This window comes from Halichoeres trimaculatus, unplaced genomic scaffold (genome assembly GCF_033239565.1).
Source record: "Halichoeres trimaculatus isolate MK-OKI-2021-1 unplaced genomic scaffold, fHalTri1.1 fHalTri1_scaffold_10, whole genome shotgun sequence".
Taxonomy (NCBI): domain Eukaryota; kingdom Metazoa; phylum Chordata; class Actinopteri; order Labriformes; family Labridae; genus Halichoeres; species Halichoeres trimaculatus.
The window spans coordinates 19824996-19951202 of NW_027437187.1; the positions used below are offsets into that span (position 1 = coordinate 19824996).

Here is a 126207-nt window from a genome sequence, read left to right on the forward strand (position 1 = left end):
AAGTTTTCTGTGCAACTGTCTTGTTGCCATACTGCAAACTGCAGCATAGCCAAAGAAAAAGAAAACAGATGAGGGAACAGGAAAGGGAGAATAGAGGAGGGAACATGCAGAGCAGGTCTACTTCAGTTGAGAGGTTTGTAATTAGCAACTGTGATAATTAACCAAATGGGAGATTAATGGACAGGGATGAAATTATTTTGGAGCTATTTACAGCATACATGCACAAGCAGATAACGCAATTTCACACCGGATAATACCGATTAAGAGATAAAGTAAAATTACAAGAGCGGAACAGTAGAAAACATCTCGAACACAGCACAAAAAGGACGATACACGAGAAGTTTTCTGTGTCAGAGTGTGGCACTGCTTTGAATGACTCTTGATACCCAGGGATAGATCACCTCATTAATGAAACATCATCTTTTATCAAATCGTAAAATTAAATATTAAAACGTGATAATGAACTGGTCCGTCTCTCTAACTGCTCTGACAGCAGTGCGGAGCCGACCCAGACAAGACACAGGCATACAAACACACTGAAACAGGCGCACACATACACACAGCATTAGTTGATTGAAAGGGGTGAGTCTGCCTCCTATTCATCACGGAGCACCTCTGTGACCAGGCCCTGCCAAGTCCTGGTGAGTTTCATCAGCGCTGACAGAGGACATATCTCTCTCTATTCTCTCTGATGAGCTCTGCTCTCTCAGCCTGATGCCTGTTAGGAGACATCCCGCTCTTATTTTCCCTGCTAGATGACTGTCATTATCCTAATTTTCACTCCATGAGTGTCAGCATAACTACTGAGTGAGTGTGCATGTGTGCGCGCCCCTGTGTGTGTGTGTGTGTGTGTGTGTGTGTGTGTGTGTGTGTGTGTGTCTCAACATATACTTGATATTCAGTCCACTTTGTTCCAGAATTTCTCATTTTTTTATTGACCAGTCTGCTGTTGTCAGTAGCTTAGAACAATGTTCTGTTAAGTCAAGCTTCCTCAATATGGCGATGAGCTTCAAAACGCTGTACCAGAAAAGGATGCGTGACGTCAAGGAGACTACAGCTGTGTCTGAAATCACTCCCTGGTATCTCACATTTTATTTTGAAAGGTAGGGTACGAGCGGTGCTCAGAACTTTAGCAGTATGTACCATCATGCATTGCTATTCAAACAGAAGAAATGCTGATTACATGATTAACTAGAAAAGCACTGAGAGAGCGCAGACCTCCACCAAGCAAATTGTGATTTTCACGCAACACTTTAGTCCTACTTTAATGTTATACTCCCTTTCAGCAGACTGTCTGCTACAATTTGGTGTTAGTTGCAGGTTTGTACAATAATTTCTTACCCGACAATGTTGAAAATGATGATGACCCAGTACGAGACTTTGTCTTGTATTGTTTTGCAAAGCAATCTGACCATTTATCGTCAAGTTTTATACACATATGTGTTACAGGTTAGACAAAGTTTTAGGAAGACCCATAAACCCGGGAAGCTAACCCTTGCACATAGAGTGTAGAACGAAAGACGGACCGCTGTTAAGGACTGGTTTAATGAACAAGAAATACTAAGTGAGGATAAGCTCACCTGGCCTCCGGAGTCCGGTGAAAGACCGGCTGGCGGCGTTGAGGGGAATGGCCAGCCCCAGCGTGGTTATCAAAGTTCAGATTTTATTAAAAGAAGTTGAGACTTATCGGAAAAGCAAAGGGGTTTCACACCAGTAATCCAAAAAAGAGTGTCCTCCGAGTCTGCTGTGTCTTGGTGTTGTAGTCCAGTCCAGTGCATCAGTTCCAGCCTTTTTCACATCTGGAGCCACTTCTCTAGAGTACCTTGATGTCTAAAAGGGAACCGAGCCTCCGCTCCAGAAATGATGCATTCAAAGACTCTGAGCAACACAGTGACTCTTCATTACTTATCCAAACACCTTATTTCTGTTGTGAAACCAGTCTGAAAAATATTTATTATATAGAAAAGAAATAGAAATATGAAAAAGGAGAAACACTAGGATAACTATTGTCTTCTCTCATCCCTAACATGGTGAAAATGGCCCCATTTCACAATGATGGAGAATCCTTTAAAAAAAGTCCTGAATCCAAACGGTGACCTGGATCACTTCCAAAATTTAATCACTTCTTCCCTATCCCATGTTGAACATTTCCTGAAAATTTTACCAAGATCCATTGATTACTTTTTTGTTATCTTGTTCACAGACAAACTAATAAACAAACACATAAACTCTCCCAAAAACATAACCTCCTTAAAGGAGGTAAACGTTACCGATACCATGAAACAACATTACATACTGTCAAAGAATAGCACTTAGCTCTCTTTTAAACTCTTGGTATATCCCACAACTCCAAGCAGAGAAGTACAACACACACACATCCGCTGAACTGCCAGGTGATGCATTCACTGGAACTTGTTGCATATAGAGATGCACTTTTTTCCCTTTCTTTTTCGGTTAATAACCCCACTTGCATGAAAATATTAGCATTCCAAAATAGAAATATCTCTCTGGCGAGCCTCTGACTGTTTGGCATATTACTCCTGTGTTGTGGTGACACCTCAGATTATATTCTTTAGCATCAGCAACAGTTTTGCTAATGAGGCGCACAGGTACAGAAATTCATATCTACTTATCAGTCCATTTTTTATTAAGGCTGCGTTCCTCTGCGTCAGATGATGTGACAGACAGCTTGACAAACTCACAAATATGAAAGCTTGAATATTGCAATCACCCCGTATTTGCTAAGTGCTGTACAGGTAATATGAGTCTGGCAAATTAGCACAAACAAATACTGAAAAATAACATACATTTGGAATGAAAATTAATTAATCAAATAATTATACATTACTAAGAAAACAACATTAAATTTATTTGTTTCACGAGAACCTTTGGCCCTCACAGTGTCTGCCAAAAAAAATACTGCCCCTTGGACATTTGCAGCAGATGACATCAGGCACTGAAAATGAGTGAAATCATATTTTTCTCTGAACAAGGAAAAAAAATGAAGACAAAAAAACACCCAAACCAGAAAACATAGGAATGGTTACTCTGCCATACATCAAGAGGGGCAACAGAAAGCATCAGAAACACACTGAAAAAGCACAACATAAGCACCTCTGTTAAGCCACACATCAAACTGAGACAGTTACTGCTTCATCACAAGAAAGAGAAACATCTATAAAATCAAACGTCTCTCCTGCAACAAAACATACATCAGTGAACATAAAATATAAACGTAAGAACGAACGTGAGAAGGGAATATGGGGAAGCACACACACACAAGCAACAAAACAACAAAGCAACAAAGCAATGAACGGACCAAGATAACTTAAGGTCAGCAATCTCAGACCACTGCAAGAGAGAAAGTCACATCATAGACCGGGAAAAGGCCAAGGTCATCCGCTCGACAGAGGACAGGGGATGCTGTAGAGATCAGGAAGTGGCCCCAGAAGAATGTAAACAAGAATGAAGAAACCTACATGTATTCACATACTGGGATGCTGTCATAAGACTGTTGAAAAGACAGGAGGCATGGTTGTCCGGCCATTTCAGATAGGACGACCTGTAGACCTCTGTAAATCAGCTAACAGATGAGTCACAACATCATTTGACTCTTCTGAGGAAGACTGTGGGAAGACTGCTGTTGAAACGTGTTATGTGAGAAAAGAAAAAACACTGATCTAGAAATGAGATTTTTACCTGTCTGCATGGCTGTTGTAATGTTAGAAATTCTTCTAATAGTGCTGTATATTAAAAACTGTCAATTAAGTTAAGGCTTAATTATTGCTGTGCTTTTTTGACATCCAATCAGCTTAAAGACAGATAACTTTAATGAAACTCTGTCTAACCATGTGTAATGAGGCATTCCCCTCACTAAAGATGCTAGAGGGCTTTAAGGGTTCAAAACAATCACGACTGAATGGAATTAAAATCAGCCCACTTGTCTCCAAGCACAGTTTGAGCTCTTTTTGGGTCATGTCCCTGAAAAAAAAGTACACAAGCAAAGGCTTCATGATGCCAGATACATTGCATACAGCAGCAGTTGAAAACATTTTTATCATCGAACTTTTTCCTTCACAGAGATACTTTCTTCAGTATACTATCACATCATTTTCTAAGCTTTCCCTCATCTTCTAACAGAGAAGTTTGCTGCCTGAACCTTACAAAACTGTGATTCTTTCATTGCGCCCGTGTCTTGATAGGGAAGCTGAGCAATCGTCATGTTTTGTTTGGGAATGATTACCACAACCACTTGGTTTGGTTACACGTGCTGAGCAGTTTTCAACTGCTTTTCAAGGATGAAGACTACGTTCCCCTTCACCATTACAGGATAGAGCACAGAGCTTGTCAAAATGTACATCTGCTGTGGATGCAAGTGGACCAGAGGCCTTGTTTTTAAAGGTCCCATATTGTGCAACTTTTCAACAAGTTTTAATAGATCTCAGAGGTCCCAGTACCGTCAATTTTTTTTTTTTTTTTTTGCCTCAAAATCTAGTTATTTCCTGGACTTCAGCCACTCTGTAAATCCCCTCTCCCGAGCGCTCCTGAGAACAAGCTGTTTCTGTGGGCATAGCTCTAAATGATAATGAGCTGCCTTGTCCACGCCTTCTTCACAACTTCTTAGGACGAGGATGTGGCTTTCACTCCGATAGCATGGCTGCAGTGTTTACACAGAGTGCATAGATATGGCTCATAGAAGCACCATGGTTCAGTCATACCAGTTTGATCCAGAGTCTGACCCATAAGGAGAGGCGCCTGAAGAAATCCAAAGTCTACGGCTGCAGCAAGACGTTTCTGAGTGGTTAATAACAAATATTATGTGTCTTGAGATGCAGCTGCAGTTACCATCAGGTAAATAAGGCTAACGTTAGCAGCTTGGTGCTAACCAGAGTTATATGACCATACCGAGCAGAAAGAACTGTGTGCAGCCTGGACTGTTAGTTTTTCAAGACAGTACCATGAAGGACATATATCAAGCAAACTTAACTGCAGCAGTAACACACACATTAGTGGTGACTGCGGTCTTAGCGTCCATAATAACAGCTGAGAGTGCATTCACTACCCTGTAGCACAACATTAGCTCCGCCGGGGGCTACCGCGACAAGTAGTCACATCTGTCCAAACAAAACATAACATTATGTATATAAAGCTAGCTTCACGTGAAATATATGTCCATAAATCTTCTCTTTAATGTCCCCTGATATTATTTACTCATGTGTGTTAACGTACTGTAAGGAAACTAAGTTACAAACCGTAACTTAGCTGCCATGTAATACTTACAGCTCCCACGTATGTAGCTGGGTCACGGACAGTTGTAACTGATCCATGCTTCAGCTTCAGGTTCTTGGTGAATCCTGCTTTGTACTGGCCCTCGCTGAGTAAGCAGCCCTAAGTGAAATGGTGAGCACACACAGACAACATTTTAGGAGGTGTTGTGGGTGAATCTCCATCAAAAATGAAATTAATTCACTGCGTCTTCAAAACCTCAGATGATGGCGTTAAAAAATACTTCTGTGCTCTTTGGTGCAGCCAACAACAGAGCAACCGCCGTGCTTTGCTCGTACCTTCGCCATATTTACTTTACCGAAGCAGTCGAGCAGCCAAGGTGAAAAACGCGCTACACAAAAGGGGCAGTACAAGGGGCAGGCCTGGAGGAGTTACCTTTTTAGAATCATGACGTCATGCAGGGCAGATCTCAACTCTCTGTGTTTGAGCACACATGTCCTGAAAGCAAACTTTGTCTGGAGCAAGCAAAAGAAGGAGACAATAGAATTTTCTAATTTCAGGGGTGTTTGTAGACAGGCTGGGGGCACATATTACTGTTACAAAACCAGTCTTAAGTAAATTTTGCATAATGTGGGACCTTTAATACTTTACTTTTAGACAACATGATGCTGAGTGATTTATTAATTTGTAGCTTCTTAAAATTATGGAATGTAAATTTACAAGAGTTCTCTTTATACCCTGATTTAATCCTGTCGCTTAACTTGCATAAAGGGGGAGACGTCCCGGGAATACACCAGATGTGTCTCCAAGTCTCCAATCCAGCTGCGGTCCATAGTGTGTTGACTGTGTATGTCGACTCACACTGACTGCATGTTAAGTCCAGCACGTTGCAGGACCTCCAGACAGCTAATGTCATGAGACCCTGTGCTTCTCACTCCATTGATGATCCTCTTTACATTCCTGTTGGGCTGTAAAACTTGAAACCTGTTGACTTCTGACTCCTGCTCTGAACACAGGCAAGATATTGGTTTGCTGTTATCATCAAACTAAATACAATCTGGGTTTGACACAGTTTAAAGTTGAGAGTCAACGGCCATATCAGGTGGTTTCAATGCTGCCTGTCCTGCTCGATCTGCCCTACGGTGAACTGACTCCAGCATTCAGCAAAATCAGGTCTGCTGCGTATCTGATGCAACCTGCCAGAGCAGGGAAGCAACCAGACAATGGAGCAGATCCAGTGTGAGTTGACACATCGACTTGAGTAAAAACCTTCCTGATCCGGTGCAGTGACAGAGCAGAGCCAGACCCAAGAGGTACCCAAGATGCATTTGGTGTATTTTGTGCATGAGTGCACTGGTATGCCATTATTTAAATATACAAAGACATCTCTTCTGTGTTCGAAATTGAATCCAGCTAAAGCCAATTTGCGCTATTTTGACAAAGCTCGTACTGAAATATTTTGTCAGTCTAAAATAATGCTTTATCAGTAAAACCTCTTTTCGCTTATTCGACAATCCATTGCAAACCATCCTGGAAGGGGGAAAAAAAGTAGCCACAGAAAGAAAGTAGTAGTTTTCTTTCTTCAACTTATTCCTCATTGTCAAACTTGCTGGTGCTCTAAACAGCCACTCAACATTGACACAGGCTCTCAAAATTTGATGTAAAGAAATAGCCTCTCTTGTAACTGATCATTTCATTTTACTATGATAGCTCATTTACAGGCATATCAGGTATCAAAATAGTGGTACTATCTCACAGCCATTAAAATTCCTCACAATGCCTTAAAAATAGTTTGCTTTAAGTTCAATTGGTATCTCAAAAGCTATGTCCACAATGCAGTTAAAAGTCACCTGAGTCGCATTTTTTTGTGTTTAAAAGTGACCATGTTGGCATTGTTCCTGACAGTGTGAACAGCAAAAATCACATTGAATCTGACTTATTTTTTTTAAATCAGATTCAGACCACTTATAAATGTATTACTGGATCTGATACAAATTTGAATGTTTTAAAGGCAACCAGATCTGAACAGCCAGACTGCATGTAATGCAACTTGACGTCATTCCGGAGCAATTCACATCATAGTTATGCAGCGTGGACAAAAACGGAGGTGGGAGTAAGGCTTAATAAGAAAAAAAATCTTTCTCTTCTTCCCCTTTTTTCCATAACCAGCTCACAAATTTGTCATCACACACTGTTAGTAACATAAGACCAACACTGATTCCACCAGCTGTCGCCTGGTTCATGTCCGTTAACACCGCTTTGTGTGTGACGTCATTAATCTACAACTGGGCATGCAGATCATTTCAGGAGTATGGGCTGTTCACACCACAGTCAGCAGACAGGCCACATTTAAAAATGTAATTCAAACAGACAAAAAAAGAAAGAATTTATACAATAATTTGGAATTGAGAACTAATGCCTGCAGTGTGAACGTAGCCAAAGAGACAAAAAAACAAAAGTCAAACCCTCTTGAGTATCAGGTAGCTCACTTTGTGTGGCACAACTTCACTATGGCTAATGGCCTTTTATGAAACTACAGGGTGAAAGCATTTTTCTTGGATCCACCTGAAGCACTACACTATGTTTGAACCACATATCAACCTTTAAAAATGCCATTGCATTAAAACCAAATGATCTTGAGGTGGTTGTGGCATCCAACAACTCTGTATTCTGGCATCCATGTGTTCACCTTTCATCATCTTATTTCTTTTTGTCACTCAAACTTGTAATTTATCCACATTGTCCCACAAAAGCACACAAAAACATGCTGGGAAGGGGAATGCAATATTCAGGCCACAATGATAAGTCTCCATGAGTACCTGTTGGGACTGACAAACTGGGGTGTTTACTCTAAGAAATTGGGTTGCGGTTTAGTCCAAAATGAGACACAGCTTCAAACAATTGAAAGGAGTGACACTGGCTCTGAAAGTGAGATTGGTAGAAGTGTTTCAAAGCACTAAGGTGGAACATTATTCTTGTGGTCTGATTTTGAATTAGAGAGTGAGACAATGAATCAGTGCTGTTGCTTAAAAATACTGCCAATGAATTGATCATTGAGTTTATCACGTTTAAGTGAGAGACTTGCTAGCTCCGTGTGTGCGTGTGTGTGTGTGTGTGTGTGTGTGTGTGTGTGTGTGTGTGTGTGTGTGTGTGTGTGTGTGTGTGTGTGTGTGTGTGTGTGTGTGTGTGTGTGTGTGTGTGTGTGTGTGTGTGTACCTGTCATGTGTCAGAGCCCTTGCTCATCTCTGCATTGATTGAGGCCTCTCCTTCCCCCTCATCCATGCACTCTTATTGTCAGAATGCTGCTGCAGATCGCCTCATATCATTAATCAATTATTCACCAGTAGCCCGTTAATGTTTAATGAGCGAGGCTGCTGCGGTCAATTACTAATGAATTGTGGTCGTGGTGAGAAAGCTCAGAGGAGAGGCCAGATCAGATACTGTACACAGTCTGAGAGTGTGTGCATAAGTGTGCATGTCCATATACATGGAAACACTCTCAGAGTGTTTCTGCATTTCAATGTGTTGAGTAAAATCTGATCACTGAGCACACAGTTTGGTTGCACTGTTGGGTTTTTTTAATAGCTCTTTATCAAACAGCGCGTAGATTTTGTTTAAATCCCATCCAAATGTTGTTTCTGCTAAATTAAGTGACTCAGTTATCTGCTGTTTGCAGTGGATTTGATACTTGTACAGACAGCTTTGAGGAAATGTGCCCTGAGGAAAACAAAATTTGGGGGAAATGCATTCGTTGGCGAGCTTAATTGTTTGAATGTAGGAAAAAGCAGATCATGTGGGGAGTATTTTCATTTGAATTAAAAGGCAACCTTTATTTTATTATTCACAACTATACAATCATAAACCAAAGATAGCTTAAAGATGCTATAAGGAGGATCTGTTTGATAGCGCTCCCTCGCCACCTTGTTGCCTGGATGTTCTGCATACTGCCGTAATTGACTTTTAGCGAGGCGTGTTTGTTTTGGAATTAAATGGAGATCAGGTTGAAACAAATTTTCTTTGTTCAAGACAACTTTTTATTGGATACAACACGCCACGGACTTATCAGTACAGTTACATAGCGATACCATTTGAAACATGACATCAAGCAAACGTTGTAGCAGCCGGCTATATGTCAGCAACAACGGCAGCTCAGTGCTCCAACATATCTGTTGGCTAACGTGACAACAAGTAAACACTGTCAGTTTGTAAGTAGTTTAGCAGCCATTCATATTTAGCGCAGCTGGCAGCCTGTGCTCTAAGACATATCCATAATGGATAACGTTAGTAAATCCTGGTTAGCTATGTCCTGCCAGTCATCTACCAAGCAGAGCTAACATAACCTCACTCTTCATTTTACTGATAGACTCTCAAGTTTGAACAGACCACTGCAGAATAACTGCTACGTGTGGGTTGGAATGAACATTATCACAAACAGCTTAGCTCCTGTGTTATAGAGTGATACAGCCCGTGCTAAAGGCTAATTAGTCTTTAGCTCGGGCTGTATCACTATCCCCTTTAGCTTTCTTTTGCTCTTCTGTCCCTTTTCTGTCTGACAGTTAGGCTCCTGTGTTTTAGCAGAGAAAAACTTAGATCTCTGTGTTTTATCTCTTCTCACGACTAAACTTTGTCAGCCGGTGTTGTCATGGAAACCTAGCCGTGCCGTAAATCAATCCAGTCCTGGTTCCTGAGAAGTTAAGAAGTAACAATTTGAAACAATTTGTAACCTAATGTCTTTTAATGTGTCGATTACGATCAGGCATATATCTAGAAGGGAGCCTTTTTCAAGATCACTTTCAAACTCCTCACAGCCCCTGTAAACTCTTTAAAACATTAAGTTCTTAGATCTGCAGGAAACAACGCAAATGTGTAACAACATGGTAAATCTTTAAGTTAAACGAAACAAATTCTTTCATGCCTTGACTAAGAGTGAACAAAGTGACGGTATCAATGACCTTAGACATGAGTTCTTGAAGTGAGTCCCTGCCGAGTTACAAAGATTTTTGTGTGTATGTGTGTTTGTGTGTAAGCTGGTGTGTGTTGGACTGGCGAGCAGAAGAACATGAGGCAGGTCAGTGCTCGTCCTGTGACGTGTGTGTGGCCTGCAGCCTGTTGGCCATGCCTCTGTAACCAGGGTAATGACAGAGAAGCCTCCTGTTAGGAGCCATAAACAGCTCAAAACATTAGCCACCATATGATACTAACACACGTTGGTACTTTGTCAGCTGAGAGACATTCATGGAGAATTTGATACTTTTACTTTTTTTTTAACCTGAATTAAAACATTATTTCTTCTGCCAACAAGTAGATTTTTGTGATCGCAGAAACTTTGATGATGTTGTTGCTTTTGTACTAAATGAACTATTCAGTTGTCTTTGAAGACACTAATAAGAAAGTAAAACCTCCCTTTTGGATGAGGAAATGATGACTTGTAGCCATCCTGGGAACACAAACAAATCTAAGCGCCAATGTTTTAGGTTCTCTGGTTGAAACGAAGTATTTTAAGTGGCAGGTTGAGCTTCTTTGTCTCAACAAATTTAAAGCTGTTTGCATCTTCTGTCAAAGACAATGTGAACTGAGTTACCACCAGACACTGAGTCTCTAATACCACTTGAAGCAAAACACAAAGTTGATGCAGAGCCCATCTCCTCTGTGCCAAAGTTGTTCTGGCAGTTATGTTACAAACTAACCAGGACGACCTCAGTTTTCCCCTATGTTAGGTCAGAACCATCCACATTATTAACATTGTAAAAAATGATTTGCTTTAAATGTGCAAGGTCTAAGGAATCATTACATAATAAATAATTATTGTATTTGTTGTAGAGTATGTTGTTGTGATGCAAGAGGCTGCTCAGAATGGTACATTTGGAAGAGATAAAAGATATTTGGTTAATTTGTGATTACTGGTTTGAGCCACAAGAAATACTCCTTCAAACTCCAAAAAGAAGAAGTCTGTTGTTTTGTTTTTCTAAATGTGCTGAGAAATCTGATCAATAACAGAAACTCACACATGCCTTTCTTCTTCATCACATTACAAACTGTACTAAATTTTCACTGTGCTGACGCTTCACAGTGTTAGAGGTTCTCTCATCCACTTGGCCACATCACAAGTGACCACACTGACCAAAGCAAATGGAAGCTTGTGGTTGTAACTGGCCCTGTTGTCGGACCAACACAGGGCACACTTCTAAGCACACTCACTCCTCTTTGTGAAGCTCCATCCATCACGAGGCCAAGACAGAACAGACGACCATGGGAAATGAAGCATGGCAAATTCTATTAGCAATGGGACACAAACAATCTGGGGGGAATCAAAGAAGAAGGAAGCATAATCCCTGCGGACCCACTTCCTGCGGTATGAGCTGGAGCCGTTCACAGTGATCAGGCGGAAATTCCAGCACACCAGTTTTCCACACACACTAACGCTCAGGGCCTTTACCCATAACTCAGTTTCACTGGTGAATTGACGCTGTCCTTATTTACCATCCCACACATTTTTGCTCTCTTGCAATTCATTTTTCTTCCTTTTGATTCTTTCTTTCCCTTTATCTTTCATCCATTCATTCTTTTTCCATCTTTCTTTTTTTATCCTCTTGGATCCATTCATGCTTTTTTCCTTCTTTCTTTCTTCCTTTCTTTCTTTCTTTCTGTCTTTTTTTTTCAGTCTGTTTTGCATCGCTGTGACCGGGTCTATGGGGAAAGGCCAGGCACAAAGCTCTCGCTGAGGGACCCTTATGGGACAAAGCTGGCTTTCTGGGCTTTCTGCATATATGCATGCCATGCAGACAATGAGGCCTTTATTAGAGCAGCCAGCATCTCCGAGGCCGGAGCAGCGGGGATGAGGGATGGGGTCCGGGAAAAGCTGTGACTGACACTGGGGCTCTAGTGTGAGTGTGGATCCACTTCCCACCTCATGCCTGTGCATGCATGTGTGTCTCAGAGGTGTGAAGTGGATGCTCTTACACTTACTTCTTCAGTCAGCTAATCAATCTCTGCCCATCCAAGGCTTCTCCTCAGAGGCAGTTCTCTTATGCCATATGGTGTCACATAGTAGAAACATGAAAACATATGAGGTAGATGGAAATTCCAGCCTCCTGTCGTCATAGATCTGCATATAAAACAGGCAAAATGACATGCTATGAAGCTGGTAGCTGCAATCAGAAAACTGCTTTAAGCAAGCCCTCAGACAGTGTGTCTCTGTGCACTTGACTAACTTTACAATGCAGAAATCAGGCTTCTAGACTGACTGTGAGTGTGTGTGCAAGTGCATGTGTGTGAGTGTGCGCGCTTATGTGCGTGTTTGTGTTGAGTAGAGAAAGAGAGGACGCTCTGTGACTCAATCATGCGTGAAGAGGATTTTCTGTTCAAAAGGGGCTGCACACTTGCATACTTGCATTCTAATGACTCCATGTGCATAATCATACAAACAAGTACACATGCATAGACATGCGAGTCCATGCACACTCACAAGCACGCAGCACTGAGTGCCACCGTGTCTGTCCACATCGTGGAGACATTGGGAAAATTGGGGATAGAGTGATATCTAACTTGTAAGCATGAGTGTGTGTGTGTGTGTGTGTGTGTGTGTGTGTGTGTGTGTGTGTGTGTGTGTGTGTGTGTGTGTGTGTGTGTGTGTGTGTGTGTGTGTGTGTGTGTGTGTGTGTGTGTGTGTGTCTGGTTTCCATATGCCACACAACCCGTTTGTGGGATGCATGATTAGGGCTTTGGAGGTATGCTTGTAGTCACAGCTTTAAGCACATTTAGGTTTGGATGTGCTTTACTGAAGCATGCGCAAGTATTTTTTAAATTGCCTGAACAAGTTGAAGCATGGACAGCATTTTTATTGCTGCTCGGTTTTTCTCTGCTGCTGACATCACAGAGTGAAATACTGTGTTAAAACATTGATGGAGCTGCAGGAATTCTGTCTTTTTTCCCCATGTCTGTTCTGAATCATTTTACACGGACAGCTGGATACATGTGCTCTCTACGTCATTCTGCAACTTCAACACCTTCATCTGGGATCATCTCCCTCCTTCTGTCTCTGCCTCTTTCTTCTGTCTCGCTCCTTTTTTTCTTCACCTTTCAAAGACTGGAGTTGTTACTCGGAGTGGTGAACATGTTCTAAAGGGGGTGAATGGCTAAGTTTTCTTTTTATCCAATAAAAATGTCTCCTTGCCAGATCGATTGTTGTTGCTAGGAGACTGAAGCATCCTTTGGCAAGGGGCTACAGCTCTCCACGTCTGTTGTTTCCCTCCACCTCTCCCTCTCTCTCTCTCTCTCTCTCAGTCACTCTCTCACGCGCGCGCTCACACACGCACACACCCACACGCACATCCACGGAGCTGGCGCGCAGAGCTGTGGCGCCCATCCTCTCTCTCAGTGCGACTCCTCCGAGGGATCCGGAGTAGACTAAGTCAAACTTCCAGCAGATGAAGATTCGTGCGCAACATCTGAATGATCCAAGTCAAGGTAGGTCACACACAGCACAGTCCTTTCTCTCAGGACATTGTGTTGCAGTGTAAGATTTCGGGTTAGGCGACAGAGTGCAGAAGAAAAATTGTCAGTCCGGGACCGTTCGAGCGCGCGTCAGGCATCCTACAGTGGGGAACAATTTGCTTTGAACTTTGCGCAGGATTTTAACACCGAGTTTTCTGCATACACGTGACTCCTGTGTTTCTTTAAACCAGATCCACCTACTGATCGCGGGCTGTGATAAAGATGGTTGCTTATCTCTGCAGCAGGTCTCTGTTGAAGATACAGAAGGTGAAACAAAGAGTATCTGCAGTTGCGTATTTTACGCTGCGTGCAGAAGTTATTTAGGTTCAGGCAGACCGCACCAAGGCAAGTCCTGCGGTTTTAAAGCGCCCTGGAAAAAAAGATGGGCGGATAGTGCGCCTCTGCAAACAGGCATACAGGTGGATCTGATTATGGCTCACTACTTATCAGTGAGGTGACTTTTCGTACACTCCACACCTTGCGCCAGGGAGAGGCGCGTGGACCTGTGAGAAAGGTACAGCCTGAGCAGAATGTGTTACCGAGCATCAGATGTTACGTACACAGACAGTTAGTGATGCAGCTGCGCTTTGATATCTACTCTCTTAGTGTCGAGCTCTAAAGAATGGTAGCCGGTTGAATTAGTTAATGGCTAAACATTTTGATGCAAATGAGCCACATGTTTCACTCTCAAACTCAGTGGCATCCTTTAATATGAAAACTTTTGGCAGGTGTGGCTTTTTATCAGTGAACAGTGAGGACTTTTCTTGCACTGTGTTAATTAATTTTCTCTAGTTCAAAAAATGAGTATCAGTACATTTTCTTCCAGTGTACATGTGAAGTGAATTTAGACGATCACATAAGAATGATAATAAAAAATACACTCACACACTTATTCTAACCAGCCAATGAAAAAGTGGATTTTGTAAATAAAAAAATAACAAGGTCATATTTATAATCCATGAGAGTGAAATATATATTCACATTTCATCATAAAATGAAATTTCAACAAATTTATAGAAACACTCGTCTACTTTCACAGTGATTTTGGAAATGTATCACCAACACACAAAAAAAGCTGTTTCATTGTTGGAATAATGGGAATTTCAAATTGACTCTTGTTCTTTATGTGCTTTTTGAGAGAAAAGGCGAGGGAAGAATTTTGTCAGAGGAGGACTGGGCATCGCCTCTTAATGCTTAGAAGGATGAGTGGCTCGGTTCCATAGATAACAATAGTAATCCTAGAAAGTTATTATGTAGTAATGCAGTTTTTGTGTGCTGGTAGGAAATAAAATACTGGCTAAATGACAAATTTCCACTTTTTGCTGTGTATTGTTTCAAAGGTTTGGGATCATTGTGTGGCATTTCTGTGTTTGCAGCACACATGCACCTGCATTAAAGATACACCTTATTTATTACCAGTACGTATTGAATATTTATTGATTTAATTTGATAACATTAATTTGCCTTGATGTAAAAATGCAACATATCTGTGTTTTTGAGGTTTTTGATGGTGTACTTCGCAGCATCTCTCATGTGTTCATTAACACTTGTGTAATCAGATATTTACACTTTGTATATTGCTGAGTGTGTGCGCTCTGTGCATTGTGTGTGTGTGTGTGTGTGTGTGTGTGTGTGTGTATGTGTGTGTGTGTGTGTGTGTGTGTGTGTGTGTGTGTGTGTGTGTGTGTGTGTGCAGTATACATTTCGTGGCCTTAAACCTGAAAGACTCATGCACACACATGCATTTCTGTTTGTATTTTAGAGAAATGTGCATCTATTGGTGAGGCTCAGGGGACGATTGTCCATCCACAGATTGATTTGGCCTTGAGTTTCTGCATCTGTGTGCTTTAAATGTGCTAGCATGAGTCTACATCTGTGTGTTTTTTCAGTTTCTGATGTGTGTATGTGTTGTGTTCAAATGGCCTTGTAGCCTCTACACAAAAACACTCACAGGATTGTATGCAGCATAGAGGCTCATCTCAGCTCAGTGCATGGATAAAGGAAGCACCTGCACCAGCGAGCTCCTCTAGTTTTGTTGGTAATGTGTAGGTGTTAGGCTGTGCTGTGACAGAGATTTTTGAAGAACAGGCAGTGCTCACTGCAGGCTATCATGGGCTGGTGTTTTTCATGTTGGTTTTGCTGTTGATGGATTTTATCTGTTCAATAACATTTTGATATATCAAAGAACTTTATATGTAGAGGCTCATCCTGCAACATCACACGGCAATGCCACCAACTTAGATTACTGACAGGAAGGGTTAAGAGACGAAAAATGTGTCTAGAGTAATCCTGTAGAATAACTGTCTTTGTAATATGAGCAAAGCAGCTATACGAATGGTGTCACCAGAGGTGTCTGGAACAGAATTACTTAGCATATGAGAGACACCGAATGTGTGGTCCATGCTGCAACACTGTTTTCTGAGGTTTTGACACTTTTGAAATTTATTGCAACAACACAGAGCAAGTGTCCATAAAGGATTTTTTCTTTTTGATATTTCAGAGAATTTTGGGAGCACTTCACTGTTGTTTTGTGGAATAAGAAAAGCAACACATTCTCTCCTAATTTAGCACTTTTGTGATGCTGTGCTTCAAAGAGCATTATGTTGACCTGAACTCGAGGAATGTTTCGGTTATTGTTGTGCCACAACTCTGACAGAAAACCTGATCAGATGACATGGAGGGATTAAATATGATCAAGATTAAACAATGTGATAGTTCATTGACAGCAAACTATCCCCAGATTGCTTGTTAAACTGTGTGGCCTGCTGCCTCAGGCGTTAAATGATGAAAAAGTAAAACAAGTCTTAATCCTAAATAATCCCTTGTACGTAAGGTTTTGTTCTGGATTTTTATTTTCTAATAATTTGTTCTTACTGCATTATAAATTATGTATTTATGGAACATTTTTACTCAGTGTATTTCCTGTTGTACTTTTCAGAAATGTATTCAATAACATGATTAACTAGCACTTACCTTACAGTTACTCTACATAGAGAAAACAAGCAGCAACTCTGTTGTTGAGATATGAAACGAAGCCCAACTAAACTCTACTGCTTTGCCTGTTGTTATAGGGTAGAGTCAGCATTTTCTATATGCTGAACACTGTCCATAGGCTTCAGAACTCTGCTTCATAAACCAGTGGGTGACATCACTGAGACAATATCCCTTTATTATACAGTCTGTGGGAGAGCCCCAACATCTATGTGGTATCATACCACGGGGGTCCCTAAAGTCAAACAATTTCAACACTATACCAAGGAGTTCCACCCAATGCTATGCAGACATATGTGTAAATATGCAGGTGGGTGCATAAATATTGTAAGAGTTAGAAAACAAGCAGGTCATAATTAATGGAGAGAAATGTATTTTTAACTAAATAATTGATATTTTTGTTAAATGATGTATTAAAGATCTGCTCAGTGTTGTAAATGTTCTGAAGAAAGTGCAAATATTTACAGACACTTAGTAAAACACGTTTACTTGTTTAAAAAGTAGAAAAGATGAAAGTCTGCTTTAGACCCAAATAAAGAACTGTTAGCTTTGTTTCTCTGCCCTGGTTCACATACATTATCATATGTAAGGTTGTGGTTTATCAAGGAGCACCGCCATGAATACATTCAACAGGTGCTCCTTAAAGTCGCTGTCCATGGTGCTGAATTCATGTCAGAAATATTTCACAGATTTAACTCTTCATTAAAATCCAACTTTAAAAGTTTTTGACTTTGATTTTTTTTTTTTTTTTTTTTTTTTGAGAAAAGTGAAAGATCAATCTTCTTTTTCCAATTAGTCTCTTTGTTTCTTGTTTCAGGAAATAGAAACATGGAATCCATCAGAGGAGCCAAGAGGAGTCTAATACACTAATAATACAGGTATGTAATAAAAACTCAGTATATATATATATATATATATATATATATATATATATATATATATATATATATATATCCTTTCATAGTTTTTGGAAAATGATACGTGGAGTTGTGTACTTTTACAATGGGAGCTTTGTGCTATCAGAATATAATAGAGTAGGAAAAAGGTGTTTGACATTTTCTACATGCATATCTATGTTTTAAAAAAATAGCTTTAATCAATTTTAGAAAAGCTAGTTTTCAACTCCAGCAGAGTTTTGTATGGTGATATGTTTCAACCGAAACATTATGTTGTCATTACCTGCAAGTCCAGGGTTTTAGTTTGTGCACTAAGGCATTGTTGTAAAAAATAACTATGAAACCTAGTGCTGTATTCTGCAGATTCTGACATTCCTATGTAATGGGTTAATGCAACAGGTATTTGTTGTCTGCTGTAAATATCCTGCAGAGTATCTCCCCTTAACAAGGGCTGCAGAGGTGTGTAAGTCAGTGAAACCATGATGCTGCTAAAAGAGTGAAGCAATGTTTTCATTGATCCTACAACATAACTAATGATTTACACCCAACCTCATGCCATGTAATAGGACTTACATTATGTCTTAGGTGCATGGTGAAGTTCTTGGTATGGGAGTTTTTTTTTTAATTACCACTCTGTGTGGCTCTCACACTGCTGTGCTTTAGTGAGGAAACAGGAAAGAAATCACTGCAGCTTCCCACAGTTCACCACCCATTAGCGACAACAGGGTCAGCATATAATGAGCAACACACTCATACACAGATGGACAAAGTGTCAGCACTGCTATGTCTGTCCCCTGACATCCATCCCTCAGTAAATGTACAAACATTTCCACATACAAACAGCACATATGACACACACATGCATACACTCAGGGGAAGAAGCAAGGAAAGGGCAGTGGGATGTACAGCTGTGATGGTGTGTCTCAGAGAAAGATCAGACTCTTTAATAAATGATGAGCTCGAGGAGGAAGCTGCCTTTGTGTGTGTGTGTGTGTGTGTGTGTGTGTGTGTGTGTGTGTGTGTGTGTGTGTGTGTGTGTGTGTGTGTGTGTGTGTGTGTGTGTGTGTGTGTGTGTGTGTGTGTGTGTGTGTGTGTGTGTGTGTGTGTGTGTGTGAGGAGACAGAGAGAGTGAAAGGTGGCTTACTGGTCATGAAGTGGCCACTGTTAATAAAAGTGTTATCATGAGAGTTACAGAGCACAATTCATTCAACAGCATCACTAACTTAATCTTAATATAATAATTCATATAATTCATATATATAATTCATCTGCTGTTACTCAGATGACCACTGTTCAAAGTGACTGGGTTATCAGGTGAAAGTTCCTTTAACAGATAATTTTGCCTTCTCAACATTTTGCTGTCCAGGATGTTTGGAGAAGTAAAGTTAAAAAATATAAAAAATAGAAATGTTCCAACTACTGTATAACAGGAGGTACCCGATGGCTACATGTCTTGTTTATTGGTGCCTATTGTGGAGTTACAGGGTCCAATTACAGCCCAAAGTTTATACAAGTTTTAACTACTGCTTCTTGCTATATCACTACATCTCAAACACTGAGATCATCGACATCATCATCATCATCTCAGCAATGTGTAGCTCAACAGTGTCACATGCTGACTTACTTTGTTGATTGTTCTTTGGGACTTGATAAGTGTCACCAATAACTTAATGTTTGTTTTTGAGTTCAAACACTGACATGGCTCAAGGGATAACTTGACTCAGTGTTTCCAGAGTAAATAAAGCCTTTCACTTAAAAAAAAGTTACAACAGCTTTCCACATTAGCTTAATCAAAAAGAAAAACAAAACGTGCACTTCATTTTTCTAAAATAGCACTTTGGTTCTTATCAACCAAATAATGACGATGCAAGGCTTTCTGTCACACAGTGACTTCACATCATTACTTGCTTATGTTAAAGGCACAAAAGCAGTGTCAGTGTTTCTCCACTGTTGCATCAGGTGTAGTAGCTACTCTGGGAATTCACTTCTAATGCAGAAGCTGAACCCTCTCACACCAACCACACAGCTTTGCCTCGCTCACTGCTGTGTGGGCATCTGCCACACACTCATGAACTACACATCAGCTGTGAATGCCAGTGTGAGATAATCAATTAACTACAGTTCCTACAGGATTCTTCATTAAAAAAAACAGTCAGGACTTTCCCTTTCTTAATGCAAACCTGTTACTGTATCATATCGATCATCTTGGTTTTTTTTAGTAAAAAATACAATACAAATGACCACATAAGCAGCTTCCATTCTCACAAATTACTTGCATGGATCTGATGTAGCTAAAGGTCAGTCTGTCTAACTTTTCAAAAGTTATCCAAAGTCAAAAACACAAGGAATTTTTGCCAAAGCATGCATGTCAGAACTGCTGACATTTTCAGTGTCACTTAAGCTTTATAGGATAGTACAAGGTTGCATGAGGTGTTTATCAAAGGTAAGTGTGCTCCACTAAAAAGGCAGTCAGACCATGTTTGAAGAAGCTCTAGTTCTTACACAAAAGTTATAAACCCCTGCAGATGGCACCAAAAGTATCGCATACTTTGCCCATGCATTCTCATACAAGAGGCGCAATGTATCAGATCAGAAAAATCGGGTTAAAATTGAAACTGAAAATACAAACATGAATATATTTACTCATAAATATAAACATATAATCTGATGAATTACCAAGCTCCATTTTTAACAACAATACAATTTTTGTGAGAGAGCCAACCACAAAGTGCAGAACTTGAATTCTTATAACTCAGAGAGGAAAGGCTACAGTAACTGTTTTCATCTCATTGCCGCATTTACCTGGATCAAGAAAAAACATCAACGTTGTTTATTGTATCCCCTCTGTACAAACCAATCTTTTTTTGTCTCTGAGGGTCTGCTGGTTTGTTGAAGCCCTTTGTATATTTCATGTATCGACCACAGTGACGACAGACTGGCGGGGTGTGAACATGAATTTAGTAGGCTGCAGTTGCATCCACACCATGAGGAGGTTGACTGATGCTCCATGATGAGTCCCTGGGTCATTACATGACGGTTAACTTGATTGATGTCATCAACAGAAGGGTAATTCTCCTACTGACAGGCCCCGCCGCCCTCCACAGTGATGAAATGCCGATCTGACGAATGCTTTCACACATTTCACATCCCTGCTCTGTTTAAGGCTGAACAGACATTTTTAATCATGCCACATTGGATGAAATATGAACCACAAAAACTCAGGGAAACTATGAAGACAGGGGAAACTGACTGTAACTCAATGGGAAGATGTAACAGATACATCTAAGGGCTGCGACTAACCGTTATTTTATAACACAATTACCTGGAGCTGAGGGTTATGTTCTGAAACGGCTTTTTCTGCAGATAAAAGTCAATATTCAATTCATGATGATGAAAACATAAAAATTCACATATTCTAGAGAAGTCCTCTTTGAATTTTTTTGCCTGGTGTTTTTGATCAATGAATAATAAAATTAAAATTAAATCCAAATCGTTTATTCATTCATCCATCTGTTGTAGTGGTTAATTTTAGGTCATCGTGTTCAGATCCTTTCAGGAGGACACACTGTAGTAAAATGAACTGAGTCAAATGGTCCACTGAGCACTTAGACAACAGTCTTTGTGTGGTGCTCAAAGGTTAAAAGCTCTTTTAGTGGAGAATCCCTTTGGAGTACCCACTGCACATGAGAGCACAGAGTTTAGTACCTGAAGTGAACCACTTCTTGTATGGGTTAATCCAATTTTGGGCATAAATGTACTTTTCTATCTAATGCAGTATGTGAACTGTTCACCACAAAGGTGTGCCTTCATTTTTTTTCATTTAACACAGATCAGTGGTTGTGCCATTAAATCTTTAAGGTCATGAAAGTCAATTTCTACGTGTCTAACATGATACCGCCTTTGACCTTTGAACCCAGTAAGGTCACAGAATGGACTTACTGATCAATACAGGAAAGATGGTTTCTATCTGGTGTAAACACAGCACTGATAGCCATCTAAGATTACAATTCCTGATCATCAATCTGATTGCTCCTTTGTGGCAATAGCAGTTTAATCTAGGTGAAAATGAAACCTTCCTCAAACATGTGTTCATGTGTTTTGAACCAGTGTGCTCCCCTGAAAGAAACAAAGGATGTTCATTGTGTCTCGTTAGCTTTTTTTGGTAGATGGGTTTTCTGATATCTCCGTCCCATTTATGGATCATCAGTCATTCCTGTCTTAAATGAACTTCATGCATAGTTAATGGTCACACCCCAATGCTTTCATTTAACTGTCAGAAGGAACATCTTGCCCTCACACACACAAGTGAAAGTTATGTGAGGGTCAAAATAAAGGCAGTGCCCACATGTTGTAGAGGACTAGTCATAATGCAGACATGAAACAACGAAATCCAAAGAAATCACCCAGGTAAAATGAAAAGCAGTGCAAACAGGAATATAAAGAGGGCCAGGAAACACAAAAGCAATTACTGAATTAGCTGAAAAGATAGTGTTCAAGTCTGATAAGGGATCTATTGTTCTGTGGAAGCAAAGCTTCTGATACCCAAACTCTGATCTCCCTCCCTGATGAAAAAAGGGAAACTCCTACACATGCACTCACAGTATCTTCCCATACAATGAGATTTGAGTCACTGGTGTTGCTGTGGGCTCTGTTAGGTGGACTATAGATGGATAAACAATCTCAAGAACACACACACACACACACTGAAAAAAAAAGAAAACAGATGGATAGGAAACTGGGTTGTGGGGCTATCTCTCCCCCCAGTGTTCTGCGGTCCATCGACCCTGCATGGCTGCTCTCAGCTGGATACGTGTCATCCACAGCAGCCCTGCCTGTTAGAGGGAAAGTGAGGGCTGTGGAGGCTGTAAGACTGGTGGAAATAAATGGGAGAGGAGGAGAGGATCTAGGGGTGATGTAGTGGAGGAACAGGGGATGAAACTCAAAAAGAAAAAAAGAGGAGTGTGGTGGTGCGTATGCCGCTGACTCGCTGGCTTCAGATTTGAACAGGGTCAGAGGTGAAATGGGGTTGTCTGTCAGATGTTGCTCGGCATCATAGCTCCAAGGAAGCCGGATCAGTAGTCAGCCTCCACCTTTATCTGATTCTCTCCACCTTCTCCTCCTCCTCCTGGTAAGGTTGTTTACTCACCTCATGTGTTTCCCTGTCTCTCTTTGATAGGTGTCTACAGCGATGTTGCCATGTACCAGCTGCTATCTGCTCTTACCCTTCTTTATTCAGGTAAGACATTTCATGCTTCCAAAGCTCATTTATACTACATTATGTTTACCAGGAAAAAAAGAACATAACTTTTAAAAATGGTTAACATTTTGGGAATTGACATTATTGTGTTATCTTCAAAAACCACTTACTTATTTATCACATTAATGTATGTCCGCAGCCATCAACCACCTTGCTCTGTGAAGAAAGAAGGAAACAGCTGGCCAAATGTTACACCAGTGTAGCCTTTCAAGTTGTTCTTGTGTCTTACTGTTTTACAGACTGCAGTGTATTTCTGGTCTTCCTAGTGTTTATGTTACACTTGTTAGTCAAACATATTTATGTCCACACTCGCAACTTTGTGGGTCAAAAAATCTCAAGATATTGATTGCATCCACGAGGGAATTAGGGATGGGTACCTTTCACGTTTGTAACGATACAGTACAGATGCCCAGTACTTGGCAGTCGGTATTGGTACCAAAGGGGCAACATCCCGTCAGCAAAAATGAAGCCTGTGCTAAAAGTCGCTGTTCGTCAAGAATCCGCTTGAGGCTGGCTGCAGAATTACCGGAAGTCGCTTACACACCCAGCCATAAAAATTGACTTTTACGGCATTAAAAAGTATATTTACAGCCTGGTTCAAAAAGGCTTGGGTCTATGGCGCTGATTTCACTATCGGCACACACTGTACAGTGAGTGAATTTTTTTCTATCTCTGCGGTTTAGAGATTATTAGGATCGTTTGACTTTCCAATCAGAGACACAGCTCAGGTCACGTGACCGCTCCTGTAGCTGCTTGAAGAAAAACTCACAGCTGGGGTCATAGCGAATGTGGCTGCATCCGCGGATTGGCTTCATTTCACGATTTCAAGAACAGACGGGTGACGTCGCGGATGCTTCGTCCATGTTTTATTTTTTTATTTTTTTTACAGTCTATGATTGGTACTCAACAGGACCAATTTTCCATACTTACGCGTGTTTTGTGTGGTAATAAACATTAATTTGTTTAATAATAGAATTTGAAAATTTCAACAATGTAACATATATATTTCTTAATATATATAAACCTGCTAGGCTGTTTTTATGTCCCGTTTGGAAAAAGTCACAAGGATGTGTTCAGGAACCAAAACATGGTCCTGTTTGATATTACACAAATTGGTACTTAGTACTACAGACGTAATTTGGTCAGTACCTATAAAAGTACCTAATTTGGTACCCATCCCTGGACACAGCCAAAAATACAACTCCATGTGAAACCCCATATTGTTGGTCAACTCTTTTCGTTTTTTTAATATTAACAAAGTTTTAATTTGTGCATTTTATATCAAAGATTATTTTAAAATGTGCAAATATGTGGCTTTTGTCACCTTTACAAGTGCCAAAACAAGTGTCTCCCATGTCATGCTAAACTAAGCTGACCAACTGTCAGCAACAGCTTTCCGCAAGGCACAGATTAGGAAGTCATACCAATCTGCTCATCTTACATTCAGTTAGATAGCCAATGAGTTTATATCCCAAAAATTGTTGACCTTTCCTTTGGGACACCATGCTGTGTTTGCATCATTTAAATAACACATAAATGGCTCCTTTTTATGAAGGTCATGTCAGGCTGCATTATCTGCTTCTCAGCATGTAGTCTGCCAAAATTGCCAACAGTACCCTTCTCTGAGCTTGTTACATACCATGTATGTTTAAAACATTTTACTACACTGACTGAAATGGTTTTCATTGATAAATGAAACTGCTAAAGAATATTTAAGATCAAACAAACACTTCCCACACAAACAGGCACAGACGCAGGGCTTTGTGTTGTAAGTTGACCGCTGGCACAAAGCTTTGGAGTACAATGTAAGAAGCTGTGAATTAGTAAAGTTTTCACTTCTCTGTTAGTGAGATTCATGAAGACTCTGCTACAGTTTTTGTCATCATGCTGATTTTCATACCCCAATAGAAGAGATAATATGTACCAGTGCTTTCCTGAAAAGGCTTTAAGGTAACATATCAACTAGATGTAAGACATCTGAAAGTAATTTACTGGCAGTTTAATAAAATGTTGCAAGTATACTGCAGTCTGAAAATAGATGCAGTGAATGGATAAATCAAGTGCAATCTCTTGTGCGAGCTCTGGGATGTTTGGCAATATCTTTGTTATTAAAGAAAAAAGGGACGAAAAGAGAACCTTTTTTGTTTTACAGTGTGTGCTGTGCTTGCACAGTTGCCTTTCAGACAGGAAACTGTGTTTGGATACCATCCAAGAGGTTATAATGAAGCAAACATTCAATTTCAGTGGACACCACGAAAGCAGGACAAAGATGCTTGGAGATATTACTTGGCACATTTCCGGGAAATTGGCTCTAAGAGCTGCCGATGACATTAAAGTATACTTTTAAAGGAAGGAGTTGTGTAAAACTGTTGTAAGAGTTTCAGCTTCATAAATATATATATTTATTATTTTTTATTCCACAACACACATATCCATGTGTACGCAAGACACAAGTGCACACACAATCACAACAAACACACTGTCACATCTGCAGCCTTGTTGCAGTGTTGTCCTCCTCCAAACTGTCCTCATTACCAAGTTCCTCTTTGTTTTTGTTTGAGAGTGGCCTCTGATAATGATAAAAGTTAGTTTAAGGCCTTCACTTCCAGTAACTAAAGCTGCTTCAGAGGAATACTGCAGAATATTCAAAGATGCTCCACTATTTTACATAAACACATACCATGGCCACAAATACAACACACATAGGACAAAAACTGAGTAGTGGAGTAAATAAATCTTATCAAAATAAATCTTTCACAAACATCAATTTCCTGAAAAATGACTTGTATAATGAATTCATCAAATATGTGTCAGTGGGTGTTCAGAAACAACTTTTTAAATAAATGCAGTGAGATAATTGGGTAGTTGTATGAAAGATATACTAGCACTACTACTACTACTACTACTACTACTACTACTACTACTACTATTAGTCCCCTTTATACAATGCAACACAATACAATAGCATACCCTATGATACAATATAATGCAATATATGATACAATATATGATCTGATAGGCACGGTGGCCTGTAAGTGTCAGACAGTCTTCAAAAGCAACAACTCAAATACAAACACAGCAACATGAATGCAAAGTCCACAACAGGAATGCAAACATGACAACACACAGGGAGTTAAGAGGTCTATTGTTCCAGCTGTAATGCTAACATTATGACATGACTGATTCATAAAGCTAAAGATATGATGACTGGTAAATATAGAAATATAAGTACCATGCGGAATATCTCAAGGTGAGACCCTTACGAAACTATATTTATCATAGCTCAAGTTAAAAAAGAAAACAATCATTGACTTACTTTCACAACTTTTCTGTATGTGTTGGGATAACGGACCTCTTTTAACTGCAGTTATGCTGTTTTGTTAGCATCTATGTTTTCACTTTTGCATTCATGTTGTGGCTTTTGCAAATCATTTGACATCTACCGGCCACTATAGATAGCTGCCATACTGTGCCATATAATTCAACATGATACAGTAAAATGCAATTCAATATGATAAAATAAGATGAGTCATAGTACATAACGATACAATGGATAAGATACAAAGCAATTTGATGTGAGGTGATGCAATGTAATAGGAATTATTACAATAATATTGGATGTGGTATGATGCAATGAAATAAGGTATGGTAAAATATGATACAATACAGTACAGTACAATGCAATGCAGTGTTATACAGTGTAATGCCACACCTTACAATTCAGTATGATACAATTCAGATCAAAAGGATTGGGCAAATATTATACATCACAGTACAATACTATACAATTCAATACATTACAATGCAATGTAATAGGATGGATGCAATGCATTAAGATACCATCAAGTAAAAGTATAAATAAGTATAAATAAAATTAAAGGTTTGATATAATGCAGTTTGATACAATTGATACAACATGATACAGTAAGAAAGAATTCAATGCAATTCCATTTGATGATACAACACGATAAAAAACAATATGATGTTATACAGCTCAATATAGTACAATATATTATATTATTCAATGTGTACTGCACACAGTAAACCGCAGTCGATGCCAGTGGTTGTAAAATTATATAAAATGTAATCATTAATCTAATACATAAATGAAGAAGCACATTCCAAAAAAAAAAAAAAAGTTGCTTATGTTATCTGTATTGCACATGATCATAAAAATTAAAGCTATGATATAATGTGAAAGAGATTTGAATGTGAAGCTGTGTGAACTCCTGCAGCCTTGAGAAGCATAAACAGTCTGATATAAGCAGAAACAGCTAAGATTTTGAAATGGTTAATGATGATTAATGATTCTACTGATTTTTTCTTTTTTCATATATCCCTTTTCAGTTTTCCTCCCACATTCAAGCTAAACTCTAGTTCAGATCTCTGTCTGATGATAGAGAAAAGAGCTAAGACATAGAAATAGTCTGCTTTTAGGTCAACCCCTCAGAGAAGGAGAGGTGTGTGTTTGTGCATGCATGTGAGTGTGTATGGCTGAGTGTGGGTGGGTGTTTGTCTGGATTTGTGTGTTTGTCTGTATGTGTGTGTGTGTGTGTGTGTGTGTGTGTGTGTGTGTGTGTGTGTGTGTGTGTGTGTGTGTGTGTGTGTGTGTGTGTGTGTGTGTGTGTGTGTGTGTGTGTGTGTCATATTACAGAGCATAGAGGTAAAGGTATGGCAGCTGCCTGCAGGAAAATCTGAGCAGCCTGCATCTAAAGGAAGCTTTCATCCTCCTACTTGCCCACCAAAGAGGGAGGCATACACACACTCTATCTCTGTCTTTTGCAAACACGTACACACCCACAAACAAGGGTCGAGGCTGGAGATCCCAGCAATCAACAGATATTTCACTACAAGCCAGCTCCTTGGTCTGGATTGATTTCTATTGTCAAAATGTCAACATCCAGCTTCTATCTTATTTCTCTTGAGAACCAGAGAGGCTTCAAGAGAGAGAAAAGAGAGACATCATTTAAAATTAGAAGGTTATTTTCTACTCTGGGCTTATCCTGACATTGCATTAGCCAAATAGATTAAAATGGGATAAAAACTGAAAGTCTGGCGAAAGAACAGGTTATTTATTATCTTCATGTCAGCTTAATAACGGAACCTTTGGACACACAGTAATGAGTTAGCTTATATTTCTAGAATCTGCAAGAATAGAAAGGTCAGATCTGACCTAGAGTTGGTGCAGCAGGAGCTACTATATACTGACTTTCATACTCTGGTGCCGTGCTGTTAACATGCACTGTCTTATTTGATCTGTATGAGGAGAAATGCATGTTAATGCTCGGTGTATTACTAACTGAACATCTCCACCAAAGGTGAACAGAACCCCTCACCTTAGCCGAATTCAAATAAAACTTGACATCCAATTAGAATAGAATGGAATAGAATAGAATAGAATAGAATAGAATAGAATAGAATAGAATAGAACTTTATTGTCATTGTAACAAGTACAACGAAATTGAAGTCACAGCAGCAATCAAGAAAACAAAAGAAAGAAAGTGTATGGAAAGTGCAAAAAGGTCCATAAGAAAATAGATGATGACAGCTTGTCCATCATTTTCCAGTTCAGCCAGCCTCCACCTCCACAGGGTCCAGGTCTGAGCTTCTTCAGTCATGCTCCATCTCTGTCTCTTGGATCCTGTCTGCTCACTGCAGGTGAAGCTCTTCCAATGTGGCGTTGGTGTCTGATGTTAGCTCTGTTAGCCATGTCTGTGAATAGTATGATGCTACTCTGCCCTCTGGTATTCCCTCTGTTGCTGGGTTAGCACAGCTAGCTTGTCCATCTTATTGGAGATAGATCCTACTTTCCCAATAACAATGGATGGAAGGACAGGTCTATGTTGTCACTTCTTAGCTCACACCTGAGAAGCAGCACGTGGTCCTCACCTCCTTCTCCTTACCTCCTGGGAAGACATCAGGCCTTACACCAGTTAGCATTGACATGCTACAAGCTGCTAACAGCTGAGTTCACAAATGAGCTTTACAAAGTAATGTTACACTCCAAATGTAAAGATTACAAAAAAGAGACAAAAAAATTACAAGAAACGGACAAAGAAGAGAGAGCTGCTGCAAAAAGCAGCCATAGCCAACAGGGTGGCGCCTAGCAATTGACAGTAATCAGCTGTAATGGTGCTTTTTGTGTCAGGGTGCACGTCTGTAAAGTTAAAAACATATCAGAACATTACCAAACATCATGGAACCATTGTTTGAGTGACTTCAGAGGCTAATGTTTTTATTTAGCAGCTAGCTTATGCCAACATTGCCAACAGTCAAAGTAGAATCAGCATCACCATGTTCTTACTTCTCTGAGAGCATCTCAAACAAATGTCTGAAGTACTTCGACAGTGTCCCTGTCTGCTCTTCAGCTTTTTTTAAAATACCAAACATGTTACTTTGCATTTGCCAGTGTTAGCCATAACATTCTTAAAAGCAATCTTTGTTGTTGAGCGGGATGGCACGTGAAAATGCATACAGGTAAACACTTGCCAGCTGTAGCCTAAAATCTAGCCTAAAATTTTGCACCTAATACCAGAAGAAATGATTGATAAAGATTACAAAGCATTCATTTATAAATAAGCCAGAGTCCTAATGCAGCCAGCGCTCGAGTTCAAGTCTAAGTCTGAGTTACCTGTGTACAAGTCTGAGTCAAGTCACAAGTCCTACATATCGGTTCTAGTATACTTTAACACTGTCTCGTGGTGTGTTCATGTTTAAGATAAGAAAGAACAGAAGACATATCTCTATATGTACACAAGTCAACCTGATACAAAAACCAGGTAAGAGTTTTTACACTCATGTAGTCTGAATCAGGCTCTGAAGCCAACATGGCAAATTAGTCTCACAACAACACAAAGGGGAAACCTACTGCATGTGTTCCTGCTCTTTTTGTAAATACAAATGATGTCTTCTGCAAGTGAGAAAGACGCAGAGGTATAACAGAAACTTGGCTCCTGTTCCCCTGAAAAGTGGCATATTAGTCGGAAAGTTCACAAGCTCCATCCTCCTCATTTGTTTGTTAAGGCTGATAACAAAGTGACAAGATCAAAGTAACAAGAGCTTACTCACTGTGCTTGTGAATGTAAAGGTAAGCGATCCAATGTTATTATATCTGGATTCAAAATGCCTACTGATACCATGTACAAAAGCTAACTAACATGGGACAAGTTTTAAATACCCAAGGAAAAATATTATTTATTTATTATTATTACTATTTATTTCTCCCATTGACATCTTTTGTCATACAAATTTGTACATTCCACTGAGATTACTTTTTGGACATCTTCAAGGAATAAAAGCCATTTTAAGCCATTTAGACTTTATTAGAATGTTTTTTATAGAATGATTACTTATTTTATTTAAAAGTGAATTAATAATGATGAGTGAAATCCGTGGAATAACCCTTTAAAGATGCAGTGCTATACCTTTGATTGTCTAAATGTTTGAGGTGTTAAGATGTAAGGTGATTAATAGCCCTGGCTGTTGTTCTCATTGTTGTCAGTCAGCATCCTTTGTAGTGGAATACACTCAGACATCACACTGCAATTATGCAGGATGGAGGGGGAGCAATAAATCTGATAAGGCACACACACACACACATACACACACACATACACACACACACACACACACACACACACACACACACACACACACACACACACACACACACAAACACAGAGGGAGAGAGAGAGAACCCACACACACACATACTTAGGGGTATAAACTCATGGACGAGCTGAGAATTGTTGGAACAGAGATCAGATTAGAGAGGCTTTTCTGATCTGTGGAGAAAGAAGGGTGGGCTCATGTATCAACCAGCCATCTAAGCTGGCTTATCCTGATATAACCAGGGACAAAGACACACACATACACACGTTGGGAAATAAATTTTACAGGGTGGTTGTGGTTGGAGAACAGTTGGGTGCAATACAATCTCCAAACAATTCTATATCCCTTTTAGTCATGGCCAAGCTTTGCCTGTGAAGTGGAAAAAACTTGGAGCTCTTGTTAACAGTGTCCCCAAACTCCCTCATTGGTCTACTTTGCAGCCTTTTTACTTGGTAGGAACTCCTTCAAAAGTATTCCACCGTGCAGGTCCTGGCAGCTCTGTGACTGGTCCTGTGTCATGCTGACTGATAGTAGTATCTCTCTTCTCTCCTTTCCAAACAGGACTGAAGTCCAGATGTTGTGCCCCTCCATGAGCGATCCAAACAAGCTCTCCCTGACTGTTTCATGGGCAAAAAACAGACCCAAGCATCCACGACCACTGCTCAACTCAACCCAACCTTGCACTGAAGACCACACCCATAACCCCTCACCCCTAATAGTCACCCTCAGCCCCCCACCTCCCTCTGTCCTGCTGTCTGCGAAGCCTCTACTCACATTTTGACATTCCCAGCCCTCCCTGAACCCAATATGGTGGTCTGCATTCCCATTCTTCTCCTGGTCATGATGTGTCGAGGCGTTCTGCTTTCTGCCGGAGACCAAACACAGCAGTCCCGCCGAGAGATTCGCATTGAGGGGGACCTGGTGCTGGGAGGCCTCTTCCCAGTACATGAGAAGGGTGCTGGGATGGAGGAGTGTGGACGAGTGAATGAGGACAGAGGGATCCAGAGGCTCGAGGCAATGTTGTTTGCCATAGACAGAATCAATATGGACCAAACTCTGCTGCCAGGAGTTTCTCTGGGAGTCCACATACTGGACACCTGCTCCAGAGATACCTATGCGTTAGAGCAGGTGGGCAAACATGAGCCACGCAAATAAGTCAATATTGCCTGTTATCTATTTGAAACATTGTTCACATAGGCACAAGATAAAATCTTGGATATGGTTATCAGAAACCTTGGCTTTCATTTGCAAAAGTCTAGAATGTTTACTTTGAAGCCTAGATATTGTTTTGCAAAAATATTTACTGAACACATATTAGTGAAAGTTTACCACATTTCAAAAAGCAGTTTCCACCCAGCTATGCTTTTCCTATGTACACAGAATATAACCACCTAACAGATGGCATGGACAAGTGTTAAAAAACTACATCAGTAGCTGGCCTCCCCACACCTGTGTAAGGCACTAGTGCGTGTGAGCTTTCTATCAGCACTAAAGTGACTTGGGTTGGGCAGGTGAACAAAGAAAAAAAGAAAAATGGTAGATGATATAAAAGATCTGCAGCTCCTCAGCATCAGAGAGGCTCAGGAGAGTGAGGGTGGCTCAGACTGTCAACAGAAACACCAGCTACCCTTTCAGTGCCGCCATGCGTGGCCGGGAACATACATTCATGGCAGCTTTTTTCAACAGGCAGGGGTCTTGGCTCCCCAGGCTTCTGCACAAGCCATGGCCGTGGGTGTTTCAAAGTTCAAAAAGTGCCCAAGCACTAATGAATGGAGGCTTCATCTATACGTGGTGGCAGAAATCAGAGGTTGCTTTTAAATAGCGGTGGCAGATCTTTTTGCCTCTTGGGAGTCAACACAATGCTCTGGTTTCGTCTACCTGAGGAAGGACAACCCTCACCATGGTCCAGATGTTTTGGTCCATCAGTGAGCCTAAGACAGGAGTCTCAAACACAAATAACCTGAGGGGCACTGAGCAGTCAACTTGTCTAGAGGGGCCCACTTTAGATGTTCCACCAAAAAAGGAGCAGAAAAAAACACTAAACTATTCAAATAACTGTACTTCTTGATGTTAATTATTTTACGGACATATTTGGCTTTTTTTTGCCCAATCCTTGCTGCCAGACACCTGAGAGCACTTCTTTCCAGAGAGCTGGGTCACAATTGCTCTGAGAGAGGTGGCCATGAAACCCTCAGTATGACTCGGGAATGGCATCGCTAAATCTTGACCTGTTCTGTGATTTTACTCCTGTGGTGTAGTTCATTTGCATTCTGCTTTAGTTGAGGTTATTTTCCCAAATTACACCTAAAAGCTTGACAAGAATGATCAGTCCCCCTCCTCTCTTGAAACACCCTGGGCCTGATATCAACCTTTCTTTTGGTTTTTGTGTCAAAGAGCACATCAAGACGGACCAGATTATAGCAAAAATATCCCTTTTATTTTTCAAACAGGAGTCACAGCTGGCAAAAACACTCTGAGGAAGAGCTCCTCACAGAGGCATCTCCCAACTCTCCTCTCCAGCCCTAGGCTCTGGAGAGGTTCACCCACTCTCTGCCACACTACCCCTTTTCACACTTTCCCACAGTTGCCGCTAATTACCCTAGCACTCACAAAAGAAAATCTCTCGAGAAACCAATTCTCCCATTAACATCCTGTAACTTAAAAGACCTCTATTGATAAGCGTGTCAAAAATTTGTTTTTTTTTTCCATTTGATTTTAAAGTTGCATTCACGTTCAACCCAGAAAAAGAGGCGAGCCAGATTTTGCTATAAACTGATATCAGGTAGCGAGCTGTATGAAATGGTTCTGCAGGGCAAGTGTTTGAGACTTGATGCCTTCTGAATGTGATTCCCCTTTCTGTCTATGTAGCTTGTTCTGATGGCTTCAAACTAGCGTCATGTGGTCTGTCTCTTAGAAAACTCACAACTGATATGCTGAGGGCCCAGGGGACAATGATTTACTACTTCCCCCAGGGCTTTGATTTTGACTTTGGGCTTGGTTCCTGATAGGACCATTCTTTTAGTGATAGGTCTACCACATGCAGTGGTGAAGATCCTTTCAGAGAATTAGGCAGAGGACTGCTGGTCCTGACGAGGCTCAAGCCCTGGAGAATGGAGGCTGCACACACAGATTGTGGCAGAGATGTGACCGCTTTTGATCAGCAGTAGCAGATCTGTTTCGATCTGCAGGGAGGCAACACATCTTTCCCTTTTCTTCTCTTTGTCAAGGACACTCCCCCACTTGATACAAACACCTTGGCCCAACGATGGGCCCAAGGCCATCTGTATGCCTCAAAAAATAGGGCTATTTGGTCCTCAATAACCCATCATTTATAGTACTTAAAGGTATGATAGCTGCTGTATTGATGTTGCAAGAATAGAACCTTTCAGAGGTTTATTGTGTCCTCACTGCACAATTTTTGGAACTTGTACCACCTGGGTTTTGTGGAAAAGAGCATCTCTGGCTTAGATGTGGTCACCTGGTCCTGCAGACTAAATATTGCAATATCAGCTCCCTTTTGGATGTTGGTTGTATTCATGTTGGCATAATATGTGGTTCCACAGCAGGTTCGGGGTTTGGGAGTCTGTGTTTTTGGCCAGTGATTACTCGTACCTGCTTTTACCTGTGAATGTGGACACAACTCTTATTGATAGTCTAATTAGCTCTATTTTTGCTTCTGCTTCAGGGAGACTCAAAGTTTTTCTACACTTTTATCAAAAATACTCAGCAAAGTAAGTTTTGATGCAAGAGAAATGTGCAATTATTTAATTTAAACCTTGTGAATCTATAAGTTGTTAACAGGAAGTATTAAACAAGTGAAGTAAATGTATTTTGGAATACTTTTGTGTCCCGTCTGGACACATTTGAACTCAAATGAGAGCAGAAAATCCACTGAGAGAAATCCCCTGAGAGAAATAGAAATTGGGGTTATTTGCAAAGAGGTGAATGAGCTGTATATGAACTGTATGACAGATTTCCCTTGGGTATTGTAAGCTTTGAGAAATACATATTGTTTACAATTATGGAGGCATTAAAGGATGTATTGTGGTGATTTTATTTAGTGAACGCATTGACTTTTGTATGAGCCAAGGATTTTTGATGTTGATGCATTGCAAGTTAATTTGCTGTTTCTCACGCACCAGCACTATTATAAAATGAGTCCTGGTCTCAAAGGAATTTATTTGCTAATAGGACCCTGCACTGAAGCATTTATGAGCCCCTCATGTAAATCAGTATGTTTTTATGGTCTCTTCAGGAGGACAAGAACTACCAACCGAACTTTGTCTATGACTAAAATTTCTTGATTTTATGATTTTATTTCCATAGTGTTTCATGGAGTGATTAGGAACAGGCTGATGAAAGCAACGTTATAATTTTCGGTAGGTTGCATTGCTTTCAAGTTAAACTATCCCTGTGTGTTTCTTAGGCTCTGGAGTTTGTAAGAGCCTCCCTCACCAAGGTAGACGACACTGAGTTCATCTGTCCGGATGGATCTTACGCTCTGCAAGAAGACAGCCCGCTGGCGATTTCAGGAGTCATAGGTGGTTCCTTCAGCAGTGTTTCCATACAGGTAATTCATTCCACAGCTGTATTGCACGACGCATTTCATCATCACCCTGTCTTCTTTTCTTATCTTGTACTCAGCCTTTAATGTGCTATGGCCAAGTGTGGAAGTGCTAACTTATAGTGACTGAGCATGTCTGTGTCATTGAATTCATGTGTGAGTGTGTGTACTTATATTTTACAACCAAGTTCCATTTTTGCGTGTTCTTGTGTGACGTCCCAGCTCCTCTAGCTCTTGTCATAGAGCTGAGTAATTTGCATAGTTTAGCATAAAACCTCCTTCTCCTTTACTCCTCTGTGACTGCACAAAAGCATCTTCCTATCAGTCCTTAAATCCCTAATCTCTGCAGCGTCTTCCTGTATTTGCTTCTTCAAACCCTTTCTTTTCTTAATTTTATTTTCGTTATTTTATCTCTGTCCCTCAAATCTTTGCTCTCCTCCTTTTCAGCCCAGTCTTCTCCTCCTTTTCGTCCTGCATCTTTATATGCATTCTGAGGCACTCCTCTGAGCTATTTAGGAAGAGCACAGTGTATGCTGACCTCAGCCCCTTCATCTCCTCCTCTTCCTTCTTCCTGGGGCAGCTGTTGTTAACATGTCTCTTGTCCTTTATCAAACATAATTATCCTTTGTTTTTTGCTGCTTGTTCTTGTTGCCCTTTGTTGATTTAGCTCTGTTTTGATGCAGTAACCTCCTCCATATCCCTCTGTCTGTCTGTCTGTGGCTTTCAAACAAAGTAGTAGTAGTGAATTTTACTCTTGAACATGCAAAGCTTAACTCAGGTGTCTCAAAGGCATTCACATACCATGCATCATTCCTCCTTTTTGCTCCAACACACGTGTGTATGTGTCACGGTGTGTCTACGTGCAAGTGTGTGACTTGCATTCAAAGCAGAAAACACACAGCAGCCCTCCACTGCACCAATTTTTTCCTCTTTTTCTTGATTTTTTTTTATACTTGTCCCTCATATTGAACCCATTCCCTAGTACATCTCCTTTCCCTCCCCTTCTCTTACAGGAAGGTGGCAGCTTTCACTAACAGAGAAAACTCTCTGTGTCCCTACAGACAGGTCTCTTAGCTAGCCATAGTCATTGTTCACTGACAGGTAATGGAGCAATGCAGTTACATTATGCAGCATGACCTTCCCTGACATTTAAGTCAACTGCCATCTTTAAACCATAAAACCTGCGGCAAGTACTATAAGCACGCTGTGCATGTACTTGTGCACCAGGGTGTATGTACCCGTGCAGGTGTTTGTGGATGTGTCAACTTGGCTCTGTGCACATGAGTTTATGTTTATGAGTGCACATCCTAATCTTCTATGTTATTAGTCTAATAAGATTCTGACACGTTGTCAAAACAGCTCATCAACTGAGCTGTGAATGAAATATAGAAAAGCCCAGAGTGATGAGCCCTAAAAGGATTAAACTGAAGCTAGAACAGAATGACTGTAATTTTGTGTTTATTTGTGTGAGCCTTTTTTCTTGTGTTTGTTTACATGTAGGAGAAAATTTGTACCACTTAAACATTCTTTATGTTCGAGCTGGCATCTGTGACGAAAGATGTAATGAAGAGAACATGACCAATCATCATTAAAAGAGAATATTATATGGACATCAGGAGAGCCATCACTAATGCATGAGGCAGTGTGTTATTGAACCTTTAGTGTGGACGTTTGTGTGTGAGCCCTACTCTGTGTTTCTCTATGTGCATGTACTGTATGCTGCATTTTCTTTAGATCCCATTATGCGTGAAGCAACACTGGCAGCTGTGACTCGGAAGGTAGAGTTGTTCATCCATTAAGGAGACGCTGGCTCAATCACCGGCTTTCACAGTGCACCTGTCTTAAATATTGAGCAGCCAAAAACTCTCACAGCCAAAATAGTGTGAGTGCTTTTTTACAAATAAGTTAAATAGGATCTCAATTTGGAGGAAAGCAGGTATTACATTTTTGGATAGGGTTCGACATGTAGAAGTGGTTTAAAAAGGCGTGTAGGCCATTTGCTATTCATGAAACAAGAGTCTTCTATATAAGGTAATGCTGTGTCTTACTTTACATTTTTACTGTCACATTACTTCAAGAGATATATTTTGCGACTGATTTTATCCAGGCGTATTTATCTAAAAGCTGCCAAGAGAAAACTACAATCTTTGCCCCTTTGCACTATCTGTTTAAGAGGAAACTGTTGTGCTACTTTTATCACTGTTACATTGAAAGTTACAGAGGCATTGTAGTGTTGTAAAGTCATTTTGCTGTAAAGCTGTGATAGTAACCAAAGTGTAGCAGAGGCAAAAAACTGCCTGTGTAAATGCCCGTGCTGTTTAAATTCACACAAACATGGCGGGTTCATATGTATCATTAAATATAGAAGTGGACACAGCAGAGCAGAGCTCCTCTAAAACTCTGTTGCAAAGTTTTGTGTACAAAACTGGCAGCAACTTTCAGTGTTGGGATATGAAGCCAATGTGGAAGTGCATAGAACACAGTTCCTTAAGTGTCCAGCTGAGGCTGGCTCCAAAAGCAGTGAAAGCCACATACACATTCATTGAAATGAACACCTTTACAACAAAAGTTAATGTATCATCAGCCCGGTCACAGCCTATCTTACTATATCTGTTGGTTCTGTGTATTCACTCACACTGAGTTGGTTTTTTGTGTTGTTTGTTTATGAAACACTAGATTATTCTTGTTATTTGTGATTCTTTTTTGCTTGAAAAGAATACTCCACGATGATTCCAGGTAACGTCAGAGAAATTTAAAAAAGGGTTTGTACCAGTGGCGGCTGCTGGTCAGTCAAGGAGGGGAAGCTCATTTTTTTCAGGCCTACATCATAAATTTGTTTATTTATTTAAGATGTTCCGGTGGAGGGTTATACTTCAAGTTCGCTGACTGGCTCATTTCACTGCCAATCAAAAAGAGATTCGGCCTCAGACAGATCATCCAATTATCATGCAGAAGCCCAGCGTCCAGGCCAGTCCACTGTCTCATAGACCCCCAGAGACGCTCAGCGTCTGATGGGCGGGACAAAGCCCAGCGTTTATCCAATGACCGTCCAGTTCCCACCGTGGAACAACCCACTCTTCGCTTCCCCGCTGAAGCCAGAAGACGCCCAGCGTCCAACTGTGTTAAAGCGCTGAGACGCTGCAGGGATGAATGAGAAGGAGGTCGAGCCAGTCACCTGTGATAGGTAGCTGATTCAAAAGCTGAAGGAATTCTAACGCATATTTTGTCAATGAAATGTACTCACAGCAGTACATATCAGCACTTTTTTTGGGGACATTTTAGGGGAAGCTGAGCTTCCCACACAGTCTTAGAGCAATCGCCACTGGTTGTATGTTTGGAATTAATCACCTAAATAATGTCTAATTTCTCTCGCCAGGTTGCCAATCTTCTCAGGCTCTTCCAGATTCCTCAGATAAGCTACGCATCAACCAGTGCCAAGTTAAGTGATAAGACCCGCTACGATTACTTTGCCCGCACGGTGCCCCCTGACTTCTACCAGGCCAAAGCCATGGCAGAGATCCTCCGCTTCTTCAACTGGACGTATGTGTCCACTGTTGCATCGGAGGGTGACTATGGGGAAACCGGTATAGAGGCCTTTGAACAAGAAGCCCGAATGAGGAATATCTGCATTGCTACTTCAGAGAAGGTAAGGCCCAATTGGGCACGCAGTAATGCATTTAAAACTACATCAGTGTTCAGAGCGAGATACCAAAAAAAGTTTTATCAGCAGTGTCACGCTGGTGTATGGCCCTAAGCTGCAACAGCAACAATGAGCAAGGTGCTGCATTTGTGAGCTTGTAAAAAGTTTCTTGTCTTTCACACAAATAGGTTTGATATTACACTGGTGTTATCAGTTGTGTACCAGAAAATGAAAGCTTATTTTCAGGAACTCATTCTGGGTTCTCGCACAGTCACATTTTTCATCTCATTTGCTCTGGAGGGGCATGATGGAGTGAGAACATGAGACTGAGGAGATTTTCAGCTTGTTTTTCCATGTGAATAAGTAGTGATAAACAACCATAAACAGGGGCTAAGGCACAAATGTGGGAGTAGAGGAAACACTCATAATACATCTGTTGATACAATAACATTATCTCCATTCAGGTGGGCCGTTCTAATGCGAAGAAATCCTATGAAGCTGTTATCCGTCAGCTCCTCCAGAAGCCCAATGCCCGTGTGGCCGTCCTCTTCCTGAGAAGCGACGATGCCAGAGAGCTGCTGGCAGCTGCTGCCAGGCTTAACACCTCCTTCATCTGGGTGGCAAGCGATGGCTGGGGCGCACAGGAAAGCATTGTCAAGGGAAACGAGGTCACTGCTGAAGGAGCCATCACACTTGAACTGGCAGCAAATCCAGTGCCAGACTTTAATCAGTACTTCCTAGACCTGAACCCTGTCAAGAACCATCGTAATCCCTGGTACAGGGAATTCTGGGAACAACGATTTCAGTGCTCTCTAGGAGGCGGGGGTGCAAGTGGAGGAGGAGGGGGAGAGCCGCATCTCCCACCATGCGACAAAGACTTGTCAATGGACAAGAGTAGCTTTGAACCAGAGTCCAAGATCATGTTTGTTGTGAACGCAGTGTACGCCATGGCCATCGCCCTACATAACATGCAGCGGAGTGTGTGCTTCAACACCACCAAGCTGTGCGACAGCATGAAGGCATTAGATGGACGCAGACTCTACAGGGATTACATCCTTAATGTCAGCTTCACAGGTGAGAAAAGTGGGGTGTTATAAAGGGAGTGAAGGTCCAAGTTAAGGTGTTAGAAGTGGAGGAAAATGGAACAGAGTAAGTGTCAAAGAATAAGTTGGGAGGACAGGGAAACACAGGAGAGTAAGTTCTGTGCATACTTAAAAATCCTCTCATAAACAACACAGGAATGTTGTCCTTTTCCTGAGCCAAAGCAACCAAGCCAAAGAACATAAAAAGTACTGAGACAAATCCACTTAATTGCTGTGTATTGTCAGAGCCAGCCTGCCATTGACACCTATTATCCATGCGTAATTGATAGGACACTACAAAGTTGCTTTGAGGAAAGAGGGCTGCAGTTAATCCGTCAGCCATATTCTTCTCTCCAGCTCTAATGAGATTGTGTGTGTTATAATAGCTCCTATAGCAGGCTGCCAGTCTGTCTGTCAGTCTCTGTAGAGTTGGGAGAGAAGAAACAGAGGATTGGCTTGACTGACAGATGGCGTACAAAGGAAGCGTTATAAATAAACTGCTGTGTCTTGGGGACTGACACAGGTTTAGAGGTGCTTATTCCTCCACCAACCGTGACCAAGAGCAGACATCAAAACCACCAGACAAACAGCACTTACACGGCAGCTTTGCAGCTTTGTACACCAAGGAGAGAGAGCAGGAGGGATGGATGTAGGACGAAAGAATGGCATCACCGAAGAAGGGAGGGGGGAGGAGGCTTACCGATAAGAGTGGCAGGCAGGCTGGAATGAAAAGACAGAGTTTAGGGTAAGGTAAACGGGAGTAAGGCAGAATAAGAGATAGGGAGGGAAGGAGGGAAGGAACAAGGGAGCAGTGAGGCATTGCTGGAGTGGGACAGCGTGCGTCAGCAGAAGATGAGGCTTCTCTTTGAAATTCCCCATCTTCATTTTTGCTACAAATCAAAGGACTTGGAGCATTTCTGCCTGAGAGGAGGGAGACAGAAAGGAGGGAAGAGAGGAGGGAGAGTGTAAGTGAGATTGGGAGAGATACAAGAAACAGTCCAGGAAAAATGCAGTCACAGGATAGCCACTCCCTTTTTGGACGCTTACAGAGAGGGTTGGAGCAGATATTCAGATCCACACGTGGAAAGTTTAAAGAGGCTGAGGAGTAAGTTGGAGATGAGATGATGTGAATCCAGCTGCATCTCGGTCTCTGTTGATCTTTCTCCTCCTCCACTCCCTCAGTGCCTCTTGTCTTTTCACCAGTGATGTATGTCCATGAGGCATATGTCTTACACTGCAGTGATAGCCTGCTATAGGTTGGGTTTGTTAGTGCACAGCTCAACAGTGACAGCTGTATCAGTTTAGGGCAGAAAAAAGGAAAAGCTGTGGGAGCGTTTGTTCTGAGCTGCTGGTTCGCCCTGTGTGACGCACTCACTCTGCTGTACATAGAAGTCCCTCCGTCTACAGTACATTAAGAAGGAGCTGAGGTGAGTTGAGGTTGAATGTGGGGTATAAATACTGCAGCATCACCATCCGCAGTGCTCTCAGTCTGAACTGTAGCAGACGCAAAACCAACACGGTCGTTCGCTCCCTTTCCCCCCTCAGATCTCCCTCTCTTACACACTCACACACGCATGTTCACTTCACAGAGCAAAGTTGATCCCACTAGTGTCTCTACACCAATCAATCTTAACTTATATAAGAGCAAACAGTGTTTTCAGCTGTGCGCTTCTGACAGCCTATGCGATGCACAGAAATATAACTTTTAGCAGTTAGGAGTGTTTTCATATCCTCCTCTCTTTATCTAGCCTCATCTCGCTAGTTGCTATGGTAATGAAGCCGACACCATTGCCAATTGTTGAAGTGATCGAGTAGATCATGGGCACTGCTCTCTACCAACTGGTAGCACACACAGGGGCACGCTTCTGCATCCTCTTAGGATCACAAAACACAAACAGACAAACAGACAAAGGACTGATACACAAACACAGTCAGCTTCTTTACAAAGAGGCAGCTTGAAAAGCTTGTTTTTTTTCAGCAGTAAGAAATTTGCAGACATCCCCAGCCCACACACTTCTCAAAGCCATCATTCAACTCCCACCCACCCACCGCCCCGATCTGCAGCAAACATATCAGTATATATACACACACACACACACATAGCACACACTCTTCTGTTGAAATAGTGGTGATAGATGTGATATTCCCTCTTCTCTGCGCTTTTGAGTGTGTGTGTGTGTGTGTGTGTGTGTGTGTGTGTGTGTGTGTGTGTGTGTGTGTGTGTGTGTGTGTGTGTGTGTGTGTGTGTGTGTGTGTGTGTGTGTGTGTGTGTGTGTGTGTGAGTGATACGTCTGTGTTAGCAGAGGCGGTGTGCCTTCAGGGCCATATTGAGCAGGGAGCTTACTGCAACGTTTAGATGCTAGAGAACAACCTTCACTCCTTCTCTTCCTCATTTTTTTTTTACCTTCTCACTCTTCCTTTCTCTCTACCTTTCTTTCTCTCACCCTCCATCTCTCCATCTTTCCATCTCTCTTCCTTTTTCTCACCCAGAAAGTCTCTCTCCCCTCTCCTCTTTCTCTCTTTCTCTCTCTACATTCAAAAACAGCACATCCCACTCAGACTTCACAAGGTTGCTCTTCTGCCTCCGCTGCCTCTCTGCGTCGGTCTGTTCCTCCACTCCTTTCCTTTGGCTCATCCTTCCATCCATCCTTCACCTTCTCTCTATTGATTTCTCTCTCTAAAGGCCTTCTTCCATCCACCTGTATCTCCACTAGCGTCACATTAGTCTCCTTCTCCTCTCTTGTGCTATCTCCTCTCTTTTTTTTTAACAATTCTCCCTTGTCACTTCCCTCCTTTCTTTGCCTCTTATCTCATCTTCTAGCTCATCCTTTCTCCCTGCACCTCCTTGCTTTTGGCTCGCCATTCCTCCCTTTTGTCTTCTCTATCTCAACACCTTTCTTTCTGTCATGCCTCAGTTCTCTGCTGCTACTGCACATTTCCTCCCATACATTCCTGCCCCCTTGTTCTTGACTTCCTCTGCTCCCGCCTTTCTGTCCTCTGTTCCCCTGTGGCCTGTTGGTCCATGGCGCCAGCAGCTCCTCCGTCCTTAGGGAGAAAAACTGCCAAGAGGACAAATATAGCTGATGAGATCTGTGTGTGACATGAGAGTGCATCACTTTTCTCCTGCATGTGAAGATGAGTTTGTGTTCTGTAGGTCACAGATCTCTAAGGTCACCAGAGAACAAAACTAGGTCAGGACAGGTTAACCCAGAGATGTATTCATATCACCTGAAACAGATGTGCTTTTCTAAATAAACCAACATGCAATGTTTACTTTGTCAGGCTTGAACCGGGATTAAGTCAGGGAGATGAATTAATGCTTAGAAATACAGGTCTTTATTCCCGAGCCAAGAAATAATCAACAGCCAGCTTTCGAATTTTTAGTCACACACTCAGAAAGAAAAGCTTTCTCCTCTCTCTGAGCCTGTATACTTCTCCTTCTCTCCTTCTCTCCTCCACTTTCAGATTACTTATACCTACTTATTTCTCCAAAACTTCTTTCCTTATTTTCTCCCCTCCTCATCTTTAATACCCACAATCCCCCTTGGGCTTTGCTTTAGCACAACATGGCCGAGAACATAATCAATTTCACAGCTTCTGAATGAAAAGCCAGTTTTCACCATGCTTCTAATTAAGCAAGAATAATAAGGTGTTTCTCCAGTTAGCAGGAATGCCAGTGTCTCACAAAAAATGTGGGATCTTTAAATCAGCAGTTTGTCTCAAACAGCTTCTCACCTAAATTCGGCTTTTTTGTCTTGCACTCTGTGCTTACTCTCCCGCCACACGAAGCTGTTTTGATTACTGCAATCACAAGAGGAGCAGATTCAGTTGACGATGCTGTGAATGTGTTCACAGCAGTTCAACCACAGCTGCGTAACATGAAAGTTGAAGGCGAATGTGGTTGGTTCAAAGCTGGATGCTGGTGACAACTCTGAGGCATGAAAAGTCAGGCAAGGCTGCATTGAGTGCTGGGGGCCAAATCCTCATGTGGTCTCAGCTGGTTGTGTCAGGTCCAGCGGGAAGTTTCGTGTGCATGCGGTGGAGCAGAATCATCAATCATTGCTCTTTTAGTTCTTTGGTTGTGTTGAGTTACATGATTTGATACTGCAGGAAAGGCTGCACTCTTTGTCAGAGCAGTCGCTGTATTCAGTTCATCAAGTGATCAAAATGATTCAGTTCATGGTTCATGAAAGTTACATTGCTCAAAGATGTGCAGGAGGAGGATAACTCAGGGACAAAAGTCCCTTCAGCTGCTCTTGCAACTTACCAGCTGTACAATTCTGCCAGAATATTAATTATTTTGTAACAATTCACCTAAAACACCTCAATGTCTACTGAATGGATGGTCAAGAGAACAGTGCTGTAGTACAGGGACACAGTGGAAGACTATTTTTTTTCTTTTACTTTCAACTTTGGCTTTAATATCTGTCTTAGCTGTATTTTGGATTTTTTTCTTTTGATTGAAATCAACATCATTAACATTATAACATTTGACAATGCTGCCAAATTCAGACCATTTGATAAAAGACAACATCCTGAAATTATTTTCTGTAAGTAGCTACGTTAACACAGATGCTGAACCTATTAACTCTTACATACTGTTCATATTCTATATCTTTACTATAGCCCTCCGTGGACTTTATATAGAGTGGACAGGATGGCGCAGCCTTTTGCCATTGTACGGTTTTGAAGCCAAAATTCCCTGTCACAGGTGCAGCCATTGTAGCAGTCGTGCAGCCAAAGTCTGCGCAGTAGGGACGATGAGGGATTCTGGGAGAATCTAGGTGGCGCCGGGTGACAAAAATAATATGTTTATTTTTTCTTTCGAGAGTCTATTCACTTTTTGACTCTACCTCCCGGCACATTTTAAAACCCCCCCCAAAAAATACACAAGAACATCAGCTGTCAATCATCATTAAATGTGACATAAAATCTTTTTTTTAACCTCATATAACCACTGAAAACGAAACTTTTCAAAAAAAGAGGACTCTGAATGCAAGGCAGCCAAATGATATCTTCAAATCACCACAACAATCGGACGTGAGGAACATTTTTACGAGGTTTATTAATTTTTAAAAAATTGACCACAGCCTATCTGGAATGACTGGAGAGCCGGATTTTTTTTTACCTATACTGCAGCCAGTCACCAGGGAGAGCAGTTTTTGTTTTGACCTCACTTCGAGCAAGATGACATCCATTTTTTTATGGATTTTTTCCCTCATAGTAAGTGTTCATACCAAAATTTAAACCACATATCCATTTAGAGTGTTTGAATAGCTCATTTTACACAAATAAATGTATGTTTAATCCTTTAAAAGTGTTTTTTATTTTATAGCACCCATTTTTGGGTGCTATAAAATAAAAATCTTTCGAACACAATTTGTTTTGAGCCGAAAAACGCTTTATTTTCGTGACCCCAGCCATGTTGCCGGACTACTTTCGTCTGGACCAAAACCGCACCAGATCTCGGGTCACAGGACGCTGACAGGGGTAAGACAGCACTGATGTACATAACTATAGATGAGGATGCCATACAGGTTCATGTCGAAAAATCCGAACTATCCCTTTAAAGATGATCTGTACAGTTCCACACTTGCACTTTTACAAGATACAGTCAAACAACTATTTCCCTTGATTTGACTCACACTGGTAGATCTAAACCCATCTAAATTGACACTGGTCAGATTTGACCTGAAATAGCCTCTTTGTGTAAAAAATAGCAGCGCTTGCACAAAATAATATTACAATAGATTATTTTTTGTGGTTTTTTGGATCATTTTAGGCGAAGTCATCAGATTACGGGGCCAAAAGAATGGTGTCTGGGTTTTTTACTGCTGTCAAATATCCAACTAGAAAAACACTCAGCGAGCGCAGACCTCCAAGACCCACCAAGCATATTGTGATTGTCACGCAACACTTTAGTCCTACTTTAATGTGATGGGCATATTTCATATTTCGGATCTAGTATCCAGAATATTGCCCGGATCTGAATCGTAGTTTCACATCTGTCAGAAATGATCGGGACCTTGTCTTGTATTGTTTTGCAAAGCAATCTGACCATTTATCATGGAGTTATATACACGTATGGTGAAAACGGCCCTATCTCACAATGATAAAGAATCCTTTAAAGAAGTCCTGAATCCAGACGGTGATCCGGACCACTTCCAAAATGTAATCACTTCTTCTTTATCCCATTTTGAATATTTCCTGAAAATTTCATGAAGATCCATTTGTAACTTTTTGACTTATGTTGTTCACAGACAAACAAACAGACAAACTCTCCTAAAAACATATCCTCCCTGTCAGAGGTAAACAGGTCAAATTCGATCCAAACAGGATATAAAGGTTAAAAACGACAATCACTTAATAAAGTACAGGTTCAGTAAGATCAGCTGCCACACAGCTGAAGACTTCTTGTATTTCTTTGTCTCCCAGTCTAACTCTTACCATCCCAGACTTTTCCATTCAGTGTTGTAGGGAGAGAGATAGCCGTCCATCAGTCAAGGACTGGGCTGACTCTCACAGCTTTCTGCAGTCACCAGAGGAGCCTTGGTGGCCTTCACTGGCACGAACTTGCTCCCTCATACACTTTTTTCGATAAGCCGCTCTGTCACGTCAGCAAGGTCGCTGATGTTGGTCAGACGGAGGAATCACCCATCCTCTGAGTCAATTGCTTTCTGAATGCGCTCCGTAAGAGGGGAGTCAAGGACAATACAGCACCTACAGATGGATCTGGAGGCTAACGCTGTTATCTCTTTAGCGTGTATTACAAGTAATTACCAAATACAGCTCATTAGGCTTCAGCACACATCTAAGGTCCTAATAAGGTGCAGTTGTGATAATTAGTGAGTGGCAAATTGTTTCTGTGAATGTGTATAGATATCTAAGAGGAGGAGGCCCAGCCTGTCTTATAGCACAGTGTTATTAGCAGACTTTATTATCTGCCAACTTGCAGTCTAATGGCTTCATAACTCGTCTGAAGATATTATCGGCCCTTTCTTATTGAAATCATTTTCATTTAGCTGTCACCGAAACATTTAGCCCCAAATCCAACCAAGACTTGACAGATAGAATTTCCTGTGACAGCAAGAGAGAGGCAGAGAGGGAGGGTTGTGCTGTCTCTGTGATTTATGGATTTCATAAACCCTAACCCCCCCTGCTGCCGTCTGACATACCATTCTTCTCTGAACACTCTGAGCTTTAACAACAATAGCACAGTTTTAGCCCTTGTCAGTGCTGCAGACACACACACACACACACACACACACACACACAAGCAGACTAACAGCGGGGTCAGAGCATTGGTTCTGTCAGCACAGCCTCTCACAGCGCTCAGAGCAATACCTTAACCATCACGCTGTAAAGTAAAACCTAATGGAGCGTCCAAAGACGTGTGTGTGTGTGTGTGAGGGAGGGAGTGAGTAAGTGTGTGCATCCACACACTTTTCTACCAAACAGCGTTTTCCAAATCCACGTTTTCTGATTTATTTCACCAATTCAGAGTGTGAAGCCTGAGTTTAGTCACATGATCCCTTCATTTCTCGATGACAGAGATATGAGAGAGGCAGCACAACATTATCGATGCTGCGGAGAGCCTTGTTAACATTAAAGAGTGATGCTCCATAAACTCAGTGCACGCTGCACTATCCCCAAGCCACATCATCATTTGACAGTGAAGGCAGCAGCGTATCGAACTTGGTCATGTACAGTGTGTCAGCAGCACAGAGTTGATTGCTCCGCTGTAAGGAAAGAGGTGGCTCAGTAGGAGTGACATGCAGTTTGTCTGTGTCAAAATAACCGGGTGTCAACTCTGTCAGGTCCAACACTGCCTGCATGGCGTCAAGAGCTCACTTTTTTCCCAGCCCATAGATGCCTTTCTAATTTACTTTTTTTAATGGTTTCAGCTTCCTGCCAATTTCACAATGTCTTCTGTTCCCACATCCTCAGGGTAGATGGTAATCCTTTCATAACAACTTGTATACAAACCAATTTGGCAGTTTTAGCAGTGTAGCTCCCTCACATAAGAGACCTAGAGGCTGCTTCTTTCTGTGTGTGGGTAGCTATAGCGCAACTCAGGGGATCAGTCGCCTGTCTTTCTGCCTGTATGACTCTATGAGCAGCCTGTCAGTGATGCATTTGGTAATAAAGTTTGTCAGATCAGAATTTTAAGCAGTGTTTCGTCCCTATGTGACCTCAGGGAAACATTGGAGCCTATTGATACACATAGTTATTACCAGGCATAGCAGGCATTTACAGCCTCTTAGCAAATACTTCTGTGACTGGCTGGTCCTCAGTAATAAAAACATGATTGTTATCCCCTCCACTATCTTTTCTGTTCCCTCGAGGCTTAACTGACCACGGCTTATTGTCTGTGTCCTCACTGCTGCTTTAGAGAGGCATCAATGAGACATCAATGGAGTGATTGTTTGTGATTGTTAAGCTTTAATCTCCTCATTCTATTCATGTTTTTACTGTCCCTTCTACTTCTCCAGCACCCTTTGCTCCTCCAGGCATTGAGACCTTGGTGAAGTTTGATTCCCAGGGGGACGGCATGGGCCGATACAATATCTTCAGCTACCAGCGCTCTGCTGATCGTTACGGTTATGTGCCAGTAGGAGAATGGGCAGAGACTCTAAGCCTGAGCAACGATCTGATTCACTGGCCCAAAGAAGTGGTGCCCACCTCGCAGTGCAGCGACCCCTGTGAACGCAATGAGATGAAGAAAATGCAGGCAGGTGGGAGGCAATGTTCCTTTTTTTATTATTGAAACACACCATAGCAGGCCTTTTGAAACATTTCAGACTGTCACACTCTGCTGCTCATATTCCTGTCTCCCAGGCGAGTACTGCTGCTGGATCTGCACAGCCTGTGAGCCTCATGAATACCTGGCAGATGAGTTCACCTGCTCGCCTTGTGCTCCTGGCCAGTGGCCCACTGAGGATCTGACTTCCTGTTATGACCTTCCCGAGGACTACATAATGTGGGAAGATGCCTGGGCAATTGGTCCTATAACTATTGCATGTGTAGGGTGAGTGCTGAAGGGCTGTCACTATGATTCCAATGTCTGACCTGACCTGAGGTGTTTCTGTGTGTATATGTGAATGTTTGTATGGGTGTTGGACCAGAGTATATAACTGAGTGCAGCTAAACTTCTCCAGCTTCACAGTTGTTGTCAGATCATAGCTTAGCAAACGTAATGCTCTGCCTGTCAAGTTTTGATTTTTCAGCTTGCTGAAACAGCGTGCGTGAATCTCTAGTGAAAGCAATGCTCAGCAGCAGAGAGCCAAGAAGGCTTGTAGTTTCACATGAGCAGAAGTGTACATACGAATGAAATGGATCAAGATTTTGATCTGATCTTTAACTCTTATAGCTGCACTTATGTCCAGTAAATTAGATTAAAACCTACAGTAAAAGATCCTAAAAGTTTCATCAGATTTTTAAAGGGTCTTTCTGTTGCTTTCTTTCTTTTGTGTCCCTGAATGTTCAGCCTTAAGACTATGTACCTCTACACTGCAGGTGAAAAACAATGCTTATATTTACACATCAAGTTGAACTGAAGAAGATCTTGCCTCTTTAACCCAAAATGTGTCTGACTATTTAAATGTTTATGATCAGTGAATATACTGATATGAACACTATACTCTCAGAAAAGTATACAAGCATCATTCAAAACTGACATCATTGAACTTTTTTTCGTCTGCCTTAATCACAGGTTTGTGTGCACAGGCCTGGTGTTCTGGGTCTTTGTCAGACACAACCACACACCGCTGGTGAAAGCTTCAGGCAGAGAACTCTGTTACATCCTTCTCTCGGGAGTCTTCATGTCCTATGCCATGACTTTCCTTTTCTTGGCCAAACCATCTCCCGCCATCTGTGCCCTTCGGCGTCTCGGTCTGGGCACATCATTTGCTGTCTGCTACTCCGCTCTCCTTACCAAAACCAACAGGATCGCCAGGATTTTTAACGGCGTTAAAGATGGAGCGGGAGCAGTGAGGCCACGCTTCATTAGCCCATCCTCTCAGGTGAGTGATTGCTGCATCACATCCATCCATCTGCATCAGTCAGACTGGAGGATGGATGGATGGACACACAGAGGATGTTGATGACCTTACTCACCTCCTCTCTTCTTCGTCTCCAGGTGTTTATCTGTCTAAGTTTGATTTCCGTCCAGTTGGTCATGGTGTCAGTGTGGCTGCTTCTGGAAGTTCCCGGGACACGGCGCTTCACCTTGCCAGAGCGGCGACAGACGGTCATCCTCAAGTGCAATGTACGAGACTCCAGCATGCTGCTATCGCTGGGATACGACGTACTCCTGGTCATCCTGTGTACTGTGTAAGTGTGTCATAGTTGATTCAATGTGAAATAAATATTGAGCAAAGCATTTCCCTTACTTTGATTTCTCAAATAAAAAGTCTCTTTCCTAATAGGTTCTGAAGTTTTCTCCATTGAAAAATTAGAAGAAGTACAACCTATCAGACATTTTCCCAGTTTGTTTCTATCTAACCTGAAACCCTTCTACTTTTAAGGTATGCCTTCAAGACCAGGAAGTGCCCTGAGAACTTCAACGAGGCAAAGTTTATTGGCTTCACCATGTACACCACCTGCATCATTTGGCTGGCATTTCTTCCCATCTTCTATGTCACATCCAGTGACTACAGGGTATAATCATCTACACTTTCTCTCACACACGCACATGCACACATGTACTTGTCTGCAGGGTGCAAATTGTTGTTGGGTGGAGGGTCTGGTTTTTACATCCCTACTTCTGCTGAATGAATTTCATCTTTGGGATGGTTGGGGGGCAAATCCCTTTATAGATTTAAAACAAAAGATTTTCGTGGATACAAATCCTGGAGAGTCCACGCTACAAGCTCCAAAACCAAAACCATGAAATCGATCATCACAGGAAACTTTTTATTTAGTCTAACTCTCTGAATGCTTATTTTGACTTGGTATGAAATCCCGATCCATTAAGTTTTATGTAATTTTTTACAGTCTAATCCTGTTTGCTTTAAATCCTGCACCATGTTTGCGTAATCAGCCCTTATCCATGGTCCTGAAACTTAATTAGACCATCTCCCACATCGCAGGTGTGGCTAACGCAGAAAATGAAATATTTCATGTCTTTTTAGTTTGCATTAAAAATGGATGTTCAACTGTTCAAAATGTAATAGGGCCTACTGTTAATTCAAAAAGAAACTAGGCCTGTTGATTGCTCCTTTTTTCTTGCTTAAAAAAAATATAATAAAAAATAACCCAACCCAAATTAGATTACATAGATTACTTCAAAATACCTTACTCTAGTGTAAGACAATGGGACTCGATTTTAATCCAAAAGAATAACGTTTTGACTACAAACAGTGTCAGTTTTTTTTTTCTTGCAACCTTGCTTAGTTAGAGGCAGTATGGGTTTGGTATAACTGAGGTATCTGTTTTAATTTGATGAAATCCCATAAAAAGTCAAACCTATGCCACTCATTCATCACATTCCAGACATCAGATATAAATATATATTCACTTGAAATAATATGACACTCTAAAGAGAGCTCTCCTTCAATCTGACAAAGCACATCTCTGCTTCATGACTTTTCACTGTGACACTAAGGAAATTATTCCTGCTTCATTTTGCATTCTTTGTTAATTGGATTTAATGAGACATTATTATTGATTTTCTAGCAATCTACTAATTATTGCAGAATGATAATGTTGTTATGTTCAGGTTATCATGGGCCATGCATTGGGTATTGGATTGAATTACCTTGGGATCCTATCTGTACCCCTAAGTTTCACTTTTATAAATGCAGCGGACCTTATTTGATGATTTCTAAGAAAGACTGATTTTTGCTTTAGCTTCTTATTTTGACATATCTTCTTTTATCATGCAAAGAAAAAATGTTTTCCAAAATTTTTTTTTTTTTCATCAAGGGAGTTGTTTTTTTTCCATCCTAGTATTGTAACCATCACAGGTCTAGTGGCAACCTAAACAATTTCTAATCCCGCTGTCAAAAATCCCAGCGCTGCAGTATGAGGATGACAAGCAGACAGGCTCAGTCAAACTGCTGACACATGTCCAGATTTAACAGGGAGGGGGGGTGAGTGTTCACCTGGTACATACAAATCATAAGCATGCTGTACGCACACACACACACACCTTAAGCACACACGCTTGCACAAACACACACACACACACACACACACACACACACACACACACACACACACAGTGCACAGTATCAAAGAGCATATGAGAGGAGTGCTGATGCCAGGGCTGCTCATTTGATCCCCCTCCTCTCTCCCTCTCTCTGCAAACAAGCATTTCTTTGGCCTTGTAATCTGACTTTAAGATTAGACAGGTGGAGGCATTAGATCCCGACATGCATAACCACCCACTCTCTCTCACACACACACATACACAAACACACACACAAACACACACACATAGGAGCGTAGGAGATGTTGAAGGGTGAGTGCTTCCTCTTGCACCACTGTGATTTCACTGAGAGTTGCTGTTAATCAACCCTGTAAACATCTCTCAGCCACTCAGAGTAACACACGGCAGTGATCTGGCAGCCTGAGAGGGACAAAAAGCACAGGTTATATTGATTTTGATCAGACAAATCTCAGAAAATAGAGTTACATTTACCACTGAGATGCTGTTAAGTTTGGCCTGTGGTCTCTGTTGATTAAGTCTTTCATTGATCTGTCCTGTAATTGTTATCCACAAGACTGTTGTAAGATAAGAAGAAAAAAAGTCTGCCAATAGTTACAGACTCGCTTTATGGGCATCATTTGCTCTGTGTTCTCTTACAGATAGGTTAATTACTCCAGGCGTTTTTGTGCTCTGTAGTTATCCTCTGTTTATTGAATTTCTCTTCAGTTTATTATTGTTTTATTGCCTCTGAAGCACAATTTCTGCTCCTTTAAAAAATGCCTTTGACAAATGTTCATTACAATCGATTTTCATCATCATATTAACCCTGCAAGGCATTACCATCAGATTTATTCATAAGAGTCAGACTTCTTCTCACTGTTTCCTTCTCTTCTCTGCAGGTTCAGACCACTACAATGTGTATCTCAGTCAGCCTCAGTGGCTTTGTGGTTCTGGGATGTATGTTTGCTCCCAAGGTCCATATAATCATGTTTCAGCCGCAGAAGAATGTGACGAGCCACAGGCTTAACCTCAATCGCTTCAGTGTCAGCGGGGCTGCCACCTCATACGCATCCCACGGTAAGTTACACGCTGTTACCTCATTTTTAAAGAGACAGGGTTTGGAGCAGCACTCTTTGGTCTTTTTTTAATGCCTCTGTGTTTTACAAGGACATCTTGAAATGTATAAGTGTTTTTTGTTTTTCTGGTTCTTCAAAACACCTAGAGAAGACGTTGATAAAATGACTGCTGTCACTCCAAAAGGATCATTTCTAAAATAATGCATGACTGACAGGTTCAATCAGGACTTATTTTGTAGGTAATGACTAAACCCTGTTTACATAGCTCATGCACTGAAAGCACTGATATGGCAAAAGAGAAGCACCCTGAAAAGAGACTTAAAGTGCTTTTCACGCTTAAGTACCAGGAACTTTGTGTTCCAGGATCTTCTCCCCTAGGAAGTACAGTAAATTGTTCCTATTGGCCGTTGTTGTGTTCATTTCCACTGCAGCCTGAAGTCCCGTAAAAATGATGCAAATCAGTCCGGTGATATATGGAGAGGCAAAGAAAGAAATTGCACTACACTGCTAGTCCAGCAGAGAGCAGTCAACAAAAGACCCTACATCACAGATGACGCCACAGAAAACGAAACATGGGCAAGCATCAACATGTGTGATGTACACTCAGCCTGTTTGCATGGAGGAGATCAAGCTCTTTCTGGTTTTGATGATGCTTTATTGCATTGCACATAGATTTGTTGAATCAACAACTGGAAGGAGACAAATGCTAGAGACAAAGAAAGAAGATTCCAAACACCTTAAATGTTCAACTTCAAGCAAGATGACAGATCTTAAAAGCTTTGGCAGATATTGGCTGTCGTTTCAGTTTAAAGAGTGATCCTGTTGACTTGGGACTTTTACTCAAAAGTTTCCATCACAAACAGCCTAAGTTTATCTCTAAAGACTCATTCAATGAGGGAACATTTGACCCTCTGACTTTAAAGAAAAGCTTTATTAGGATACATTTCTGGGGTCTTTTTTTTCCACGTGTCAACAGCTACTGTAAACTCAACAATTACTGATACATTCAGCAGAAATCTCCAATTTACAGAGTCACTCTTCAATGGGAGCACCAGTAACTCAAGAGACAAAGTCACGGAATGTGAAGGAGCAATTAAATCAAGTGTTTTAAATCAAGTGAATGTATTGTGGAAAACAGATAAAAGATCAAAAAAATTGAGGGTGGTCTACCAATCAGAAATGCTGCATATTTTAGACCCTACCCCCAAAAGTTCTTGGACCTTTTGAAAGTATCCTCCTTGACCAGGAGCTTGGGTACAAACCAAGAACTTAGTTTAGACCCTGGTTCCTGCTGTTGAACATACTGTTCCTCAAAAACTCCCTAGTTCCTGTGCTGGAAAAGTATCTTTATTTCAACACTTTTGAAACAGAGTGAATTTTCTATTCCTAAAATTCATATATGTGGTCATCTTTTTTTTCAATATGGTTGTCTAAAATGTCTCTTTTCTTCTCTCATCTCTCTGTAGCTTCAGTCAGCGCCCAACACGTCCCTACTGTGTGCAATGGGAGAGAAATTGTCGACTCCACCACATCTTCTCTGTGACCACATCCCATCTACCCTCTGAACCAGCCCCTGCGACTGTTAGCCAACCCATGAACATTTCCTCCACCGCGCCAAACAACCCTCTCTTCCTTAAAAAAATACTGTACACACTCTCACACATTTACGTACAAACATGTACACACAAATACACGCACAAACAAACATACTTTCTTGTGGACTAGAACTGTATTGTTTCATAAATGTAGAAAGTGTGTAACTAAAATTAAATTATTTTCTAGGGATGTACATACATGGAATCGACATTGTTGTAAGTAGAGAAACAAAAGAACAAAAAAAGTTTTTAGGAGGAATTTTTGGAGCCTTTGTTTTTGATAGCTTTGTTATGATGCCATGTAAATAGACATGCGCTTTATCTTGGTAGGAGGGTGTGTATCCCTCAGTCTGGATGCACATTTGTGGCTCTGCTTACCTCACCTGCAATATCTCACAGACTTTTTATTCCCATGCTTTTTTGTAGGTCTCATTGTAATAACCAATTATGTAAGCATTTTTATTGTGTATCTGTACATTTGTATATTCTACTACTGATGGTTCAAACAGCACAATGTTGACAGTCATGTAACCCTAGAATGAATGTGGACTAATGGGCAGGATGAGATGGCTGGAGCGGACATGTACAGAAGTCCATGATACCCATCAGCTCACAGCGACACTGTGCCAGAGCACAGTTTGCAGCTTGGAAAGAACTCATCTCTTTAAAAAAAGTTTAGCTTTGCAACCGAAGTCCATAAAAAGAACCCTTTGTGGCTAGAAAATGTCTTGCTTTTGATACAAATGGATACATTTCTATTCATAAGTACTGAATCCCTTTATCTAAATGGCCATAAATCCAGGCATGTGTTCAGAGAAACACCAATATGTTCAATCCCACTCTCAAACTGTTGTTCATTAAGAGGAACAACAAATTTACTTTGCCTAAAAACTAAAGAGTAATTATGAACGACACAGAATATAACGGAGGGAAACTGTCTGCTTTTCTGGACACATGTGGTTTTTCTCCAACTACAGGGGAGAGGTAGCTTCTGTTTTTGTTCCCCGTTGATACAGCATGTGGTGATGTTTTGAATATGGCTATGTGCCTTAACGTATGTTTGGTAGTTCTGCAGGAAGAGACTGTAAGAGGTGATTTTTTGTTATTGCCAGCTGGTACGTATAAAAATGAGCCCAGTATAGAGTCCACACAGTGTCTGCAGGTGTCAATCTCTGCCAAGCCTTCTGCCATTGATTGTGTATCAGAAGTGTTCCAATTTTGAAATCTGAGCAAACTTCCTCCACCACCTTCTTTCTTTAGCTTGTGTACAAAAAAAACAAAGAAGATAATATTTAAGGTAGACATCCATCATACTGTTTTCATTTTTTACAGATAGGTGGCACTAATAAAAGAAGGAAGAGGAGCTTATATACTGATACGATAGAGTCATTTATTCGTCAGCTTATTCAAGTGTGCGGTTTACACGTCTGTGTTAAATGTGTTGACGTGCAGAGGCAAAGTGGAGCAGCTGGCTTCGGCTGTCAGTCCCAGAGAGGATCACAAGAGGAGGCAGAACACACAATGTCAGCTGCTGGCAGATCCCATCGAGAAAATAACAACAACAGGCTGTTAGCAGCAAAACTAATATGCATAACATACATAACTTTAAGAAAAATATCAAAAGTCTGTTTGTGGCTGGAAAAATAATAACCCCTGCTAAGGTGGGGGGATAAATGAGAGAAAAATACATGAATAATTTTTTTATAAGACAATCTAAATAGACTTATTTTGTCAACTAATTTTATGTTACAGCAGATTTCCTTTCAAATGGAGAGAGGCCTACCATTGAAGACAAATAGAGGGGTTATTAAATCACTAATAAGCTGATCTTAAATGGTTTTATACTATGATATGCTGTATCAAATAAAGTGTCACTGTCGAGCAATATTTTGGACAAACTATGTGAGCAGAATCCTTTATTTCTACCCAAGACAAGCTTTTTAAATCGACTTGCTTTTTGTCAAGGGGACATACAGTGGGAACTGATTTACACCTCTCCAGCAGAACTCCATGGTAATCACACTGAATATGAGATTGAAGGCATTTTTTAGAGAATGAGCCAAGACGAGCCGACCTACATCAAGGCGTGTGAGTTAGGTGCAGGGAGCAGGAGGAGTGAGCGGTGTGGCAGAGCAGAGGGGAGCTGATGCTACTGCTGGATTATGTAAAGCACTCCCACAGCCCAGAAGTCGCAGCACTGCTACGAAAGCTCAAAAGCATTTCTGAGATTCACAGTCTTTGTTAGCAGAAGGCTTAGCCATTCACTCTGTGGTCCTGCTCCCACAAGATACACCCCGCATGGCAGGTTGCTATGGAGAACTGCCGGCACATCCGCTGCCGGAATGTCTGTTTGTCTGCATGGAGAGGAGGGAGGAGGGAGGAAGGAGTGAGGGAGAGGAGGCATAGAAAGAAGAAGAACGGGTTGCTGGTTAGGATTCAAATTGGCACTGACTGATGAGATTTGGCTTGGTGGAGGCTCAGTGCTCTACTCCCAGCTCTTTAATGGTCACACAAACAGAGCACTTAACCTTGATTCTGCTCTCATTTAGTCCAGGGACTAGTCTCAGACACAAGTCTCACACCCCTTCCTCTGACCCTCTCCCTCTCAGCCCACCTCTCCCTCGCCTGGTCTCAACTGTATGTGTGAAACTGGCTACTGAGCCGCTCTCAGCCACAGACCTCAGTGGCCAGACAAACAGGTTGGTTAGCCCACACTTCAACTGAGGCAACATGATGTGGGTGCATGCTGCAGAGCCTGCCAGCAGAGGGACTTAAGGGAGGCTGGATAGGGAGGAGATGGATGAAAAGGGTGAGAGAGAGTATGGGAATATAAAAGTTTAATTGTGTTGCTCACTATTACACTCCGTTTGCCTTCTCATGTTCATGCTAACTTTTTAATTGGCTTAATTCGAGCATATCCCTTTCAAACAGAAAACCATCCACCTCTGACATTGTTCCTCTATTCACCCTCTGCCAAATGTCATGTGCTCTACAATGTTCTCTGTGCTATACAGCAGAATGAGTCTTCAGCCTCTGTTGGATTTGAAACCAGGGTCTCTGTGAGGAAATGAAGCTGAACTCTGGTCAATCACAGAGCAATAGTTAATCGTTTCCAATACGTGCAATAAACAGGCTGTGATGACATCATAATAAATAACAACAAGCAAGCATCCAGTGTCTTCTGCTCCTCTGTTTACACTAAAAACTGTTTCAGTGTCTGTCTGTCTGTCTGTCTGTCTGTTAATGAATCTATAAAATCTCACAGTTCATTGCCAGTGTAGATAGATTTGTCTCTTCAGTCACATTACCAGTCTCTTGCCACCACTTCTACACACAAACACGCACTCACACACACACAAACACACACTTACACACAGGCTCTATTCATAGTGTGTGTTGGCAAATGTTGAAAGATGCCTCTAACACTCCTGCCTAATCTGTTCCCTAAGTGATGGCACTCCAATTAAACCATTTCCTGGAGTGCTCCCTGCCTTAGGACAATGAAATCCAGTGTGTAGACTTGTTCCCTTCGACAAGAAAGGCTGGAAGAAAACACTTTAACAAAAGACAAACGGGAGACATTACAGTTTGTTGTTCATATTATATACTTACAAAGTGACTGCTGAATTGTCTTGTGAGTAAAAACAAAAGGAGCAACATTTTTCACTTAACTTACTCAATTCTATGGGAATTTTACATTCTACGTATGCCCTATTGCTTCTTTCTTGGAAAAGCACACTCCTTACAGTCTGTACCTTTGGAGAACAGCACAGTCTCATTGTCATCTTATGAGCAGACAATGACTGCCCTCTGGTGGTAGGCTTGGGTCTTTAAATGGGTCTTGAACCTGTCAACAGTCAGGAAATATTATTCCCCCTAAAACAGTTTGGACAGAAAGCTTGTTTGTGTTTTAGGTGGAGGCACTTTCATTTTAAAGATTCCCCAAAATATCCTAAAAATCAAAAGTGTACTAGAATAGTTTTTGGTCTGTTTGAAGTGGATTGCAGCAGCACCTTTGGCTCGGACACACATGCACAGTGTCGTGAAGACATGAGTCTTAGCAATGAATGGAGATCAAATCTTTTTAACTCTGCTTTTTTTTTGTTCAAGACAACCTCTAACTGGATACAAAGTGACAAAGTAAGGTATTTATCAACAGTTACGTCGCGCTGTTGTTTGAAATGTGACAAATAGAAGACTTTGTCAGTTTGCACAATAGCTTAGTAGCTGGCTATATTCAGTACTGCTCATAGCCCAGAGCTCAGAGACATGTGTGTAATGTGTAATGTTAGTGAATCCTCCCTCATTATGTCCTATCAGGACATATCATTTACCAAGCAGAGCTAATGTAACCTCACTCTTCATTTTATTGACAAACTCTCAAGTTTTAACAGACCATTGCAGGATAACTGTTGCATGTGGGTTGGAATGGCTATTATCACAAACAGTGAAGCCTGTGTTTTACCCTTCAGCTTGTGTTTTAGCCTTTAGCTCATTCTCTATCACTCTCCTTTGGCTTTCTACTGCTCTTCTGCCTTCTTCCTGTCTAACAGTCTAGCAACTGTGGCCACCATTGCTACAAAATGAATCCAAGAAATTGTTTTCAGCAGAGAAAAACACAGATCTGTCTTCTCTATATACAACTTCGTCAGTCAGCATGGTGTTGTCAGAGACCTAGACATAGCGTAAATCAATCCATTTGTGCTCAACCTGATCAGGAAGCTAAGAAATAGCATTCAGGAATAACCAACAATGGTGCTGATAATCTCCTTTTTGGGCATTGGATTCAGGCAAGTGAGGCTTTTTTGCTTGGAGTCCTCCCAGTCCCTTCACAACACATAACAGGTTTTTTTTGTTGTTGTTGTTGTTGTTTTTGTTTCGTTTGTTTTAAATAGAAAAAAACATTAAGTGTGTCACAGAAAGCTCCACCTGTTCATGAATATCGGGGTCTTTAGTGGTCAGTGCCTTTTCAATTTTGACAGAGAACAAATGAAAAGCCACAGAAAAGTTTTTATTTAAATCAAATTAAAATGGCTGAATATATGATAAGTTTCATAAACCTTCCATTTTAGCATTTATTTCTGGGCAATTTTTCAAGAAATTCTCAGGAATTATAGCAAGGACCTTAATTAGTTGTCAGTTTTCCTGAAAACCTTTCCTGAAATTTTTTTTTTTTTAAAAGGAAAAAAAAGAAAATCTAAAATTATTATTTCAATTTAGGAAAAAGTTTGAAGGGAACTTAGATTAATTCAAATTTGTGTCGTGCTGTCAAGACTTCATCAACTTTTGGGAAATTCCCCAGACACTACAGTGAATTTATTGTAAATCTGAGGAGACACTTTACAGAGTTTTCAGAAAAACTTGAATCAAATTCTTGAAAATGTATTCCAAAGAAACCTAGGAGGTTTTTTTTAGTTCAGGAGCCAAACTTTGAGAATCTTTATTAAGGGTTATTTTTTTCTGGGCTGACCTGTTCATCAGGGAATCAGTCAGGCTTGGGCCACTCTTACATAAATACACCATATTTTATTTGACATACATAGACAGTCAACATCACAACCTTCCCTCAGTTCATATGACATCTTCATTTCCAATTTGTCAGCAGCAGAACAAAACAAAGAGAAGACAGCAACTTGATATGGCTAGAACAGAGCAGTCTGTGTAAACATCTTTGGAAACCGGACACATATTCAGCCTGGTGATAACACCACAGCTTCTTCAACACATCCTAGACACTACATAGACTGAAACTAATACAAACAAAACAGAACATCCATCAAATAGGTCCTTGTCTTACCCTGAGCTCTTCAAACAGCCTTTCTGACATCAGGTTTTTATCAGAATATTACCATGAAGTGTCCATCGCACACACCCGCAGAACAGCTCTCTGCTTCAGGTGGGACAAATCCATCGTACCAAGCTTTAAGGCCACTGTGCTGGCGTGACTCCTCTGAACCTGGCTCCAGATGCTTGATGTGTGTTTGCTTATATACACACAGTTCTAGGAACCAAAGCTTATAGAGGGGGTGGTTGGCTAAAAGGGTTGTCCAGCTGAAAGTCTCTTGAGGGTCTAATCCCTTCCCTCTCACCCTGTTTCTGCCGTTCTAGCTCCAAACCAACTGTTTCGAATGAGATGAGTTCAGCTGCACGTGTTCAAAGCTCTCTCCGTTTTTCTACAAAGAAAACAAAAACATCCGTTACTATCAAACATTTCAGATAAATTGAGATTTCCATTACCATCCAAGCCAGTGGTTTTCAAAGTGTGAGGCGTGCCTCCCCTGGGGGGCGCCAAAGAGTTCCAGGGGAGGTGTGAGAAGAGACATAAAAATAAAGCACAAAAAAGTCTGAACTCAGCAGAAAGTGCGAAAAGTACAAAGACCAGTGCTCATTGGTTTCCAGATTATTTCCCCTGATTCTCTGTCCGCCATACAGAGTGTGCTCGTCCCTGTGTTCATGCAAGTTCGTTTGTGAACGTTTGACCATGGAGACAACCACAGGACCACTAACAACTGCTCATTCGACACTCATGCTTCCCTCTTGGGTGGGGCGTGTGCTGTTGTTGACTGTGAGTTTGCAATCTACTATTTGTGTTTGACTATTCTAAATGCTCACCTTACCAAGAATTTTGTCGCTGCTAAAAGCAGCTCTGTACATGATTGATCTGGAATTGAACAATGTTTTAATTGCTGCATTTGATTTAACTTTAATTCTTTGCTGCTTCAGTGTCCATGCTTTCTTTCCTAGCTCAAGAGCTGCCGTCTCATTTTATTTTCATGTTTGACGGTAATGTTGTCATTATAATAAATGCAGAAATAGGTGCTGACCCAAATTCATCTGATTACCCATTATCACTAAAATGTGGGAGACCGCATTAGGATTGAATTTTCAAAATTAATACTTCAGTGTTTAGTGGTTGAAAACCAAGGTGGATTATTCATTTCTCATTAGCAATTTTTGTTTTATTAAAAAAAAGGAAGGCTCACTGTCTCACACTTTGAAAAGCCCTGGTCTGAGCTATTGCTCTCACCTTCGATGCTATGGCTTTGAGTTTTCCAAGCAAAGAAGGTTTTGTGTACACAACTTCATCCTCCATGTCTCCTTCATTCTCTCCTTCCATCACAGCACAGCTGTCAGCTCCTGGCATCTCACACTCCTTATTGGCAGACATAACCAAGCGGGAGTACTTGTACTCCAACCTGGCAAAGAGGAGGGTTAGAATCAACACTGTTGGGAAAAACAACAAGGAATAGTTTTATCCACATAAATATACTGCAGAAAATATCCACCAGGAGGAAGTTTGGAAAGGAAGAGTTGTGGAAGAACAAAAGAGAGCAGGTGATTAGGGACAGGAAAGAGAAATAAAGGAAGGTGGTGTAGTTGGTATGACAATAGAAAGTTTGTGAGGAAGTAAACATGAAATATACCCCGAAAGTTAAAGCTCCACATGGAGAGAAAAGTAAAATGGAAAAAATAGCACCTTTTGTTCTTCTTCCAGAAGTAGCAGGTGAGGGAAACAAGCAGCACTGCAGTGAAGGCTCCAAGCCCTGCACCGAGCCGGACCCAGAACTCCATCCCCTCACACGGCAGCGTTTTCTTTTCAGGCAGAGTTACACCTCCAATACACAGCTTGGGCTCCGTCCACACGAAAAGCAGATCCTGAGCATGGAAATATAAGTTATATACATCATTAAACAAAAGCTAAATATCTCTGTATGAAGTCACCACAGTGCTTGTTACAGAAAATCCAGTTTCCTTTAGCCAAAAAATACAATGAATCTGTGCTAAATCATTGTCCATATGGTGTGACTATGTCACCACATCCACCTGCTGTCCTCCTTTGCAGGCTCCCTCTATCTGATGGTAGTCTCTGTCTGTGCATGTGGGACATGCTCCTGAGCTCTCCCATAAGAAACGAAAGGTGCAGCCATCACAGGTTCCTGCAGGGCACTGGCTGTAACAGTCAGGCAGAAGCAAACATAAGCACACCACACTGGAGAGGCTGTAACTAATATTAGAAAGGATAAAATGCGACAGAAATGCAGTACCTGGGAACTAAGAGCTCTTGTTTAGTGTTCCTCTCTGGGTTACAGCGGAGAGTCACCACTGCGCTACGGCCTGACTCACAGGATGAGGTCGCCTCAAAGGACCTGGCCACAAAAAAAAAGGGACACAGGACTTGAAGCACCATTTTTTATCGGTGAAAAGAGAAATATCATAGTTAATGGAGGAACCTGTAGTAGAAGTTGACATCAGGAACTTTTTTGGAGGTTTGCGGGTACAGCTCAGGTCGGGCTCTTATTCCATCAAGTGTACTGTCTACTGTCGCCCCTGTTCATAATAAACAAAGAAACCATGTGTAAATGTCGAGACAAGGAACACTTGTTTCTCTCTTATGTTAAACAATTTGAATATTGAAAGCTCTGACCTTAATAATTATTTTGACTTTTATCTTAAAAGACAATGACAGTAGTAAAAAGCAAACTAATCATAGCTCAACAAACTCATGACTGACCCAGGAACATGTCGGCTAGGTTAATTGACTGTGAGGCAAGCGCTGTGTGGAAGCCTCGTCCGTTAGCTGGGATTATTGTTGACTGACAGATGAAAGTCTTGACGGCGTTAGATCCTTCGCCCTTCTCTCCCTGGGAGTCGGCGACAGAAAGGTCGGTAACATTGTCTGTGCATACCGCAAGCTGAGGAAGAGGAGAGAGGTACTCTTTCAGACTGAACAAGGTTTAAAAAAAGGTGTTGTTTCCTGCATGTGTCTGAGGTTGTTTTCACCTGTCCTCCACACAGGCTGATGTTAAAATGGTGGAAGTATTTGGTTCCTTTTGAGGTGAAGCTGGGACCGTTCATCAGAGATCCTACAGACCCCAGGCGACTGAAGTCATAAGTCAGAGTGACATTTCCATCTACGTGTGTGAAGTGACAGTCACTGTAACACAACCTGTGGTCCTGTAAAAAACAAAGATATATTAATAAATAACATAAGGTTCATTTAAACAACCAAGCATGAGTTCAACAAACCTTGTCACTGATGCTGGATGGTCCACAGGGCTTGCAGGCATCTGGGCCTGGTGTGGAATGAGACTTTAGGTATGTGTTGCGTGGACACTCAATGCACTTGCTTGTGTTTGCGTCTATGTAATATCCCGGTGGGCACGGCACACACGAAGAGCCAGAGGGCCGGGTACTGAGGGCACAGGCCCGGCAACTGGAAGACACTCCATCGACAGCGTTACTCACTGTGATGGAGTAAATTCGAGCCATGTCGTTGAGATTTCTGCGTACCTGTGTGAAACACAGGGAAAAAACATTTAGTCCAATCTGCAGCCAGCACAGAGGCTTTTACACCAGCCTTTACAGACAGTAGATACAAGATGCAGATCTACGCTCGTTGAAAACCATCTCATCCCTAGTTTTGGCTCTTTCTCCGCCAGTGAAATAAGAGACATTTGGACTGGGTGCCCCACCATAGAAACTGTTTTACTCTCATATAAATGCATGGAATGAAGTGTGCACAGTGACAAAGTGGTCTGTGTCTGAGGTGCTGTTAGTTTAAAGACCAAACCACAAATCAAACAGAGGAAGGAGTGGTTGGAGTAGATTTACAAGCCTTAAAGAATTTCTCGCTGTGGTCTAAGACTTTTCATGTTTTTAAAGATGCTTAGGAAATTATTGAGTCATTTTTTAAAAGAACATATACAAAATTCATTCTTCTGGTTTCAATTCCCAAATTTTAACATGACCATTAATTTCAACAGTTAAAAGTCCTCAACTTTCATCAAGGCAATGTAGATGCTACTGTTAGTACTTCTGAGGATACAGAAGTTAATATGATGGGGGACTTATCAGATAAGATCTAGGTAGAAAAAAAAACTAAAATGCAATATTTCATACAACTTTAGTATATTATTATCAATGTTGTGTAAAGAGATGTAGAGAAATGTAACAATTCTTACTTCTGAAGGTTGGTTTGTCCTCTGGAAAGCCCATGTGTAAGAAACTGACGCATTCTTCGTCATGATGTGTGTGAACGTCTGTCTTGTATTTGTTCTCTCCCATGACTCTACCACCGTAGTGCTCTTCCTGTTTATATCCTACAAAAACAAGTCATTTAATTTGCCTCCGTTTATATTTAAACATGTTTTAAGCAACATACATTGCATACACCTTTCTCACCATCATGAAGTAGAGCTCGCAGTCTGTTTTGCACACAGTTTCAAATTCAAAGGTGATGCGACCAAACTCTGTCTCGGACTGGCTGGACACTGATGTGGGGAGCCTGAGGACCGATGCAAACAAATGAGGGCCAAGTCACTCACAGCAAAGTAGAAACACACAGCCTAGATTTGACAATGAAAACAACACAACATGACTTCTTACTTGAAGCCGGGAACATGGATGTTGAGGATGAGGTAATCATTATCTGAGCTTCCTGACCCACTCTGGATGTGATCACCTGCCACTTCCCAGCCTGAAGGGCAGGACGGAAATCCATGTTTACATTATAAGACATACAACTAAATCAATTCCATCTACATTTATATTGTACATAGTTCTCCCCATTTAGGAATGAGAAATAATACATTCTTACTGAGAGTTAACATGAAACTTTAGCAAACAGCTATTAAGCTTTGCTGAGCACAAAGACTGAAACAGAGGAAAGTCAATACAAAAAGCTGTTCCCTTCTGTATCCAGTGAAGAATTTTTCAAGATACAACATGTGACCCTAAGCTGCAGAGGTTGCTTTTATAAGCTTTAAATGGAAGTGCACTGGCAGCCAGATAGAATACTCTTTGATGGCGGGAAAGGGAAAACTACAGAACCCACCGTTCATACTGTCACACTTGGAGTTGCCCACATTGAAACAGGAGGTCTTCATGTTTGCAGGAAGAACATTCCACCATTTGTACTCATAACCCAGGGTGGGCTCAGTGCCTGCAGGACACGGTTTGCACGCTGCAGGATGAACACAGTGGAAAATCACAATCAGGAAATCACACAGAGGGAAGTAAAAGTGGAAGATAAATGACAATTAGGGAACCATTTAAATGTCAGTACGTTTCATCCCATCAGAATAGGTCCCAGATGGACATGGTGAGCAGGTGGCTGTATCGTTGTTATAGAAACCAGGGTTACAGGGGGGGCAAGGCTCTCGCTCTCCACCTGAAGGCAACAGCTCAGCTCCGGACACCCCCTCCAAACAGATCTTAGGTTCAATCCACTTGTACATGATCTGTGTCTAGAGTAGTGAAGTAAACAGAGAGATGGAGAAAGCAGAGACTGTGATGACAGACTTTGACTTCTCAGTGTACTTAATCCATGGTGTCCTCTTCTCACTCACCTTGCCATCTTGGTCGCATGCTGTGTGGATCTGGAAATAGTCTTTCTTTGAACATGGAGGTCTGTCTCTACACATGGCAGATCCCTCCCCTTTGAAAGGTAAGATTGAGACAAATACATTTACATTAGCCCAAGATAACAATGCATCAATCATTTAAAAGACAGAATTATTTAGCTGAACACACAGCTCTTTAAACACTGTAAAATGTGTGTTAATAAGAACAAGTACAGGGCCCTTGAAAAAATACTTTTGACTAAGAATAGACCCAAAGCGTGGCAGTGGGGCAAAGATATAAAAATACAAAATGCATATAGATGTGAACAGAACTAAACATGTCACGTGTTTAGAATATACCTGCAGTCTCACACTCGCTTCTCAGGGACATTTCAAACAGTCTATCTACAGTTCGGGATGGGTACTGAGTTAAATACATTTATAGGTACCGATCGAATTCTGTCTCAATACAGAGTACTGACTGGTGTAAGATCAAACGTTACCATTTTTTGGTACCTAAACGCATCCTTGTGACTGTGAGGGAATAGGTGATTTTCCATGCTGGACATGAACACAGCATTGCAAGTTTATATAATTAGAAATAAACATGTTAAATTGAAAAACTTTGAAATTTTATCAATAAACAAACCAATATGCATTACCACATAAACACACAAAAGTACCAAAGATTGGTACTGTTGAGTACCGTTACTGATTGCCAGATATCAGGGATTGGTACTGTATTGTTCCACATGTGAAAGGTACCAATCCCTATCTTCAGTATCTTTAAAGTGACTAAATTTGCAGGTTTAAGGCAGTTTTTTGTTTTGTTTTGTTTTGTTTTGTTTTCAAAACATGGAACTTCAACTTTCCTCGAGTGATTTGGCAAAGCCACTTTAGTGAGTTATTGCACACTGACTGCTGTGTATCTGGTACCGTTTCAACTAAATCTCTAAATTAGAAATAATGGTATTATGTTAGAAATCAAAATTTTAAAACATGAGTAATAAAGGAGCTCTATGGAAAATACGAGCACAGACTTGAACCATATTCTGTCAAATCTGCTGCTCCCTTACAATCACACAACCTCATCTACTGAGCTAAAAATCAAGTTTTTTTATCTTAAATTTGGCTTTTTTTCTAGAAACTGGACAAGCTCTCTTGATCTCTTGAGGTATGTTCTTTTAGAGGATTACAACCGTCCAGGCATCACGCTATAGGTTCACATCCTGAGAGTTTAACTCACAGTGCTTCAGGGTGAATTCTTACCTGCATACTGAGTGGTGGTGTTGCAGGGGGTGCAGGAGCTAGCACCATGGGCTGAATAAGTGTTGCGAGGGCAGAGGTCACATGTGGATGAGCCTGGGACCTGGCTGAACGTCCCCGGCTTACATGGAAAACACTCAGACGTGTAAGCGACTCCTGGAGGATGATCACACACATAGCATGAGGATATACTCCAATAAATGTTTTATCACAGATCACAGCTACAAGGAGACAAAAGTAGAAAATGTTTCCTACCTTCTATTTGAATATTTTTCAATAAGACAGGCTTAACCACTTTGGTCCTCATCAGGACTCCACCTGTCCTCCAGTACAGGATGTTGGTACCAGATTTCAGGTTCACCTCAAGAACAAACGACTCCATTATTAGCACAGTGTGATGATCAGGGCCAGTTCAGAAATGCATGCATAGTGGTTCAGAGAAAAACTGTCATGTATAACACTTTTTACACGATATGGTTGAATTTATATAATTCCTCTCTGTTAAGTTGTAGTCAACTTAATTTAAAAAAAGTTTCCACCATTTGAGTAGCGCCACATTTTCCTCACAGAAACCACTTCTTCTAATAAATTCAGTTCTTCAGCAATGGAAAAGAAATATATCAAGCTTAAAAAAGTATCTACACAGCCTTATAACACTCTTCCCTAAATTAAAACAAGTCAAAGATTGTTTACACAGTTCTAGAGCCAAAAATAAAAATCTAAAAACAGTGATGCAGCCAGCTTTGCGACTGGAAAAACACTGGAGACAATAATAAGTTGCGTGAGTGAATTGTCTGTCTATGTATTTACAGACTTCCTGCTTGTATCCACCCATTTCTCACAGCTTCAATTAAACACTTTCACTAACCCACAAAAACTACCAAAAGATTTGTCATTCTGCAAAAAGTACTTACTGTATGTGTTGCCCATTCACCGTGATTGGTAAGCTTGAGCCACTTGGCATCAGATGACTGACCCATCTCCTGACACTGGTCATTCTGGATCTACACACACACGTAATTATCTTGTGTTACTTATCTTCTTCATTTGCTTCTGTGTGGGCAATAGAAATAGGCCTGTGGAAAAGGCCTATGGTAATGATAAGATGTGTAGTTTTGGTGCAGTTGAGACAAACAACAATCATCATGGGGAGCAAATACCAGCTCACAACAGATTTCACTCACAAGACCTGTGGGTTTGCACAGAGGAATCACGTTTTACACAGCAACCCTGTTTAATTCTTTAAATATTGAGCATTTTGTTATTAGTTAAATACAAAGAATGAAGTCTGAATAATGCATATGAATGCCATATTAGGGAAATTAACATTATTTCTTCATATTTGAATAAATATTTTACCTGTTATATTACAGCGCACAAGCTCTGCCTCTAATTGGGTAAACTCTCATTCTTAGTATCTTCTAAACTGCAGAGTAAGAAAAAAATTCACCCCTGTACAGTGTGTGCCATCAAAGAAATTAGCTATTCAGACAAGAGACATGTTTTGTACCAGGCTGTCAACATTTTAATTTCTGCTGTGAAAGTAGCTTTTTTGGCTTGGTGTGTATATGGTTTCTGGTACTTCTGGGGCAAGCCTTAAAAGGACACCCGACAAACAGGTCAAAAATATGAGGCAATGTGTAAGTGCTTAAATCTGCAGAGGTTGTCGCTTACATCTGACTTGTGATTGATTTGATAAAAGGAAGTGTTAAGCTGCACTGAGCATGAATAAGAAATAAACTTGTGGAATTTGTTTTTCTGTTGACCTTTAGGTGAACTGTACGACATCATCTTCATAAATCCAACTGTATATTTCAGCGAGCAAGGGACTGATTTCCATCAAGCTTTTTTTACTGACTGTGCGACACTGTTTGATCGCTCCATCCTTGCAAGGAAATAAAGATAAAGCAAAGATACTTGGATAGATTATCATGCTTTACAACAAGAGAAATTTCCAGCACACTTGGACTTTAAAAACCTCCCCACATTGAGGTAATAATAAAACTCAGCAGCACCAATACGTTTTGAGGAAAAACGCCGAGTTTTGATTCCGACAAAGTCTGTTTTGCACTGCAGTTTGGTCAGTAGTGTGTTTGAAATTTTAATTTTGCAAAACATGACCTTGATTTTTATGTGACCATTATTATGCCACAGATGAAATTATGTGTCCATTGTTGGATTGTGCTTGAAGTCAAGAGCCATAAAATGTGTCTAAAGACATTTTTAAAAAAGGCACTTTCTTAAACCCAGGCTAGTTTTTTGTTTTGTTTTGTTTTGTTTTGTTTTGTTTTGTTTTGTTTTGTTTTGTTTTGTTTTGTTTTTAAATAAAAGGGTTTTCCATCTTTTTAGCTTTAGGTGTTTACACCTGTGATCTATTTTTGACATGAATTTGCCAGAAGGCATTCAATGCTGGCTATTCATGTACTGAACTCAAAGGCAAGGAGTGACTAAGCTAGGTGTGGTTAGATTGTTGTTGTGCTCAGTATGCCACACTTAAAAAAATACATTAAAATAAAACACTTCATTTTGATTCAAATGTGTTTAAATTTCACCATTTGAGGTTTTCACAAGGATTAAAATGTTGTAAAACAGGAAGTTAGAATTTAGTGTGGCATTATGATTATCAATTTGCAGTATTTGAATTAATGGTTGAAACTCACAAAAAACTCGAACAGCAGGTTGTTGTCTGGATACTGGTATTCAAAGCTGACAGAGCCCTGTTTCTTCAGGTGGACAGCATAAATAAGAGAGACTGTGCACTCATCCCTGTTGGACTCCAGGTAATTTTGTTGAGGGACCCAAGATGAACTGCAAAGAAAAAAAAAGTTGAGAAGTAATTGCATACCAGCTTGCAGGATTCATAGATTTTTATGTACTGATTACAAACCTGTTGCAGGTGAGGCTGTTATCTCCGCTGGGACTGTTTTCCAGGGAGGTTGCCAGGCTGCTGAATCCAGCTGGCATGGAATCCCACTGGTCAAAGCGGATGCCACTGCCCAGAGAGTAGCTTCCTGCTGCACACTGGGTGCACTCCTGAGCCGACATCTCAAGGAACTCCCCAGCCACACATGAGAAGGCTGGAGGACACAGAGGAGAAATAAAAAGAAATGGGGATAACAGAACCATTTTATTTGTATTCTGCTGTAAAATCACACACAATAATGTTGTAGGATTTACAGATTAAAGATGATGCAAACATTGTCATGCTTCAGTCAGGAAAACTTAATCCATTCATCCTGTTACACACTGTGCTAGTCTCTCCTCTTCTTATCGATTTAACCATCATCATCTGCACCGGCTTGTGAGCTTTTCCACATATGTGATCAGATGTTATCGTTGTACCTCTGCATGCTTGAAAATAATCACTCTAAAAACTAAAATGTACACAGGTGTAAAGTTTCTATAAAACACCCAGGAGAAAAGAAGCACAACAAAAAGCACTTGGGGATTTGATTACAGTGTGTCAGCACTCTTTCCTTAGCAAAAAAGCTATTTGTAATGATCAATTTCACTGGTAGGATTTTGGTTGTACATAATACAATTGAAATCATGATTTTACCTTTCTTTAAAAAAGTTTTTTACGTGTTGTGAAGAAAAGAAAAATGTGTTTTTTTCCACTTAATTTTACAAACCCCTGAACAGGAAGAAGGAAACAAAATCGTCAAAAAGTACAAAAGGTGTCTGTCTTATGGAGGTATGCCAGATAAGGAGCCAAGATAACATTCACTGCCTTACTTTGTTGTTAAAGTCAAACAATGAAGGATAATCAACATTCCTTATGTGCAACAAGGGGACGCTTTCCATTGTACATAATGCAAACTATGTTTGTCAGAGAGCACAGGTTGGACATTAGCATGCTTGCATCCTTTGTGAGTGGCTTTCTGGTTGAAAAGTACCCTGCACATAGATATCACTGCTGATGGTCATATAGGCAGGAAGGTCAATTTATTTCATTTTTTTCCACATTCATTTAATTTTCATTTTGAAGCCAAGCTTTACTCCAGCCATTAATGTGTTGTTGCAACAGCATCGGGTGATACTGTTTTCAGGACCATTAACACTAAATGTTTTCAGACGAACTGGATGAGTGTTTTGTGGCAAAACATTACTACGCAAGGTCAAGACTAAATTTATAAGTCAAATAAAGCTCAACTAAAGCTCCATTTCCTTTTCATCCTTGTATTTTTTGACAGTGTTTTGCACCATGGCTGGTTGGAGAGCACCCAAACAGGATCAGTCAGGTTGTTGTGATGGAAATTCTGGCATAGAAAGATAAGAAAGTGTGACACACACTTCAACTATCACTCTCTTTTCCATACATACTTACTGCACTCAGTGCCACGGACTGGCTCTGGAAGTCCAGTACAGGCCCCCGGGCTCTGTGGGATGGCTACCCTCCAACGAGATCCTGTGCTATCACACTCTGTGTACTCGTAGTAGTAGTCTGTCTGCCAAGACACACACAAACACACAAGGAAAGAATTTATTGCCAAAACAGTAGGTTATCAAACCTTAAACATGAGAGGCCTCCACCTGAATCAGAGCAATTGTTATGACACTCTTGCTGAGAATATTTTACTAATCAGAGAGCTACATGGATGCTGCTACAGCATTAGCCACTAAGGCTTAAATTAACTTCCATTTCCAGCTGCTTAATGCATGACAGCCTGTTATCTCAAGCCACAGCCACTCTTGCTCTCCAGATACACAACATACCATCTCCACGGCAATGGAAACAGGGGGTGATAGGAGCAGCGTGCTGCTGTTGGAACAGGCTAGGGCTTTTCACCCGCTGTTTTTTCTTTTATATTTTTAGAACAACCTCTTGACCATTTTATAAACCGCTGTCATTTTTAGAGTATTTTAATCTGAGGCTTGGAGTGAAAATCCTTAATTTGATGTTCTCAGCTCCACAGAGCTTCTTCCTTTCTTTTGGTCTGCAGAGGAGGTGGCCTCATTTCTGACAGTTTACATAATGTTGCTCCTTGAGCCAAACCAGATTTTAACACCACACTGCATGCAGGCTGTTGTGTTTGAAATGATTTACACGGGTGTCTAGGGGGTTTTGTGACAATATTCAGTCACACAGATTATGCGAGAGAAAAGAGGCTGAACGGCAAAGAATTAACTCAATGTTTTGACATCATGGTTTCAGTGATGCAAGACGCATCATGAATTTACTTAAATGTGGTTTTGTGCTTAACTCTCACACATGCTGCACCCAGATTTTTTGTCTTTTACTGACTTACAGTCCCTATTTTAATAAACCAAACATTTAAAGAATATAAGAACACTTTCAGAAAATATGTAGCAAGTCAAATTCACATGTACAGCACTGTGTCACAGCTGGTGTCATTTCTGTCACCCCAAACTCCAGGCCTGCAGCAAGTCAGAAATATTATTAAGCACATGACACACCTTTCCCTGGAAGCCACTTCAATCTTTCTAGAATGAAAACAGATCTTATGCCAGTTATTTAGGAATGCTGCTCTACTTCTGAAAGACAGTCAGTTTGTGACTCTGCTGCCAGCCTGGGAGGTGTTGAGTAAAGCCAAAGCAGAGGGAAGGAAAAGCCAGTCCATGCAGGAAACTGATAACAGCCCGCACTGCACTGAATGGTGAAGTTTAACACACACCAGACCTCATCAGAGATTCATGCTCTTCCATATTGTTTACACTTGTGCTCTTGACAAAGCAAGAAAACTGCTGCAACTGAGGACGAGATGATGATATTGCAATTCATACCCCCTATCGACACGGGAATGTGTCATCAATTCTTAATCGTAGTTGATGTGATTATCTGTCTTGTTAGTACAACTGCCCAATCAGTACGTCTTTCTTATAGTCATGGTGGTGTTGTGATTGGAAAGCCTGCTCCATGAATGAAGAGAGAGGAAAATTGGACTGAATGTTACTGATCGATTGTGTCGTCTCTCACCTCACTACACTGCCGCTGTCCTTTAGCCCCGTCAATCAGCTGGAGCGTACAGAGGATGATGAGAGCGCAACTGGCGACAAACCGAGCCGTGGACCGCATCATGGATCATTAATAGGAGAGGGGAGAAGAAACACAAAATCCTCGATCTAGGCGTGAAATTTGTATCATGAATCCCCGTCGGGTAAATGCTTGATTGGGCGCAAGTCGATACCTTCTGTCGCCTCTTGTCGGCAGATTGTAACCCTTAACCACCTGCGATTATCCTCAGTGCGCCGTAAGGCCGCCTCATCACACACAAGCTAGGTAGGGTAACAGCCTATTTCCTGTTAATGAGTTTCAAAGTAAAAGCAGCAAAAAACATTAGTTGATATTCCTCATTACATTTCATCTTCTACGACCATCTTTAAAAAGGTTGAACATAATAATATTTTGGGTATGAAACGTATTGTCTTCAAAGGCGTCCTTCAGCTAAAATTGACCCTAATTTACCTTATTTTGAAGGTCAAAATTCAAACATCTTGTATTTTTCATGCCTCATTTTAAGACTTGACGCAGCTGTGCGTGCGCCTCAAGCCAACGGCTATGACGCTAGACTGTGACGTTACAGGACGCCAAAAACAGATAGCCTGATGTGTCGTTGAGCTGTCATAAATAAATAAATAGAAAAATAAATAAAACCATACAAAAAATAAATTATTTAAAATTGCAGGTAATTTATTTGGATTTGGCTGAATGTAACAGAATTTAGTCTCTCCGGGGGTAAATGATGGATATTCCTGCAAAAGTGTTATTGTTATTTGCGTTGATGTAGCGGGGAAAAGTAAGGAAAGATAATTTTGCTAAATAATTTTACTCTTCATTGCTTTTTTATACTATATATTTTTTTTTAATTTTCATTTTCAATAATGTCCATGTAGTCCATATCATCAACCACCAGAGGGAAGCAAAGTACAGGGATGGATTTTATTCAATATTTTCATGGCCAGGGGGTTGTGTTTTTTTTCACGGCAACATACTGTACGTTACTTACTTTACAGCGATTCCAAAATATAATCTGAAAGATATTTCTTGTTGAGCAGCTTTTTTTCAGGGGCAAATGATAGGCCTGATGCTCGTGTAGTTATGCAAAATTGTTTGCCAATACAACTGATCCAAGTGAAGTAAATTAGTCCTTTTAATGTAAGGGGAAGCGGGTAGTGCTTTTGTACTGTATATAACCCTTCAGGGCCTTCCTTAAATTTAGGTTCATATCCAAATGGCTAAAGTGGTAGCAGCTGATTTTTTTTCTTCCTTTTTTTCAGTTTTTCTTTTTTCTTTTTTTTTTTCAGTTTTTCTTTTTTTTTTTGTCATTGAATGCCATTGATTTCTTTTCAGGTCTATTAGAATATGTTATTACAATCTCAACATCCAAAGATTACTTGAATTACCATCATTATCACTTTCTTTTATACGCTTTCACATCAAAAAAATAACTTGTCTGCTATCTCCCACCAATAAGGTTCTACCATGGTATACAGTACCAACAACAACAAAACCCTTTTCAGCAAATATAAAGTAGAAATAACATTTAGTAATATTTTTATCAGTTTTTCCTGTGTGGGGTTTTTTTCAGGTTTCTAAATGCTGGTTGCATACTATATCTCTGTTTACATCCTGAGACAAAGAGCTCATGCATGTTTCATAATCACAACTTGGTTCAATTTGTCAGTCATGGTGTGTTACAGCACAGTGGACTGAATGAAAGAGATCTGTCAGTTCATAACATTCTGTGTTTCTCTTGAGGAGCAAGAAGAAGAACAAGTGTTAATTTTTTTCATATGTGGCCCATGTTTAACACTGCAGTTAAGTTGTAAAAGAGATCCAATACCTTTGGTCTTTCAACATAATTTAAGGTTGTGTTGTATTTGGGCCTGCAGTTACCCAGCATGAGTCAATCTTTGTTGATCTTTGTGGCAATGACTTGTGTTTATTGTCACATGTGTCCCCTGAAGGAAAAAACCATGCAGTTTGTGATGACTGGTCTATCTTTGCATGTATCAGCTACAGCTCATTAAACGGGGGGAAAAGGTTAATGTGCCATACAGCCAGTGATGCAACATGAATGTCGAGGTTTTAAATAAGGACGGCACTGTAGAGGTAACATATTTGTAAACTTTAACAATAAATAAATCAATGACGGAAAATGTTTTCTATGTCATTTGAAGAAATGTCAGTGAAGCACCTTTCTGTTTCATACTTTTTAAAATCTTTTCTTTGTAATAATGAGTTTAACTGTCTAAATTTATTGAGATAGAAGGTCACCCCTGTGAAATTTTCAGACAATATGCTTGTTATTTACACAAAATAATCAGATTTTGACTAATTTGTCATCACCTTGATATATAACCAGTGTACATTTTATGGTTGCTTTTTTTCTTTTTTTTTTCTTGTCCAACTTAAAAAAAACAACTGCTTGTTGTTTAAACACTCGGAATCAAGGTGAGGTCGCTGCAGACCAACCCCCAATATTTTCTGTATGGTTGTCACAATGCTCCATTTGATATTGTCTTATAAAAAATACATAATCAGCCCATGGACCAACCTGAATAAACTATTGATGCAAGTCTGCTTTATGTGATTGTATGAATATTTAAGAAGGCATCACCCAAGGGCAGCTGGGTTTCTCCTGTGAAATGCCAGGTGTGTGGTACTATGTGTGTGTTTCTATGTGTGTGTTGTTCCATCCCTCTCTCTGTCTCCCTCCCTTTCTCTTTCTCATCAGAAGCCTATCACTTACGGTGTTTGCCTGCAACATGAGCTCCCATATTCAACCATCTGTAAAACTCCAGTCACCTTTACACTCGGGGCCACTGCTCTGTGATCAGGTGGATTCATTAATTAATTGTAGTGAAGTGTAGGGCAAGTGTATTAGCAACTGACCCTGAATCAGATGGTAACAAGAGTCCCTGTGGCCTAGACCCGGTCTCCAAGCCCACAACAGACCAGGGACTACCTGGTAATGAAACGAGACACCCTGTAGTGCCACAGTAACTCACACACACACACAAACACTGAGACTTTCACACACATAGGTCGTCACGGAGGCAGACAGGGCAGACTATGAATGACTCAAGACAGAGTGACCCTTCTCTGTAAAGAAGAAACTTGGCTGAGGATCTGGTTTCTGTGACGGAAAGAAACAATGATGTGATGACAGCTTGGCCTTCTGATGGAGCCGATAGAGTTTGGACTCTTAAGGTCAGGTGTGGGACAGTTTTTCTACTGCAGGAAAAGTGGACAGCTAATGCTACCATGGTTAACATGCTGAGGTATGGGACAACCTTTGAGGACATCTGCTGGCATGGATCAACTTAATGTCTTCCCTGGATGAAAAGATATTTTTACTTCATATATTTCTTTATTTGTGAAGAAACAGCTCATTCTTGATTTTAACCCATGCATATCTTACGTCTAATGGTCAAAATCCTGTTTGAGTCTCTTATGATGTGTATGGAGCTACTCTGGATGAACTGCTCAATATTGCCTCTTGTACTGGGACAACCTGGATGCATCCAATGTCAGCTCATGTAGGATTTATTACATTCTCTCTTTTGCTCATTTTTGAATCTCCAAGTATGCATGGACTGCCCTGTTCCTCTCTGGGCCATTGCTTTGGAAATCCATCTGATGTCAACACTGATCCAGGACCTGTTGAGGAATCAAACAACTCCAGGCAAAGCAGAAATAACCACAGACCTCCTGCAGGAGAGCCAGTTATATCCCAGCCAGAAGCGCAACTAGGCAGCCTACATAAGCAGCAGCACACACAAGCTCAGAAGGCTGTCAGCTGTAACTCCAACCACTCCACCAGGACAAGTAAAGTGAACGGTACCAACTCTGTGTCCATCTGCCATCAGCATGATGCAGATGACAGCCAGAGCTTTAAGTCCCTTCCACCCTGCTCCAGCCCCTCCCAAAGCTCAGAGGATGAAGAGCTGGACTTTGACTTGAGTCCAGAGCTGGAAGTGAAGTATCCTCAAATCCCCAGACCCTCCATTATCATCAGACAGCCAAAAGTAAGTGAGCTATGGTCACTTATTAAATAAGTGTACTTATTTAAGTATTATATTTGATGTAAATGACAAAGTCTCACCTTTTTTTTAACCTTAGTTGGTGTTTTTTGTTTGTTTGTTGTTGTTGTTGTTGTTTTTAAGTAATACTCATAATTACTCATAATTCAGGGGGCTTGAAATCATGGACAGGGCAACGGTAACCACAGTGGAGCCAAAAAAAAATTAGAGCTCCCCCTACTGACTGACCAAAGCAATTTCACCAAGGCTTTCTGTGTTACAGTCAGATTTGAGTTTAACAACTTATTTGATGCTGGCTGTTGAGAGACGGGATATGACATCATAATGACACCCTAATTTCTACAGGCAGCATGTATGCCACCACCCATCTGCACCATCAGAAAGGAATCAATCTTTACAGAAAGTCAGGCACCTAAACAAATAGAAGCTAGTTAAAGAAAGGAAAATAAAAATGTAACAGTTAAGAAAAAAAAAAAAAAAAAGGTAAGTCATAATTATTAGATACTTAGTCATAACTTTGACTTAGGCCGACCATCAATGAGCTCTATGCACTCATCACTTCTACATTAGCTTGAGGATGTGCGGGCATTCCTGATTACAGAAAGAAACATTAGAAAGTAAAAGTAGCCAATGGCCCAATTTATAAATAGTCATTGACCCTTCCATATTCAGCATATTAGCGATATCCCGATTGCGCAAGGCCATGTAAACACCAATAACCCTTTTTTAAAAACCAGAATATGCTATTATCCCTTTTTTTAGAACCCCAAAAAAAACAACCTTGAGTTATTCTTTTTTTATCCCAAACATTTGGTCATAAATACGCCTATTGAGATATCCCCATCAAAAGGAACAATAATTTGTGTTCTGGCCATGTTCTGTTCACAAGGAATCAATAATCAAGTACAGGAAGTGTTGCTTGTTGTTGTTGTTGCTGCTGTTGCAATAAATAAAGGAAGAAGAAGCGGAAATGACGTGCATCGCGTCAATGACATTCTCTGTGCATTGAAATGTTGTCCGTGTATTGCTGTATTGCTGTTTTGATCGGGATACCACGTAAAAAGGAATATCCTGTTTGCTTCAGAAACCAGAATATTGACCTGAACCCTAATACTGATTGCTTGTACATGTAGTCAGTGTTATGATGTCAAAGATTAAATAAATAAGGTGTTTTCTGGAGGTGCCTAAAGTGTCTATCAATGATGTGCAGAGTATTGTCTGGTTATTTTGTCATTACATTGTATGAGTCTTCATTTCTTTGCTACTTGGAGGGTAGTTTGCTAACAATAGCTAGCCTGAGCTGAAAGCCTAGCTTTTGTGTTTACAGTTATGACCCCATCCTGTTTTAGGCTGATCATGCTATAAAGTTTAATCATGTGTACATATCTTTTACTTTATGTGTTTGTACTTTTATCTAAGTTTAAGGTGACAAAGGGCTACAAATGAGATCTCCCCAAAAGCCCACTAACACATTACTCTCACAGGACATTCCTATTCCACACATTCATCATGTTATAAATCTAAATGTAGGGTTTTATATCTACTGTAGCTTCCGTGCAACACACATAGAAGCCAATTCAGAACTATCTCTTACTATCACCATGACTTACTATCTCATAATTATGACTTGTATTTTGGCTTCACTTTTCACAATGAGGAGACTGAGACAGGCTGTCCCTATATACTTTTCTCACAACTTAACCGTGTTTTCTCTTTTTCCTTTTTGTCTTCAGTTTTAAATTTGAAGCATCTCCACTGGGTTGTGGATGCAATGTAATGAACTTTATCACCACAAGGGGGGTATAGAACCCAAACTAAACCCATACCATACCCCAAAGACAGGGTATGGTATGTAGGCAGATACAAATCTCTTTTTTCAGATCTGATTCTTCAATATTTCATCAAAATCCCACAAAATCTTCTTATCAACAAAAAGTGGAGCCCTGAAACTTAAATATCACACACAGAAACACACACCACAGACAGCTTGCTCTGTGCCAGATAGGATGTCAGTGAAATGTGTCCTGAGCTCTTGTTGAACATGATCTCCTCATCTCTTTTAACACATTGGTGTCTGGGTGTGTGAATCCTTGAGCATGTGTGTCGCATTTCTACTGCTGTCAATCCCATTCTAGTAAGACAACATAAAAAAAGTGTCCCAACACGGTCTTTGTGACTAAGATGAGCCCTGTTATTGGAAGAGGAGGGTGACACATTGTTCAAGCCTGTGTCCTCAGGCTCTGATCAATAATGCTGATCAGCGCTGGAATCTGAAGAGGAAGCAGAGGGGGAGGAGAGCATTCTGATGGGAATCCTGGAATTTACACTGTTGATTACTTTATCCAACAGGGAGACATCTCATCAGCAGATGTTGAGACATCTGTTGTGTTGATTGTTTCAGACAAGAGGATTGTCCCATTTGGCATGGTTTAAGACAGGATATTTGCTGTGAAAGTATCGAACATGTGACTGATTTAATTTTGCACTCAAAAACAACTTTTTATGAATATTACAACAACCCAAACATCTAATTGTTCAATATTTCATATAAAAGCACCCTTTAATCACAGTTTACATAAGAGTAAAACCCTGCTCAGCCTCTCATTGATTATCAGAGCAGCCCATGTTTGCACTGGACACCTCCTGGGTTATTAGACCGAGAATATCATTAACAACTGTGCCCTTCCCCAACACCTCCATTAATGCGCTGTGTCATATGTTTTTTTTTTTTTTTTAAAGCAACTATTTCTCACTTTACGTAGAAACAGGAAAACAGTTTTACAAGTGTTACTTAGCAAAGCCATCTCTTTTTTTGGGACATGAAGAGTCGCTTCCTTCCCTATCACAATGCATTGTCAACAGCATGACCAAAGAGGCCAATTGATCCACCAAGGTGCAGGCCTGAGCATCGGAGCATGTGTGCATAGGCCCCTGCAATGCTCCCCCACCTTATCAGCTGTCACCTCACAAATCACATCCCACAGCTTGAATGATTCCTGCCCTCAAGGCACAAATTAATGTCCCTTCTGTTGTAGAGCCTGAGGGACTGATTGTGAACACACAGGCCATAAATGACAGTCCAGTATGTCCGGTGACAGACATAAATAGGTGTGTTATCAAGTGTTTGAAAAGGAGGTGACATTAGAGTAACTGTGTCATTTCATACTGTGCACTTCCTCTGACTTAGACACTGGCATCTTTGTTGAGATATCCGACATAACAGATTTAGCTTTGATCTCCTCCTTCCGCCCAAAGGATTTATCTGTGTGTGGGTCACTGTGTCATTATTCTGTGTTTTGCATTTATCTCTGACCCTTCCCTGATAAGCAGACATGTTTATGGGACTCTTCTTTTATCAAGAGCAGGAACAGGATTCAGCACAGTAGACAAAAACTCCCACTGGAACATTCAGACAATGTTCAGCTACAACAATCAATACAGTGTTTCCAGTATCACACTGTCACACAAACACACAGAGAGCAGCACACAGAAGTGAGAGATTACTGAACCCTGTAATTAAGCAAATTTCAGGGTTGATTTGAAAGGAACAAAAGAAAACACAGAGTGGACATTTTAATACAGAATGAGCATTTTCAGCTAGCTCTGAAGGACTTGTTCACTCACTTAAATCTGAAAATTACTATTTTTATATTACTGAGCAAAGGGATGACGAACCTAAAGTTTATTGATTGTAACTGATTATCTCAACATTCTGACACTTACTGTATCTTAAAGCTACTGTTAGTAGAAGTCAACAGGTATTGAATCAGATGAAACTAATGTGTTAACTTACCTGCTCTTAGCATTATTTCATTGCAGCAACACAAGGTATCAGAGTATTGTCACTTTTTTGTTTCACTTACGGGGTTGTTTAGCATGAATCCCACTGTTGACTTAAATAAAAGCAGAATAATCTGAAAGTTTCTTAAATTTGGGGCTGTATCTCTCCACTGACATACTCTCTGTTTGTGTCACTTTTGGCGCCCCCTGCAGACAAAGTGGTTTGTCATATCATATATCTTTGCTGGTCACCTGTACATGTGTTGGTTGTGTGCTCTGACAAAAAGTCCTATCCTGCTCTCTACTGGCAGTCAAATCATCACTCATCATGAATATTTGTTGTGAAAAAGGTAAAGGGTTTTTGTAGACTAGTCTGTCACCCAACCCCCCACAATAGATAGAGGGGTTAAAAAATTGCTACAGAGAAATTGTAATTCTTTTGGTTATAGTTTGCTTCTTTTTGGTCATAAAGAGGCAAGTTCTTTTAAACAGCACATTTTAGCAGCAAGGCAATTCAAAGTGCTCTGAAGAGGCCTCACACTTTTTTCAGTAGGTTTCATAACTAGTTTAAAAAAATTATCACAGGAGCTTTAATTCCACAGACGTTTGAACACATCTTCATCATCATAGTGATGTTCTGTTTTTTCATTCATCTAAAATTAGCCAATGTACCAAGATTATTGGCCTCACCATTTTCTTGCCCCATAATTACACCTTCCTCTGTTCATCCTCGTGCAGGCGAGTACATATTGATGTGAGTGGCTCTGTCCATTAGATTAATGTGCTTGTTATTCAGTGATGACCTTACAGTGACTGACAGTATCCCTTTGTGTTCCCTTCCCACAAACTCCCCTCAGGAACCTGAATTCCAGGAAACAGCGTCTGACAGGTCGGACAGTAGGGAGACGGAGGATGGCGGGTTATCAGGTATGGGAAACAACACAAGCTTCCTCCTCTTTTCCCTTTGTTTCCTTTTCCACCTCCAGCCTTGACTCCTCGGACTGGAATTGTTGAGCACAGATTTAAAATGGAAAAACATTTAGGCTGTTACTGTCATCTACTTATGAAAAGAAGAAAAAAGTTTTATACTCAAATGTACATATCTGTGAAATGATCCACTCTGCACGTGAGTTGTGATAAGAGGCCCATTTTATCATTGTGTAAATATTACCATTGTGTCTGTTTATGACTAGTGAGGTAGACTTTGCCCATATGAAAGGTATGCTTACATCTCTGGCTGGGGGGGGGGGGGGGGGGGGGGGGGGGGCATTAAATTGGTAAAAGGTTAAAAGTTGAGTGGCTGATAATGTTATTAAGTGTGGAACATTTTGTGTAAGTATGAATGTAGTGGGTGAGTGCCAGTGGGCCTACAATGGAAGTAACAAAGCCTTGGCATGCATACACACAGGCTGCCCCACCCAGAGGTAATCTCACTGTCTTGTATCATTCACTTCCTTTAAAACATTACAAAGAGTGGACTTTTTAGGGGTGGAGGGTTGGGACAAAAATCATCTCACAAAATAAATACTAATACTGATCCAATCAAATGCCACTATTGACTAACTAACTAAATAAATAAAATAGTCGGACATGACAATGAAGACTGTAATGAAATCTAAATGACACTTTCGTCAACAAATAAAAGGGAGGGATGCAGACCCAGTGTGGCACTAGGTTGAAATGTATCTCTATTATTGTACCTGTGCCTTTATCATTACACAGTCTATGGTACAAACACAGGAATATGAACAGTAAGTCTTTGTCTATAGCTCCACAGCAGCAGCAGTTACATGGGAGAAGAACTAAGATAGGTTTGCAGAACTTCACACAGTTTGCAGGATTGTTTCACAACTGTTAGGTTGTTTACATTATATTTGACTAAAATCAGCTGATATTAGGTCAACTAAAACTAGACTGAGACAAAAAGACTTGAGAATAGACTAAGAATAACCCTAATACTAAAGACCTTACCACAACCCTAACCCTAACCCTAATCCTAAACCTAACCTGGTCGAGCCCTAACCCCAACCCTACAGACTAGACTAACCTTAACCCTAATCCTAAAGATTCAACCCTTGCCCTAAACCGACCCTGGCTCTAATCCTAACCCTGGCCTCATCCCAACCCTAACCCTAACCCCTAGTCTGACTTTAGCCCTAACCCCAACCCCTTACCCAAATTCTAACCCTACTCTGACTCTAGCCTAAATCCTAATCCTATTTTAACCCTGACCTAGCCCCAAACGTTATCCTAAAACTGTTATGGTATTTAATTGACTAAACTAGATTAAAAGGTTTTATATAACTAAAATATGGCTTAAACTAAATTGTGTGTTATTCAAAAGACTGCAATTAAATCAGAATTTGCTGTCAAAATTAACACTGTAAATGTCTGATATAACTTTTTTTAGTCTGTATTGGACCATTACCTGTTGCCAGTATAAGAACAGTGAATCGGGAATCCAAATGTAGCCTAAACATTACATGATCCATTCTGAAAAAAGTCCTATTCTAAAAAAATTTTAAAGCTGGTTTTATTGGTTGACTCAAACCATTCTACACATAGGGTTTAAACTGTAAATTAGATGTGTTTGTGGTATTGCAAGTGTAACCAAGTCTATTGGAGGACTTCTGGTTTAAGAAAAGCCACATCACCACAGTGGGACGCTCACCTAAAGAAGGTTGACAGAAATCTCAATTTTCACTTGACCCTATAACAAGGGGATCTAGTTTATCAGTAAGAAAGGGTTATTTCAAACCTTCACTGTGCAGAGCACTACTTTAAACTGTTACACTAACACCTGGAACAACAGCAGGCTGACGGTTAACCCACCAATGCTGCTTTAAATGCTTTACTAACCTATCACAGTGCTTCAGATGCTTTTAAAGGATTAACATGTTTAACTGTGCCTCTGTGCCACACACAGCAAAAGAGAAAACAAGCGAACATCTGTGCTCTACATGTGGCTCTTTAACAGTTGTTATGTCAACACAAAGAGCCCTGTAGGTCTGAAAACTGAGGTCTCTTTATTCCAGCGAGTGAAATTTAAACAATACATGCACACTTTTGCCCCCCCTCCACTCCTCCAAATGAGAGATTATGATGCACCAGGGGGTAATGTCAGCACAGAACCTCCTCTGTCTTTCCCTGACACACACGTACAGGCACACAATTGTAACACTGACCTTGATTTCCTGTGTTGTGTGCGTGTGTTGTTGGAAGGGCCTTCCTGCTCTCTGTGTTGGAAATCCTGCTTATTCAGCCTTTTTATGCACACTGTGGACGGACAGAGAGTACAGATACAAGGATACTATTCCATTGTCCATCTTGTCCACTCACTACACTGCTGGGTTACTACCCAGAGCAGCTTTACTCTCTCACAGATTTTTGGTTTGCATTGTAAAAGATCAGCTTATGCCATTTTATGGGCCGTGTAGCATGTTAGCTTAAGTTAGCATGATGAGGTTTAACGTTGTATTTCATTTGATTTGACTCAAATGTGCAAAGTCCACAGTGAAAAAACAGCCTTTTATGCTCATGTTAAAAAATGTGCAGGGAGTAAATCTAAAAAAAAAAAACATTTGTCTCTAATAGCTTGAACACATGTCTGGTGTATCACTTAATTCAGTGTCCAGCACACATTTATAACCCAGACACACATTTCCATGGGCAGTTTTGTCTGACTGTGGATATTGTACCTCAGTGTACTGTAACAGAGCCATCTGCTCCCTTTACTGTCGGCAGTCATTAGACTAAGTGGAAAGGCTCTGTACAGTAAGACTCGATAAATCTGGGTGGCTTGACCAGTAATAACAGCCTGAGCGGCAACATCCAAGGATTGCTGTTAAACTACTATATCTTTATCTTTTTTCATGTGCATACATGCATGACATGGCAACCCATGCAAATGCAGTCATTCATTGGAAAAAGGAAATGTTGTGCACAGTATGATTTCTGCACCAGTGACTCTATTTTAATTTCAATAGAGGGGACTTCACAGCCAGGTTCCTGTCAGTGTGTGGTAATAGACAGGAAAGAACAAAACGGATCATAACATATGTAAAATAAGACTAAAATTAGTATTTCAAAAAGGTTTCATGCCTCTTAACTATACAATAAGGTAATAATCGGGACTGGTGCTACAGAGGGACATCATGAGGTAAAGAATGAGACAACGTGACAGTGCCACAGCTGATAAAAAAGAGGCATGGGGAGGGTGTGTGTCAGCGTTAAAGCGGTGGAACAAGAGATCATTTCACTAGTATGCCGAGAGGCTGACGCAGCACTGACCTCACAAGCCTCTTCCATCCAGGCACTGTGGTACATTTGTGTGCGTGAGTGTGCGTTAGTGCTCTCATGCCTGCGTGCGCGTCTGTGCATCTGTGCAGAAAAGGGACACTGCTGTGGTGTGAGTCATCCAGCAGTGATTGAATTAACTGAACTTTGGCTGAACACTCACAGAGGAAAGAAGGAAAGGCAGCAAGAGCTCGATGGATTACGTTACCCCTAGAACTAGTGAGCAAATCTCTGAGACAGACAGGCTGTCAGTGACAGTGAGAGTTTTGCCCAAATTTATTGAAAACTCTCCCTTTTTAATTGAACAAACAGTTTGCACGCCCCTTTGGGAAGAACAGACATGCTATGTCTGAGGTCCCTCACACTGACCTAATTGGCAATTTTCTTACAAAACGCGTCGTAAAAGGGGCTCATTGCCTCAGTGCAGATTTTTATCCTGTGGTTCCTCCACCAGTGAGCTGTGGTTAAATGCTCCAAACTGTTGCTGGGTCAGACAAAACAGAGTGGAAAGAATGCATTTAGAGATTCTGGGGCAAGGAGGCGAAGAAAATGGTGGCATGATGTTCAGAGAGGAGAACCAACAAGTATCACAGATTTAACCAAGGGCTCTAAAACATATGCTAGATCAGCATATGGTTGGTGTGCTGCTGGTATAAACCCCGAGTCACTGAGAAGTAGGTCACGCTCTTAGGGGATGTGTTTATACACGCAACAATTATATGCTATTATTTACAAACTGATCCTTTCTTGCACTTCTCTTATGTTAATGTTGGCTCTACTCTCATTACAACAGTGTATATGGGGGGTTTTATGGGTCCATTTTCAATCTAATGACATTTCATTTTGTGGCTTAGAATTAAACATGAACATAAATTGAGACCAAAAATAGCACAGACTTCCAGATAATTTTATATTTTAAATACTTTCTCACTTTTCATATTCAAAAGAGATTCACTTTCATCAGATTTGAGATCGACCCTCGCTGACAGAAAGGCCTCTGTGTCACTATGATTTTCAAATGACGGTCATATCCTGTTTAAAGAGGAGGCCTGATGAAGAAAAACACAAGGGGCCCTACAAGCTAGCGTACAAGTGCGCACCCACACACAAATACACAAGAACTGTGGGAAACCAGAGGAAGATAACCAAAACATCTGCCCCAGAAATCAGACCAGAGAACAGGGTGGGGGTTAAGGTTGTACACTTCCAGGCAGCGATATCAGGGTTGGAAACCCCCCCTTTGACAGACAGGAAGAAACAACAGCATGGCCTGGTTGTCCAAACTCAACCATGACACTGTGTTAAAAAGTTGAAAAACAGATCAAGCATTGGACTTGTTGACTGGCATCATATTGAATACAAGTATAACTAAAACAGTGTATTCTAAAGTGCAGAATGTGGTAATAAGTGTCATTCATCAAAACACATTGGTAGAATTGTAATTTGATAACTACATGTTTAGATTACTTTATGATCACATGGACATGATTATAACATAATTTCTCATTATTTGGACATGACTATCATTGCAAACATTTAAGATAATATTGAAAACATGAAAGAACATTGAACACAAGATCAATGAATGGAAATACAGGCACAATTAAAAAGTAATGTAAAAACAGTTGATGAAAGAGGTTCAAAAATGTGTAACTAAGGCTCTGAACAATAATAAACCAGGACAGTCATTCTAAAATGTTTTGTTGTGAGTTTCAAGCAGATGGTGTAAAAACACCAAAATAAGATTTCCCAAGCTTAGAACGAACTCAAGGAACTTAATCATCTGCCAGTCACAAGACCAGGGGTGATGTAAATAATAAGGCATACAAGTAAATGGAGGGAGAAATTATCCGGTTAAGTGTGTTATAGCTGTACAGATAAAAGTGTAAAGCACACCTCTCTGAGAGTGGGGACCATCCAGCTTTATGGTACAAGATGCAGTGATGCATTGCAAAAAAATCAAATCTTATCAAGTGTTTTTGTCTAATGTTCGTGAAGATTGTCTTGTTATCATTATTGATATTAGCCATATTCACCTGACCAGTCCAGAAAAAGGTTTTGTTTCAAGTTATTTGAAGACAAAAATGAGGTCTGACTTGTTTGTAACAACTTAAAAAAAAAAAACTGACAATGGAATAAGAAACATGTGCTTGTCACGTTTCTTGAAACCAGAAAAATGTCTTCATACAAGTAACTTTTCTCTTATTCTATTGCCAGATTAAGTAAGTAATTTAGACCTCGTTTTTTTCCTAAAATAACTTGAAACAAAACAATTTTTTGGACTGGTCAGGTGAATGTGGCTCATCAATTAAGATTCCAAGATATTCACCAGTAAGCCCTGTCAAGTTTGCTCCATTGATACTGGTGTTACCTTTATAAATGATGATGAGATACCTAAAGTAAATATATTTGGACCTGTAAAGTTTATATCAGAAATAAACTCTATTTTTTTCAACATTAAAAAAAACTACTGCATGTCTGACTAGTGCCACTGCTAATTTAGTGAGGCAGCACTGGAGAGAATGCACAGCAGACTGTACATTCGCAGCAGAGCAGCACAAACCATGTCAACATAAGGTATGACTGAAACAATGGCTTGAGGCTGTAGTGTCTAAGAAGTTAGTCCCTTCCAAAGGGTTCACCTTCTTTCGCCATCATCTTTTCACAGTGGACAAACTAGTAACTTTAACATTTTTGAGAACATTTAGAAAGTGGCTTCACAAAGCACCCAGGTTAGAACGAAGGCTTGATTAATGTTTGCTGTTGCGTTGAAATCAAATTGTTCTGATAGAAGTTTTCCATGATAAAATCTTGAACATTGCTGGGTATTTCTACACTTTGTACTTTTAAGAAGACATGCTGGTGAAAGGTTGTGTCTTTTCTACAGTGGTAGGAAGGGTTTTCATTTTAAACCAATATATGGGTGTGTCTGTGCAATGCGAATGTTGGGCTGAGTTGCTTTAACTGAAGTGCAGTTTAGAGAAACTTGTAACTTCTCCGAAGCCACCCAAAACGGAAACCACTGACAGGTGAAATACTGTCACTGATCAGTGGATAAGAGCAGTTTGACTTTTGCAGCTAAAAATGTGTATTAAAGTCTGGTATATCTCATGAGTGAGTCAATTTAAAACTTATTTTGATTCCTAAAATTTCCAGTTTAAGACAGATTACTCATTTTTAGACACACATTTTTTCACTTTCCTAACAAAAGTTAGATGACACTCTCTTTCTGAATATGTGTCAATGTTTCACTGTTTCATATTATTTATCGGTTGCTGAGCAACTCACCCCAAACAGGAAACAGTGGCTGTGATATTTTAGATTTGAGTAAAAACGAATAAAACAAGTCACAGGTTGATAAGTGAGGTTCAGGAAAGTCTTCATACTATGCTAAGCTAAGGAGATGCTGGCTCTTGCAACATATTTTTAGTACATAAAACTTTTTCCATATTTTTGGAAGAAAAGAAATCCCCCCAGTTGTGGAAAACTCCTTTCAGAGATAGAGAAAATATGTTGGGTATGGTTAGAGCAGCTTTAACATTCGATTTTTAATTTTTTGGTTCCCTTAAATCTTTTACTCTCTTAAACACATCTGTATATACATTGACCACACTGCGTACACATCTGTTTCCTGCTTAGTGGGAGCTCTGAGGGTCTCTGTGGGGTGTGTCCTCCCGTCAGAGGCGACCCCTCTCATGACTCATCCCATTGTTAAGTCCGGCTCTCTTAGTCACCCCTCCTCTGAATTATGAGGAGGTCCTTAGGAATGTTATACTTATGTTGACGCTCCTTCTAGGCTCCCACAGTTTAGATTTCAAACCCAGGACTTTGGGCTGTTTTCTGATCTTTTTGTCATTTCCAGTAACCTCTCTTTGGTAGTTGTACACAGACCAAACATTTATCCAGTAATGACGCAGTCAGGAAGACAGCATTGTATGTCCTCTGTAATACACACAGAAATACAATCTGACAGATCTCCATTAAACTAGCGGTTTTGGTGAGCGGATTAAACAGAAGGGTGGTGGATAAGCAGACCCACCGACCCTTCATCAGTAAGCAGATTACACTTGATCACAAAGAATACCCTGGACTCAGTCTGTGACAACAACAGATAGAAGACTGATCTGTTGTTGTCAAAGCAAGGAATGACAAAGACATCAAAGAACAATTAAAACTCAACCTTTAAGAAGAAAAGCCAATATTTTGAATAACATCGTGGTCTCAAGTAATTACAGTGGTTGTATCCAAAGCCAAATGTTAAACTAAAGTATACAAAACAATCTTCCTTCAAATGCAAATTATCCTAGCTAAATTATGGAGATAATAATGCAAAACACATCTGTTTTTTTTTTTATTCACTGGCGGTTGGCTGTTAAATTCAATATTTTGAATATGTCACCCAGCCCAACACCATTTAAGGGCTGATGCAAACATGTCAGCAAATAAATTAAGAAAAACTGGATGAAATAGTTTGTAGCTCATTTGGGGTTTTGCCTCTGACTTTATTAAATCCCTCTTCTCTCACTCTAGTTTTTGTTTCAAAATACTGCAGAGGAATACAATTTTTAACTAGATGTGGACCTGCTTGTTGATCTCATTAATGACCTATAAGTTTCCTGCATTACCCAGTTTTATCTCAGTTTTTTTTTTTTTTTTTTTTTTTTTGACTGACAGTTGCAGCTGAAAACAAGGGTCATGAGAGTCACAGGGGTGAACGTAAACAGTAAAAGTGTCAGCCATAAAAACCTAAATGAGCTCAGGGATGTCAGAACAGTTGAGTTGAAAGCAGAAGCTGGGGGCTGTTGTTTTCATTTCCAGCCTTCAGATTAATAGTTTTCAAATATACAGTGTGAGAGTTTTTTCTGTAATAATTGTGTATGAAGTGGACCTTTCTTAAGTATTATCTATTATAATTTATGGTTGCCAGAAGACTAAATCACCTGTTGTGTATAAAACTAGAAACTCTATTGTGGATATAAATATAGCTTACTCAACAACTAGAAAAAGACATTAAAAATGTCAATTTTTCTACAGCCTTGAATGTGCATAAGGTGATCAACATTCATTTGATAGGCTTTTAAGAAATCTCCATTCATTTCGTGCACGTGTGTGTTTGTGGGTGCGCGCGCTCCATCCATGCCCCGCCCTGAACTCGAGGAGTCCCCACATCTACTTCTGATGAAGAAAGAGTAGGGGAGGAGCCCATCTGTGACGTCAATGTATCCCTCCCACCCAGCTTAAATTTACATTTTCTATGGGTCCTGACTGAGAATACGTGTGTGTCTGTTCTGGAGCAATTGAACAGTTTACTAAAGCAGAGTCGCGCGGACACACCTCAAACCCCAAGAAGTGACCCGGAGGCGCGCTGATGTGGTCTGAACCACTTTGTCGCTTTAAATATTAAACAACTTGACTTGGAGAAGTCGCGTCGGGGTCGACTTTGAGGTAGGTGTGTGTGTGTTTGTGTCTGGAGCTCGTGCGGTTTTTTTGTGAGGTTGTTCCACGAGCGCACTAACAAAAGCGGCACGCTTTAACTGCCTGTTTAATCCTGTTGACAAAGCTTTTTGTTTAAATCAAAAACTGGAGAGTTAAAGAGGAAAGAAAGACCCTGGAAAAAGAACATGAGATTGCAAAATAGCAACTCTTGTTGCATTGTCTCCTTTTGTTGCGGCTCAGGACTGTAGCCAATGGGACAGTGAGGAACAAACACGTTGAGGTCGTTGTAGTGATTGTAAATGCTGGTAACATCTACTTTACAGCAAACTGAATTTATTTACTGCAGTTTAAAGGCTAATTTGACATGTAAGAGAACGACAATGGAAGAAAAAAAAACGGTATAAATAATTCCTGTGTGTATTTACAAGAGCTCGTATGGGAGCTTGTAGCAGAATATGTTTTTGTTACAGTTGGGAATTTATATTTTTTAAAAATCTAAAACGCATAATTATTTTCTATCTCTAAGTCACCTATGATCCTTTAAAGCTTTCTTTGTTTGGAATATTTGGGCTCATAGCCATACAACATTAATTCATAAATAAATGTTGAACAAAAGCCCACCTGTGAGAAAAACAGCTTTAGTCATGACCATATTTTATGAATGAGCTGTATCTGAAATCAGCATGTGTGAGTAATCACACAGCAATGACTGCTGTCTGTGTCAAAGCACATGGCTTCAGTCAAAGCAGACTCACTGGCCTCTGCAGTCAGGACGCCAACTGTCAAGTGAAGTATCATGTTTGTGTGGCAACATGTGTACAGGTTTGAACTCTTGGTGGCCTCTGTGCTCTGAAGTCTGGGAGAGTTTCTGTCAAACATTAAGAAGATGTTAAACACAGTAAAGCCCAAATCCAGATAGAGGGTTACTTAGGGTTAAGTGTGTGTGTTTACTGGGTGGAGGTGCTGGTGAAATATAACCTGGCTGTTCTGACATGTAACGTGGTTAAAGCTTAGGTCTGTTGATGGGCTCAAAGAAGGTGGTACAGATGATATTGTCTAGGTGCGGAGCTTGAATCAAGCATGGACTTGTGTGTGTGCACACTCAAGGAGGGGAAACTTTCTCGCACATGTGTTAGTCATTTGGAGGGGGAGTTTGCTAAACGATTTACATCTGTTTTCTGATCTTTGAACTCCCTCCTTCCCTCCTCTCTCTCCTGTTTCTCTTGCTCTTGCTGTCTTCTCTTTCCCGTAAGAGGTGATGCTGTCACTGTGTGCGTGTTATAACTGTGTCTGCCCTCTCCCCCATTATTACAGCACCCATAGGAGTTCCAAAATGTGAACTGAATGAGTTTTCTTCCCGTAACATCATGTGTCTATTAGTGGTTTCGGCAGATTTCTCAGATGTATCATTATAGAATCTGAGTCCATGTCAAGGACTCAACCTGACCTCGAGAAAATGAAGGTATTTGGGTCAGGAAAGGGTGTGTGTCCACCAGGGGCAACTGGCAACCGCATGTGTGTTGACAGTATTATCTCCGACAGTCCATGCTGGTCTGTCTGTGGGCACAAAATCTCTGCTACTCAGCAGAACGTGCCGATCCTAAGACCCACACCACACCAGACACAGTTTAACTGTGTGCTTCATGCCAAGGCTTTGTTACTAGTTCCTCACAGGTATTTCTCAAGGATGCTTTGTAGTGAATGTTTTTAGTCTTTTTCCCTGTAATGAGATATGTAAACAAAAAGTTAGGTTTGGGAGCCTCTTTGTCAGAGATCAGAGTGCTGCCGTCCTTACTCTGTTCAGGTCCAGCCTTTAAGGGGGCTTTTTTGATTTATGCTTTGTTTTATTTCTTTCTTCAGGTCTGAAATTGGCTAAGTATGGTTTTAGATTGTTTCTGTAACCTTTGAGTTTGGAAACTTATGGAAAACAATGTTTTTTTTTAAGTCTCAATCTTCATTTTACAGGAAAAGCTACCAAAGTGTTTGATTTTGTTGTAACACAAACTGACAAGTCAAGGTATACATTTGCCAAATTAAGTAGAAGCCAAGAAAAGTTTACCAACCAGGAAAAAAAACAAAGCCATAAATATCTTTGTGCAAGTACCACCTTTAGTTGCATTATTGACACGTGAAACAAAGTCTTGCATTTTGTTCACATAAGTTGCCTTTACTTAAATGTCTAAAGTAAATTATTCTTAGCTTACAATTGAAAATACATTGTCTATTCCCTGAAAATGCCACAAATCTTCTAACATCATAGGAATAAAAAGCTTTCAATATTATGAGAAGAGACAGCCTAAGCATTTCTGATTCCAGAATTATTGAGGAGGCTGTGATTCAAAGTGTTGTTTTCAGCCTTTATTCATCACAACACAAGATATTTACGAGGCGTGTTGGCCCCCACAAAACAATTCCCTGAAAGGAAACTGTGAGAACCAGACCCAATCCAAGACAAGAACACATTCAGTTGTTTCTGCAGCCCTGTGAGCGTGCTCTTTGCAGAACAAAAGTGATGCAATCACTGAATCCCACTACAGGACAAAGGATCTGTTTACACTCTGCTGTAGTTTTGTTGCCATGGTTTTAGTTTATGATGTCATGATTCAGGTATTGAGTTTCCTGATAGAGAGCTGGAGTGGGATGGATGGGAGGGGAGTGTGTTTGTGCACGTGATAGTCTTTCTCAATGAGCATAAAAGTCAGACATGCAGACGTTTTTTCTAAAACAGGATCAGGGCTTTGTTTTTGATTTACAGAAAAGAGAGATCAGAGATACTGTATGCATATAGTTAGGTGTAAAACAGACTTGTATACATCTACAGAGACTCTGCTCCCCTGTAGAATCTCATTGATTTTCCTCCTGTTATGCTGGAGCTTCAATCACAATAAAGCACCATTACTGTGCTGACCACTTTGCGTAGAGTCCTGGAGGACGGATGACACACACATATGTATGCACGTACACAGACTCTGCCTTCCTCCTTGCAGCTTAATAGGCTGAAGTATGTAGAGATTTGGAGTCTGAGCTGCATGAATTGAATTAAGCTCTATTAAAGGCAGTATCAAGATGTATAACACTGTCTCGTTAGGATAACAAACAGAAACATACGTCAACGGATGGAGCCATAACAGAGCTGCTGCTTTCTGTCTCAACAGGACTCAAAGAATGTCTCCTCATGCAGGCTTTGGAAAGTTTCATCAGACAATGAAACCACATAAGTGCATTGTGTCACAACTGCAATTATACTTGCAACTTCCTATATTCTGTGTAACGTTGAGCATAGAGCACAACATAACAAAGACTTCTCAATTTGCCACCAAACAATGTCATCATGACGGTGTGTACATGTGTATGTGTGTGTAAGATCACCTTGCACCCCTGTGTGTGTGTGTGTGTTTGTGTGCCTGTCTGGCTAACTGTAGCTCGTCTCGTTGCCCACAGTAACAGTTGTTATTTAGGGTTTCTCTACAAGCATGTAAACAAAGGAGAACCTCCCAAATCCTTCCTTGTGTGCCCCTCAGCCAATCAGGTGAAGGCCCCCAGCTGGGCTCAGCCAGTAAAGGAAGAGGAGGGGAGGGACTCTGCTCTATGAGGGAAAAACAGCAGTAAAGCACAAAGCTTTGAATCTGGAACTGGATCAGACAGCAGAGCCGTAACAAAGACTCTTCCTTTATGAGTGGACGGGACTTCACACTGTCGAGCCAGACCGAGCGGCTGCGGCTTTTTAACGACATGGCTTTTACACCGCTATAGAGGCAGATATTTGAATTGCTTTTAAAGGGTGATGCGTGTAGTAGTAAAAGAGCACATGTTTACGTGTCAGGAGTGATGAGCCACATAAAGTGTGCATGTGCACCCTCTTTGGGTTTTCTATTTCGAGTGTGTCTTTTTACTTTAACAGTTGGATTCTGTGCAAGTGTTGTGCATATGTCTGGGTCCACCTGTTTTCTTTCAGCCTACACATATACATACAGGAGCATGTGCCAGTGTCAGCTGTGAGAGTATAGACCAGTCTTTTGTGCTTGACTGACAGGTGTGACCCCCTAACCAATTCCTTACAACATATGTTCAAAATTTTGTCCACATAAGCGCTTTGATTCTGACCTTTAAAGAAAACAGTTTAAAGCCACAACCTGAGTGTTTCTTTCACTTGAAGCAGTCAGTATAACAAAATTAGACTCTGGCATTTTGCTTCTATATGCAAATCTTTTTGTTTGAGTGAAGCAAATAATGACTTTGCAGGTTCATCACATTCCTACAGTGTGACTCAAAGTGGTGTCTGTGCTTTTTCAATCCATCTATTCACTCTGTAATCTGCCTCTGCTGAGGGCTCAAAACACGCACCAACAGTGCTGAGCCACCACGTGAAATGACTTCATCTCTAAACACCAACCACCAGTACAGACAGGTCTCAGCACTACATGATCAGTTTCAATTTATCACCTTTATAGAAGGTGTACTTGCTGAAAATGTTGGAGTGTATAAACTGAAAGAGCTTGGAAACATGCTCATATTGCAGCCAACTCAAAAAGCTTGATATGGAAGCAGTGAAACCCACATTTTAATCAGACAAGACCAAATGCAGCCACTGTGGTTTTCAATAACATGGATGACACAGTGAGAGATAAAATAAAAAAAGTAACCCAAGAGCAGATTTGGAGAATGCTGCTGCTAGAGAGGGCAGTTCTCCATCGAGAAGCTCAGCACTGTGATTTCAAAATCAAGTGAGCATTGTTCATACCACCTATGCCAAACTGTTATCTCTGGTTTGTTTCCTCACTGTTTTACATGAGGAACAATAAAAACCTTGTGTAGACAAAGGGTATCAGAAGTTGAGTTGTGCAGGTTCCTGTCAATCTGCATGTCATTTAAAAGTACAGTGTGTAGTGTGACAAAAGCTTTTGGTAAAGAAAGAGAAAGCTTAAACTTCCTTTTTCAGTCTTCCTTAACTTTCTGCAGGTCCCACTGAACGCCCTTATGATAAAAAAAGAGAAGCTGAGATGAAATAATTGTTATGATTTTATTTTGCCATGTTACACAGAGATGTTTTGATGGTTGCCATATAATGAAGCACAGCCACTTTACTTGGTAAAATCTGTGATAAGAATGCAGTTACAATGGGCGATATTACAGTAATGTCATCAGACACATGCATATTTATATGGGTTAGTATCTGAGGTATTGAAGTTTTTGGCAGAAAAGCATGACATGACTAATAGTTTTGAGAGTAGCTTTTATACCATCTAAGGACAACGGGGCTTTGAAGCTTCAGTTAGTTTCCATGGAAGGACTTTGTGAAAGCACAACAAAAGCCAGAGTTTGTTGTTTCTGAAAATGTTCTGGCCTTCTAATCTTCATTTTGAGCCACGTGATCAACAGAATCCATCACCAGGCATTGCTTAAATACAGGCTTTCTCGCTACAAACAAAGAAGTTTTGCTTTTATCATGAGTTGTCATCACGAAGAAGTGATGGACCATCATAGCCCAACAAACTGAGTTAGCTCCGAAACTGTCTCACTAACCACAAAACCCAGTTAGTAGTGGAGAACATGATCCATTCAGTCTGTGATTGGACCTTAAGTATTTAAATTAGTGACACATAGACACCAGTCCCCTCGACAGTCTGAACTTACAGCAACATAACAAAGAACTGGTCTAAGTTTGAGCCAGCTGAAACTATAAGCTTTAATGAAAAGGAAAGTTTTAAGTTCTCTCTCAAAAGAAGTGAGTGTCTGACAGCCTAAGGCTTTACCTCCCACACAAGTCCTCTCAATAACAGGCAGAAAATTTAGATCTTTTGCAAAACAGTTTTTGTACTCTCTGCTGTACCAGTGAGATGAGAACCAGGTCAGAGGGAGTGAGTGGGGGAGCCGCAGTTTGTGGACAAGCTATTAGTCTTGGCTATCAAGTGTGGTAATGAGTTGGGTGTTCAGCAGTCTGTAGAGCAGCCTGGAGCTCCCTTGATGACATCACTGTTTTTTAACATGAACACATGTACATTAACACAATTAGCTCTGCTTATTGTTAGTTCACTCTGACATGCACGGGTATGTGTGCACAGATGCACATCTTTCCTTTATGAACCCTAAACCTTGATTGTAAATTCCAGTACCCAGCATCTCCCTAGTGACATCATCATCATCATTGTGCTGTGGGAAGCAGGGTGAATGCTTTCATAGGTCAGAACATGGTGAGGCCCTCTGAATTCCCTGGACCCTCTTCTTCTCTGCTACACACCCCCACTCCAACTCCAACTCTAACACAGGAAATACAAAACAGATCTCAACCCCCAAAACCCCAAAGCAGACTTTGAGAAAACCGTCATCCTCCTTTGTTCTGTTAATACCTCAGATCTTCTTATGACTTTGTCCTCTTTAGCTGAGTACAATACATTTATTCCCTCTTAAAAATGTATTCTAAGTCTTCACAGTCGAACTTCTCTTGATTGACTGCACACAAAACATCTTCTAAGGACTGTTTTTAACCATAAGTTTGAGTTGAACTAATGATAGCTGCCGCAGGACAAAACTATTTGTGCTCCTGACTAGATCATTATGTTCATGTGCTCGCTTATCTTTTTATCTGCTGCTGTTTTTGGCATGCACACGCAAGACAGTTGTTCCTACAGGGAACTCGAGTGTCACACCATATTTTGCCTAAACACACACAGACTGAAACAAAGACTCCTCATATGTGGTATGTTGCCTTTTTGTGCTGTTCACTCTGACTTTAAGCTTTAAGTTAGAGGAAAATGTGTGCTTTGTTTAAATCTGTGCCCAGAAAACAAGTGCACATGTGCGTCACTGCGCTGCCCATCATGATTTATGTGACTTCACAGAGAGAGCTTGTAAATGAGCCTCTACTCATGCAGGGCTTTACGGGAAATGAGCTCATTGTCACAACAAGGCACCCAACTCCCAGCTTCTTCACTTTTTCTGTCACTTTCTCCTGAACAACACTTCCCCCTGCTCCCCCTCCCCCATCTCAACCCCCCCTACAGCTGTCAGTTAAAAGCTCATCTATCTGTGTGTGTGTTTTAATTAGAGCCTCCCCTTTTTGTGGCTGAATGGTTGCTTCATTAACAGAGAGGCTACAAGGCGCACACACTGATGTCCGGTGTATGACACAGTGAGGGGAGAAAGGGTGTGTATGATAGAGAAAGAGACAAGAAGGGGGTGTGGGGGTTGCTTCGGGGGGTTTTGATGATGCAATTTCCCCTAAGGGGAGGACCTCCCATCTGTGAGTGGAACAGACAGGATCTGGGCAGAGAAAGATAAAGCCAGATTGAACACAAGGAACCACATAAGAAAAGATGGGTTAATTAAAAACAAAAAGTAAATCCAATTTTGGAAAATGTTGAATTTATTTCTCTTTTCTCCCTTAAAAACCCTTAAAATGTTGTGAAAGCTTGTTGTGTCCTCACAGAATTCATATTTATTCATAAATCTGACTCTTGTGCATCTCTGTGCAGGATACAGTAAAAAAAAACAAATCCTGGCCGTTGATGTTGGAGTGGGTGTGGTCAGCCATATGCTCACAACCAATGATGTTTGCCAGTCTAAACCCACCCTGTTTATGGTCTGTTCTGTGTGTGTGTGCGTGTCTTGGAGGAGGACATGAGGGTCACATGGTGAAGCAGGCCACCAGCTGCTCTCCTCTCCTCTCCTCTCCTCTCCTCTCCTCTCCTCGCCCTCCTTCTCTCTGACTCTGCAGGCCACTGTTGACTCATGAGAGCTGATCCATTTCATTTTTATGTCTATTGACTCTTCGGTCTGTCTTGGCACAGAGCCAATCATACATACAGTAAATCGACCTCTGCAGTTTTTCATCTCTTGTCTGTCATGCCTGTAAAAGCCCACTTTTTGTAATACCACGTTGCTCCTGCAGAATTATTCGCTGCTTCCTGGAATCAAAACTAAAAGGATGCAATGATAGTGGCCAGTTGAAAATTTCCATCTCATCTGTCATTATTGTTTCTGGCTATCTGTGCTCTCCACTGCTGCATTAGAGAAGAAAAAACTATTATCAGACGTTGACTCTGACTATGTTAACCATAAACATATTTGTTTGTTTGCTGGGGAAAAGATGGGGTTTTTATTATTTTGTTAAAAGTCTCCCCAGTTAGTCTCATGTGAATCCTCTAGGTGTGGGTGTAAACTGCCAGCAGCCCTTAGAGCTCTTGAGTGCTGTGTCACTAAACCAAGTGTGGGTGTTGGCCCATCTCCATGGCAACTTTAAGAAAACGACAGTTGAGAGGGGAAATTGAGAAATGAAGCCGGATTATGAATGCAGATCTTTGAGCGTGTTAACTCATACAGCAGAGCTGGCTGTGCTGATGCAATCACTTGGCACAGTGCAGCAGCTCTTTCCTTCAGATAAGTTATTCTATCAGAGCCAATGCACGCTGCCACTGTTAGGTACACTTTCACACACGGTCAACAGGGTAAACACACCTATCAGACACCATTCAGTCAACTCCTGATTATAACAAAGTGTATCTGAAAGTCGCTCTGAATAAATGCTGTCTGTCTCAACTTTATGGTGAGCCTGTACAAAATGTTTGAAAATATTTTATTAAAGTTCATTTATGCAAATAAACCTCCAAATATCTCAAGCTTTGTCTCATTGGCACATTTTTGTTGGGCAAAGTTCTGACTCTGTGTAATGTTATAATGTTGGACCCAAGTGGCAACCTCTCATTGCGAGAAATTAAGAGCATGGTCACATTGGCCATCCAAACCGTGCCGTGCTTAAGCACGATTGCCCCCCCCTGCAACGCTGTTCCCCAGCTGGAGAGTACGGCCAGCAGTCACACTACTCCTACGTGGACCAGACTTTAGCAGGTATCACACACGCACCTACATCATCGTGAAGCGTCTGTTTACATGAAGCGCAATCTCATCAGAGGCAGCACAATGAGGCACAGAGAGCACTGCTGCAACTTTAGAGACTTTTGGACTTAAAGTGAGTCGTTTTTAGCCCGACACAGCCCTCTAACACCCCCGCTGTATTTAAAATGATTGTCGAGAGATGCGCTGGCGGCAGTCATATCGCACGCACTGTCTGCGTGCTTGTGCTTGTGCATGAAGTAAACCATGCTGAAGCCCACCTCTTCGAAGCGTGCCGAAGCACGGAAGCCAATCGTGCTCAAGCACGGCACAGTTGTGGTCACACTGGCCATTTCAAACATGCTTTAGGGCTGAAGCGTGCTTAGGTATGGCACAATTAGCTAGTGTGACGGCGTCCTCAGACGATGTAGAAGTGCTACAACTGCAGTTCCTTGAGTGTCCACCTCACGCTGGCTTTGGAAGTTCCAGAAACCAAGCACCCACCAAACAGCAGCGCTATAGCTGTTGGCAATGAGGCTCAAGCTTGCCTTAAGTCTGCCTCTTAACATCACACTAGATCGACCAAAGATAAGTTCAGTTCAACATTTCCAACATGGCTGCCAACAATGATAGGCACTGAAACTCAGCTTCAGAACCATAGACTCAATAAAACATAAACAAACTTGTCTGTTCCTGACTTTTGAAACGAAGCCAATCAGCGGACACAGCCACATTGGATATGATACCGGTTGTGAGTTTCCCTTTTAACAGCTCCAGGGCACTCGTCAGTCTCGTGACCTGAGCTGTGTCTCTGATTGGACACTCAAACGATCCTAATAACTTCTAAACCACCCAGTTAGAAAAGAATGCACTCACCGTACAGTGTGTACAGATAGTGAAATCACCGTTGAAGACCCAAGCCTTTTGAACCAGGCTGTAAATATGCGTTCTAATGCCGTAAAAGTCTGTTCTGATGGCTGGGTGCTTATGCAACTCCCAGTCTTTCTGCAGCCAGCTTCAAGCAGGTTCTCAACAAACAGTAACATTTATCACTTCTGCATAGGCTTCATTTTTACTGACTAGATGTTGCCCCTTGTCCAGAACCAGATGAGTGACATCACAAGGAATACATTCATATATTGAACAGTCTTTGTTGGGATTGAATTCTTCTGTTGATTGGCTGGCTAAGGTGCCAATGCTAGCCATTTACATCAGCTCACATAAGCTGTATAAGGAGGTTAAATCAGCAAATATATGGCTGTGAAATTCTTTTTCTACATGAATATGGAAGAAACACACCTTTCATACGCATGAAAGAGACAAGAGAAATGTACAGATTCCATAGTTCACATCTTCATATTTCACATCTGTTTAAAAAAGTGTCTACTGTAATAGTCCCGGTTAATATCATAAAGCAAGACCACTGGCATTCATTTTGATTTTTATTGTAGGGATGGAACAATGATGATACTGATAGTTGTCTTTTATACGTTTGAGCATTAGGAAGGAAAGTGGTAACCAGTTAATAGATCAGCATGTTAGCTTAGTGAAATGCCCCCTTGTGGCAGACCATCAAGTAAGACAAAATACTGCTGAACTACTGGCAAAAGCAGTAGCACAAGCTAGCCCTTTTTCGATCGAGTCACTTTTGGTCAAACATGGGTCAGTGGGGTTACAGGAAACAAAGAGAGGCGGTTTTGCTCAGTTCTCCTGTCCACTGACCCAGTTTGTCTCCTTTATTTCATCATTTTTCACCAACATTCTCCTCATTTTTCATGTCTGGAGTTCAAGCATTTTTCAAGACTCGAAATACTGCCCTCTTTTTCTCTTGGCGTCTCATTATCTGCATGTATTGTGTAAGTGTGTGTATTGTGTGTGTCTGTGTTTGCCTGTGCAGAAAGGGTGTACTTAGTTTTTTTATGAGAGTCCTGGAACAGCAGGACATGTTGTCCCAGGAACTGTGTATCGTGATGCATACACTGACCTGCCTGGAGGCTTGCTATAATGGTGCCTGTTTTTTTTTTTTTTTAACAGTTGCACATATTGATTAATGTCCTGTCTGTATGTGTAAGAGTATGGACATATTGTGTAGTTTTTAAAGCTCCATGGAGTAAGACCCTAGTAAAAGTACAGATCTTATGGCATAAGTTTGCTCTTACAGCAGGTCTTATCTGTCTGACACTGCAGGTTAACAAGGTTATCCACTCTTCTTTTTACATGTTGGACTTTTACAGCTTGTGAAATGAGTTATCTAAAGCTTTTAAGTGAAACCAGATATTTACTACAACATGCAGAGCCTTCAGTGATAGGGCTGAATTTTAGCAGGGCTCCAATTTGAGGTTGAAGGTTCCTTTTGAACTCCCCATGTCACTTCCCTTCTCCCTCGGGGCACACAGGAAGTCAGAGCAGATGTGTTAAGCTAACGGACACTTTGACAACACTGCCAGTCTGTAAGTTTCTATACCCCCTACTGCCAGCGTTAACACAAACCGCCTTTGATGTACACAGGAAGCTGTGTGTGCTCACATGCCCTGTGCTTGCAGCAGCCCACCTCGGTCTTCCTACTGTCACAGTGACTTATTCCAGCTAGTGATGTTGAGTTCAGATGAAAATTCTTTGACTCACTGGTAAAACTTCATTTTGAGAAAAGATGGGCTTTAAACCTGATATTCCATGCAAAGACTCCCATTATGTTTCAAATGTTATTAATCCAAGATTAGATAGGATTATCAACCACCATCCCTGCTGAGGCAACAAACAGGAGAACATTATTTTCACATGTCAACACATCCATCATTGGTTATTAAAATGTTGTATCTCCCTCTCTTTGTTTTGCAGTGAGCAGCCACAAAGCATGTTTATCTTTGGTTGCTTTGTTATGTAACATGAACAGTTTGGCTTTTCAGGATGCAAGAATGTCGGCCTCTAGTGGCGGTTTGAAGCCATTACACTTCTGATTTGACTGTTTTGATTCTGAGGAAGCACACCCCTACCTCTGTGTCAAACACGTGCAGTTAAAAGCATCTTTGCTACAACTGAGAGATGTGATTGGCCCCCTCAAGCTCCGTAAAATCGCTCTGTGCTGTAAGCCAATGTATCCTCATCAGCCATGGACAGGAGAGATTCGCTCTCAGGCATTTGACAACGTAATTGTGAATAAATTGAAGTCTCTTTTTTTAGACTGTGTGGGAAGAAATGCACATTGCATTGGCGTAAACAGACTGTTCTGTTTCTGTTTTGAGGTTTTTGTCCTGATTTTTCTGCTTTTATTTAGAAAAAAAACTTGGGGATATCTGTATCTGAACTGATGTATCCTCACGTTAAAAGAAACCATGAATTAAAAAAATGAGAGTGATCTTCAACTAGTAAAAAAGTATATGTGATCAGGGGAATGAACTATTGTTTTCTTACATGTGCATGATGAAAGCCAGTGAGGGAGAGCCAGACAAGTGAGGGAGGGAGAGAGAGAAAGAGGGATGGTGTGTGTGAGTGTCTGTGTGTGAGCGCAGCTATAAAACAGACTTTGAACTCAGCCCAGCTCAGTAGCGAACAGCTGTGTAGAACAAAGCACATCTCCTTTGTGACGCTCTGCAGCGTGCTGATAAACTGAACGGCAGGTTTAAATCGATTTTTCTGGAGAATAAACTGAGAAGTAAAAATAGCAGCGATGGCGACGATGTTCAGATACCCCGTCTTTCCTCATCTGCAGGGTGAGTTTAGCTCAAATTTAATGTTAATGTCTGATTTTGTGACTCTTAAAAAAGTAGAGTACTTCTCTGTTTTGATCTTTCCTGTGTTGGGAATGGCTAAAAGGTTGTGTTAATATTTGTATTCATTGTATACTGTCTGAATTTTCTGGACTTATGCGAGTTGTCTGTCAGGTATAAGAGCAAATATAATGGAGCAAAGCAGACTGTGATGTTTTTGTACACAGCATGTAAGTTACATGTGGCATTTGTTAGCTTTCTTGCCTTTTTGTTTACACCACATGCAAAATTTTAGTCCATAAAACATTCAAAATTAAAAAAAAAACTCTTTAAGGTGCATTTATGTGTAAAATGTTCTTTTTTTGTTCGAACTAAGTAAAAGGGGAAAAGGCTGTGTGTCCTTATGCGTCACAGATGGGAAAGTTATCCCAATGGAAAACAGTGGATTAAATCTTTGACTCACAGATATTTGCATGACTACCTGCCTGAGTGATAGTTAAAGAACCGTTCTGTTTCATCCTTTTAATTCTTTGCATACAACATCAGACAGTTGCGTTGTTCCTCCTCACCATTATGTAATTCTTGCACTTAGTCTCCATCACCATAGAGACCATCCAAAAACTCTGAGATTATGTCAGAGGATGAGACAGATGCTCCTGTCAATCACAGTGTGAAAAAAGTGACTTTTCTGAGAAAGTCTTGATCCCTTAAGTCTGTAACACAGATTTTGAGAGTCTCTGTCGTCACAGCAGTTCTATAACTGAGCTTGTATCATAGTTAAAGATGTGTTTTCATTTTTTTTACTTTTCAACTCAGATCCCTGTGACCCTGCTCTGTCGCTGTCAGCAGGGAGGAGTGTCATGGCGGAGCCCGACTACTTGGACGGAGACTGTGATGAGCTCATCAAACCCAAGAAGTTGATCAACCCAGTGAAGAACTCCCGAAACCACCAAGACCTGCACCGAGAGCTGCTCATGAACCAGAAGAGGTCAGGACACAGAAACATACACTTAAAAATCACTTTGCTTCTTTCTCTAATGTATGTTTCTGGGCAAACGCACGTGCAAAAGAAAAAGGCAGTTGTTTTTACAACTATAAATCATGGTTTTATGATACACAAACACCTTATCAGTGGTGGCTAGGTTCAAGCCTATAAATAGGACAATAGTGAAACAGCATGTGATGTCTATTCACGTGCACAACATAATTGGAGTGATAAAAGTTTATTCATATATTGGAGGGTTACATTCCCCAAATGCTACTGGGTCACTATCACTGGTTTGTTTATGGCAACAATATAAAGTTTGCCCTGATCCAGTTAATGTGAGGTAGGGAGGTCAGCCAGCCCTCTAGCTGTGATAAATTAGTTTAACCTCTGCTTCTTAGGATGATTTGATGCAGTTACTCTTCTGCTTTCTTATAACTGATCTTACTGTATCCATGCAGACTGTACCAATGCTTCTGCAGGATGTCACTAAACTTCACAAGTCACTCAATCCAACCTCCAGCAGTTGTATTATGCAAAAGCCAGAGTATAAAACTTGCATAGAAGCTATTATATAAAACCTCCAGTGCATTAGTGTGTCAAAAATTGGTTACGTAAAGGTCACACAGATACACTGTACAGGATCAAGCGGCTTTTGCTGTTGATATCAATACTGGACCATCCAGCACAGGATTATGTTTAGCCTATGTGAGCATCTTGAATACTCATTTATACAAGATCCTGAGATCAGCCTTTTTACATTAAATGGTATTTGCTCTCATCAGACAGTGTCAGCAGTGCTGTGCATAAGCTATAAATAGCAGCGTAAACACACATGCTGTGGACAGCTGTTACATCACAGCAGAGATGCTGTGTCTTATACAGGTCAAACAGTGAGCTCCTGCTGCAGTGATGGATGCAAGGTATTATTAATGAATGATGGAAAGAGACCACTGTGGGAAGGATGATGAGGCTATGGAAGAAATGTCGTGAAAATATTTGGAAAACATATTTTTCTGCTCCAGATTTTATTTTTTTACTGGTTGTCCAGACGGAGGATGTCCTCGGGCATCAGGAGGAGTCTGAGAGAGGAATCTAGTGGGCTTCTGTGGGGGTGAACTTGTTATGATTGGGCTCTATGGTGTACTGGAAGTATAGAAAGCTTGCCTGCATAGTGGATTAGTCACGCTGATGAGAGTGGGGAGGGGTTGATCGTGAGTGGATGGATGCATGGATGGATGGGCGGCTGCACAAAGAGAGGGAGAGAAGTGTTATGTAATCAAGATTACAAAACAATTTCTGGCTGAGGGCCTTTTTCCTGCCTGGGCTACCTTAGCTGTGATGACCCCTCCCACACACACACATACACACACATACATACACAAGAATGCGAGAAATTTCAGCCACAGAGACGCTGGAAGCATTTGTGTACATGGAGGTATCGATGTGTGGAATTTTGAACACACATATTTCCCAGACTGCTAGAGAGCGTGCTCTCTTGGGAGGGGGTCGTGATTATGTAAACGTTGCCCACGGTGAAGGGAGAGCAGTGTAAGCATCTTTATAGCCTGTCTTATTGCTTTCAGTGACCTTGACCTCACTCCCTTCCTGTACAAGGTACTCGACAAACACCATGTCCTGACCACCTCCTTCACTTTGTCTGCTTCAGCCTGTTAAGTGTTTTTAAAAGACATCTTACTGTCAGGAAAAACACAAGTGACTTCAGAAAAAGCACTGCTTCCCGCCACTTCTCAGAACATCAAGGACTTGGTTATGTAATCTGTAGGATTTAATAATGCATTTAATTAAGGTAATGTTGCTGCTATTCTGCAGTGAGGTGGGCAGGCTGCTGTCTTTGAAGGTGAAAACACAGCCTTTGCAGAATCCAACTTTATTGCAGACAGAGACAGTAATCATGTGGAGAATGATTAAGAGAACATGGTATTTCAAATTAGATTTTTTGATTCATGAAGTAGTCTGCCTAAAATTCTCTTTTTTTATTTTGGCTCTTATTGTGCCTTCCTATTGTACTTCTATTGTACCTTCATGACCTTTGCTATGTTTTTGCATTTCCCAGATACCCCTACATTATCTCTGTTCCCTTCTCTGTTAAGCATCCCTCCTCCCGAGGCTCTCATCCTCAGCCCCCACCCTTCTCTCTCATAATTTGGAGGAGTTTAGAACATTACATAACATCTGAGACACTCACACATTACTAAGATGTCCCTGTCCTCTTTGTGATTTTTTTTTTTTTACACATGCTCCAGACAGTTGTGTAACAATCCTTCTGGTTTCCTAGAGACGACTGCAACTCTTTTTCGCTAAGTTATCTCCAAGGATGGAAAAAGGTCCAGAGCATGTATTGCAGATCTGTATGTCAGCGTGTGGTTATGTGCTTTCCCTCTTAAGTGAAAGTATTGTTGTAACATGCTGCTTTACTGATTTTTGCCTTCACAGGGGTCTGGCTCCTCAGAACAAACCTGAGCTGCAGAAAGTTTTGGAAAAGAGGAAGAGGGAGCAAGTTCTCAAGGCTCAGAGGGAAGAGCAGGAAGCCCACAAGAAGAGGAGCGACCTGGAGATAGAGCTCATGAAAAGACAACAGAAACTAGAGCAGGTAAGTGAGTAAAAGAGTAATTATGGACTGTCCCTTCTGGCATCATTAAGATTGCTAGTTTCCAGTTCCACAAGTTAATGGATGTTTTCTGCAGATTACTGGCTTTGCAGTTTTTTTTACCCGAACTCTAATGTTTGTGTGTGTTCATTCAGCTCGAGTTGGAACAGCAGAAAAACGAGGAGGAACAGGAGAACACTCCTGAGTTCGTGAAGATGAAGAGCAACCTGCGCAGGACCAAGCAAGAGACCAACGAAGAGGAGCGAACCACTTAAAAACCAGCAGGGGTGTCTGGGTCTGACTCATTGTGCGCATGTTTGTGAGCACAGAGATGTCACGAGTGTGTGTTCAAAAAGATAGAGAGAAAGAGTGTGTGGTGTTGACCCCACCGTGGTCCGAGATGAACTTCCTGGCTTTTCCCATCCTAGCTGTTGCTCCCTGCAGTGAGGAGAGAGACTTTACAGACTAAAGACCCCCCTCTGTCTGCCTGCCTGCCTGCCACGGACCGCCAGTACTCACCTCTGATTCTTACACAACATCAAGCAGCACACAACACCCCCTACAGGAGGGATGCTAACACAGACACATGTCTTTCAAAGAGGGTGCGAGAGCTTCTGATGGAGACACAACCAAACACAAAGACACACACACAGGACTTTTTGTCCCCTCTGTTTTCACTCCTTTCTCCACAGAAAGCTGTTCTTTCTCTTAGCTGTTTTTGATGTTGTTATTGTCGTTTGTTTTTGTCTCACCTTCAGAATCAAATAAGGAAAAGTGGACACTGGATGGACTCTTGAAGCTGTGTAATGTAAAAGCCAAACAAATGTGCTTTTGTTATTTATGTTTGTAGCTTTTAGCCCAGGTATAGGGGAGGACACTTTTAGTCATTCTGTGTTTTAGTTTAACAGCATAGTTTATGAAGCCAGAACAGGACAAAGGGAGTGTATGATTGTGTGAAAAACTCAAATTTGCTTTAATATTAATATTATTTTTTAATTTTTAAACATGCCATTTTCTCAGCTAATGCAATGTTGAGCAATATTGGAACTCCCAGGCATGAGAGTGACCTTTTTTCTTTATATTTTCTGTTGTTTTGTATAAATAAAAGTGTTACTTAATAATTTAAGATTTTGTCAGGTTGGTCAATAACAGTAAGCCATCTTATAAGTCTTTTGTGCTCTTATAAACAAAGGACCCGGTGTGTACATGTGGGAAACCTGTTGTAAAGGATATAACTGATGGCAGTTCTTGGATTACAGGTTTGTTCCTGGCTTTTGAAGAACAGACAAACTTCTGAGACAGGTTATTTACATTGGAGCCTGTGATGTGTTAGCCAATGAGTTTTATGGGTTTATTTAAAAAAATAAGGCAAAACAATGTAAACGTCACAATGGCTACACAGTTATAGGAACTGTGGTTGCATATTAAAGGGCACATCTAGGGCTCGATAATGCATCACAGAAAATAATATTGTTCTAAATTTATGGTTTGTTGGCCTCCGAGGAGCAATAAGTATCCTCATGATAAAAGGAGACATTTTACAATAGCCTAATCCTGTGTTTTTCTCCAGAATTTTATTTTGAATAAACAGTTTTATCGTTCCATTTATTTTTCTTTGTTTCACTTGAGTCTGTGGGTCTGTTATCTGAATAAAACTGAACCTGGTTTTCTAAAAGGAACATGAAGCAGGAATAAAAGCATTACAGTGTGCTGATCAAACAGATCTAATCTCTCTGATAAGCTCTGAAGCTGATGTTGATTTTGCTCCCGGACTGCAGCATTCAGATGTCTAGACACTGTCAGTGTCCAGAACAGAATCAGGGTCTATGTCTCTTTTATATCAAGCTCTCACTGATGAAAAGGAAAGAGGCTATGTAGAGATTTTTCTATGAATAGTTCAAGTGAAAATCCAGAATATCAAGTGTTTGTGTTAAATGCGAAGAAATCAAAGAATAATCATTCCATCTCTGGCAATAGTCAAGAGAGGCTGCAGTTACAGGGGGTAGTTTGTGTGGTAGGGCATGGGTGGGACCTTGCAGGTCTGTCGGCACAGAGGGAGAAGCAGAAGACACAAAAGTAATTAGGGGGTAAAGGGTCATCTTCATGTTAAGAAATTCAAAAGTAGGCCAGAATTTCATGTAATGCTACATATTCGTGCCATTGGGTGGCGGTATTTTCTTTAGGGTTGTTTGCACCCCGCCAGTAGATCCAAAGAAGAAGAAGAGGACCGCAACATGCGCTCTCATCAATAGGCGACAGACATGGCGGCCTGTGGGCTACTCCGCTCCCTGTCTTCAAACTTTAGCACAGTTTTACCTTTATTCAGGCGCTCTGCACCACTTTGCATGGTGCGGTGTGCGTACAAACCCTGTTTTGCAAGAACTCTAGCGTCTTCTAGCAGATTAACAGCAGGTATTACGCTGTCACTTCGTTTTATTTCTGCATGTAACATGAGACGTTTGATTGCTAAAGGGTAATGTCAGCTAACTGAAAAACAGGACACCAGAGATGACGACGACGCTGCTGCGTGTCTGTTTTTCTTATTTTCATCAGACTGGGCTGGGACAGCATAATACACAAGATAATCCTTTTACGGGCTTTTTTAGCTCTGAGTTTCTTCTGTTGTTTTGCAGCACTAAAATTTACGGATAAGCACGAATGGATTCGAGTGGAGGACGATGGAATTGGGACTGTCGGTATAAGCAACTTTGCCCAGGTGAAACACACACACACACGAAAAAAGTGCCTACATGAAATGTGACCGTCTATGGTGACACGCCAGTCTCACTCATGTGTATGTTACTGCCCCTAACATTGACCTTTTGTTCTGCTACTTGCAGGAGGCTCTGGGAGACGTAGTTTACTGTGGGCTGCCAGAGGTGGGAACACAGCTGGCTCAGCAAGGTAAAGTTCAGGGCAGTGTTATTTTGGCTTAAAGGATACCACAGTGCCCACTGGAAAGTTTTTTAGTGTCAGTGGTGTGAAGGCGAGCTTTAACAGATTTAACTAATGTGACATAAAATTTCGAATGTTTGGAGGGTTTTTTTGCATTCACTCTTGCATTAGGGGTGAACTTTTTAAGTGATAATGAAATAGTCTGACTTTTATGTCAGGGTGTCCGCGGGGTCTTAAAAGTATTAAAAGTTTTTAAATCAATTTTGGGAAAAATAAGGGCCTTAAAAAGTATTAAAAAGTCTTAATTGTGGTTTTATGAGGTATTAAGTTTGATAGGTATTCAAGCTTTGACCCAAAAAATATCCATGACTATTTATTTTCCTCCTTGCAGCTGTCCCTTGATTGGGACGTTAAACATTTCAGCCGATAAAGTTCTGAAATAGAAAAGAATAGAAAATAATAGAGTTACTTAATTGATCCCAAACTGGAGAAATGTTGTGTTAACAGCAGAAATCGATGGAGTCAGTAGAAAAAGAATAAAATAAAAAAAATACATAAAGACTCTAGTTACAATAAAGTACAACAATGAAGATTGTGAGCGGTATAAACACCAGCTATAAATTAATGTCATTTCTAGTTTCATAAAGAAAAATTAAATACAACATTAAAGCAAATCACACTATCTCCAGAACATGTCCTAAATTTTAAAAATGATTAAACAATTTCTCATTTTCTTCAGCAAGTTGGCCTCAAATACGTGCTGTTTCTAGTTGTGGGAGTGTCGATAAACCTGCCTTTAGTTTCATTTGATCTTTCAAGCTTTATTCCTCCTAAGCTTACATCAGTTCTGTAAAAATGTAAACTACAACTGTTAAAAAGTGGATGCCAACAACAACAACTGAAAGTTGTGATAAAGTCTTAAAACTTTTTTAAAGGTTTTTGAAAAAGTCTTAAAAAGGTATCGAAATCAACCTCAGGATTTTAGCATATACCCTGTTTGTATTTGCCTACCCACAGCCTCCAATGTAAACCAGGTACATGTAACAGATATTTGCACCAAAATTAGTTATTTCCAAGTGCTGTTTCTCAGTGTCTGTCAATGACCCGACCAATCCATTTACAACATTGGTTAAGCTGTTCAAGATTGTGCGTATTACAACCCACATGCAGCAGTTATTCTGCAGTGGTCTGTTCAAGCTTGAGAGTCTAACGATAAAATGAAGAGGGAAGTTACGTTGGCTCTGCTTGGTAAATGAGCACTGGCGGGACATAACCAGAATTTGCTAACATTACACATTCCGGACATGTCTCAGAGCACCAGGCTGAGAGTAACGCTGTATAAACTTACACAGTTTGCTCGTTGTCATGACACAACAACAGGGCTACGTACTTGTGTATCTACCTGGTCGTGTTGTATCTGATATTAAGTTGTCTCGAATGAAAAAAGAGTAGGTTTAAAGCAAAGGTTAGATCTCAATTCAAACGCACCCCAGAGTCACAATTTTGCGACCTTGTGCATGGGACTCTGGGTCACCTTGCATCCTGCAGAAAGTTGTCCATAACAAAAAATAGTGTTAAAGAGACAATTTGGTCTCCAGCCTTCTAAAAAAAATGCACACCTTGGCAAGAATAATGTTCTTATAACAGTGGGCAATAGTAAGCAAGCAGAGTCTTTATCCCAGAAAACCTGATTCCATATAGTGCTCACAGCGTGTTTAAGGCCTGTTTAGACATGCTTATCACCTAACTACATATTGCTACTGTCTAAAGAGTTATCATGAGAGTAAGTTTTCTACTTTTGGCTAAACTCAACCCAAGGCCACGAACAGCTACAGAGAAAGAGATGTTACCTGAAATGATGTGTAATAATTTCAATATTGGTTTTAACAGATGAGTTTGGAGCTTTGGAAAGTGTGAAGGCAGCCAGTGAACTCTATTCTCCATTGACTGGGGAAGTTGTAGAGGTCAACACTCTGCTGGCAGATAAACCTGGTCTGGTCAACAAATCTTGCTATAAAGATGGTAAGCAAAAACATACTTGTGACACAAAGTGTATAGCTGTATGGTCAAGACCTTTTGACTCTTACTTATCAGGTTCAACTACAGTGATCATTTACCATGTTGCATTACACTTTGGACAGTAGATGGCAGTAGTGTATCATCCTATGGGAGGTTGTCACTCTAGAAACACTGAGATGAGGCCAGTTTTGAATTATTGAAATGAAAGTGTCATGCTTTAAGCAATATTGAAGCAATGTTTGAAATGATTACCCTTGAAGCAACATTTGTCTTAGTAGTGACCATCTCTGCACAGCAACCATTCAATAACCATAATTATTTTGTACATATTTTACTCACTTTGCATGCATATATTAAATTATCCATTAACCATTTATTTGGTTTTTATATCAGTTAAAGTGTTTCTCTCATAAGAAAGTCTATATGTTGAAGAATCTCATGGTGGTGATGTAAAATGTATGTTTTGTAATTGATGACTTAAGCATGAGAACTTATTCAGCCATTTGCTAATAGCTTAACACAGTTGTAATCTTCTCAATACAGGTTGGCTGATGAAGATGACCATTGCTAACCCTGCTGAGCTTGACACTCTCATGGATGAAGCAGCTTATGAGAGATACATTCGCTCCATTGAAGACTAACATCACACCCCTCTTTTAACATAAAACCACTCTTCCTTTCAAATACAACTGGCAGGAAACCCCACAAGTAGTGCCTGTGACTGTTGCAATGCAATGCTAAGCATTTACTACTGGAGATCAGCGGTTTCAAAAAGCTGACCTGCTTGTTTTGTAATGCTGTGAACAATAGAAACCTGATTTACTGTTAAAAATGACTTTGCAGGACTGTCCATCTGCACTGATAGTAATTCAAATTATGAGTTGTTGCAGCCTCAAGTAAAAGATATTGAGACTCGGCAGAATTTCTAAGCATTTCAGTCATACAAAGACTTGAATATAGATTGCAGAACATTAATAGACTTAACAAGCACTTTTTCTTTGTGGTATTAACAATAATGTTGGTCTACACTGCATGTGTGACAGTAGGCTGTAGACAAAATATGTAGATACTGGACCTGTAAATAAACATTTCCTGAAACATTTTATTTTGATTTTTGTATTTCTTAAATAGAAACTTTATTTGTATTTAAATATGAACAGCTTTTTAAAAGTGACACCTTATCCTTAAGTTCATTGACCTGCTTGTAGTATTGGCCCCAAGTCAGTGTCACAAAGAAGGAAATTTCCTTCGCTTAAAACAACCCAGTTAAGTGTATACAAACACACACATAATGCATTTTGAGCCAGAAGTTAGACCACTAATACAAATGCATACAAAATGAATCCTGCATACACACTTGCATAGGAAAGCAAATGAAACGTAAAAATCTGAATTTGATTGACCTATTTCCACATTCACCCTGAAAACTTAATCCATGCTACTTGCATCGATTTGTAATAAACTGCATCTCAAAATGAAATAATCCAACAGATATCAATAGTCCTTATTGTTCCACTTTCAGCTTGACTCCATGTATGTAGTTTTGTACCATTTAAGCAATCTCTGGCTGTAATTAAAAAAAAGCCTGGTATGATCTTATTGCTCAATATCTAAGAACATATTAATGTTTATGTGCAAAATGTAAAGCCTGTCCAGTGTTGTAACTGTGTGGTCATCTAGCTGTAAACGGCTGCTCCACCAGGTACAATAGAAAACCTGTCCTTAGCTGTTGGAGTTCTCCTGGCTCTACCCCGTGGTGCACGAGGCTGAGGAAGTCCCTCTATCCTGCGGTAATCACTCTCCAGCCTCTCTTTTCTCTGGGCTCCTTCGTACAACACGCTTGCAGTGAAGTCTCTCTCGTTAAGGAAGGCAATGGTTTCGTCCCTCTTGCGGCTCACATACCCCTTTAGGACAGCATTGTAGGGATTCATGGCTGCATCTGCATCTGGATCTTCAAGCTGGTGTTTGAATTCCATGCGGGTGATGACTGGCAACAGGAACTGCCTTCCCTCCCTCGTCACAGCCCCATCCCTGTGCGATAAGCCCAGAGCCTCCGAGACCAAACGTGGGGGAAGAGGGATCAAGTCACAGCCAGAGTGCTTGTCCACATACTGAGCAAACTCTCTCCGCACCAAAGCTACATCTTGTAGAGAATGAGTCCTTCGCTCGTCCAGGTCTGTGACTATTCGCTCAGGGTAGGTCTGCCCAAACACCACACCTAGAGAGTACAAGGTAAAGGAGATTTGTATCATAGGATGTAGAGTTGCAATTGACCTGCTTTGAATCAGCAGGGACATTAGGACTATACAACTTGTTCAAAACACAGTATTCATCACAAACTGCTACCCAACAGCCTAACAATGATGACTTCCTCACCAGCACGTCGCAACATGGACGCAGGACATTTCCAGGGTTTGTGGATGAGCTCATCAGGCAGGTCAGCAAGTTCAGGGCACCATTTCCTCACATAGGTGCCGTAGGGGTCACAGGTCATCGCTGCATCAACGGGATGCATGACAAAGTTCCAGTGATCCAGACCACTCATGCCCCCATTCTGCCACATCATAGCATCTATCGCAACATCTGCATCCACCAGTGTGTCCTAAACATAAGATAACAGTACTTTTTAAGCTGTACGTTGAATATCTATTCAAGGAAACTCTTATGGGGGTTAATGCAGCTCTCACCTGGAACCAGCGGTAACCTTCTTGCCAGGGTAGATAGAGATATGCAATGAGAAAGGAGGCCACCACATGTCTCATGTAGTTGTTCATCCAGCCTGTCAGCCACAACTGCCTCATGGCTGCGTCCACCAAAGGGTAACCTGTGCGACCTCGCTGCCAAGCTTTCAGGTGGCCACGGTTATTGCTCCAGTGCAATGCCTACAAAATCCAGAGGGAGAAGTTGCTAAATAAAACATAAAACCTTTACATTGTCAAGTGAAGAGTAGTTGAGCATTTTTCATTCTAACCTTGTATGGTGGTCTGAGGGATTCCCAGGGGAGATCAGGAAACAATGTTAGCTGCCAGTAAGCCAAATCTCTCCATGCTAGTTTGCGTTGGAATTTCGGGGGTCTACAGCGGGCCCCTTTGGCATCCCACAATAGCCACCGTGGGCTGAGCTGCCCAAAGTGAAGGTATGGAGACAGGGTGCTGGTGTTTGGGGCATCCGCCCTGCCTGACTCTTTTTCATACCTATACACACCTACGGCCAATGAGAAGAATCGTTATCTGCTGTTAGGTCAAAGCCATACTTTTTACCATTACCCCACTAAAAAGTGTAAACTGTTGGCCAATTCCTCACCATCATGAAGAAATGCCTCAAGTCGTGATTGTGCTCCTTCTTCACTGAAATCCCAGGATTTACGGATGTTAGCTGCCCAGTCAATCTGTAAACCAAAACACAAATTAAAGAATTGAGAATTTGTACTCTTATCTTAACTATTTTAGACTGTCATTCTCCAATGCATTTGCCACTCACTGTGGTACCATCTTTCCTGCGGGGCATGCGCGCTAGTTCTAGCTCATCCAAAGGCACACCCTGAGGCCTGTGGACAGGTGCAGGAAGAGATCCAGGAGGGTCTAAAGGCACCCCTAAAGCTGATCCTGGGTTTTGTTTACAGCAGTTCATGAAGTGGGACACTGAACCAATTCCTGAAAGAAAGAGAAAACATAAATCAACATAAAATTTGAACTAAATGTTGATCAGACACATTTCTGTAATACTTAAAGCTCTGGCTGATCACAAAAAATGTAACAACCTCAGCTTATCAAATTCCATTAGTTGTGACTTACCTCTGAGTCCCACACCATCTGTGCTGACAGAGTAAGGGTCTCTGAGACAGTATGAGTGAAACATCTGGAACTCCACACCATCTTTCTGAAGGGCTGTCACCACATTGTCATCCCTCTCCTTCAGCCAGGGCTCATACAGGGCATTAGCAAAAACTTTCTGTGCCCCTGTTTCTTTAATTAGCTTCTTAAGGCTACAAAGTGATGATCCAACCTCACTGCCATCTCCTTTTGCTTTGAGGAAGACAAGATGGCTGCCAATGCGCTCCAGAGACGAAGAGAAACAAGATAAAGCTTGATGAAGCCAGTATTTACCTGTTAGAAAAACACATTGGGTAACAGTGAGAGGGAAAATTATGACTTGTACGGCTTCATAAAAGTTTCATGACATCAGACTCATCACTACAGACACACTAAGTGGTTCCACTAACAACTTACATGCTCCACCCATAGCCACTGTAACCCCGGGTCCTTCTTCTTCTTCGGGGCTCCAAATAAAGACAGGAATGACAGGTGCACCAGCCTCCAGTGAGCCAATGAGAGCTGGGTTGTCACAAAGTCGCAGGTCCCTCCTGAACCACAGCAGTACTGGTGGCGATGCAGAAGGTAAGGCAGGCAAGCCTACGACATTCTGGCTTGCACCTTTTCGCCTTTGTCGCCTGTTCCTAGAGCGTTTCGGTTTCTCTGGTTGGTTCAAATCTTCCTCGTACATCACTTGGTTACCTTCTTTGACTGTGTCTTGCCTAAAAGAGAAGCTGGGAGGTGACGGAGCACATACAGTTGGACTTGTTCCTTGCTTATTCTCGCTGGTTGTCTTTGGTGTCTTAGACTTAACCCAAACCCCAGTTTGGGCCGAAGTGGTGTTATCTCTACTTTTAACTACATCTGCTGGCCGATTTTGGCAAGTTTCTTGACCATGAGAAACTGAGACTGGTTGAGAAGATCCTCTTCGGCTTGGTCCATCTTTAAGCTTTTGGTGCTGTGTCTCTTGGCTGGGGGCTAAGAGCTGATTATCCTTCATTTCCAGTAGGGAGAGAGCCAATGCAACTTCCAATTCATCATCTTCAGCCTGCAAGGTCATAAAATCAAGTTTTCATTTATTTATGAATTTAAATAACTGTTTACAGCTGTGACTCTGAAAAACACTTGCAACAAGTAGTGAATAGACATTGGCCAAAATGCTACATAGCATAAGGAGCAAATGGTAAGATACTGATGAAGCTGCAATTAAAGCGTGATTTAACACCAGATTTGGTGTTTTTAAACGAGTTTCGGTTTATTTGTAACTACAGTTAAGGTTGCTGTTTGAGAACATGAAAGGCTAACCGGTGTTATTCCCTCTTTTGTTAGTTTCATCAAGTGACTGGAACACTTCATTCACACCAGGTTAGCCTCTTCTTTTTTATTATTGTTGTTATGAAGCTACCTAGAGATACCCAACCTTATACTGTATACTTTATTTCCACATGTTCTTAGTTTTGAATTTTATTCGATCCCGGAGATAGCGAGAACAACCTCAGCTGAACTTAACACGATGATTGACAGTCAACACAAACTAGCTAAACCTGTCATCAAAGCAGGTAGCTAAATGCAAAAAGGGAGGGACTGTGGGAGAAAAGCTTCATTTTGGCCATAGGAACTTTTTTTGAAACTTGGGACATTGCCTTTTAATTATTTGCATTGCGACTTTGGAACTAGGGTCTAAATTTAGAAATAGCGTCGTAAATTCACCCCTGAAAATGACCCTTTAAAGCGAATGTTTTTTACTTGTGGGTTGGTAGACAGTAATATGTTGACATGTAAGTTTTTGATGTTGTTACGCTTAAAATTAATAATTAATAATTTGTAGTACGTTTATCTATTCCAACTCGTTTGTTAAAATTCCTGGCTGATAACTTGTTAGCCAAAAAGATGAACCTTGGAGTTTGGCTAATTTGGAGTCTTCTTCGTCTCGTGCAGTTCAACGTAACGTACAGGCGGTAAGTGAAGCATTGCAACAAATGTGGTTATATTTATTCCTTAAAATGTTGAGTCGCACTGACCTTAATTGCTTTTACTTAGGTTTCAGAATTTCTCATTTTAAGTTGAAGCTTCTCGACCGTTTTAGTTTATCTGATAAATAAAAGCTTTAACGCACTCGTTAACTTTGGTCAACGGTCACTCACCTTTGAGAAGTAGCCGTTGTAGATAGATGTTAGGATGTTGTGTATCGAGATGTTAGCCGTGGAAAGGGGCTGGATGATGGAAAGAAACTGGGACCGGGTCTCCTCGTGCCCCAAGGCGGACACACATATCGCGAAAAAGCTCTCTGGATCTTCTCGACCCACCAGAACTTCTCTTAACACCCTTCTCACCAGGGCTTTACCGTCTTCAACAGCACCCACTGAAGGAGGCATCTTCAGGTGAGAGTTTGCGATAAAAAATCCCCGAAACGTAGTAGCAACTTACAACATGACTAGTGCTGTGTTTGGCGTTATGGTAAGTGACTCCACGTCTTAAAGCTTCACTGACTACTGATTACCAAACAACAGCTGATTTTGAGTTACACAAGCCACGTGTTAGTGTTTTGTAACCGGCGAAGCCAACGGATTGTAATGGGTTTAATCCAACACTAGAGGGCGTACAAGTCTTAAAAATAAGAGGTACCACACGTACAATGGAGACCCATTTTTCCCAACAATCAGTAAAAGTTCTGATCCCCCTCTTAAATGAAAATGACACGTAAGATACAAAACACAGTTTACACCAGTGTCTGTTTTTGTCACAGTGTGAGGCCCTCATTTACTCTCTCTGTTTCATCATCCAGTCTTCAAAAAACAGTTCCCTTTTCATATCATGCATTTCAAATTCAACCCATCATGACAGGGGTCCCCACAAGCCAAATCCTATCAAACAAATATCCTCTGCAATTTGGATTGATGCTACAATGATGAAGGGGGGCATCTTCCTTAAGATAATCGTTCTTTAATTTCTACGAAGCCTTCATCATGACAGGAATGTGATCCTTTTTAAGTGAAGCCTGTGATGTGAAGACTGAAAACAAAGCAGAAGACAGTGTACCCAGCAGTGAATATTTAATCATGTTCCTTAGTCAAGCCGTGGACGGGTTGCAAAGTAATTGATTTTTTAATGATGCCATGCATAAGCTTTAAAACACACAGCAGGGAACAATAATTTGTGGCATTTGTAGATCAAACTCTAAAATGCTCTGAATAGTTGGTATAACCTTCACTTTAAAACAGAACTACTCAGAAAAATAAAGGTTTTATTTCTTTTATGCCTACACATTTTCAAGAAGTCACGTAAAATGTGACTCAGTTATTCAGGTAATTGGCTTAGAAGTAGTCAGAGGGTATACAAGGGAGATGTGTTAAGAGCTGTGGTATGTGGCGAGAGCAGGACAGAGAGAGAGGAAGAGAAAGAGATTGAGAGAGAGAGAGAATCAATAGTGTTTAGACAGAGAAGTGGAGTCTAAGTGTGTGATCAATAGAGAGCAGAGAGGAGAGATTAGCTGCTTTTCTCTTTCAAACTAACACTGACAAATTGGTGAATTGGTGTATCGGCCCTTGGGCTAAACGGATTGACCTGCTGTTTCCATGTTCTACCATGTACTGTCAATAAAGATCTGTGTTCATTGTACCTCTCAGTGAAGAAAGTGAATGAAGCACTGGCAAGAAGGAGAGGGGACAGGTAGAGAGGGGAATGGAGAAGTTAAAAATACAAAAAGTGGAGTAAAGCTTAGGTGCCCAAGTTAACATCCATTCTCACAAAATGTCCACACCTCCGTCTCATTAACAAATGCGTGCACTCACATGTGCATCCTCGTGCACACTGTTATAAAACCATAATAACGTCTCCAGGAAAAATTAATGGAAAGGCAGATTAAAAACTAAGTGAGGAGAAACGGGCCACTGGTGTAGCTATTTGCAACTCATAAATCATTCTGACACACCCACGCGCATGTAGACACATGCATAGACACACGCACACATACACAACACACCCCACACACACACACACACACACGTACTGTAATTAACCACAGGCTATTTACTCTCTCCTGCTGTAAATTAGACATGCAGACACAGTTATTACATTAGGGGGATCTGCCATGCAGAATACTAACAGGGGGAGGAGGAGGGGACACAGGTACACAACAAACTGCTCATACAAACACAAACACGTACACAAGAAAGAGGGTACGGAAGAATCATAGACTGACGGGAGTGAAAATGAAGCTGCAGCACAGAGAATAGGGGCCCCAAGCTCTTTGTTCCCTGCTGCATTTCATTATCCAAAACGCCAGCCAACACACACGACACACACACATACACACACGCACACACACAATGCACCTCCCCCTCCCCTAAAGCTGTCTGCCTCCACTCCATGCACACAGCACAAAAGAGAGGAAAATAGAGATACTGCGTCAGTGCCATTCGTTGGCATGTGGACTCGGTCATATCAAGCATGTCTGCGTGGTCATCCTGAGCAGATCAGGTGGTTCAGTGCTGTTAATGTTAAACAGTATCCTTTAATCTGCACTTGGTAGAAAGTGGTTCCCCATAAATTCTATTTTAAACTGAACAATAGGAGATGAGGACTTGATTAAAGCAAGTATTGATACCCTGTCTCAGCCAGCTTGTCTCCATTTAGTTCATCTTAAGTTTTCTCTTTTTTTTCTTCTGGCAGTCCGGCTTGTTCTGCTTGTGTGTGTGTGTCCTCTGGTTCCCCCTGCCTTCCTCACCCCTCTCTGTCCCTCTGTTTTCCCACGGTGATCGATAGCTCATTACAATCATTGACTGCAGCTCATCAGCACCTGTTAAGGTCTGGAGAGACAGAGAGAAGGTGCGTGTGTGTCTGAGAGGTGCCTGTTGATAAACAGAAAAGATTGTTCTGGAATGAGTCAGAGGTGAGACTTGACACTTGGATGGGTTTTTTCTGATTCACATTCATTGCTGCAGGTATCCAGTTTGTCGCCCCTTTATGGTCCGTGGTCTTGGGGAACATCTTATTATGCAACTCACGTGGGTACCATGGTTTGTTGCTATGGTGATTGCCAAGGGAGCCAGAGTATTATAGGTGTTTATCCTAGACAGGAGCAAGGCAACTCACCGTCTATCAGGACAGGCTTCAATTTGCCGCACAGCTTGGACCACACATTAAGATCAGCACAGTCACAGAGGGACAAAGGGAAAGAGCATACGCCACAGTCAAGTGTGGATGTGATTTAGTGGATAGATCATTGAGTATTTAGATTCCTGAAAGAAAGACCTTGATCAAACACTCAGTTGTTGGTTTAATGCGTCACTGCAGGTTTTTTTTTTTTTTTTTTTTTGAAGGAGAGGGTAGGATGTGAGCAGAAGAAAGCTCACATCTGAAAAAAAAGAGCGAGAGTCTGTAAGATTGTAAGACTGTTGATGAAAGCAGGAAAATGTGTAAAAATAAATGAATAATAGAGATAACAATGAAGCCCCCAACATTGCACTTGGATTTATTCACAGGATGTAGTTCAGGGAAAGAATTGGCTTAAAGAGAATGAAGTTTTAAGAAAGGGGATAAAAATAGAGTGAACACAATGAGGGACTAAAAAGAGAACAAGTCTCTCAGCCTATGCATAAATTACACACATCATTTACATATTCATTATGTTTTGTGTACTAATGAGGGTATTTGCTTAATACCTCCTACAGCACTGGCAGCTTTTGTTTGGCTCTAGAGATTTAAAAGACCTGCAAAAAAAGAGAGAAATGGGAGCAAGGGTCCCTGTTGAAAAGGCCAGTGAAGAGGTCAATGGTACTCTCTGATTGTACTGATGATAGAATCAATTGTTTTGCTGTAAGGTATGTATGATTTGTGAATGAGCGCAGCCAGCATAAGCTTCTTCAATATGTAAAACGTGGCATACTTGATGGGGGTTGGTGGAAGTTAATTAAAACAAAACAAGCTTTCTCTAAACTATGGGCTCTCTTTGTCTTTCTCTTCTTGTCTCAGTGGAATAAGTAACTGCAGTTGTAATTACCTTCAGGGCATTCACTTTAAGCATTCCTTCAGGTGTTAAAAAAGTCTCCCAAATGACAACAAAGAGACAATTTGCGGCGTGTATTTAAGAAATGAAAAGTTGCACATGAGACGATCAAGTACTGTTGTGCATATATCAGTGCATTATTTCATAGACATAGAGGAGGTAAATGGTTCAAAAAGTGGATAAATGAAATGAAAGGAAAGAGAGGGGAATGGAAATGTAGAGACAGGGGGAAGGGCATCGGAGGGATGAGCTGCAAATGAGAGCGATGGCGGTGGCAGGTTGGCACAGTGCCATCCAGTCAGGACTTGAGCGGGGGCGGGCATGGGCATGGGCGCTGGGGCTAAGAGAATAAGAATGGAAGAGAAACAGACTTCCATGCTACTACCATGGTGCCACCTTGGCACGGGCACAATGGAGCGAAACAGATAGAACAAGCAGAGCCCGGAGATATAGGAAATGTCGAACCAATGCAGTGCAGAGAAGGAAGCAAGATTCCAGCAAACCAAGGATGACTCAGATGTAACGGACGATGAGAGGCATAGAAGACTGTTGAAGACTTAAATAAAGGATACACCGAAACCGTAAGATGTGATAAAGAGATGATCGTTGATTATGCAAAGAAAAGTTGGAGGAAAATTTGATGTTCCATCCTTTACGAATTTTCTTTCTCTTGATGCCAGCCTCTTCCTGCCAGCCAGCGGGCACCATGCCAGCCCGCAGTCGTAGCATACCCGAAGCAATCCACGCATCCACTGGAAAACTGTCTTAGTCAAAGACAAGGACAAGACTCACCTCAGAGGATTTGCTGCTAATCACTGTTTGCTTGGACAAAGCCAAAACGAGGTACCAAGGCAACGGTTGCCAGTGATTCTGTGATGGCATCTCTTCAGGAGCGGCAGAGGGCACTGGGAAGCAAGATGGCATGCTGCCAAGCCAGCATAACGCACACATTCACAAACAGAAACCCCCATACGGTAAGCGGAAGATTTTGGATGCCTAAAATGTTCTGGCGATGTCGAACCCCTCAAGGGAGATGCCAGAAACAGAGATGGCATCATGCCAAACACAAACAGAGATGCGCAAACAGGCGCCACCATGAACCACCATGAACCGTGTGAAAGTGCGAGAAACGCGGACACGAAAAAGTAAAACAGAAGATCAGAACTACAAATGCAAAAGAAGTAGGAGTCTGGTGTACACAACATTTTCTGAGCGCAAACTGAACCAAGTGCTAATTGTGAAAAGGAAGCTGCTGCCCATTTGAAAAAAAACAGAAGGGATTGTACCATTCCTTATATAGAGGAAGAGAAGAGAAAGAAGGAACAAAATGAATAAGGATACAGAAAAGAAAGAAGGGGATATTTTGTGCTTAACGAAGAACAGTGGGAGTGGGTGGACAATGATGATGAAGAGCTTCTCTCCTGCACATGCACACCTGGGATGTTCTTAAAGGGATATCCCCTCGAAGGGAGGGATGTGTTGGCATCATCTCCGGGGTGTCAAGCTGTGTTTCTGTATTGCCAGTCAAGGAGGGTGCTGCAGTCGTCAGGGGCGGGCAACTGTCTGGGCATCTCATCTGCAGCTAATTAACAGCCACACACTAATTCTAACAGCCGATCATAATTAGCGATTTAATCGCTCGTCAACGCTTTTCTCCCCCCTTAAATTGTGCCTCCTATTTGGACACGTGCGGATAAGCTAAGGAACGCTGGATCTCCCTCCCCCCGCCTCGTCCTTCTTTCCTTCATCCTTGGCTCCAGACTCCAGTGGGATCTTAATTAAGCCTGGGCTTCATTATGCAAATGGAGTACAATAAACGACAGCAGAGGTGGAGCGGGATCCAGACTGAAACGGAACGGTGGGAGGGGAGGACTGAAAATGGCAAATGAAGATATGTGGAAGGTTACCAAATCACCTATATAATGCTTTTATGTGATATAAAATGTATTATGCTGTATCGTGTATGTCTTTGGTGTAGAACTACTACATTTGGAGTGGGACCAACACTCCTCGCTGTGATACTCCAGCTCTGTTGTCATTTGGAAAACTTCTCTGAAATAACACTGGATGTGCAGAATGTTGAGTCTCACAGAGCAAATTCATAAGGGAACGGTGACAATAAACCCCGCAATATCACCAGTTGGCCGTTGTCGTGGTTATGAAGAAAGATAGAAGAGATAGAGAGAGAGACGGAGGCAGACAGAAACACTGACAGTGGCAGCAGCATGGCAGCTAATGTCATCTCAGTTTAATCATCGCATGGGATCATGGGGTTCATGAAAATTCATTTGCATATCATTAAATGGAGAGAGGTTATTTGGTGCAGGCGGCCAAAATGGGATTGGATGAAGCAAGGGGAAAAAAAGGCAAATGGAGGGGCTCGTTATTAAACAGCAATGTTTTATAGTCCGCCAGCCGATTCATTTAATTTGGGCGTAATTAAAATGTGTCAGACTCAATCAATCATAGGAACTGGGATATCATCAATGTTTCGGTCTGAAAAAAAGACCAATCAGTGGATATGTGGTCAGACATTTTCCAATAACAGTTTAAGTGCTTTAGTCTACTGTGGGCTTGTCCCAGCTCCAATTTTCTTCCTAATTTATGTGAAGGAGTGTATCAAAACATCCAGTGTTGACTTCTATGTTTTGTGTCAAGACATGTCTCTCTGACAGGTGGCGATGCCAGCCTGTGCAAGTCAATAAGAGGATGGCTCACTCTGTCTTTTCGACCTTAGTGGTAAGCTAGCAGTGGTGTGTATGTATGTGCAGGCATACGTGCAATTCTCATTTGCATAAGTGATGTAATTAGACCGCCCTTTCACATGCAGATCAGTTTGACAACATGGCAATCACTCCAACACACACACACACACAGACACAGCCATACACACGCGATAACACACACTTGCTGCCGTGACCACCCCCATATCATGGGGTGTCTGTTGTCTGTGAGCAGAGAGTGTAAAGATTAACATAATCCAGCTAATAAGTGTGAGTAATATTCACACAGTGACGCGTGGCGTAGACACTGTCCTGCTGATGCGTATTTGTATCTCATTATAGATGTAAAGTACTGACGGGGGGCCAACAGGGGTGTGCCTGCATGGATGGGGGATGGGTGGGGTCAAAAAATGTTGCTGAGAATGAGGAAACACCAAAAGTGTGATTTTCTTAAAAAAGTTTTTTTTTTCTCACTTTTTTTCCCACAATCTTATATCTATTCCTTTCCCAGAATTCCACCAAGAGCTCTTCAAATATCAAGACAGCTTAAGGAGGTTAACTTATCGCTCAGGTGCTATAGTCCAGATTAGGAATTTTTTTCTTAAATTTCCTCAAGATGGAGAAGACTATTCAACTGTTCTTGTACATTACAAGGAGGGCACGGAGTGTCATTTTTATTGCAGAATGTAGGAATTATAAATAGAGTGTATTTGCACTTGCAGGCTAGCTCTGCCAAATGATTGATTAGGATGGTGTGACGACCATTAAAAAGTCATTTAAAAGATGGATAGCGACCACATTTCCAAATAAAAACCACTTTATACCTGATGAAGTGCTGAACAAACTCTTCTTCAAAGACATTTACTGATTACTCTTTGCATTTCAGTAAGTGTAATGTGGGAAGCACCGATGTGCTACGTGTAGCTTCAGCTGCAGAGGATACAGAACCAGTCTTTACAGCATTGCCAGGCCATGAATGGAGCTTTTCACATATTCTAACTGAAATTTCATCACATTTTTTTGTTGAAAGAGGAGGCAGTGTGGAATTCATTGGAATTGTTTTTCAATCTGTTTGCATCAACAGGTCTTCACCCACACAAACTGATTGAAATAAATGTTATTTTAGGGTCTACTGACGCTTTATCCAAAGATGCGAAGCTGTGGCTAAAGGTGTGAATGTATTTGAGCTCTGTCTCTTTAACTCGGGCTCCACCACAGCAGCATGCTTTGGGATTCATGCATAAACATGAGCTGGCCTTTCAGCTCTCTCCTCACATAACCAATCTAAATCTAAATGAGCCCCCACTACAGATACACCAGCAGGCAATGACATTACACCCCCCCGCCCCAACCCAACCCCCTGCTCTACCCTACTACCCCCAGCGACACATATACACCAGCAGGCAATAATTTCACGCCATCCCTCAAAGCCCCCCCTCCACCTCCACTGCACACACACTCGTACCCCTTTTTGCCGCAACCCCACCAGTTGCACAGTACTCATTTGATTAAGAGGGGGAGGAAAGGGAGAAGGAGAAATGGTGGGGGATCACTTTATCAGGATGACTTTCTAAGATGGCTATCATCAGCTGCGAAGCTATCTCAAGCAGCTTTTGTTTTAAGTTTGCTATTGTTTCCCCATGTCTCCAATTGCCTGTTTCCTGCAGCTCAGATCACAAACCATTTCACACATCAGTTTCTTCTGTTCTTAAATTATTTTGTAATGGTTTTCAGTATGGCTGGTGGAGAACAAGAGGTAGACACAAACTGTGCACTCTGTTTTGTGTTTGCACTCTGGACCATCGCATATTTTTGTACCAAAGATTTTTCTCAATTAACTTACTTAACTTAATGTTTACACTAAAATGGCAAAAAATAAAACCTTCTTTACCAACCCATGTTGTGGTCT

The 126207-nt window shown here is 41.0% G+C and overlaps 5 protein-coding genes across 11 annotated transcripts; 3 read left to right on the forward strand and 2 right to left on the reverse strand.

The window, feature by feature from the left end:
* Nucleotides 1–13538: 13538 nt before the first annotated feature.
* grm3 (glutamate receptor, metabotropic 3) lies at nucleotides 13539–57768 on the forward strand. Of its 2 annotated transcripts, none has more exons than XM_074677668.1 (14): nucleotides 13539–13692; nucleotides 17528–17588; nucleotides 22783–22842; nucleotides 31036–31602; nucleotides 34901–35044; nucleotides 38415–38684; nucleotides 39143–39752; nucleotides 48253–48495; nucleotides 48599–48788; nucleotides 49473–49782; nucleotides 49899–50092; nucleotides 50287–50419; nucleotides 52811–52988; nucleotides 54454–57768. In XM_074677668.1, the coding sequence occupies exons 4-14, from the start codon at nucleotides 31282–31284 to the stop codon at nucleotides 54528–54530; spliced, it is 2670 nt and encodes an 889-aa protein (XP_074533769.1). In that variant the 5' UTR covers nucleotides 13539–13692; nucleotides 17528–17588; nucleotides 22783–22842; nucleotides 31036–31281; the 3' UTR covers nucleotides 54531–57768. The 2 variants fall into 2 exon arrangements, with proteins under 2 accessions (XP_074533769.1, XP_074533770.1); XM_074677669.1 differs by lacking the exon at nucleotides 13539–13692 and adding an exon at nucleotides 14098–14233.
* Nucleotides 57769–59849: 2081 nt separating this feature from the next.
* Nucleotides 59850–73419, reverse strand: elapor2a (endosome-lysosome associated apoptosis and autophagy regulator family member 2a). The gene is made up of 22 exons (XM_074677667.1): nucleotides 73129–73419; nucleotides 71518–71638; nucleotides 70078–70267; nucleotides 69851–69998; nucleotides 68105–68194; nucleotides 67446–67551; nucleotides 67194–67346; nucleotides 65931–66019; nucleotides 65648–65828; nucleotides 65417–65545; nucleotides 64969–65059; nucleotides 64765–64867; nucleotides 64545–64682; nucleotides 63610–63873; nucleotides 63364–63537; nucleotides 63095–63275; nucleotides 62814–62910; nucleotides 62628–62729; nucleotides 62407–62533; nucleotides 62060–62238; nucleotides 61610–61778; nucleotides 59850–60755 (listed from the first exon to the last, which is right to left on the reverse strand). The coding sequence occupies exons 1-22, from the start codon at nucleotides 73228–73230 to the stop codon at nucleotides 60687–60689; spliced, it is 3003 nt and encodes a 1000-aa protein (XP_074533768.1). The 5' UTR covers nucleotides 73231–73419; the 3' UTR covers nucleotides 59850–60686.
* Nucleotides 73420–90523: 17104 nt separating this feature from the next.
* fam107b (family with sequence similarity 107 member B) lies at nucleotides 90524–107968 on the forward strand. 6 transcript variants are annotated; one of them, XM_074676869.1, is made up of 4 exons: nucleotides 90524–90719; nucleotides 104093–104234; nucleotides 106689–106845; nucleotides 106998–107968. In XM_074676869.1, the coding sequence occupies exons 2-4, from the start codon at nucleotides 104107–104109 to the stop codon at nucleotides 107115–107117; spliced, it is 405 nt and encodes a 134-aa protein (XP_074532970.1). In that variant the 5' UTR covers nucleotides 90524–90719; nucleotides 104093–104106; the 3' UTR covers nucleotides 107118–107968. The 6 variants fall into 6 exon arrangements, with proteins under 6 accessions (XP_074532970.1, XP_074532971.1, XP_074532969.1 ...); XM_074676870.1 differs by having other exon boundaries at nucleotides 104096–104234; XM_074676868.1 differs by having other exon boundaries at nucleotides 90525–90719; nucleotides 104063–104234.
* Nucleotides 107969–109032: 1064 nt separating this feature from the next.
* Nucleotides 109033–112844, forward strand: LOC141796011 (glycine cleavage system H protein, mitochondrial-like). The gene is made up of 5 exons (XM_074676863.1): nucleotides 109033–109254; nucleotides 109476–109558; nucleotides 109683–109746; nucleotides 111628–111759; nucleotides 112300–112844. The coding sequence occupies exons 1-5, from the start codon at nucleotides 109104–109106 to the stop codon at nucleotides 112395–112397; spliced, it is 528 nt and encodes a 175-aa protein (XP_074532964.1). The 5' UTR covers nucleotides 109033–109103; the 3' UTR covers nucleotides 112398–112844.
* Nucleotides 112845–112935: 91 nt separating this feature from the next.
* On the reverse strand, nucleotides 112936–118092 carry LOC141796010 (deoxyribodipyrimidine photo-lyase). The gene is made up of 9 exons (XM_074676862.1): nucleotides 117713–118092; nucleotides 115986–116616; nucleotides 115551–115862; nucleotides 115237–115409; nucleotides 115060–115144; nucleotides 114728–114960; nucleotides 114444–114638; nucleotides 114133–114358; nucleotides 112936–113974 (listed from the first exon to the last, which is right to left on the reverse strand). Exons 1-9 carry the CDS (start codon nucleotides 117941–117943, stop codon nucleotides 113433–113435), a joined length of 2628 nt encoding a protein of 875 aa, XP_074532963.1. The 5' UTR covers nucleotides 117944–118092; the 3' UTR covers nucleotides 112936–113432.
* Between the last annotated feature and the right edge of the window lie 8115 nt (nucleotides 118093–126207).

Excerpts from the sequence above, each read along its gene's own strand:
- grm3 (XM_074677668.1), top strand. The coding sequence starts at position 31,282 with ATGGTGGTCTGCATTCCCATTCTTCTCCTGGTCATGATGTGTCGAGGC. Across the intron at positions 35,045-38,414 it reads TCAGCAGTGTTTCCATACAG|GTTGCCAATCTTCTCAGGCT; the intron begins GTAATTCATTCC and ends TTCTCTCGCCAG. Across the intron at positions 48,496-48,598 it reads GATGAAGAAAATGCAGGCAG|GCGAGTACTGCTGCTGGATC; the intron begins GTGGGAGGCAAT and ends CCTGTCTCCCAG.
- elapor2a (XM_074677667.1), bottom strand. The coding sequence starts at position 73,230 with ATGATGCGGTCCACGGCTCGGTTTGTCGCCAGTTGCGCTCTCATCATC. Across the intron at positions 63,538-63,609 it reads CATCCAGCATCAGTGACAAG|GACCACAGGTTGTGTTACAG; the intron begins GTTTGTTGAACT and ends TGTTTTTTACAG. Across the intron at positions 62,911-63,094 it reads CCTAGCCGACATGTTCCTGG|GGGCGACAGTAGACAGTACA; the intron begins GTCAGTCATGAG and ends TATTATGAACAG.
- fam107b (XM_074676864.1), top strand. The coding sequence starts at position 103,207 with ATGGCGACGATGTTCAGATACCCCGTCTTTCCTCATCTGCAGG. Across the intron at positions 103,250-104,062 it reads CGTCTTTCCTCATCTGCAGG|ATCCCTGTGACCCTGCTCTG; the intron begins GTGAGTTTAGCT and ends TTTTCAACTCAG. Across the intron at positions 104,235-106,688 it reads CTGCTCATGAACCAGAAGAG|GGGTCTGGCTCCTCAGAACA; the intron begins GTCAGGACACAG and ends TTGCCTTCACAG.
- LOC141796011 (XM_074676863.1), top strand. The coding sequence starts at position 109,104 with ATGGCGGCCTGTGGGCTACTCCGCTCCCTGTCTTCAAACTTTAGCACA. Across the intron at positions 109,255-109,475 it reads TTCTAGCAGATTAACAGCAG|CACTAAAATTTACGGATAAG; the intron begins GTATTACGCTGT and ends GTTGTTTTGCAG. Across the intron at positions 109,559-109,682 it reads GTATAAGCAACTTTGCCCAG|GAGGCTCTGGGAGACGTAGT; the intron begins GTGAAACACACA and ends TGCTACTTGCAG.
- LOC141796010 (XM_074676862.1), bottom strand. The coding sequence starts at position 117,943 with ATGCCTCCTTCAGTGGGTGCTGTTGAAGACGGTAAAGCCCTGGTGAGA. Across the intron at positions 114,961-115,059 it reads TGAGGCATTTCTTCATGATG|GTGTGTATAGGTATGAAAAA; the intron begins GTGAGGAATTGG and ends CATTGGCCGTAG. Across the intron at positions 113,975-114,132 it reads GTCCATGTTGCGACGTGCTG|GTGTGGTGTTTGGGCAGACC; the intron begins GTGAGGAAGTCA and ends TGTACTCTCTAG.